The 144,179-nt window shown below is 39.8% G+C and overlaps 1 protein-coding gene across 3 annotated transcripts; it reads left to right on the top strand.

Annotated features, from left to right (window-relative positions):
- The first annotated feature begins 59,312 nt into the window (after positions 1-59,312).
- Positions 59,313-135,432, top strand: LOC122869209 (protein shisa-6). 3 transcript variants are annotated; one of them, XM_044181959.1, is made up of 9 exons: positions 59,313-59,443; positions 59,886-60,820; positions 65,954-66,111; positions 72,138-72,233; positions 72,683-72,751; positions 121,454-121,516; positions 122,440-122,460; positions 124,480-124,608; positions 132,071-135,432. In XM_044181959.1, exons 2-9 carry the CDS (start codon positions 60,261-60,263, stop codon positions 132,709-132,711), a joined length of 1,737 nt encoding a protein of 578 aa, XP_044037894.1. In that variant the 5' UTR covers positions 59,313-59,443; positions 59,886-60,260; the 3' UTR covers positions 132,712-135,432. The 3 variants fall into 3 exon arrangements, with proteins under 3 accessions (XP_044037894.1, XP_044037892.1, XP_044037893.1); XM_044181957.1 differs by having other exon boundaries at positions 124,480-124,638; XM_044181958.1 differs by lacking the exon at positions 122,440-122,460 and having other exon boundaries at positions 124,480-124,638.
- Positions 135,433-144,179: the final 8,747 nt, after the last annotated feature.

The following is a 144,179-nucleotide window of genomic DNA, read 5'->3' as shown; positions in this document are numbered from 1 at the left end:
AACCTTCACAGTAGATTTGATGATGTGTGGTACAGTATTACAGTGAAGGTTCAGTATGACGAAGGTGTTTCTTTTAAAGCTGTGCACTTCAAACAGATGAGGCCGGAGATCTTCGTCTCCCAGGGACAGTTTAAAATGTAGTGACAGACTTTTTCTCTTTCATATTCGTATATTTATGTACAAATATCAGATTTTAAAAGTTCATAGATTTTAGAGAATTAAATGTGTTTTTGTAATATAATAGCACATTATTGAATTCATTGAATAGTTTTTGGCCACTTGGAGGCCTCACAATAAGCTGTAAACAAAACATTTACAACCTAAAGTTGACATGGCTAACATGTTAGCAAACAGTTGCTAATTCCATATCCTGCTGACAAAGAACAACATTAGTATTCATTTAGAGTTGCAGCTTTAAATATTCATATTAAACACCTTTTGTTAACAGTTTTTATGTAGTGTTGCAGCAGTCCTTTGATTTTTTACAGTAAATTCAGGCAGGTTTTTCAACGCTTGTGGAAAACTTTCATCATCATTGATTCAATATGTAAATGTGTCCTGCGTTCAATAGTGTAAAAAGACGGATGAGGAAAAGGGGAGCAATTGCCAGCTTTATATGTGTAAACAAGGAAATGTTGAGGTCAAGTATTCAGACCAACAAGTGAGATATTTTCACATGAAGAGATCGAGAGATCTTAAAAACCTCTGTGATAAACATCACCATCATGGTGAAGCAGAGACTGTGTTCTCTCTGTGGTTTCAGAACATTCCCCCATTTCTACTGCTTACCTCTGATTTCCTACATTTCTCTGCATGTCAGAGACTTGACTTATTTATGATTTCCTGTCCAAGGAGAGCAAAAGAACATGAGAACCCACCGTTAAATCCCCGAGGTTTAGATTTGCTCAAACCACAAAACAGTCAGACTGCCTCAGAGTAAAACAGAGTTCACCCCACCTGCATGCAGACGGCCTGCAGAGGGCTTAGAGACGACGTGTTCGCATGCAAAGTCATATTTAGCTTTATATTACTGATTACTGTTGCCTACTGTTTCCGTTGCCGCACAAACGTGATGCATTAAAATCATATAAGAGACCTTTTTCCCAGAGGTTTGTATAAATTTAAGGCCACAGTACATTAATCCTCAGGATTAAGCTGGCCACCAAGATATAAAAAAGAAGTGATGGAGGGATTAGAGTTTAGGAGTAAAAATACACCTGTAGGGATAAACTGATGGTTTCATAGTATTTATTTATTTGTCTTTTATTAAAAATGAGATACAAGCCAGCCATCATGGCTGATGATATGATTTACTGTAGCTACTTACTTTGATCGGTGCCTCAGTGTCAGTAGGAAGCTGTTAACCAGAGCTGCTTCCAATGAGAAATGTTCATCAGATTCCACACAAGTGAAAATATCAGAACTGTAGAAGATACTCACATGACAGTTCTTGTTTGACAGTAAGCCAATAAAACAAAGTTCTGCCTGAAAAAGATTTAATTGCCAGATTTGTCAATTTGTTGTGAGCCGTTTCATGTAGGAACTATCGGTAGAAAGAAAATAGTCCCTACATGAAACTGCTCACAACAAGTCTGTGGATTATCCTGAGTAACTGGGTCATGATTTCTGGAAACGTTGCTGTTGAGTTTTTCACATGTATTTTTTTGGCGCTTGAAACCAAAACAATCTAGATGGATAAATAGCACTACAGGTAAGAGGAAAAATATGTATTTTTGATTTTGGGATGAACTGTCCCTTTAAGATATTTAGATATTTTGTGGAGAAACTATAAAACATTGAAACATTGACTTCTATTCTTGTTTCCATACAGTCTAACCCTACCAGGGCTTATTACACTTTCGTTGGGGGTGAATACAGGTTCCCCCACCCTGCTTGTTCCCACATGTTCAGTATTATTACACTGGATAATAAGTTATTTGATTGTTCCTGTTGTTTTAAACTATGACGTGAGGTAAGGACATCACAACATTGTGGGTAAATTCACCTTCTGAAAACACAGCCGATATCTTTTAATCCGACCTGGTAAATCACCAAAAAGGGAAACACGGCAGGAAGCGTTTTCATTTTAGATAGTCATCTTCTCTCTGTTTGAAGTGACCAACGATTGTCATCCTCATTCTGCAGCCGTCAGCCGTCAAACACCCCCTCCACGTCCTCCACGCTGACATCGGCTCCCGCTAAGAGCGAGAGATGGGTGATGATGTCGGGTGGAGGGGGTGAACTTTCAAGAGCACGACACTTGCTGTCTGCGAGTTATTGTGTGTTTGTGTATTTCTTTCTCTCTTTTTTTTTTTTTTTGGAGGAGTTTGTTTGTTGAGCGTCCCCGTCAAATCCTGTCCCCCCGGAGGATGCTCGGGTGCTGGCATGTTGACAAGAGCAGCTGCCTCAGTCAACCCTGCGCGCTGATAAGAAGCAGCACATCTAAAGACTGAATAATAGCCTGCTGTCCTCACGCCTGCAGATCACTCCCATGCTGCAGGACGGCAGGGGACAGGCAATCAGCGCTCAATCTCTGGGTATCAGGAACGAGAAAAAAAAATCAGAAAAAGCGGTTCATGCAGTCAGCAGGAGACGGGAGGATGATGTGTTTACAATGACATCTGCACAACTGGGATACACAACACATACAGCAGCATGCATAGGCTGTGGTGCCTCTTGGTTCTGAGATGCTGTACCATAAGTATTGATGAGATGCCATACATGACCTGCACATGTGCATCTCTGACCAATTCTCAGGAATCTGAGTCCCTGATAAAACCTGTACGTTTCATTTTGTTGCACTTTAAGCACTTTATAATCCACCTGTATCGGAGCATACTTTTTCTTCTTCTGGCAAGAAATAGTAAACCCCTTATCTCTGTCCTTCAAATGTCTTGTAAACAGGATTTGATGGACTAAAGCTGTCTGGTCCAGAAAGCAGGAGTGTGGCGAGCACTGATGAGCATCGTTCCTCCTGCTCATCTGAAGAACTGCTCTCTGAAACTCTCTGCACCAACACGCTCACCTACCGTCTGTCTGCAAATGATCAGTGGATGACAGTTTTATAATTCTGCAGGGATGATGAGATTATGCTTCACAATCTAAGATACAGTTTGTGTGAATATTGCATTCCAATATGTTTGTATCACAAGTGTCACATTAAGTTACAGTTACTTTCTGCTGCAGTGCTACAGTTTTCTGCAGTGCAAAGATTTTGGGTTCTGCAGGACATCATACTCAGTTCTGCTTTTGTGGCAGATATAATGTCACGGGAACCATATCAAACATTTTCCACATTATGTTATGTGTCATTGTTTAAACTGACTTAAGTTTTCCTCCCAAACACAAATCAAGTTTTCTCTTTCTTTGTACTGTTGTCCTTTTGTCCTCCATGCAAATGTGGGCTTAGATAAACTGGGAAAATGTCAAAATGTTTGTCTCTTATAAGATGTACTTTTTGTCACTACAGTGCATTGCAAATCTTGATTTAAGAGTTCCAAGAGTGCCAACACACTTTTTTGTTTTTTACTCTGATTAGAAAACATCTGATGTGTACGGAAGGTCATATGAACAAGGTTGTTATTTTTAAAATTGAATTGCTTTCAATTTTTCAGTTGTTGTTTGCAGAGAGCAAGCTAGAGAATGAATGAAGAGAGGGCGCGGCGTTGGCGAGAACAAAGCAGTGAATCAGAGAAATAAAACGTTATTTTCTGATTGTTTCATGGAGGTTATGTTCTAAAGCACACTCTGCAGTGTGTGTGAGTGTAGCTCAGCCCCGCCCTCGGTCAAACAAACACACAGCCAGAGCAGAGGAGAGACGGAGACAGCGATGTCGCTAAGTTTTTATAAAGTCCCGACCTGACACCCTGCGCGCTGTTATTGGCTGGGAGCTACACACCACTGCCCAAAAGTTGACACCCAGAAATGTCCCGAACAAATGTCCCAACTAATAAGAAACTAAGAAAATGCAGGCAGAGGGCGGGGTCTCTGCAGATACAGACACCGCCACTCAAATCATAAGGGATGATTGAGAGGGATTATTTTTGTTTAAGTCTATATATTGCTTTTTAGGAAAATCCTACTTATTCTGCCTTTAAACGTAACAGTTTGGGATATGGTGAGACCGAAATATATAATAATATATATAATTATTCTGGGAATTGTTACGAGAAAACAAAACATCAAAACTATGGTGATGAGTGAAAAATGGAGAGGGCGGCACGGAGAGGAAGGAAAGGTCAAGTTGATGGTTTAAATATAAGGGTTTATAAGGGTGAGAATTTAAGTGTTTTAGAGGTATGCATTTCTGTCTTCCTTTTTTGTTTTAGAGGAACAGTAACACAACAACAAAAAATAGTTTCATGATAATCAGCTTATTCTATTGTGAACATCATTTAGAAATGTAAATGTGGTTCAATAGAGTTGATTTGATCGAGTTGTCGCCTAAATCAAAATGGTTCATCCTTTGGGGAGCATGATTTTAGTCAGCAAATATGACAGTCCATCCTGTGTATTTGAGTTATGTTAAAGACAAACTTGACAATTTGACCTGATGCTAAAGGAAAGGACATATCAGGAGGGTTCATCGTCTGAGGACCATGATCAAAACTGCAATTTTCATGCAAATTGATCTATCACAATCGGAAATTGTGACCTCATGGTGAGACTAGAGGAAAAGTCAGGGTATCCTAAAAATGATTAAAATTCATCAGTCAGCACCATGTTGCTTAGCAAAATTGCACTTCAGTTACTAATTCAATGCATTGGTTCTCCAAACTAAAAGAAGTCATTATTATTCAGCTGTCCCATATATATTGTATGGTATCATTTTCAAGATATGGATCAAGTAGAGGTCAAGGAAACAGGGGTTTTCAAATAAAACATAGCAAACCAATGAATGTAAACCAATGTACGTTCTATTTGAACACCCCCCCCCCCCCCCCCCAGTTCAAATTGTGAAGGTCCTTTTGCTTCCCTGTACAGCAGCTAAAATCAAAAGCTAAGAACAATAAGAACGGCTTCTCTCAGTTTGAGCCTCAGCGCATTCAGAAATGGATTTCCTGGACTTTAACCCAGCCACTGTAACTGGTGCTTCACTGACTATTATGTGCCTTTTTGTGTGCAAGAAAAGGTAATTAACTGAGCTGTAAAAGGCCCAGATAGTTTAGAGCAGCTGGGTGAACCTTTATTGGGCTCACAGAAACAAGTGTATTGTTTGATGAACTTCTTCCTTGTAAATCTTGCTGGATACAGGTGAGACTTTCTGAATATTAATTGCAGGAATAGCATTACTACTGCGCAGCATTGTTATTCATAAACCATTTTCTAGCCAATCTCACATTAGCAATTAGCTTTTCTCTTGTGCCACTTTCCAGCCAAAATGTCAACTTTGTATACAAAATAAAACACATTGCAAGGATTTGTACTGAGTATATTCACACGAAATAGAAGAGTAACCTTTTTGATTTTTACCACCAAGTGTCTTTCCATCTGGCACCACCCTCAGGACAAACCAAACTTTTGTCAACCAGCTGGAGTGAGATTCAGAGCTCAGTTTTATTTGTGCAAAAGTTAAACCCGATATGCATGAAATGAGTGTTTTGATTTTGGATAGGTTTGTTTGTGTGTGCTTCTGCCAACTAAAGGTGTGGCTTTTGCGCTCTCTGTGATGTTCATGAATCCAATGTTGGTGCTGAAATGTGGAGATAAGTCTGATGTTCATACATTGTTCTGTGTGTGGATGAAGCCTAAATAACCTATACAGCAATATTTCTCACCAACGAGTGGCGTTGTAGTTCCCCTTCTTATTTGGCGTGAGATTTGTTTAGGTGGTGTAAGATCCTGAAAGCAGGTGTCTCATGCCAAAAGCCTGAAAGTTGCACAACCCTGTCCAAAGTAGTAAGACTCTTAATTTTCAGTATGTTTCCATTCAACACATTTGTATTAAGGGGCATAATAAACTTTGCAGACCCTAGAAGCTAGCAAGGCTTTAGACCTTAATCCCCTGCTCAGCAGAAAACAACTGTGTTGCCATTTCCCATTGGAATCGAAACAACACGATTTGTTGGTCTCCAGTGGTTGTCGCTCCCTAGCATCTGGATATTTGCAGAACATTAGCTGCTGGGCAACTTTTAAGTCTTGTAGTAGTGGTAGTCTGTGTCAGCATGTTTTTTTGAGTTTCAGTTCACAATGACTGGCATCCTGTCGCATCTCCAGTGTTTGTGTCTGTATGTGTGACCAGTGGCTTCAAATCTGCTTATCTCAAAGCCAAGGCCCTGCCATGAATGACAATATAGTGTTGTTATTAAAAAGGGAAGACAAAGAAAAGAGTTGAGTAACGGATTGAAGCTGTAAGAGGTAATCCTCAGCTGATTCCTTGTGTAAAGCTCTTGTGGAAACAATTGTGATATTGTGGTGGCAAAATGTTTGCTCATTACAGAAAGCCTTATACACTTCAATACAAGGCAAACAATCCCACCTCCCCACTTTGCTGTGATGCATTTCCAGTACAGCGCTATCAATGAAGTGTCAAAAAGTATCAGTCAGAAGTCAGAAGACACGATCAAACATTTGCTACGAAATGATTTGGTCTCTCTGATGATATATAGCCAGCTGCCACAGTGGCTGTTTATTCCTTATGCATAATTCATTTGATGTGTATGACCCATAATGCATTCTCTATCCATTAATGAGACAATGCTCATTAATTTCCCTCTGCTTATCACGCAGCCTCACAACAAAACAAAATCAATCTGCATCACTGGCTCCTGTTTAGGTCAGGAAAAAAGGGGCAAATATTGCTGAGCTCCGTGTCTTCGCTCTGTGTTTAAAAATCAGATGCTCCCTTCTGTTTGGAGAAGAAAAAGAAACCAAGTGATCAGTCTGATTTTTAAACAAAGCCAGCCTGTTTGGGAAGTACACGGGGACACGATCTTCTCCTAAGGCTGGAACGAGGATTTAGATCAATAGCAGATACTAACAGGGTGCTGCAGCTAAGACAAATGTTGTTTCTTCTGGACTAGTCTCATGCACCATTAAATAATGGGCTTCTGTTTCATCTTCTGAAACCAAAAAAAAAAAAAAACGAATGTTCTTTTGAAATTACGGCCCAGCCATCACATCAAAGTCCTGCTGATACCGGAGAGTAAGTTGCATCTGTATTTGGAGGGAAAACACAGCTCATTATGTGAGAGCGAGGGACAGACGAGACCATTTTATTGGGCAACACAAGTTTTTTCAAAGGATTAATTTGGCTTTAGTGTGACTGCGACACACACCAAATATGCTATGCTAGCAATTGTGTTTACTGCATGAAAACACACAATGCTAGCTGGTCCTATTGCACATTCTGCCCCAGACGATGCTAAATCTGTTCACAGCAGAACATACAGAATCAATAGACAATCAGGTTATCCAGTTGTTTCCCCTCAGTTTGGTAATTACTACCTTTAATGCCATGCAGGGCTCAGACATAGGAGTTTTTGTAATCCTCTATCTCTGCAACCTAGAAATGAAACACTAAGACACAGTGGGGGTTTTTCAACTTCATATCTACACGGTCATTTCTTTTGAGCCTTAACTAAAATCTGACAAGAAGATTGGAACCAAATTCCCTCAGGTCTCTGGTAGATAACTTTTTACGTGGGGATCTTGACACTTTAAAGACACACCTGCAGATTTAGTAATAGTGCCCCCAAATTCAAACTGTAATGAGTTTTAAAACATCAACAGTGAGCTGGGAGGAAATCTGGGGATTTGCGTGCGCCAGTAGATTCTATAACAAAACCAGAGAGTGTATCTTTGACATTCTGTGTGTAATCTCGCAGTAGGGGTTTAGTATTATCCTGAAAGTAGGAAAATGAAAACTTCAAAAGCTGGGATGGTTTGTTAAATTTAATGACATGCATCTCAACCTGCCAGTCAGGTGTAGAGGAGTGGGGGGAAACAAAGACTTAAGTGTAATTAATGATTGACGTTAATTCACAAAGAATACCACTAAATCAATCAGTCAATGATTGATAACTAATAAGGTGGGTAATGTTGGATGGCAGGTGGGTTATGTTTCTCCAGAGAAAAATATCTCATCAAGTACAGGGCACCATGAAATTTGGTATGGAAATTCATAGTCCCCAAAGGATGATTCCTAATGATTTTGGTGTCACTACCGAGTCAAAGTAAAATAGACAAACACTTAAATATAATGAGACATCTAGGATTTTTAATATGATGGAACATGTAGGTTGTAGAGTATGTTGTGAAGAAGCTGCCATTATAATTACAAGCAGACAAGAACCAAACTCCAAATACTTTACAATGTTTACCTTATCTGCATTGCTGGTGGAAGTATTGGTTGGTGCACACAGGCAGTGGGTGATGTGGCAGCTGGCCAATGAGAAAATAGCGCGCTTTTCGGGAGAGGAGCCTGAAAGAACCAGGAGCTACAACAGCCAGATATGGGCCAGTATCAGTTAAACTATGTGTTTTTTTTAACTGTAAAGGATGCAAACATATGCAAGCAGAGCCCAGAAATGACAATATGTATCTGTTAATGTGCATAATGTGGCCCCTTTAAATTCAATAGTCCCCAGGCAGTGGGTGATGTGGCAGCTGGCCAATAAGGTTTGGTTAGGTTTAGGCACAAAAACGGCTTGGTTAGGTTTAGGGAAAGTAAATTTAAATTAAGTACTCAGGTAAGGTTAAGGGACCTTTGTCATCATGGTTTCAGGCAAATATACCAAACATACTCTGGCTCCAGTTTTACACTGCTGGTTGGACAAAACAAGCAACATCCCCTTGGGCTCTGAGGAACTGCGATCTGCCTTTTTCACTATTTTGAAGACCAAACCATTTATCAATGAATTGAGAAAAAGGTCATTAATTACAGACCTAAGGGAATTCTGATCTTTTAATTCATAGGCCATTTGTTCAATAAACAACACAAATTTGGATTGCTAAAGATAAATAAAAAGCCTCCCATCACTAAATAAAGTTTTGCACATGCTACCTCATCTAACAGACACAGATGATGTTAGTGACACTCCTCTCATGTTGGGCACACTGACCCGACACTAAACTCAAACTGTCGTGGAATCTCAGAGTGCACTTCCAGTAACATATGTGCCCCTGTTCACAGAGTCCTTCTCATAATTTTAACCCCTGTGTGAACCCAATCTCTGTTGGCTGTGACATCTGCCATGCCCCGGGCCTCGTTAGGGAGGGGGGTGGGGGGTGTTTTTGGAGTGATGGCTGATACGGTAGGTTGATCATTTCCCTAACAGGATGTCCTCCACAAAGTCAAGTCACACTTCAGTTTCCAATTTCCTTCCTCGTAAACAAGTATATGTGTGAGGCCAGCTCTGGCACGGTGAGCACCGTGATGCAAATGTGGAGTGATGGCGAGGGCACGAGAATGTTAATTGAAAGTCAGACTGTGTTTCCGGGCTTTGATTTCAGACTAGAAGGAACCGTTATTTCTTCTTAACCCTACCGCCGTGACTCAGCCTAGGTGGAAAAACCAACTTCCTTCTGCTGCCTCTGTAAGGCTGCAGTGACGCTCTAACAACTCGATCAGCACTATTTGGCCTCACAGGTGATTGGCAGAGCATGTGTTGGAGTGGTCCTAATGGACAGGCAGGACACAGTCTTTCATAGTTATTGATGTTTAAAACCATCTTTTGAAAAAATTCAAGGTGGCTGCATTAGCCTTCAGAGAGACTGCAAACGCTCTATTAATCCCATTATTCCAATACCAGACCTCTGGGCTACAGAGCAAGGTAAGCTCACTTCGTTCTAACTCCACCCCCCCAGATTTTTTCATTTTCAAACGTGTAGTCTTCACCCCCGACCGACGCTGACTCAAGTGACATCACTTGAGGACATCAGACTTCACACAGCTCCCTCTGCAGACACTAAAGGCTTTATACAACTTTTCACATATGCAGTAGAACTCCCCAACAGCTGTAAACAGACTTTGATGTGTAAAATGGGTCGAGTTCCTCTTTAATTTATGTTAAACTTACTGTAAAATCAGACATGTTCTAAGTCCAGACAGGGGAAGTACATACATACAGGGATATTATTAAAGCAATATTATACATGGCTTGAAATGATAAACTGAGTGAACCAGTGCTCTGATTTTTGTTTAAATGTTTCAGTAATTGTTGATAGGGCTTCCCATCTGCATGCTGTCATTGATTTTCATGCACTCCTGCTGAATAATGTAACACATCTCCTCCTGCCTTTATCAACTAGACAAAAGCAATTACAATTTTCACATTTATCTTTGCTATTTTGATGCACGCAGAATTGGAATTGATTAAATAAGTCAATAAGTAAAGTACTCATTGCAATGGACACATTTTCATGTATCTTCTCACATTTCTGTCAACAACTGTAGATAATTATTGGTCTGATTCCTTTTGGGTTGAAATGCCCCACCCCCCAAATAGTTTAAGACTCAGTAATAAACAGAAATTATATGAAAATTATGTGGTGAACAAAGTGAACACCCTGTCTCTTCCTAAAATTCAACATCTGACAATAGCAACCATCAAGAAATCATCAATCATTTCTGTCTGCCAGCATTTCTCCTTCCTGCAATCTGCAGCCTCAGCGGCGGCTCGAGCGGGGCCGCTCTCCTCTGGGGGTATTTCTTGGATTCAGCGTCTGATAGGCTGTGGCGCTGTAATGACTGTCCCCAGGTGTTTCATGTAGATCTGTCTCATATAGTGCTCCTCTGAGGTGCACGTTGTGCATGCAGCTCTTTGATTGAGACCTCAAATTCTGCCGGGGATGATTATGTCTGAGGCAGAAAGGGACAGCTGCCAACTGACGGAGCTTTCAGCCACTGAAAAAGCAAATGTGGAAAATGACGATAAAGCGACTGTCTTTTCTACGTGTACATACTTATATTCATACGCCATACCTGCCCATGCGTTCTGTAACCTATAACTGCTCTCACAGATGGCAGAAAAAGCCTTATCATTTAGAGGAAAAGTTATTGTTTCACCTCATTTGATAAAATCATCACAACATATCAATATGTAGCTGGTAGAGCTGTTGATTAGTACCAGTGATTCAGAGATTATCTCACAAGGATACTGAGTTTTTTTTGCATTAAAAAAATGTTTTCCAACTGTGCTAGAAGGAGAACCATCGCCTACATGGAAAGAAACCGCTCAGGGTACAATGAAACAGTGTGTAGTCCGAAAATCCAGAAACACTCACAGTGGTTTCAGTCTGTGGTTCACAGTAATCCTTTCATATTTTGTTTTTCGTGATAAATTACACCTTAATATCTCAACTGCGAAACCTCTACAATACTGGTTTTTGATGTGTATTAAAAGTGTGTGTTGTCATGTAAATATGGGAAAAGTGTATTCATTTGTGAAGATTTTCTTTATAAACGAAACATACATCATAGTGTAGTCTGTGTGCAGTTGAATGTTTTCTCTTAATACTTACTAAATGACACTGTGGAATTTGAGTCTTTGAGTCGTGCTTGTGGGTTTCTGCCTGTTCTGTGCCATCCCCGTTACAATATCACATCAACATTTTGATGGCGGCGTAAATTTAGGCTTAAATTCTCACAATGTGACTGCTGCTACAACCCGTCTACATGTCTACAAACTGACCAATCAGAATACAGCATGAAATGACAGTTGTAAAGAGTAGAGGAGCTTTTGGGCGCCCATTTAAGGAAAAGTCCGATCGATAAGTGATTCACAGTCAGGGAACTATGATGTTAACTACAATTCCCAAGATGCCTGTCATCAAGAAACATCAACTCACCAGGCTTAAAATTCTGCGCTGCTAATGGTGGGTGGAGGCTAAAGATAATGGTGGTGAGAAAAATGACCGCGACGCTGCAAACGTATGATGATCTTATAGACCATGATGCATTGCTGTAGATTAAACTACCCAACAGTTTATAAAGTAGTTAAAATGATCTCAGCCTAAACAGAAACATCATATATAATAGGAAAACACTGACAGAGAACATTTTACTGCATAGTGAGTACTTTACTTTTGATACTTTAGTACATTTTGCTGATAATACGTATTACATACTTTTACATAAGTAAGATTTTGAATACATGACTTTTACTTGTAGTTGAGTATTGTCACAGTTTTCACAGAAAAAAACACACACATCTAAAAAAAATGAGGATGTGTGTGTGCAACAGGTTAAATCACCTGAGCCTCAGTGGCGGTGAGAAATTAGGTGAAGGACAAACTGTGGATTGTGATTCATTGCTTGCCCTCACTATATCCCTGCTTTGAGCCGGCGGTAGAAGTTAAATTAAAAAAAAAAAAATGCTCCACTAGGTTTCAGGAGCTTGTTCTTACAGCCCTGGTGTCCTACTTAGAATTCGTTGTCAGTACCGCTGGCATCTGGGCTCTGTGTGCAGTCAGCTGCTGCCGATCCGGTGCCGCCACGTCAAACACACACTGTGCTAGTCATTAGCGGAACAAGGGCTGAGCTTGATGATTAAGCCGAGTTAAGATTTTTAAAGGAATTTCTACAACCAAGAGAGCAGAGAAGCTGTTTTTTAGCTTTATGATTAGACAAGGAGCGGCTCTGTTTGAGTCTGTACACTTCCAAAAGGTAATTAAACTGCTTCACTGATTAATGTCAAACACAAGGCAAGGTGATTTGTGACTGTGATGTTTTTTTTTTTAAATGCCACAAACTTATTTATCTCTGACGAGCTGTGATGAGGGGAGCATACACCAAGAATGTGGTGAAATATGCAGGTCGTCCAGGTTAAAGAGTCCCTGAATTGAACTAAGGACTCAGTCTTTTACTGCATCATGCTGGCACTCATACAGCTTGTGGATCTGAGGCTGAAAGAGGTTCCCACTGAGATAATGTTGATTTAATTGCTTGTGTAATGCAAAGATAATATGATGGGATCTTTTACTCAAGTAACATATAAATACCACAATGCAAAAATACTACAATATAATATACAATAATTGTACTTAAAGCTACACTAATCAATATTTATATATTAAGAATGGATTCAATGACTATGTGTTATGTGAAAGGGGTTGATCATAGTGACAAACTGAGTTACCCTCAGCATTTCAGCATCTTTCAGCTCATTGTTTTGGTAGTAGGCCAAAAACAGAGCTAAAAGAGAAAGAATATTGGACTTACATTCATCAGGTGACACACACACGACTCCTAATGAATAACATTGCTCTGGGTCTGCTGGACGTGTAAATAAGCAACTGTTTGCTAACAAGTTCGCCATGTCAACTCAAAGTGACAGCGTGTCAATGTTGTATTAAGCTTGAAAAAAATCAATACTGCTTTAAGTAAAAGTACGTAAGTACTGTCAGCAAAATGTACATTGAGTACTCAGTATTCCAGCAGAATGGTAGACAGTCAGTGTTATGTTATATGTAACTATTATGTATTATATTACTGAATCATTTTTAGTAGTCCATCACCATTCTGAGAATATTACAATACTGGCCGACGTGACGTTAACTATTCTTTATACTGTTGGGAAGTTGAATTTACCCTATAACAATACAATATACTTCATATGTTCATTATTGGACTTCAAAGTAACTAGTAACCATAGCTGTCAAAAAATGTAAAGTTACAATATTTCACTGTGAAATGTAGCAGTAGCATAGAGAGCACACATCACCGTGGCAATTTGTAAAAAAGCCCAGCAACGACTGCACTTCCTGATGAAGCTCAACTGGTTTGGGATGTGTAGTGAGCTCGTGACTCTCTTCAACAACTCCATGGTAGAGTCACTCATCACCTTCTCTATTATTACTTGGTTTGGTAATCTGTCAAAAGGTGACAAGAACAGGTTGCATCATGTAGTTAAAGTGGCCAGTAAGATCATTGGTGTTAAACTCACATTTTCGTACGAGAGCAATTTCTAAGGCTGGAGATATTTTTACAGTGTCCTCTTCATCCTCTGGCAGTCTAAGCCTCTGCCTGGAGGGGAGACGCTCAGTCTCTCCATACAAAGACCAGGTCTTTACAGCGTGAATAACTGTTTTATCTCTCAGGACACCAAATCGTTAAATACGCATGATGACTCAGCTGATGACTTTACCGTTTAACTACTGGAGGCTGATGATGTTTTGCTGATGGCTAAACATACTCAAGGTTTCTTGTTGTCACTTGGATGTATTCTGTATTATGTACCTTAGTCAGTCTCTGTGTTTTCTACGTTTTACCTGGCTGCAGGGCAAATTTCCCTTCTTGGACAATAAAGATAAAGTTAGCTAGCACGAAGGATAGCAAAAAATTTAGTACCTCAGAACTTTTCTTAAGTAAAGTACTTTATTTACCTAATTCTGTTTCTCCATTTTGTAATTTTACTTTTTATTTTCATGTCTGTCTAATCTGTGAACAGTCTACATGTAATGCATGTGTGTCCATTTTTTGTGGATTTTTTCCCCTTATTTGAATCAAGAGTCTAAGGACAGAGGATGTCATATATTGTACGGATTGTAAAGCCCTTCGAGGCAAATTTGTTAATTTGGGTCATATAAATAAAACTGACTTGACTTGAGTACTTCAGTAGATGTATTTAGCTGTTTTCCACCACTGTGTTTCAGTATGTGATTCTGAGGTTAATTACCCAATGTAATAAAAGAACGAAAGAACAGAAAGGCGTCATGGAGAGACATGTACACCTGCAGTGACCTTGATGATTTGTCACATCTTCAACGCAATAATCACAAGACATTTACAACTTAGCTTCTTTCACCACCATAAATTACACCAACACACCCACACCCACCCACCCACACACACACAGACAGCATAATTAATTACGGTAACCTAACGTCCAGCAGAAAGGAGTGACTTTTAACGTTGACTGTTTCGGTTACATTGCCATGCTGTGCCGTGGACTTTTCACATTCTCAGACCTTTTCTGCTAGAGAACCCCCTTCACAAAGTGTCAAAAGATTTCCCAGCCGAGGCACATTAAAATGAACAAAGTGCTCACCAGCTCCCATTAGCTGAAGAATTTCTTTGAATCCATGACCCTCTGGGAGGCCTGTCTGAAGAAGAAATATCTCTCCTAATTAAGTGAAGGGATTGTGCGCCGAGTCAAGAGTAGTGAAGCGAGTGGACATAAACTTTGACTAAAAAATAAAAGATTTTGCTGGGGAAGCACTTTCTTTTATGAAACCCAGGGGTAGAACAGAACAGGAAAGTCGCGTTGTGTAATGTCTTATCGTCCACTGGCCCCATCACAAAATGCACAAATGCACAACACTGGAGTGTACACTTGACAGCCGTGGGACCATGGGGGAACACTGCGGTGCCTGCAGCTGATTGACTCCAATTGAGGACTCATTAACATTCCTGCCGGATAATCGCATGCACAGTTGTTGATGAAAATCAGTACTGACAAGTCTGTAATTATGGGACACTTATGAATTGGTCTGGATGACCGACTCCTTTCAGGACGAGGGTACGAAGGGAAAACCACCAACTCGGAGAGATGAGGACAAAAATGACATTTGATAGCTTTGTCAACCTGTAGTCTCGGCATGGTATCACAAAGGGGAGAATTTGAATAATGCATATAATGTAAGTGAAACGTAATGATGGCTACGGACGGAGGGAACCTATCATGCTTCCCCCTCTTTGTGGTCCTGCTCCAGTGCCCTTGTCATCGTCTCTTTCCCCTTTGTGCTTCAGCATGTCCCACTTTCACAATGGGCAAGATTTACCACTCTGCAGATGAGGAGAGCACACTTTCACTGAGATGAAGGCTATTTATTTTACCCTTCAGCGCATGGCAGATTGAGAGCTTGATATACAGGTTATCACTGGTGTATCTAGGTTTCCTCCGCTGAGGATCACACTCGCAGCCACATACTGTACTCTAGCCCAGTTCTATCTGGGGGTTGCACTGGTGCCTGGTGCTTACATTCTGGTGATCATTGGAGTGTGTGTGGGGGGGTAGGTGGGGGTGGGACTGCAGATGTGAAGGTGGAAAAGAGAAACATGGCAGATAAAAAAATATTCAGTCACAGTGATTAGAGGCAACGTCAGGAGCATTCTGAATGCTTTCCATTCGTGTTAAGTGGGATAGAGATATTGTTCATTTGGAGCTCCATGATGAACAGATGTTAACGCGCAGCTTTCCTGGCAGAGGCTGCTGGAGTCGACAGATGCCCTGGACCTTGTTCCACCTTGGACATCGTGATCAACACCACCTGTGTGAATCTCACTGCTAATTGAACATCTACAGCTCACTAATTGCCTCCGCTGCTGCTGTTAACCACCTCCTCATGTCTCCTGATATCGAGCAGGCAAAAACCAGCAGACTGATCCAACTGTGGAACACCTCCAGGAGAAGATGTTGTTCCTGTTTTAGCAATCTGATGGCAAAACTTTTTGATACAATTTGCAGAGGGATACATGCTATCACTCAGCACTTTAGAGCAGGGGTCCCCTTCCTGGGGTTTGGTGGATAAACATGAGGTCACAAAAAAGAATGTTTTTACAAAAAAAATGTCTGTCTATTTTTTCAGGCTTTTCTCAAATTGTTTCTCAGATTTTTTTTTTGTGAAGGGAACATTACCGTTTGGCTGAACTGTTCATAGACATATGCATCCTGTGCTACAAGTACTCACAAAATTTGTCAGAATTGGTCATGAATGACCCATGATCATTTTCTGATCTATCACACTGTCATCAGTGGGGCTACATGTTTGTCAGTGCCTTCCACAACATATATGACCTTTAGAAATATGATCTATCTATTTTCTGATCTGCCACCTGCATGGTTAGATTTGGTTAAGTTTATTTTAAACTAAACTACTAGTAAACTACTTAGTTAACATTAGGGAAAGATCATGCTTAGGGTAAAATAAACCATCGCTGACTGTTGGTAGAAGACAAGATATCCACTCCAACTCCTTCCAAGGAAGTTTTGCAGCATCAACGTCATGATACTTCTGCCTTTGCTTCTGAGAGACAACAGGTTTTTGGGGTTCAGGTCCTGTCAATGTTTGCTCTCCATTTACTTACTTACTTATTTATTTTGTAATTTTACTATAGTATTTTTGTCTACTCTGTACACACAACATTTAGTGCATGTCTGTCTGTCGTGGAATAGGGATGCCTTTTTGTGGAGTTTTTCCTGATCTGAATCAAGGGTCAAGGTACAAATATGCTGTACAGATTGTAAAACCCTTTGAGGCAAATTTGTGATTTTGGGGGCTCTATAAATACAAGTGACGTGACTTTAGTACTTTAATAAATGTATTTAGTTACTTTCCAACACTGTATTTCAGTATATGATTCTAAGGTTAATTTAACCAATGTAATAAAAGAACAAAAGAACAGAGAGGAATCATGGAGAGACATGTCCACCTGCAATGACAGCTGATCTAGTTGTATAAATATGATATATGTTTATGTGCATGATATGTGTATATGTGTATAGTGAACAGTGTTGATAACACCTGTGCTTGATGTTTGTGCTCTTCCACCGACACATAGCTGATAAAAACTGACAAGCCATTGGCAAGACATTTTTTAACGATAATATAGCATAAACAGTGCGTTTTTTGCATTTATTATAATTTTCCTCAGGTCAGAGTGTGCTGCTTGTTATTTCTGTTCCGTAACACTAGTTATAAGCAGTGGATTGTTTGATATCCTATTCAGATGCACAAGGCATCATTTTTATGTAAAAATGTATCTGTCTTATTAAAAAATGGGGTGAATTTCAAACATGTTCCTCCTCCTACCATTGGGACCTGCTAACATATGACATTTTGGACATATGAGGTTCCCTGAAGCTTCCTATTGTCATCATCTGTTTGACAAACCACAAACGCTACCATTCAATTGGTGACTTTATATCACGGTTAGTGAGAAATATGGCAAGAACCCAGGACTTGATGTGATTTATGGTATTCCAGTAGATGATTTGGTGGCAGTGAGCACAGCTTTTATGGAGGAACCAGTATGGTTTGATAGAAGTGGTACCTTGGGGTGATCTTGTACTTCTGGCAGATCGGCTCAGAGGTGGCAGGGCAGAAATATGAATGTCATCGTTGGCGGTTGTGCAGCATATCACATTAATAAACCACCTCAATGCATCATTCTCCGGCCCTCTGGCCTGGACCGCTGCCCAGAACAAAGAGATTGAAAGTCATTTGAATCAGGGGTGCAGAGCAGAACTTACATGAAATGAAAGCTACCTACTGCACCGCTGGTGAATACCAATCAGGCAGAGAAGGCTGTCAGAGCAATTGGTTAAAAGGCAACTTACTCAGGTTTAGAAAAATACAACACATCCAGAATCCATCCTCCAAGTTCTTTACTTTTTGCACATACTGTCATGCTACAAATTTAGTTTACAGTAGATATTTTGGGGGTGTCACGCCGCAGTACTTAAATATGTCTGTGCTTAAAGGTGCCCTGTAGAGTTCTCTTGTACACAAAGAAAAGTTTATGTTTACATTCAATCTTATTCATCAAATAAGTCCAAATATGTCCTCGAGGCAAACATTTGCAAAGCTGGTTTTTCATTGCATTGTTTACAAGCATGTTTGATTGCTAGCAGTCTTCTTCTTCACCGCCTTTGCTGACACATTTTTGCATTTCCTAGCGCATTATCATCACCTGTAGATAAGTGGAATAGAGTGAAACCATTGAGTATCACATCACCCATCCGTGTGTGTGTGTGTGTGTGTGTGTGTGTGTATGTGTGTGTGTGTGTGTGTGTGTGTGCACAATACAAATAAAATGGGGAGCCACTTGTAAAATAATTGCTCTAAAGCGTTGATCAGAACCCCCACAGAGTCCCCTTTAAGTTCTTAATTTCCTTTGCTTTTAATTTTCTCACCACAGGTTCTCTTTTTATTGTAGCTTTTATGCTTTTAGACACTTTCAGTGAGTCTATGTAGCATTTTGTATAGCATATTCTGGGAGAGGACATCCTTTATACCAGCTAGGGTGCCTCCCCCTAAATGCACTTCTCCTGTTTATGGACCAAATACGGTGTCACCGATATCGATCATTAGGTACGCCCCTTGCTTACCAGTTTAAGAATATGATCAGCCTGAAACCACATGACCATCAACCAAACTCATCCATGTGCGAATACTCCTTTGGCTGTTATTTATGTGTATTTATAGGATTGTTTGTATTTAATATTTTGTTAACTTTTTAAAATGTTTTTCTCTCTTGCTCATCCTATTTAAATGTTCTTTGTAATGTGTTATATGATGACCCTGATTAGGTCCACAAGCCAAAACACACTGACAACAAACATGTTGCTAGAGTGTTGACCTCTTCAGGGTGTTATTTTTATCAAAGTGGAATCGAAGAAACTTATTGAAGAAGAAATGGGGTTTAAATATCTAGTTTAAAAACTATTACATTACCTTCATAACGTGACTAACACGTTGCACAATTTTGATTTCAGTTTTCAAGCAACCCTTTGATTAAAGACACAGTGAAATGAAAAATACACTTTCATTTTGGAGTTTTTTTATATCAAAATAAAACGACTCATCTTGAACTCAGGAGTGGTTACATAAATATATCCAATCAAATGTGATTTGCGGTGACTAGCTAACCATGCCCATCATATAGGCATGGTTAGCAAGGCGTGGCTCAGAGCCAGACCTCTGTGGATGAAGGAGGGAGTCTTTGTCCATTGTCTAGATGGATAAGTAAAAATGAAAGAAGGGGGGTGCGGAGAAGTTGCCAGCCAAAGAAATGAAGAATCTAGATGCGGATGACGCCAAATGTGCAAAAACAGATATGTTTGCTGCAGGGGCTGCTACTGCGAGCAGTAATGTTACTCGCCATTATGCAGCAACAGGTGGAAGGAGGCGAGGTGGCTGACCGTGGCCACTGCCAGGCACAGGAGCAGGAAGAGGAGCAGGCGTGTGACAGGGAAGCCGAGGAACGGAGTGAACCAAATTGCGTAGCATAAACTATTTAGCATTGTTTTTGTAGCCTAGCATAGTTCCCTAATGCTGTCGCAATTTCAGCTTACTATTCTAACGCTAACTAGCTTAGCGTTGGCTGAGCAGTGAGGGACCTAGGTCCATATCGTATCATAATATTGTTTAAATTATTAGACTAAAGGTTCTGTTGATAACGATGCATGAAAACGCTGTATAATCTGTTACTTGTATACTTAAATTTTATTAAATAATTTGAAATGATACTTTGACTTCTGGCAGAGCTTTTTCTTTGACAATTACTTGCAAGTTACTTCTACTTGAGTGTGGATATTGTGCACACCACAGCCACCTCTGTTCACCAGGGAGTCAGTCAAGAGCCAGTGAGTGCACTGGTCCACTTGCATTGCTACACTTGTCCATGGCACTCAGCTGTGTAGTGGTTTGGGAGAATAGTACAGTGATATACAGTGAACAGTACCAAGGGGACACACACAGATGGTGTACTGGTGGGTGGTGTATGACCGATTGAGACTGTAACCCTAACCCGGTCTGGGCCCATAATACCAGGGCCAATGTTTTTGTCCCAGTCCAGCCCTGTACGTGCCTAATTGATCACATATGAAAGTGGAACTCAGGCACTTCTGCTTCAAATGTGCTGCAGTTTCAAACAAAAACACTATTCTTGCATGTTTGTTAAGTGCACTTCTCAGGCTGTTTTAATCTTATCTGTCTCATCATTGACTTCCACAACAGCAGCAGAGAAGATGAAGTGCACTGATGCTGTGTTTTTTATTTTATATATACACCGATGAGTAAGTCACTAAATTCTGAGGAGCTAATTGCTCCGCGAGGTCCAAGAAATAATGACTGTTCCAACACAGACTGCCTCACCAGCTGTAATAGACTCTTTTGACATGCTTTAGAAACAAACACTAATTACTTGCAGTAGATCTGCTGCATGTAGGAGGTGATGAATGTGGATGTTTTTTATTCAACAAATCACTTGATTATTTTCTCTATGATTTATTCATTATGCATTTTCACCACTTAAGTCCTCATCACAGTTTTTGGTTAACATTTTCCACTTAAAGTCTGCAAGTTCTTCAAGACAGCAGCCACATATTTAATTTAGCAGAAACCTCAAAGGAGCAGTTTAAAAGAAGAAAAAGGTGTTTGTTTACACATGCTGAGACTGAAACAGCTGTTTATCGAGTAAATCACAGTGTCAGGAAACACTGATGACCTAATTCAAATAAGAAAGAGGCAAATTAAGCTAATGTAGTTTCAATAGCTGAACTGCTCCAGGTTTAGTTGCTTTTAGATAAATTCCCAACCCTGTTGAAATAACATGAACCCCATTTAAAGTAAATCAAACTAAATTAGCTTTTTGGAATAGCCATTCATCACAGACTTAATTAGCAAACATTGCATCCGCTTTCACTTTGCACAGAGAGGTTGGTGAGCTTATATTATAAAATGATTCAATCCAGTGAAATTAAATACCAGACTCAAAAAGAGGCTTGTTCTCTTCCACAGACATTTGCACAAAAGAACCCCCCAACATTTTATATATCAGAGCTCCAAAAGGTTCTTTAAACTTTTCTGTATTTTGAAAATTTCTGTTGTGGGCTCCAGTACATGTTTCATGTCTCAAAACACAGCCACAAAAACACGTTTCAGTGCAGCTAAAATGGTCTGTTGGCGTCAGAGATATTTTGGTTTTGCCGCCCTTCGGCTGATTGTATCTCTGTTTTTTGGTTTCACAACATGCTCCTGTTCTGATGTTTCTCAGGCTGCCTGCTGTGCATCCTGCTGTCATTTGGTATCACTGAGAGAGGATCCCAAAATTACAAGAAGTTTTATTTATTTATTTATCCAGCCTTCTTCCATACTGTTGCTTTGGTGTCCAAACTGACAAACGTATTAGAGCTAATTGAATATGACCCGCGGACAGCTGTCTGAAATAATGAAGCCTCTTTTCCTCACATTTTCTCCCCCAGGATGGCCTCTCTCTCCTGCACTTCGGTCCACATGAAAGTGCCTTATCAGTGTGGAATCTGGGGCTGAAGGAATTATTGATCACACTGAGAGCCCAGGCCTCCATATTTACTGCTTCTACACTGAGGCAGAGATGGTATTATGGAGCCAAAAGCCATGCTTTCAGAGTCAGGAGACAATGGTCGGACAGTCTATCTGGGTTGCATGAAAGGGACTCCAAAAGTAACCAGAAATATGTCAGCAGTAATGGAATCTATTTATGATATGATTGCTTGTAAATATGTCTTATTATTTGGCTCTAAAATAGCCCAAATTGAGTTAATAATTTGCTCCAAATTGTAGCCTGTACATTAGATGAAAGTGAGCAAAAATGCCTGAGTTAACTTTTTAATTAGACTAATGACAGCTCTCTCAGTAAGTCACTTAATCTAGAGAAGATTTCAGATAGCCAAGAAATGTAGTATTGGTGTTCGTGGTCTCCAGAGGGTGATTCATAGGCTGTTTTTCCATGGGCCCAGTTTTGTCCACTTTAATCGGGCTGTGATGTGCCTGTTTTCTCCAAACAGTGCTGTTGGTTGATCAGTCCACCACTTTGACTGAAATATTTCAACTAGTATTGGATGGATTTCCATGAAATGTTGTACATACATTCATGGTCACAAAAGGATGAATCCTACTGACTTTGGTGATCCCCCTGACCCTTCCTCTAGCACCAATGCTTTGGTTTATCACTAAATATCTAAAGGAATAATGACTTTCCCATCAGCCTCAACTGCACTTTGTGTTAAGTGATCTTTAGCATGCTAACACATTAAACTAAGGTAGTAACCATGGTAAAAAAAAATCATACCTGTTAAACATCAGTTTGAACATTAGTCAAGTCAAGTCAAGTCAGGTTATTTATGTAGCACATTTAAAAACAACAGGAGTTGAGGAGTCGAGGCAAATGGGTTAGAATCTGCCTCAATACAGGTATAAATTATTTAGAAAAAGGCAACAATATATAATGTAATACAGTAATGCAATAGTACAGAGAAGGCAAGACTAAAAATAGAAACCGAAAACAGCTAACGTTATAAAATCAGAATAAAAAAAGGAAAGAAAAGGAAGTAAGGAGAAAACAAGATCAAGATCAACGTTAGAAATAAGTTAATAGTGGACTTGACAAAAACCATGGGGCAGCCTCACACTGACCTAAAAGCAAGAGAAAAATAGGTGGGTCTTTAAATTTTATTTAAAATTGTCAATGGTGGAACAGGACTTAATGTGGGACGGGAGGCTATCCCAGAGCCTGGGAGCAGCAACAGAAAAAGCTCGGTCACCTTTGCTTTTGAGGCATGGCTGAGGGACTGACAGGAGTTGTTGTGAGAATGATCTAAGTGACCTGGGGGTAGAATATGGAGTTAGTAGTTCAGTAATGTATTGTGGAGCTAATCCTTTTAAGGCTTTAACAGGTTAAAAGTCTAGCAGCTGCATTTTGAACATTTTGGAGTTGAGAAACAGTAGAATGGTTCAACCCCATATACAGGGAATAACAGTAATCGAGATAAAAGCATGGATAACTGTTTCCAGATCTTTATGAGATAAAAACGGCTTAATTTGGCTAAGAGTCTAAGCTGATAAAAGCTGCCCTTCACAACACAACTGACTTGTTTGTTAAAATTCAATGAGGTGTCCAAGAAAACTCCAAGATTTTTATCTTCATTGTGCAAATTTGCAGACAGTGGCCCGAGCACATTGCTTAGGCTGGTGACAGAGCTTGGAGGGCTTTGTTTTCATTTAGTTGAAGGAAGTTCCTAGCCATCCAGCATTTGATGTCATTCTTTCAGGTAGAAGGTAAACCATTTTAACACAGGGCCATGCAGACCGATTTCGCCCTCCAGGCGTTTTAAAAGAATGTCATGGTCGATTGTGTCAAATGCTGCGCTGAGATCGAGCAGGATTAAAATGGCACAGGAACCAGAGTGGACAGAGAGAAGGCTGTCGTTACGTACCTTCAGCAGAGCGGATTCTGTGCTATGCCGAGCTCTAAAACCAAATAGGAATTTATCAAAGATGTTGAATAAGTTCAAATAGGAGGAGACCTGGGAGATGACAACTTTTTTCCAAAATCTTAGAAAGAAATGGTAGCCCTTATGTTGTTGATTTTGTCAGTGAAGAAATTAAAAAAAATCTCACAGGTTTTGGTAGCGGAAGCAGGGCAGCAGCAGCAGCAGGGTTTAAGATGGAGTTAATTGTGTTGAACAGTATTTTAGGTCTGTTTTTATTAATTAGCACAGCATAAAATTGTGCCTTAGCTGCCGTAACAGAGCTTTGGTAAGGCTTTGAACAATCTCTAAAAATTGTGTGTGAGACCTGGAGTTACTTGACACTTGACAGTGACCTCCTATCTCTGTCCTCCTTGAAAACAAATGGCCAGATATAAAATATGCTGTGATTATTCATGGTCCCCAGAGGATGATTCATTATGTTTTTGTTGACCCTCTGACCTTTTGTCTATGGCCACTATCAGCAACAAATTTCCACTTGTACACTAAAAACATCAAAATAAAAAGGGCAAATTGTGATGAAATTCACTAAGCACATTCTCCCTTCCCCGAGGATGAAACCTTTCCATTGTGAACACTCCATGTGATTTCTCCTTTTCACCACCTCCACTGTAACCCAGAGTAATGAATTCATTTCTGCATGAGCAGCTCTTTAAGGCAGGGTGACCCCCACCTGTTCAATGGCAGGAACACTCTGGGGATAAACTGCAATGTAGATTTAGTATCCGCAATGTCTGGGAGAAACCTATATTATGAACACCTTTCATGCAACAGACCTCAAAACAGAGATACAATATTTGTTATTCATTTGACCAAAGTTTGTCTGGATGGTCTTCAGTTCACTCAGCATGCCAAACAGCTTCAGCACTGTGGGTCGGTGATCTGTTCATACACTGTGGTTCACCAGTATATTTATAATGAGGCTGACTGATGCTTCCATGGGTGCTGGATTAATGTGGCCCAGTGTCATTTGTTTTTAAGTCGAGACTGGCAGAAGAGGCCCTTGACACCTTACAGAGTAATGAAAATGTAAATTTGTAGATGATTACCCATACTGCTGGCTGAAAAGGTATCATAACGGCCTTCGGATCATAATGAGGTTATGTTAATAGACAGCAGTACAGCAACTTCAGCAGTTTCTTTCTCTTGTTATCCGATCGTATTGATTTCGGGCACTTCCTAATATGCTGCAAATATTCCAACCGTAGGTTTTAGCCTTAAATATTTCGCTCACACTGTTAAAAACGTATTCTTTCTTAATCTGGCATCACCAACATGATCCCAATATGACAAGTTATGTTGGAGGGATGCTTGCCCAAGTTTGCGTAAAAGTTGTAGTGGATTAAAGGCATGTATTGGGATCAATGCAATTCCAAATCACTGGCAGTTATTTTGACAAGACCCCCTTCCATTTTTTGGTTGTGTGAAACCATACTTCTGATGAACACCTCCAACAGCGCTGCCAGGTGCCAAAAATCCAATAATGATTCAAAGACTCCAGAATGATCATATTAAGCAAATAGGTTAAAAGTATAGCATTTTTGTACCGTAAACCATACCAATCAGAACCTTAGAATCTGGTCAACTGGTTAAGAAGCACGATTGGTAACAGAAAGGGTTGTGGGTAAAATGCTGTCTGCATCTGTAAACAATCTCTTTTACAAAAAGAAATTTGTCTGCTTCCAACCAAAAACCAAGAAACTTTTATGTTCTTGGGTGATACAGTATTTAAATCCAGATTAAATTCGAGCATTTATTTATGTGTTCATTTATTCATGCATGTAGTAATTTGTATTTCAGTTTTACATTATTTATGTATTTTATTAAGATTTCTTTGTTAATCAATTTGTTTATTGATTTGTCAATAATTATTACCAGAAATTCCACATTTTTACATTTTTGTCAACGTTAAGCATCAAGTTTTGTGTTTCTGTTTTTGTACCATTTTATCATTTTGTACTGTTGTTTACTGTATTGGCCCTGCAACATCAGGGTTTAATATAACCGTAAACAAGGTCTCTTACACAGAACACTCATACATAACACTCTAACCCAAGGTCTCAACACTCTCACTTTGCACCTTGCTTGTTTCAATGCCAGACTACTACCTGTCTCGCTGTGCCTTCGAGAGGGGTTTGCCTGCAGGGCTCGTCTGTGGATTCACTTCTGGTGCAGGCTCCGCTCTCAAGTCAGCTCCACTGTCAGGACAGGAAATAACAAAAAGTCTTCCTAAAGTTACATCCACCAAAGGACATAACGCATTCTCGGTTGTTTTCGCTAGTCTACACTGTGCCTCGTGACAACGGTAGGTGACTGATCTGCATTATCCAAACAAGTCTGAATGCATGGGTCTTGCATATGTGCGGCGTCAAAATAGCTACTGCTATCAATATGTGTAAATCTAAATCACACAAATTAACGTTACAGAATGTTACACGTGGGTAGGCTTAATGGTTGTTTTAAAGGTAGTTACGCCTGTTTTTCTGTTCATTATTCAAATGTACAGTATCTCTCTCTCTCTCTCTCTCTCTCTCTCTCTCTCTCTCACTATATACATATATATGTATATAGTGAGAGTGTATATATATATATATATATATATATATATATATATATATATTAGAAGAATGAATGCAATATATTATTTTGTATGTAAATAGAGGTTATGATAATGTTGGTGCAGCCAATGCTAAAAATGACTTCAGCATTTTTTCCTTTTTCTCTCTCTCAGAGGTGGAGCCCAGGATTGTACATGACTGCAAAAAGGCACCAGAGTGGGTTTAAACAAACCAGCATGTGTCTTCAGCCAAGGTGGAGTTGCCCGATGCACTGAAGATGGGGGAAGAGGAGCTGGCTGAGGCTGCACAGCTGTGTGGAAAGCTTTGGTTGAGGAAACAAGTGAGGACCTGGACAACATGAGAGGGAGGGAGTTTCTATTTTACAAGTTTTGTGAAGAAACTTCAGATTGCCAACGGTATCTGGCGTACTGTGAATGCCAAACGGACAACAACTAATGACTTTGAATACAAGTAGTAGCGCACTATTATTATTGTGATATGCTGTGTTTGCTGAATATAGGGCAACAGAACGTTTGATCATTTTTTCACTTTATATGTTTTTGCTTTGTTTTGTTTTGTTAATGAAGCACTTAATAATTCACTTTGATTATAACATGAAGAACACAGAGCTAAGTTAGTGTATTTTTAGATAAGCCTTTTTTTGACCCCCACCCTCCCCCAAGGGCAAATTTAGGTGTTCCAGCAGCACAAAGACAGAAATAGCACAGACAATTAGAACCAAATATGAAATAAATGGTGGTTAAGAATAAGAATAGAAAATAAAAATACACAAGGGAAGCTAAAATGAAAGAAAATTCAAAAGTCAAGCAATATACATAAACTTAAACCAATAGTGCAGTACAGTCTAAAAGTTAAATGATGATGATGTGGCAAAGTAAAGCATATGTAGGGTTAGGTGGAACCAACTACTGTAATAGCACACAACAGAATAGTGTATAACATGATAAATATTATACATAATAAGATGTTGAGGCTTATGACTAAATAAGAGGCTAATTATTTTAAGAAAATAAATGAACTAACTATTCCTGCCCTCCATGTGTGCCGACATTGCTTGCATAGTTAAAATATTTATTGGCCTATATCTCTTCTGAAGATCTTCAGGTTTACAGTAAGCTACAAGTATACACATCGGCTTCTTGTGTCTTCTTGTATCAGAAACCCACAGTTGTCAGTTTTTCATATTCAGTTCAGCTGATTGCAGTAAAATGCTGTAGTATATTATTCTTCAAAGGGAAATTATGGGTGTGTGTGTGTTTTTTGAGAGGCTAAGCTCCAATTTTTCTATAAATTGATGTCGCTAGGCTATATGGACGGAGTTTATGTCCTATTTTGACAGAATAAATAAATAGTGCGTGTAAATAAGATTCTGTTACTAGTTGAATTATTGAATCGATTTACGTATGTATGTATGCTGCTACACTGGCATAGATACACTCATGCTACGTGCTACGTAGACAGAATAGACAAAATCAATATATATGCTACTTTTAAGGATTTAATAGTTTTCGCGTTGTTGACTAATTAATGAAATACAAATCAACGACAAAATCGCTTTCACTGTAAGTGTTCACGCAATTTTATTTTGTATTTTTTGCGTGCATTTCCTGTCCGGGCAGTGGAGCTGCCCTGAGAGCGAAGCCTGCACCGGAAACATCCCCACAGAGGAGCCCTGCAGGCAGACTGTCTCGGTGCCTTCTCTTACTTTCTGTGGACAGAACATGTATTTGCATTCTGAGATGTGCTTATTCCATAAAAAATTCATGAGTCCAGACTGACTATTCACACAGAATTCAGAAGGACTTTAGCTCAGACCAACACACACAGTATTATAGTCCCATATACGTCTTTTAATAAAGGATAAGACCCAAATAGATTCAGAGTCAGGAGCATACTGTTGTATAGTGCTATAGAAAGAATGTCTTTCTAGAATTGATCCAGAAAATGTCATTCACCACCTTGCTCTTTTTTCCCTATATTGTGTAGAGGTGTATTATTTATAGATGCTCAGGGCAAGAGAAGAAACACAACCCCATTCATTACCTGTAAAACGTGAGAAATGTCCCTGCCAAGCAGCAGGAATACAGGAGACACCCCACAGAATGTGAACAGTGTCAGAATGAACTGCTGATGGGGCATTTTGAAAGCACTGCATCTTATTTTATTGATTTACAATAAGGCAAATCATTAGACAATCAACCTGACTTTCCGCTGCCTTCATGCCTCGTGTACTCAATAGGACAAACCTCTCATCAATCCAGAAAATATCCTCATGTTCTCATTGTAACTCACTTTGCTTTTCACAGAGCATTTTCCTCCACTCAGAAGATAACTTGCGCAGAGGGGAAAGCAGGGAGGCATGAGCATTCTCTGAAGCACATGTCTGCAAACATGGCAGTGAACTTTAAAAGTAATTTATTCAGCAGACAGGAGCTGAGAAAGATTGATGTTCATATTTCATCCATCAATGGTTTTCATAATTCACTAGCCTGGTGGACGGGTGCTAGTCAGAGCTTGTCAAGCAAGCTATAGCAAGTCCATTCTCAATTCAGCTGGCTTATTGATAATCAAATCTTGCCAGTGAGCATGTCTTTGGGTACATTATGATCAGAGCAAATGTTGGTGTCTGGGGACAGCTAAGGGAAAAGGCAGTGATGCCAACAATCAGTGACTCTTGTACAGTCTGATAGAAAGCCTGAACACTCAAACTCCACAAGCCTTGACCGCCATGATGTCACGTCTCAGCGACAAATGTCACTAATGATCAGTCAAAAGTGATATAACTGACATATAAAAATAACACAGTCAGTTAAATATATTCAAATTGATTCAAATAATTCCAATTTTCTCCCATAAAGTCCCATTTTTGCTGTTGCTTATATGATTATGAGAGGTTTCCGAATGTCGTAGCAGGTTTCTGATTTGTCATTGACTAATAATTAGTTGTATTTAATTCATGGGCTGGATCCTTCAAACGGCACAGCACATGTGGGTCTGTGATAGGGCCAGAAGGTCAAGATGAAGGTCTAGACTCACAGAGACCAAAATTAAAAGTGTGTTCGGAGCTTTTCATCAACTATGTTTTAACAAGAAGTTGCCTTTAAAGGGCCAAACAGAGTGGTGGTAAACTCATTTAAGGTTCATCATAACTGAGTTTACAGTATGAGTTTTGATGTTTCATTTCAGCAAATATTGGATAGTAAACAGTGTACCAGGTTATTGGTAATTATACTGTAAATTAGGTTATTTGGATTTATGTAACACCCTGTGATTACAGTGGAGTTTAAGTCTGGCTTCTGTGATTTCGATCCTTCACTATTGTCTTCCATTGTTCCATTGTATTGTTCATTTTCACAAACTCGAATACGTTTTTTAAGCCACGCTAGAGGCAGGGGTCTAGGGATGGCAGTGTTGGTTGAATGGATCGGTTCACCATTTTGGTCTAGACTGAAATATCTCAACTATATTTTGGGTTGCAATGAAATTTTGTGCAGACATTCATGGTGCCAAGAGGATGAATCCTAATTACTTTTCCTCTAGAACCAACAGCAAGTCAAACTGATCAATTATACAGCGCAATACTGTACCTCAACATCTACTTAAAGCCGCTATAAGCATTTTTTTATAATAATGGTGTGAAAACAATGTAACAAAGTGAAAGGGCTCTCTCGTAGTGATGAACCTAGAGAATTATCACCTGAATCTTCAGCTCCCCTCCAGCATGTTTTTGTGACCATGTTAACATGCTAACGTTAGCATTTGTTGTATCTCACAGCACCACTCTGCCTCACAGCGATGCTAGAGTGGCTGTAGACTCTTGGTCTTGTTTTACTATCAGCACACTCTTCTTGATGTAGTCTGTATTCACCACTGGCATTAGACAAACAAAACCAATCCTAGCACACTTAGACAAGCATTTCTCATTATCATCAACCAGAAAACTGAAAGATATTGTGTGGGAAATAGAGATAAAAGAAGAAAACATAAAACTTGGTAATTTTACAATCCATATAAATTATTGAATTCACTCTTATTACTTATTTACTTATTTATGTATTCAATTATACGTTTGACCAATCAGACTGCATATTGTCACTCTGGGACTCCATACTAACTACAGCGACTAGTCATCCCTGTTGTCACTTGGAGGTAAAGTATAATTTCAGCCCAGATATCACTCAGAGTCAGAAATCACTAATTTCAGGTGAGTTATTAAACAATTATAATTCAGAAAACATCTTAATGGTTGTTTTCCTGCTTTTCAATTTGCATCAATTGAAATGCTCTTATTGACATTCTGCAGACAGTCTTAACCTGTCAGCCATAAATAATTATATAAAAAACAATAATCAAAATGCAAGGAAGCTCAGGCCTGTCAGTTAATATTTAATGAGCAATATGCAGTTTGCGAAGAGGAAAATGGAATTACTGATGGAATTGTTTTCCCCCGTCTCTTAATTTCATAAAGGGCAAAGAAAGCAGTCAAGAGACGACGCTCTCCTCGATGTTGTGAATGAGAAAACTTTGCAGGGAAAGTTGTACTTTTTCACACGACTCAGACAATGGGAGGTCACCATTTAAACGCGAGCTGTCATTGATTTGGCACTGCCACCGCCGAAGCAGTCTGGGTTTGAGTTTCATGTGTTCACCAGCAGCCTGTTTATAACAACCAGCAGGTTTCCAGCTACCTGGGGATTCTCACACATAAAGCTGCCTGGATGCAATTCTCCTTGACGTTACATGACTAATTGCTTCCCAAATGTTCTGCCTAGACGCTTGTTTCGATTTGTAACAGGGCAGATACATTCTCTCTGTTTGGTAGGCTCAGACAGCACACTACCTCTAGATGACCACGGCTGACAGCTTATCATGTCCACAAGTTTTGTTTTGCTCATTGTTCACAGTTGTGACAGGGATGGATGTCTCAGTATGGCATGGAAGACAAATGATGACAAATCCTATCCAGAACATTGAATATCCTGGAAACTGCCAAGTATTCTTTGGATTTCCTTCTGAGGTCTTTTATTTTCTGGTTGCAGACTACATTTTATTTCTCTAAATATATATTCTGACTTTCCGAGAGGATACATGGATATGGCAGCTTTTAATAATATCTATTGAACAACAGCGGAAGAAGTATTCACAGCCTTTAGTTAAATAAAAGTACCAATACAAAAATGTAAAAATACTTTGTTACAAGTATAAGTCCTGCATTCAAAATCCTACTTAAGTAAGAATTAAGAAGTATCATGAGGAAAATGTACTTCAAGTATCAAAAGTAAAAATACTCTGATAAATTATATATTTTTGTATGTGATATCATTAGATTTGTAGCATTTAGCAAGTAGCATTTTACTATTGTAGCTGCTCGAGGTGGAGTTAGTCTTAACTACTTTATATACAGTTTGGTAGTCCAGTGGTTCCCAACCTAGGGTCTGGCCCCTCCAAAGGGTCACAAGATAAATGTGAGGGGCCTTGAGATGATAAATGGGAGAGGAAAAGAGGAAAAAACGACATTCTGCTACACAAATTAGTATTTATTTTTTGGACATTTTTCTAATCTTTGCAGTTTTTTTTGGGACATATCAGATTTTACATCTTTGGCCTTGAACACTTTTTTAAAACCATCTGAGAAGTTTAGAGTGGAAATGTGTCTTTGTGGAGCTGCTAACAACTCAGACATCTGAAACATGACCCATGGTTTAATCTTTAACAATGAGTTGTATTTTATAATCTTTTCATATGTGATTTAATGTAGAATCTTGACCTGAAAAGTAACTAGTAACTAACTACAGCTGTCAGATAAATGAAGTGTAGTAAAAATTACAATATTTCCCTCTGAAATGTAGTGGAGTAGAAGCAGAAAATGGAAACTCTCTTTACTGTACTTAAGTGCAGCACTTGAGTAAATGTAGTTACTTTCCATTGCTGCTGTTGATAACTTCTTTCAATTGTCAGTTGTCGTGGTAATAATGTCACAATAAAAACTCTTTTGTTATTTCCATGTAAAACAGCTAAGTTCCTCACACTTTGTCTTTCATTTCCTAATTTGCATTTGAAAACATATTTGTCGTTATCAAAAGGCAACTTTATCAAAGTGTCCAGTTGTTGAAAATCAAAAGCACCACAACCTCCATGTTTAAGTCTGTTTACTAAAGTCAAAAAAGGCCATATATTTTGACACAGCCTTAATCTTCCGCTGGCTGGCTGTGCACTTTAGGCTGAAGGCATGATGGGTTCCATCTGCAGTGTGACTGTGCTCCTTATGGACAGTGAGCCTCTGTTACAATGACCATTATGCATTAGACCTGTGAAAGAGGCCTACAGCAACTTCCAAAGCTTAATTTGCACATTAATTCTTGCTGACAAGCGTACAGATAGACGGCGTGAAATGGCTCAGAAAATTAACCCGGTGAATTTCTTAATAGGCCGCTAGCATGTAAAAATATTACAAGTTAATGGAACATCACTGCTGTGTATTTGTCCCTTTCAGGCACCCCAAACACTTTAGTGTAAATATTAGGACAGATAGTAGCTGTTCAGGTTTTTGGTGATTTACTCTGCGGGTAAATCGGAGTTCCACCTGTGTGTTTCTGTGAAGGATTACTTTTATTTCAATTTGTGAGTTACATTTGAGTTAAGTTTTGTACTCATTGCGGTTGCCAGATTTGAGCACTGTCAGAACTCTACCATGAACAAAACATGATAACTAGCTTACTAGCTAACAACATGTAGGCTAAATAAGACCAGAACAGAAGAACAGTATTGGTCATTGTTCAAGCACTTAAGAATACCTATTTATACGTAGGTTAGGACGAAGTTATTATAGCAGCACAAAACCTCTTGAAGAGGTGGTCTGGGTGGATTGAAGTGTCTGACTTTGACATCTTTTTAGTTTCTTTTATGACCATTACTAACGTTTAACCAAGTAGTTTTACCTTAATAATAGCAGTGGTAGATCAGTAACTGTGTGTAATGTAACCATGATTATAACCGTTTTGGAAGGCACTGACAAACGATGTCATCCTGCTGGTCACTTTGGAAGGCAATGACAGAGAACCTGTTTTGTTGTTTAGGTTGAAAGACTTGCTACGTTTGATGGCGCTAAGCTAGTAATTTCCACTGCTTTTAGTGTTGTGCTTGACTAGGCTGCATGTCCACATCTCTGTGCTAAACACATAGAAATGAAACTGATGTATTTTCGCTTCTGAGTCTGGTTTTATAGTCATCACACACATTTCCCAAGCTGCTGAACTGCTGTAAACAAACGCAAATAATAAAAAGAAAGACTTAAACTAACATCATGGAAATGGGGCCTTTTGAGGGTCTTCGTGATTCCAACACATGTTGGACGCAGTTTTTAATTTAGCTAATTGTGGGGGGAAATAGAATAATGGTTAATGGCTTCTTGCCACATTCTTTGCATATAATATCCATCCAACCAAGGGGTGAATTTGTTAAGCTCTAACAAATCTCTAATTTCTAACAAAGAATTTATATTTTTTGAAATGTCAATCTCAGAGTTTTACTTCATGAATATTTAATCATTTATAATGTTGTTACTTGACAAAGTAAACCTAAATTTAATTTAAGGGATTTGACTGGTTCAAAAGTACAAGAAACTGTAGCCACTGAGAGTTTGGAGTTGGAATTCATCAAATCTGAATCCAGACTCCACATCTGTTTTCATAATTTAAACCAATGACAGACCAACCTGTGACCTGCAGCAATATAATGTAATTATGGCTTCATAATTAAAGTGTAATGTAGTGTGTTTCCCCTTTTCTATTTAAACTGGCACTAATTTATACACTGAGGCACATACTGTACAAAGAGCCATTGTATTAGCCATGCTTATTACGCCCACACATAGCTCATTCATAATTAAGCTGCATATCTTAATAGCTCCAGTTGAATTGTCTCACTTTACTGTGTGGCTTTTTTATGGGAGGAAGGTGGACGTTGAGTGGGTCTTCCTTTATGTTTCATCAATATTTGTATGTCATTTGTAATGACTTTTAGTAGCTTTAATGTGGGTGAAGAATTAAGCTGTTAATGAAATGTCTAAAAAATAAAAGACAAGGGCTGATAGATTTACCAAAATAAAAGAACATGTGCATGCCGGAACACGACAAATACATCATTTTAGTTATTCAAAACAAGAGTTGTCATAAAATCTTTCTTCTGTTGGTTGAACATAGACTGCTGTTAAATAAATCAAGGTGTTTTCCTGCCTGGTGCTCTGGGTGCTGTGCGGCACTCTAAAACAGAAACTCCATTGTTAATATGAGATGTCTGAGACTTCCCCCTTTTCTACTACTTAAAAATGTATATCCAATGATTGATTGTGCATCTACCTGCAAAGTCACACTAAACAAACTCTTTCTTTCCCACCTGTTTTCTCAGGCTTTCTAATGTCTGTTTTTTTTTTAAGTATGTAAATAAGTGTCCATGTTATTGTGTCTTTTCGTCAATTTCTGTATTGTGTAAAGCAGTTTTGTCAACCGTGGGTTGTTTTTAAACTGTGCTATATAAATAAACTGGCTTGACTTGACTTCCTCAGCCTGGCAGCTCGAGACGCATCAAGGCAGCATTGGCCTTGTGCATGAATACTATGAATTAAGTTGGGAATTAAGTAATAGTGTAGGAGGGGGTAACAGCCTCCGGGCCTCATCCTGGCATTCATCTCTCTGCTATCAGTCTGAGGAAGTTGCCCTTCAAAGCTCTCAGAGGGTGAAGCTGAGAAGATATGCCGGTGGATAAAGCCGGTGGTCTATTGCGCCTGTCATCCGACGCCCATCATCGCGTGCTTCCTGGAGCAGCGATAAAGATAGATGAGGTTGCCACGCAAGATCCCAGCCAGCCAAATCACAAGTCAGAATGACACTGATGGAGAGCTCACTGAAGAAGATAGGAGTGCTGTCTGTCTCATACAGGTGTGTTTACTCCCCTTGTTCTCCATATGGATCCTTTACCAGACTGACATCAGTGCTTTGTTTGCTGCAGCTCTTTGATGCAAAGGGTCGAAATGTTGGGTGTGCTGGTAAATTGGCACTCTATATCATGGTGGGTACCAGTAATATGGTGCAATTTAGAGTTGTACCTTTTTAAAGAGTTCAAGGCTCCAAAGGCTCATCTGTGCAAATAAGGTGAATCTACACAGTCTCAATACAAGAAATGAGATGTACCTCTCTGTTGCAGCTCCAATTTTCAAACATCTTGCTTATTGGACCTGTAAGTGACCATGCTATTTTCCTAGGCATATAGGGGTTTTGATCTTTAAAAGTGAAAAGTGGCATTGGTTTCATTCACTTAGGTGAAATTGTGGCATATGGAGAAAAAAAACATTTAGTCACTATGCTATACATGATAGGCTGAACACGATAAACAGCATGTTCCCTTGAATGATGGTAATACTGTGGGTTCAGATTACCACGCTAGTTTTCCTTCCACACAGCAGACATACTGTAACTCTTCCTCAGCCTCTCACTTTACTTATTAGTCAGTGGGTTGATTAACTGGCAGTAATTTACCACTTTATCAGTCACAGTCACATCTGTATGTGAATATGAAGTCTTGTTAAATCCCACTCATTTCATTTTCATGATGTTCTTTTAATAAAAATACCAAAAGGCTGAATCATACAACAAACTAGGCTGGGCTCAGAATGCCGTGGTCCAGCTGTGCCTCTTCCTCAATCCGAGTGTTTTGCCTGTGCCTCGGGTTCATTCCCTGCCGGAGATCTCAGTTCAGCCTGTTGCACTCAGAGTCTTGTCCTTCTTCTGCCGCCTGCCCAGCACTCTCTGCCTGCCTCGCTGCCTTTGCTGTTTAAAATAAATGTGTTGAATTTACTCCCATATCCCTTCTCCGTGTCCTGCTTTTCGGTCCTTAGGATAGCTAACCCTAACAGAAGAACTAAAAGAGACAGAACTCAGAAACAAAGGATTAATCACAAGAGAGATTTTATGGTATTTAACCTTTCCCATCCCAAATATCTTTCCTGAACAAGTTCACACAACCTGACTAAGATTTTTGCTGCCAGCCTGTGTGAGCAAGCATGTTTTCCAACCCTAAGGCCACTGGCCCATAACTTCAACAAATTTCCATTTTTCACTTATTCACGTATTGGGGGGGCGTGACCCCGTCCCTCCGACTGCACACTTGTAAAACTGGACTCAAACCAGCAATTGTTACTGTTACATGGTATAAATCTTGGGCCAACAGGACTGCCGAAAATTGTACTGTAGCTTTTTATTAACAAATGAGTTAAATCATTCTTCTCACTTTGTTTTGACAAAAGCAATCATCGTTAACGACCTGGGCAGCTGTTTTCTCTGAAATGAGGTGAAATTAAGTAAAGTTTGCTAATTGGATTTAGATGATTCATCAAAGCTGTTTTTGTGAATATTGTACAAATGGTAGAGATGATTTAATTGTTTTATAGAAAATACAAACTGATCAACAATGGTTTGATAACGAGTTGGCTTGCTGAGTGTATGTGTATATGTCTGTGTATACAACACATTCCTCCGTTATAATGAGAATGCAACACTATTGATAAGCTCCTTTCCGTCTACAGAACATCTGGCCTGACCTTGCATTGCAGTGCCAACTAAATAAGACTGAATGATAATGATGTTTTACTGGCCCCAGTGCTCCCATTAATCTCTATGAGCAGGTGCTCACACAGGCAGGCCTGTGTTTACCTTCGGTTTGTTAGCATTGTAATAGTCATCTAACTGCTGTCTTGGGGCTGCGTTGTTTATTCTCCTCACATAATGCACTGTGTAAGCTGCACTGTGGCACTCTGGAGCAACCAGAATTACAGACCAATACTTGAGACAGATAAGAAAAGGTAACAGTGACATGGTGCCGCTTTTTGTATTTTGTGACACGCGTACTGCAGTACATGTACCTGTATACAAATCTATTTAAGTAGAGTAGTTCAATTTAAACCTATTTAGGTCAGAAGTTACATTTGCTGTAAAAATACCTTCTACATATTATCTTACAAATGGTAGAGAAAAGTAAACAGATTAATTCAGTGTGATTCTGTTTTATTTTATATATTGAGGAGTGTAAAGTACATCAAGGTGTCATTATTTTATCTGTCATAACGAAAAATAATTAAGAGGTCCAGCTGTAGTATTTTGTTCCATCAATGTATGGATTGATGGATGGCTTTTTGGCTAAAGGTAACTAATACCATAGATACTGAATCTTTTTAGTTAAGGATTTCTCCACAGCACATTTAAGATGGCTGCAGTTGCACAATGTGAAGTACTGCTGCCTTAAAACGCCTTAAAAGTGTACATGAATGACTCACTGTTGTGGTATTCACACATTTGTAAGTAGAAACATTTCTGTTTGAGTTCACAAGTTTAAAAAAAAGGCAAAGTCATAGATGCTTTTGCCTTTATTAGCTTGTTCTAGCAACAGTTTTCTCACTAGTTTAACACACTTGAATGGTCAGCAAAGTTAGTCTGGCCGAGGGACTGAATCCCTGCAAAAGTAAACTTCGTTTTTTGGTTTGATTTGTTTTGATACTGTAAAAAATCGTTTTGTATTACAGGAAAAAAATAAATACAGCAAGGATGCATTTAATAAATATCTGTTATATCTGTTAACCTTCGCTACTAAAGGTTCTGAGCTACATCAACTCTCACACAGAGAATAATTATGTAACATGGAGTTCAGAAAGTCTGGATCCGAAGTAACAACGAGAACTTGTCTGTTGTTAAACTTCTAGTAGCACTGGTGAAAAATAAATATAATGGGGTTGTATATAATAAATATGAATCCTTTACAATTAATATATTAAAGGATGCAGACAAAGTCAAACCAACAACCTTTCTGTTACCAAACCTGATTCTTAATGAGCTGAGTTATAAGGGCTCTCTGAGCTACATCAACTCTCACACAGAGAATACTTTTATAAGAAGTTGAGTTGGGAACATCTCCTGGATCTGAATTAACAATGAAATCACTGCTTTGTCTGATTTTGTGTCTCTATCTACAACAATGAAAGTCAAGTAGTCAAGACTATTGGCTCTGGAGATCAAAGTGAATATATAGCGATCAAATACCTGCTGGACAAAACACAGAAATGCTTTTTGGTTTGATGTTACTGTTATTGCATTTTTTGAACTTCCAAGAGGGCAGGAGATAAATAAATAAAACATTGTTATAATTAATATATTTATAGTAAAGATTTAAACTGGAAAAACTTTAACCAACAACCTTTTCAATACCAAACCATCTTCTTTTGCTTCTTAACCTGTTGTGCTATCAGGGCTTTCAGAGCTACCTCAGCTCTCACACAGGAAATTATTATATGGAGTTCAGATAAGAACATTAACTGCACCTGAATGCTCTATATTAATTTAGTCTGCAAAACTCATATGATTGTGTAATTTTGTACGAGTTTCACATAATTACAATGTATGATTGTCATTCTTCAGCAACAGTTTTGATAAGCAAACTTTGTTCTTCTCCAGCTCTTTCTTTAACCGATCATTTAGTGTTTCTCTACAGCCAATAACACAGTCCAGATGTTGTCATTCATAGTTTTGTTTGTGTTGTCATGTTGACTGCAGCACCGTAAACTTACAGTCGATGGAGAAGGGAGGGCAGGGTGGAACTCTGTGCCTGTCCTGGTTCTGCCAGCTCACTGTGACAAGGAGCCACATTAATCAACCCCATCCAGTGGACAAGGGGAGAGTCCAAAATTAACATGTCACCAGATTTAGCCCATTTCCCCCTTCCACAGGAATACCCTGTCCCAAATATCCCTCTCTGTCTCTACGAGGAAGTGAAGAAATCCTTCACTAATGTTTAAGGTTAAAGTAATATGAAAAATAATTTGACTGCCACTAGAATTGTTTGGATTTTGTTAAACATAAAATATATTGCTGAGCATGTACTATTTTGGGAAGGTCATATTAATTTATTATGAAAAGCTAATTAAACAGACATTAATCCATTATAGCTCCTAGTTTGACTAGCTGATCGCTGCAGGCAGATAAGGCCCAGACACCTCTGCAGAAAACAGCCTCTTTTCACACAGGGAGACAATGGAGCTCGCTGTATTGATTCGGTATTGATTCAAGGTTCAAGACAAAAAGATCTCCGCCCTTAGCGCCATACTTTTTTAGGAGAGCATTGCAGCAAATCAGATAACATTGTTAGAGAGTGAGACGGAAGGATTACGAAGTTAGGAAGCAGTAGACAGGGATTTTGCACTGGCGATGCTGTGATTTGGCTCTCATCTGCAGGCCCCTGCTCTCACCCCACTGGCCAATACAAGATGTCATTTTGTCACACCAGATTGAGCACCTCTCTGTTGACCCTATGGGCGGCTGGCACTCTGTTAGTTATGGTGACAGAGAGTGTGGCCATTTATCAGCCCAGGTGATTTCTTCAATGAGGACATATTGGCAGGTGCCCAAGCAGCATGAGACGGGATGAGGGCTTCATGTCAGCTGCAGCCAAGAGTGCTGAGGTGACAGCGGACATCTTCTCTGGCTTTAATGGAAAAAAGAAGTTCAGAATTGGTGGCCAAAGAAATGAAGTTGGTAAATGTATGTTTGCAGAAATTTGCATTCACTGCATTGTCGCAATACTGCACGCTGAACGCATTCTAATTAGACCCAAAACGAGGCCCTGAAAAACACGGCAGAAATACAAATGATTAACAAGGACTGTCTGTTCAAATAGGATAACAAGACATTTTTTCTGTATAAATCAATAAAGTTGGCCTGTTATAAATTATCATTCTTTTTGCTAAGGATGCAGTATAGCTGCAGTCAAACAACACCGCCTAGGCCACATAATGAGAGATGGGACAAGCTCACTGATTAATTTATAACAAAAGAGTCAACAAAGGAAAGAGCATTGTATATCACCTGGTGCAGACAAGATAAGTACGGGGTCTAAATTATATTTGTTGAGATACAAGCATAGATGGATTACCTCTCTTCCCGAACAGTAAATTAAAATGCAGCACATTCACCTCAGCAGGTACCTCCTCCTGTTGCAAAACTTTTTTTCTTTTAATTTATTTGCTTATTTTTTGTTTTCATTTAAGAAGGCAGCAGGATGGAATAATAAATCGTCCTCTTTGGTGGTTGGTTAAGACTCATTAAAAATCTCTATAAAGCACTGGAGCCAACTGAGACCGTGTACCGTGTGAATAGCCTGCAAAATAAATATTGTGCCTCAGCCATATTTTGTTTCAGGGATTTACATTAATAAGATAGTGGGTGTGCAGTAATCAGCTAATGGCAAGCCTGGCCAAGGAGGACTAATAGCGGCAAGGTTGTGCTACAATTAGCTGGTGATTGCAGGCAACAGCTGAGACATTGGGTTTCTTCAGAGGAGGATTTTGCATTATGAGAAACCATTTTTAAGGATTGTTTTGATTAAAATGTAATTCTTTCCCCCAATTTGTAAGCAAAATGCAGCCGAAGATAGAATTTGCAAACAGTACACCTGTGATCTCTACAACTCTATCACAGCCAGAAACAAGATATCCAAGAGTCCTTCCTACAGTGAACGACCAGCCAACAAAGACTGTACACGAAGTGCACTATGATCTCGAGATCCAGACCCGTCACATAATTCTAGCCCATCAAGCCTTTTTACAGTAATACAACAGTTAAAGAACCTGACTGTGAGCAGAGTACCTGACCTCTATTCAAAAGGACATCATCATGTAAGCCCTTGCAATAGAACAGCGTGTAAAAATAGCAGCCTCTTGGTTTTTGAGTTTTTTAAAGTCCTACTAACTCATCCCAGATTGCTGCATTTCTCCAACATTTCTGCACTTACAAGTTCTCGTTGGTGAGTGACGGAGAAAAATAATAAAATGTTCCCCAAACCAGAGATGTTACTCTGACCAAATAACACACTTGTTTAATGTATTATAGGCATTCAAAAATAATATTGAATTGATGTTTGCATGCTAGTTGATCAGGTTGCTTAGGTGGGCACCAAGTGGCCCCTACTAGTGTCAGGATATACATCCTATTTCCTAGAATTAACTAATGTCTTCACCACAAAAAAGCAACAGTTTTATCAGGTATGCTTACCTCACCTTTAACTTAATTTCGACCCAGCAGCGTGGCTCAGTGGGTATCAATGTCGGTCAGTCCACCACTTTGTTCCTGACTGACATATCTCAACAACTAATGAATAGATTACCATGAAATTTTGTCCCCAAGAGGATGAATCCTAATGACATTTTGGTGATCCCCTGACTTTTCCTCTCGCACCTCAAGGGTGACATTTTGTTTTTTTAGTGAAATGTCTATTTGTCATGAAATTTGGTACAGATATCCAGACTTCTATTGACCATCATCAGGTCAACATTTCAATTCGTCCCATACTTTGGTTTATGATCAAAAACCTGCAAAGCTCAGAGGAATCAGAGGAATGATTAATGGTAATTAGCAAATGTTAGCATGCTCACACCCCAAACTAAGATGGTGAACATGCTAAACATTATACCTGCTTAGCATTAGCATATTAGCATTGTCATTATGAGCATGTTAGCATGCTGACGTTTGCACCTATGTACGGCATCACAGAGCAGCTAACATGGGTGTGGTTATTTGTGATGTTAATGTCATGTTTTACAGCAGTAACTACTTTTTCACTGACCTAGCTCTCAATGTCTGTGCATGCACATTTGCAGATCCTGCTCATATTTCTCCTTCCCATGTTTTCTTATGCTTTCAATTCTCTAGGCTTATGTGAGCTTTTATGTTTATTTGTTTATTAAGAACCCCAGTGGCTACTCGGCCTGTAATACCTTCCTGGGTTCAACACAAACACAAAAAACAGCACATGAATCAAATCAGGGCCATGCAAGTGTGAAAAAGAGTAACCCGGGGAAAAGCACCTACCAGGTTAAAAGAGAAAACTTGAGCGAGAGCAAGAAATAAGAATGCATCTGTTTTGGTAGCAGGCTGCGACCTCCTGTCAGGGAGGCAGGGAGAGAAACTGAGTCTCCTCTTCTCAAATCTTCAACTAGGCTTTAAAGACCTTTTGGACCTGACCTCCTTAGACCCCCACATTAATGCTGATCATGAAGATTGCTTAAAAATCTTTCAGGTATGTGGTCACGCTTTCGATTTAGCCATTAATACAATGAGTGCATAAGATCGTGTCTTAATGACAATCTGGGCCAAAAGAGTTATAGATTATACAAATTTATAACCTGGGCATCTGCGTCACTTTGGCTCTGATTCGGTGATCTTTATTCCCCACGGTAATTGAGGGCAAGACAAAGTCATTTAATGCCAGACCTCCAACTCACCAGAGTCGAGGTTGGACGAGAATTAAATCTATTAGCTTTGCATACATTAATTATTAAATGCTTAAGTTCACTTTGTAATGTTTTAGTTTGCATTATGTATTTTAATGTTTTTCTTTTTTTTTTTTTACAGCAAATACAGCTCAGTTAAAGATGATAGCACTAGTGAGAGCGGAGTTGATGTGAGTTTGACTGATGCCACTAACTGAGTTTTGCCTTTGCCCTCTCCTGGAGATCCATCTAGGACATTTCAAAGACTCTTTTTGTTTTGTTGTTACTCCCATCTCTAGACTCTGTTTTCTAGTTTCTCTCCACATTTTTATCTCCAGAGGGCCATGCCAAGGTGGCAGAGGTACAAACTGCGCTGCCATACATCTGCCTCACATTAAAAGACAGCAAGATGTTGCCCATCCTCCCCCAGCCCCTTTATGGTTGATTAATGATTTATTGCTCTGGCTTCTCACTCCTCTCATCTTACTTGGAGGGGGGGCAGTTTAACAAGCACGCTTGTTTTCTCCCCCGGCCTTCAGATAGTCCTCACTCACAGAGAAATGTGCCATGGTGCCACTGTGTGCAGCACAGCTGTGACCCAGTTCAGAGACTTTTTCACCAGAACAGCCTCAGCGGGGAGCAAAGAAATCCAGCAAGAAAACCAAACCCGATGGGCACAGCTCACACTGCACGCTGCTCCAGAACCTCAGTCCTGCTCCTCTCCATGTTGGTCTGCCACGTCCACCACAGACTAGCATGCTGAAGCTCACATCGGGTAGACAAAATAATGTCAACACTTCAGGAAACTTTGAAGTAACTTAAAGGGACAGTTCACCCCAAAAACAAAAATGCTGAGTTGCTGAGTTTTGGAGATATCCACCGTAGAGATGTTTGCCTTTCTTAAATATGATGGGACTAAATGGAACTCGGCTTGTGGCGCTCAAAGCGCCAAAAAAATACATTTGAAAAACTCGACAGCAACGCCTCTTTCTAGAAATCATGACCCAGTTACTCAGGTTAATCCACAGATTTGTTGTGAGCAGTTTCATGTAGGAACTATCGGTAGAAAGAAAATCATTACATGAAACTGCTTTTTCACACCATTTTCTGCATATGTATGTAATAGATTTAAAGATGAACTGTCAGTCTCAATTTAAATTTTGTCCAATTCATCCTCGAAGTCGTTATATTCACAGTAGGTATTGTCTAAACATCTGCATGATTGTTACAATGCATATTTTGATGCAGATCAGATTCAAATTTAAAACTTCTAAATATTTTTTATTATCAAACCAACACATTTGGAGGATTGTGCTACCCTTGGGATGTGCTCTCTGACTCTTTGCTAGCTCACCTATATTTATATGACATTCACTTTTAACTTTATTTTTTATGTTTACTACTTGGGAGAAAACTTTTCAGAGTGCACGCTGACTTTTGCAGGCATTGTATTAAAGCTGCAATAACCTTGAGGATGTTCAGGATGATTATGGGTGCTTTGGTGCTGCACCAACATCATAGCCATAATCCCAGGGAAGAACATCCTCCTGGGTATTTTTGCTAGAGGCAATAACAAACTCATAATCAATACAGTTTGAGTTTACACCACTTATTTGCCTGTCAGGCTCTAAAAGAAGCAAAAAGTGTACGAATCTGTTTTCAGATATGGTGAATTTATCTCTGCCTACTGCCGCATGTGCCATATTTATGCTTCGAGATCTGTACAGTACACATTTCAGTTTCACGTATGCATGCCATTTATAATCCTTTCCATCACACTGTAACTGGAATTACATGTAATTTCATTGGAGAGACTCCAATCATCTGCAGAGTGACCAGTATCTCTTCAAAGAAAAATAATGAGACTGGAATAAGCAACATGACCTTTACATGAATTTGAAAACACTATTTGTATAAAACAATATTTCTTTCTGATTCCATGGTTATTACATTGGGATTTTTATGTAACCTTGTACAATTTTTTTTTATTCTGCTCTGCCGAACCTTATTCTACCCATTTATAATTTTACAAAACATTTTAAAATACTTAAGGTGGATTTTATGACAGCAGCTGATAGCCATCTTTTACTATCATAAGATCTAAATCAATTAGTTCTGCACGAACCGCCCTCTATTCCTTTCCAAAGCAGTGAGTCCTTTTACTCTCCTGGATATTCCACTTAATTTTCTTTACACATATAGATGGTTTTTCCTTCACTAATTTATGGTCTGCAGTATTAGAGTCTCTGAAATAGCTGTGAAATGGCTTTTTATTAACTCATTTTATTCACAGCTCTATATTCAACCTGCACAATAACCTTCAATCTTTTAATGAGTGTAATTACCATAGATCCAGTAAGCAACACAAGCAGTTGGACAAGTTTTATAAAGTCTCCATTTTAACCATATGATCTACAATTGTGGTTTCCAACCTTTTTTGGCTGGTGACCCCATCCTCACAGATTGAATATGAGTTGTGAGCAGTTCAACCAAAGAGAGATTTTCTCCTCTAAACCTCTCAGATTGTTTCATTTGTAACTGTTAGAGGCGTGAAGAGGTCTATCCTTACCATCCTTTTATAAGATAAAAAACAAAGATTAGAGAAAAGTCAGTAAAAATGATCCAAACTTGAGTTTCTCTTCTCTTCATTCTCCTCTTGCGACTCATGTCAGTGATGAATATGTCGGAAAAGGACAAAACAGAGTAATTTTGCACCTTAATAATACGAGATAGTTACTGTGTGGTCACTGCAAAAATAAATGGAGAAAGACACAAGCTCAACAGACCTCTGTTTTAATTCATTTTCACTTTCTGAAAGATCAAGAAAAATCCCTGGAACTCACATGCTGATGTGCATACATTACCATGGTTACCAAATGATTTGCATAAATACGTATATATATACATTGCTCATACAGATCACTAATAAGATCGCTTCCTTGACAGTTCATACTCAGTAGCTGGATTTAGACTGGAAGCAGACTGGAGACCCTTCTTTTCAGAAGATGACTGACATCTTTCACAACCACACTAGACAAACGCACCAGAGTTAGTTTGAACTGAACGAAACGGTCTGGTGTGAAGGCCCCCTCAGATTTATGCTGCGGTACTCTAAACCCCTTTCAGAAGAGGAGGTTAAAAACAATGGCAAATGTTAAAATTATTACCCAAACTCTCCACTGTCCAAGGGTTCATTAGATTCCACCAGGGCTGTCAGCTCAGCTGAACCAAGCTGGACAAACACAGAACAAAAACTCTCCCCATGCTGATAGACCTGTTTATGTGAATGTCACACATAGCCAGCCCACCTGGGAACGCTGCCATCAGCGTGGGATGTCCTGGTTAGGATTCTTGTTCAATCACTGCTCTTGGCTGCTGGTCGTGTTGCCTGTGGCATTTTGATTGAATGTTTTCTATTCACACACAGAACTCCCCTTAATGGCCCTTTTCATGTGACAGTGATCTATATGCAGGTAATTACAATTGGCTATGATGGATAGGGCTGTCCGATTTACCATGATTATCCTGAGATTAAACATGTTCCAGATATCCCAAATGTCAAAAACTATTACAAGGTCACAGAAAGAGTTGGTTCTCCAGTTGTTCAGATTTGAATTTATTTGAAATGCTATGACTGCAGTGCTAACCATGAGTAAATGAATTTCTCTTTGCGTTAAAAACTATTTAGAATCTAGATCATGTGATGTTTGTGAAAAGCAACACTCCACGTGCCATGAAATCTGACAGTATATACTTTATAAAGCATGTGTGCCTTGTTTATGATGATTACATCTCTTAGCATGGCTGTCACACTGCCGAGTGTGAAAATACACTCATTTGATGTTTAGTCAGACAGGTTTCACAGGCTTATCTGACTGACTGAAGCCTGCCACAACTGTGACGGTTGCTTTATAGACATGATGACAAAGCCAGTGATGTGGAGTCATCTGTCAGTTTCTTGGAAGGAAACAAAATGGAGAGAATGGATAAAGTATTGCCAGATGCCATTTTCTGTTAGTGATTGTCTTGTTGGCGTATACCTCTGTTGTGTGTTCTTCTGTCTGAACCCAAGTCCCTTTTAGACCCTCGACTGTCATTGTGAGTAACAATTAGTTTAAATTGACCTCCATTGTTAAATAAAGGTTATGTAGAATATATTTTTAAAAATGCTCAAGGTTGTTCTCTGAAAGCTTAGCTGGGTCTCTGCCAGCCAGGCAGGAGGAAGCCAAAGAGTCTCCTGAACTAAGAGGACATCTGCCAGAAAGACAAGGCCTTAAAGTCTAATTGGCCTGATTTGAGGGAGTCCTAAGCCAGCACTTCTGATTAAGTGGAGTGATGGAGGTGATAAAGGCTGACTGGCAGGTGGCATGGACCATTAAGTGGGCAAAATGAAGCAAAGTTCACTCCTGGCTGGATGGGGATCCCGCCTTGTATTTTGTCCTCCGCAGGATGTGAGATGTGACCATATAAGTCATCATCTTACGCCAGCGCCGGCTCCATGCATCTTCCTGCAGCAGCCATTCATAGACTGACACATGCTCAAAGTGTGAACAAGGGCAGAGGAAGGAGGCAGGAACATTTCTGCTTCAAGAGTTTCACATCTTCCTCCTCAGCCGACGTTTAATCGTCTCATTCTTTTTCATTCTTTTGTGCTTATGCTGCTGGACCCAGACATTTCCCTGCACCTTCTGCAATATGCACAATTCAATATTTGTAGTTACTGTATATATATATATATAATAAGCTGATTTAGATTTCATTTCAAGTTAAAATTCAGTTTAAAAACAATAACTGGGGAAAGGAGAAAGCAAAGACACCCATGTAGCTCTGCAGGGCGTGTACTATAACTGAGTTTACAAACCACAGAAAAAAGTAGCTCTTTTCTTCCAATTCTGGTGAGGTATGGCTGTTTTGAGTTCTTTAGCTTTGAGAGATGTGCCCCAGTGTGTTCAAAGTTCACTCTGGCATCTTGAAAGAACACACTTTAGAAGTCAGAACACTGCAGAATACATACACAGATATACACAACACCAAATATGAAAAATAAAAGTAGATATGCACATTATTAAATACAAGGGACATATTTAAATGAGATAAAAGCTGATGCCTGAGCACTGTCAGCCTTGCAGTGTAATTTTGGGACACAAATCTTGATAAGGAATTAGGTCATTTGCAGTGGGTAAGGAGGAGGCATCGTATGCCTGGAAAAGAGAATATTATAAATGCAGAGAAAACTTAATGCTAATCCTCACACCTAACTGCATAAAACTGGATTCATCAGTATGGAAAACAGGAAATGACAGGCTTCAGCCATCAATTCAACAGTGACCATCAAATCACAAGACTGACCGCAACGAGTAAGAATGTGATCTCATCAAACCCTCCCTTTTTTTGCATTTGTTTTTGCACATTGAATTTAGTCAGTAATATCATGTGAAACACTGTATTATGTGACTACAAACCTATAGATTTGATTTGCGATGACTAGGCTCTGATCCTGTCACTCCCAGCAAGCACCAAGCTCAGCACAGCAGAGATTGGGGGGTGACAATAAACTTCCCAGTTAAAACAGGTGGATGTGGTGTTTTGGAGTGTATTTGTTGAACTGAGTCAGCAAACATATGAAACATATCAAATGTGATGTGATGATTGTGGTTTAAGCTCTGATCCCGTCACTCTCTGCAAGAATACACCAAGCTCAGTGCAGCGGAGTATGGGGGGTGACGACAGCAAACTGAGCCTACAGAAAAAATGGGAAAATGCAGCAGTGGAAGCTGGGAGTGACAATGATAAATCACATCACAAAATGTACCTTAGCACATGCAGTATTATTTACAGTAGCTTGGTGAAGTCAAGCTCTGAGACGAGTTTCTTCAGTCCTAGGCTGCTGGTTCATGGTCATCGAACTGTTGGCTGTTGAGCTTGCTTATACGTAATCAGCAGCAGCAGTGTTTGCAGCAGTGTTACAGAAAAGTTATACCAGAGCAATGGCAGACCACCTGAGGGGTGTACTATAAAGCAAATTAATTGGTTAGCGAAGTATCTTGAGTCTAAAGCCAGCATTTTCAATGTCACAAAGGTGGATCTCTTTTAACGTGGCAAGATCACCATGGTAACTTATGGTGCACACCTAACCTGCTCCAGAGGAGGTTATGTTCAGAGTTTCGGATTTAAATCGGCTGGATAAAGCGCTGCCCTTTTCACAAATTCTTTTCCCAACAAGATCTGTGGATTATCTTGAGTAACCGGGTCACGATTTCTGGAAAGAGACATTGCTGTCCACGTCCAACATCCTGTGAGCTGAGGTAGGCATGAGGACATATTTGTAGGCTCACAAAATTTTCAAAATTTTACTGGCAGGCCTGTCGTCTACACACGCCTGCATCTAGACTCCCATTATGGGGAGACAATATCGGAAAACCAAGTTATACAGCTCCACTGTTTTGCAGCCTGAGCCTGGATACAATATCTCTGATTGAAGTCAAAGCAATGACTCCAATCTTGTTTAGACTGTGCATCAGCCCTTCTTCTCTTTTTAACAAACACTGTCCACTAACCATGTGAGGAGGAAGAAGGCTTAAGAGATTCCTCTTCTCATAATACACGTTGAGTTCTTATTGCCTCTAGGTTATTAAAAGTAAATGTTATTTTCAATCATTCGGCCTTATTGCTTTCTTCAAGACACTGACAGTGACCGCTTGTATCTGAGGACATTTTCTCTGGACTTCTCTGGTTTGAGTTATATGCAAAGCTTAAGTTGCCAGAGCAAAGGCCATCTATAGTGTCTCTGAATGTTTTTGAAGCCTGCCTTTACTCTGCGTAGTTGGGTTTTCGTGATAACTTATAGAAATCACATCTCCGGGGAGATTAGAGCAACCTGCTATAAAATCCAGTTTTACTGCACACATACCGTGTGGAAATGTTTAACACAACAATGTGGACAGTGGATTTTTCATTTCCTTTTTTCTGCCACTGCACCGCATATCCAAGTGAAAGATGATAGTTTAATTGGAAATATGTCTCTTTTTTTTACCAGCAAGAATGTGTGTGTTTATGAAACTCTCAGCATCTATTCCATCCTTAATAAACCACCGGTTCCTCTCAGTCTCTGCCCAGTGACAGTTTCCAAAGCTGTGACATTTATATCCAAATGGTAATTGATTCAGAGGAAGCTGTTAGTATGCAGCTACAATTTAACAACTCTCCTCTTGGGGGAGGGAGGAGTGTTCAAGCCCTGGGAAGGAGAGACAAGATTTTTTTTGTTGCTGTTGTTGTTTTCAGGGTTTCAGGCACACACACACACCCCCAAGATGGAAGAGAAGATTGGAAAAAGAGAGGTGGCTTGTTTTCAACGTTTTGCTTCCTGGCTTGACACACACACACACACACACACAGCTCATGCAGTGGGATGCTGCTGAGGCTGTTATTGATTGGATGCCACTGACAGAATGGACTTTGTCACAGGCAGTACTCTCCACTCAGGCTGCAGGCTGTGTTTACTGGTGCGTCTTACCTGCGAAGTCAAGGCACCAACACCACCGCTGACGACAACAACAACAACAACATGAGGGACCAGCAAGCTGCGGTAATCCTCCCCAGATACTGTCAGGCCTGCTGAACAGAAATAATGGTTTCACATCCAGCGTGCTGACTGCATGCAGGCCCCGCAAGATTGCCAAAGTTGTCACTCATGATTACCGCTCGTGAGCACTGACCACGGGCCGTTACAATTACGACACACTTAAGGAGAACAAATGAAGCGATGATTGGCCATATAATGTGACCTCCAGCAACTTCCTGCAGGGTTCATTGTGTGTCCTTACGTGTGTTTTCCTTCAACGGCTGCTAACACGAATGAAGGTAATCACTTATCATGAAAGGCGCTATTAACAAAACACACCAAAAGCAGAAAAAGAGCAATCGGTGCGCCCAAGGATTACTCCGTTCATTACAGCAATCCAGGGCTGCTCTTGAAAACAAACAGTCGCCCCAGCATTCAATTTAAAGTTGGGCTGGAGCAGAGGTGATATGAGTTTAACGCCGCAGTCTTAGCTAAACAAGACAAATGCACTGTGTTCTACAGTTTACACCGTCTAATCTAGTCTCCCCCCGGATCATTAGTGCAACACAAGTGATGAAAAGGAGAATATCATCAGCTCTCTCACTTGTAAGGCTTCTGTTTCCTCTGGCATCTTTCATTACACTCCATTGTCTCTCAGAATCATGTGAACCAGTATGATAAGGATGCTTGATCGTGACAGCTCTTACCAAGAAGTTTCTCCTTTACTACAATAATAACCTTTTTTATTGTTGGATTTTACGTGTGGAGCTGAAATTTATCAGTTTGCTACAATGTTCCTGCTAAAGACTGGAGTGTTCACTCTTAAAACTGCACTTTATTCTGGCCGCCAACTCTGATGGCCAGATGTCTTCTCATAAATACGTGTTTGTTCCGCACAAAACACTTGTGTGTGATGGTGTGATGCACTCAAACACACACACACACACACACACTCAAACACACGAAAAACACAGTCTGCTCCTCGACTTTCTGTTTTGATATTTACTTTGCAATCACTGATCTCCTCTGAGAAAATCTCTGCCGTTTTTCAGTCCTTCCCTCCTTCATACACTGCCTTTATGCAACATCTGAAAAACACACATTTAAACAAACAAAGATGCTAAAAGTTTTAATTTCCCCTGACCCTAATTTGCATTATTTAAGAATTCATTACGTATTCTTTAAGGTGCGACTCATCCAGTCACTTAGGTCCAAATCAGAAGTTTAAGTGTATCTTATAATCCCCTACTATGCATCACAGAGCAGTGAGGTGTGTCAAATGGAAACAAATTACAGGAATGAACACACCAACGAGTCTCTCTGGCAGCTCAGCTTTACCAAGTTTGAAGAAAAGACAGAGATGGGCCTTTTAAACTTTCGTTTTATTTTCATGGCTGCTCCCGATCCCCTGTCATTCTCCGACTGAACATCTTTAGAGAAGTTTATTCAAACGTAGAGCTTTTGTTCCTCAATTCAGTTTATCTACATTATAACAGAGCCATTTAACCTTTTACCATCCACTGTTTGGCCCACAGGACGCTATCACCATGTAGGACATTCACACACTGCGAGTACTATGACAAGTACTATGGAAATGAACAGGTAATAAATGCATTGATAGATTAGACCCTCGTCATTTTGGTCATTTTCAAAAACAATGCCATATCTTAAAAAATAACCCAGGTACAATGCACTGCACAGTATACAACTAAAACCTTAAGAGTATGGTGTCTCCGTATCTTCAAAGCAATCTGGCAGTCCAACATTGTAATAAATCCTTGAAAACCTTACATCCAAATGTATGACAAGAGTCTAATGACCAAAAACACTCCATTTGTTTTCATTTATGTGGAACACCTCCAAATGTGGATGGATGTAAAAACTGAGATTCCTGAAATGCTTAAGTCCTCTTTCAAGAAAACAGCTTTGCAGTTTGTTTTGATTGAGGGTCAAAATGAAATAATCAGCTGGCTTGTATTGTGAATTTGAAGATGTTTTGCCATTGATCCGAAAGGCTTGGCAGGCAGGAATCCAGTGCATTGTTGAATTTTGCCAGTGAATGTTCTACCAATGCCCTAACCTTCTCACCAATCTGTTTGTGTCATGGTACAGCTGTACCATTCCTTGTGTTTCTGTCTGTTTGTCCCCTGTCAGTTCTCCTCCCGTGTGTGTGTGTGTGTGTGTGTGCGTGTGTGTGTGCGTGCTGTGGGGCGCGGCCTCCGAGGAACTTCCAATCAGCGACTGACACACCTGCTACCCACCTGCTGCTGCTCACCTGCTCTCCATCCACAATCACCACCTGACAGTGTATCTACCCGGCTCTCCTCGCCAGTCTTCGCCAGATCGTCCGTTTACCTTAGTGGTATTACACCTCGGCTCCTGACCTGCCTTCCTAGAGAAATTACCTGCATGACATCTGAACTTCTGACTAACTCTTTGACTCCCTGTGCCCAGGTTCGTTTGCCTCACCTGCCTCCAACTGCCCGCCGGCTTCCCAGGAGGGCCTCACCGCAGCTCTCCTCTGCTCCACCTCAACCCGCTGCTCTTCCTCCGCCTGCCTGCTCTCCTCAGCCTCTGGTCAGCCCGCTGTCTGCACCCAGTCCACCGGCTCTCAGCAATTACCTCCTGGTTCCTCATTGTATTTCCTAAATAAACGGAACCTTACTACTTCACTTCCACTGTCCTTTTTGGGTCCACCCACAGTATACCACAACAGTTTGGGATTTTCATGGAGGGGATGCAGTTCAGTGGCCTCTCAGTGGCATCTCTGCTTTTTTCCAATGATGTTGTTCTGTTCTGTTGTCTGTGCTGTCTCTCCTGGAAGACATCTTTAGTGTTGCAACGGGTTCTGCACACGGAAAGTGCGAGAGTTGTGTCAAGAACGAAAAAAGAGTGCTTGAGAGAGAAGTTCGAACCGTGGCTCGTTTCTCACCTCCACTCAATTGACCAATCCCTGTGTGAAGTGGGTGTGAATAACGGATATGTCGGTTTCGGAAGATTACAGAAGTTGTTGGACACAGATGTTGGGGGAGGGGGTTTGCGAAGCTATTTGACCATCCGACAAGCAGTTCTGACGGAGTATACTGGCAGCTTAACTCCATTACCACTTGTTCCTTCAGATCTTAATCCTCTTTACTCGCAAGCATCCCTTTAACCTGATGGACAGGATCTTATATTTACAGTTAATAACTTGACTGTCTCAGCGTCTTAGCTCTCCTCCACTGTCCCCCATATATTATCTTTCTTGGATTCACACATAAAGATACAAAATAGTAGTCTCTGGCCTCTCACGAATCTGTAGCTCTGTGGGTATGTGAGTATGTTATACTCCACTTGGACTGCACTGTTGTTTTCTGACGTAGCCGCCACACAACACACGAGGAAGGAATTTATGTTGCACAGCTTGTTTTCCGAGAACAGAACAGCTTTGTCTGCTGTCTTTTTTTTTTTAGGCGGTACAAATTGTTTAAAATGTTTTAATACAACAATGACACCCGAGATGGGAAGACTGTACCTGTGCTGGGAGCGATCCCCACTCCACTGGTGGAGCCGAAAAGAAAAGAACTTCCGTTTCTGCGGGAATCAGAACGAGCACGACTGACTGTCGTTTGCAGAACACTTTTCTCAACTTTCCCCTGTAGCACCACTGAGCACCTTTTTAAATTTCTGTAGCTCAGTGAGCGACGCTGCTTTACTACACTGTACTAAATCAATAGATACTTCTTGGAAACAAATATAAATGGTTAATTTATGTGTTAATATACCATATATAGCAGCTGCATCAAGTTCACCAAGAAAACGTCAACATCAGTTTTCTCAAATTGACATATTCCCAGCAGAGTTTAAGGAGCACTCTCCATGAAAGAAGGACAACAAAGATTTTCTCATTTACATAATATTTTGTAAATAATTCAGCAGATCATCGGGATCTCTTCCACATGGAAATAAAAGTCTTGGTGACAGGTGGGTTAGCAGAGTAGAACAAGCTCAGTCAGAGTGCACCGGCACCCTGTCATCACTTAAAATATTATCTATTAACTGCAATGTTTTGTTCTGCCTCAAGAGAGTCTTGTAATTAATAAATAACATTTGCAAGTGAAATTGTCAATCAAAACCTTTTTTTTTTCTCACCACTGAGTATAAAGCTGCTGTAGCTCTGGAATATTTGTGCATATTTCATGAAAGAAGCCATCGCTGACATAAAAATGTTTTTAGGCTTCCTTTTTATAGAACCCCAGTGTTCAATATTAAATGTAAAATAAATAAATGAATCAACGATTTGTGAAATAATTGTCATCGTCATAAAAGTAGCCCACTTTCTTATATTTTTTTTGGAGAGAGGTTGTTTGTCCATCCAACATAAAAACACAAATATGAACATGAACTTAATTACCAGTACAATTTTTTATCTGCAAAGTCTTTTGAATAATACATTAAAAGTCTTCGCTTCACGTTATATGAACAGATGTAAACTTTTCCTTTGATCACAGAGCTATGACTAAATGATCATTTGAGTTGGGGGAAAAGAAGCTTCAGCGTAGTTGTAATAAACTGAAATGACATTTGGTTTTGACGGGAGAGGAGGTGCTGATTTATTGGAATAAAGCCTAACATTTGGTAAGTGGAAACCACCCAGATGGTACAAAAAGTAGCCAAAGTTATGACAACTAGCCCAAGACATGTTTTACCTGCCCAGTGAAATAAAAAGTAGCCCAATTCTGCCAATCTGGCGGCATTTGTTGGGCTTGCTTGCTTAAGAGACTGGGGGCATGTGATTGGGTGGTGACTGCACTGCTGTCATGAAAGTGATATTATGAAATGTGACATTATGATACAAAAAGTGGCATGAACCCAACTCTGCAGGCCTATTTGCTTGATGTAAAGTAAAGATTATTATGGGACCACTTTAAGGCAAGAGGCACAGTATGGAGGATCAGACACCTACAAGGTCGACAGGATATGAGCCGCCTGGCCCCTTTAGTGATGCACAGTCATACCAAAATGGTGTTAAGATTCACTTTGCATGGAGTGTTGAGCTTTTGAAACATGTTGAAGCTGCCTGGCTCATTAACAAAGGCGGCAGAACAGACCCTTGAACAGGGCCGGTGTCAGAGGAGAGCAATTCCCCTCTGCACCAGAACTGGGGCAGACATTTTGGTTGGTGCTCTGAGCTAAGCCAAATCAAGACCCACATAAAATCCCTGATTGAAAGACAAAATATAGACCAACTAGATACTAGAGAGAGAATGTGGGGCAAATATCTGTGATACTAATCAACGTGACAAGAGCCTTCCCACAGCGGTGTAAAGAGCTGCATTACTTTCCCTGTGTGATTGTTTTGTGCTGTTGCCGTGGAAAGCCGACTCCGAGCACGAGATCTCTTTGGTGTCATTCATTATTTCATTCTTCTGTGGAAATATGATCTCATTATTCTTCAGCCAATGTCGACCCTCTCGTTACCTGTCAGCGCTTTTCGCTGAGGCCAGCTTTGCGCACTTGGAGCCATTTAACAATAATGGACAATTCCTCTTCCCTTTGTGCTCAACATGCCATCTGATGTGCCATTTTGACTGACAGACGAAAGGAGGGCCAATTTGTAATTGCTGACTTCCGGAGCATCCAGTGTGGAAAGACATTCATCAAAAGCTCTGTGCCCTTTTTCTTGTCTCCTTGTTATCTGTACAGCGCTGTCAGGGCGCCGTGGAGTTGATCACACTTTATTTCTAAGGCCTGCATGAGTAGGTCGCATGACTGGTGTAAAGTACGAGTGGACAATTAAGGTCCACTTCCGCTTCTGTCTGGGGTGTGAAATTACAACTGAAGTCCAAAAGTAAAAGTAGAAATCAACCAGGAATCATTATTGAAATGACTTTTGAATCCATCTGTATGGTACAAAGAGTCCAGACACCTGTGTGTTTTAATGACCTACGCAAGAATCTATGATCTTTCCTATGTTTGCAGTATATGGCTACTGACATATCCGCTGATATATTATTAAATGTGACCCTTTAATACAAAAATACAAAGTTAACTCACAACTCCTAATCAAAGATTACATATTTCTATCAGCTGTGAGTACTTTCTTTGTGCAAGAAAATAGTTTCTCTGATTGTTGTAAAATACTGGATAGTTTTACCTCTTCGGGTCTCTGATTATTACAAGAAAAAAGCCCAAAAGATACATTTGTTAAAGAAGAAAAAAAAACAAACATTCTCGTCATTGTTATCGTCGATATTGCAATTACCATCATCTTCATCATCATCGCTGTCATCATTGACGTCTTGGCCATCATAATAACAAAAAGCAGAATTGTAATTTTTAAACCATCACACATTCTGGCAACTTCATTCACTTCAAGTGTAAAAAATAATCTCAAAGTCAATTTACTAGCTTTTTTTTAGCTTTTAACCAAATCTCGCAGTCTTCGTCAGCAGTTCAATCTATTCAAACATGGTCCTTCGCATCAGATGTGATACTATATTATAGTATCTACTGTACATCTAGGTCTGTACATCTATTGTACATCAACAGGAAACCCCTTAACAGTCAACCTGTTTCAGGACAAGCCAGTATCAACTCATGCTGTGCAGCCTAACATTATTTGAAATTCTAGTGCAGAGTCCAAAGATACCAAAAATTTCAGAATTTTGGGGAAATGTGTCTAAAATGATGCACAAGACATGTAGAAAATGTATAATATAATATTTCAGTCTGTGTAAACATCATGTAGCTTCAACAAAGAGCTGAAACAAGCTAAAACTGAATGTATATTGCACTTTCAAACTGTGGAATTGGGAAAAAGATGTTTTTAACAACTGTAAAGCTGCTGAAGGGGAAACTGTATGTACTACAGTATATGTTAAGGTGTTAACTAGTGATGAAACTTGTAATGAACTCTCTGACACTGCACAGATTTAACTGTATTCTGAATTAGTTTTTAAAAGGATTTGGGCTCCAGAGAGAGAAAATATAGTTTCACATGAGAAGAATTTATATTGTTTCAGATTTTTTACATCTTCATAAATATGGTTTAGTTTCGTTTGAACATCAACCTCAAATGACTTCTCTAAAATGTTATCACTTTTTCTTACAATCTCAATATCTCAGATTTGACCAGCTAATCCCAGGGATGACTTTACGACGACAGCTTTGATGAGGTAACTGTTACTTCAAGGTTCACAAGTCAAAACGTAATTGCTATTGCTGTATTAACGTAGCTGATAGGAATTTGGTTTGGTGAGCTCACAGAAAACAAAACACAAACTTCGGGAGATCACATGGCTGCACTGAGACACAAAACAAGTGGTAAAACCAGTGCTGTGAGTCTTGGGAACTTAACAAGTCGGGGCTCATTAATAAAGAATACTTTGATAAAGACTGCTGGTTTGTGGCTATTTAGGATCAGTGTAATAACTTCAATGTAGTTAAATGCTGCAGAGGGCTCCAATAAATATAATGACCTTGCTCCACTGGGGGCTACATGCTATCAAAGGTAATAACAGCAGACCTTGGTCAAACAGCATTCACCTTGATCAAATAGCGCTCAAGCTGGCTAAGACAAATAAATCTTGGCAGTGGTTTTAGTCGGCACACCAGATGGATGAGCTTTGACACCCCAGATAATAACTGAGTGAATGAGGACAGTGGAGTTCAGGAAATGACAGAAAAGTATTTGAAAGTCAATCTGATGTTGTTTCCTTTCGCTGTCAAATCACCTGTCTGGGATGTTTTAATGTGGTTCAAATTTTCACCATCTGGTACAACCAGATTTTACCAGAGTGAAACACATTTGTGAATACGATTAAAACTCCATCAAAATGAAAAAGACTTTACTTTATTAATACTCTTAACTGTCTTCCACTGCCAATTTTTCTCCTTGTAATGCTGCTGTGGAGATGGACTTGCATTATGGAAGGCATTGAGAAATTAATTGATCTTTAATAAATTTAAAACAATGATGATGGATGTTGGATGAAACAAGAGGACGTGTTTAATGTGCCTGCCTAAACGTTTCCTCTTCGTTTATCTCGGAGAGTAGAACCTCCGAGATAAAAGGGTGAAAATTCAGAATTCTGCTAGTAAAGTGGATTCAAGACAATGTCAGACAATCAAATAGTTCATAATATTAAAGTTGAATTTCAGACTAAAAGTAAAAATCTCAGATCAAAGTCAGAATAAAGTAATGATTCTGAGACTAAAGTTGGAATTTTTAGAAAAAAGTTTGTGATCTGAAAATCTGAGAATAAAGTCAGAATTCTACATAAAGCCATATTTCAGTAAAAAACTCAAAAGTTTGACAATTAAGTCATAATTTTCAGAATAAAGTCGTGATTCAAAGTGGAGAGTAAAGTGGATTCTGAGAGTAAAATTCAGAATACTTCTAAAATTCAGATTTTTATATACTTAATATCAGAACTTTCCCATCATACAGCCCTTTACACACATCCAGTAATAACTGGTTTTACTTTGAAAGTCAGAATAAAAATGTCCCACTCGGTATCAGACAGCAAGCAAATCCTTCCCACCTCCCCCCGATTTATAATTCTAAAGTAAACCAGCTCACATTTTCCTGAACACACACACACACACACACACACACAAGGCACCGTGCACGCAGCAACACTGGACATGATTGGTGACTTGTGAGTGGATGCAGCTTGTGTGTGCACTGGTGCGTGAATATACACCAACAGCATCGCCTCGCCTCTTACAGACGATTTCTAATACAGTTATCTTTCTGCTTTTTTTCCACCTCCGCGAGTTATCGAGTGAAGCCTGGAGGCATATGACCAAAGCAAGGGGTGGGTGCTGATTGATAACTAATTGAGGTACCTGAATCGGTGACGTGGGTGGAGGGGGGGATGGGGGTGACGAGAGAGAGAGAGAGAAAGAAAGAGGAGGAGAGAGAGGTGGAGGGAGGCGGGCCGGAGAGGAGAGAGAGGTCTTGCCTCTTGTCTTGCTGAGGCTCTTTGATTCAGTGGCAGTGGCTGAGACAACCCCGTTACCGGCCACCGTTAACCCGGTAAGTCCTTGTCATCTTCTCCCTCTCTTTTTTTATTTTCTCTCACTAGAAGGAATAGAAGTTAATGCTCCGTCTCCACTCAGTAAGTCGGATGAAAGTAAGTTCATGCGTAAAGGCGGAGGAGGCGATTTCTGTTTTAATCTCTGTGCAATTCAGGAACACGGACCGTATCTATTTTCTAGTTAAATAACCCGTTTTATGTTTGAACTGAAATTAAAACAGAAAAAGGTCGAACTATTGACCTTTTGCTGCTGAAGGCGCTGTCCGTGGTGCTGAAAGTGTTCGCAGGTTTACAAGCCCTCGAGTTATTCCCAATTATCGATTTCAGTTCTTCTTTCTACAGTGGCTGCTTATTGATAAAGTTTCTCATGGCTACTTGGCCTAACATGAAGTCATATTTTACCGACTAAGTCCCCCTTGCACACGCCTCTCTTCTCCACAGTGTAACTACGAGCTTCGATCATACTCAAGATCAACAGCTCATGGTAAAGAAGAGACAGCTTTCTCTGGTGGACATCGCGTCTTTATCGCGTCTCTGCAGCCGAAATCAAAGAGGACATTTGGCCAAAGCGAACTTCTATAAGACAACAGGCTCTATACTGGATGGCAACAAAGTCCGAAGATGCATCGTGTGTCTGATGAGCGCAAAATCTGCCAGTCAAAGTCCGTCAGTGAAAGCTTGGCACATAAAGGAGTACCTGCGATGAAGAAACCTGCAAGAAGCTCCACTCGGTAAGAAGAGGAAGAGTGATATTCAGAGAGAAAGATAAGACAGAAGAGAGTGGAGGCCAAAGAACAAACACCAGCGCGTCCTCAAATGATGGGGATAAAGCACCTTCTGCTTCTTTTGATTTACTTAGACCCGCTGAATGTCCTGTGCGCCGCCACCCCCAATAAAAAGAGCAAAACCCCGCCGAGGAGGAACCCAAAGGTGAAGGAGGTCAACGGCAGCACCACTGCGGTCCCGTTGGCCGCGGCCGTCCCGGGGAAGATCACCCAGGTCCAGGCTCCCTCGGTCCAGCACGACACCTGCCTGGGCTACTACGACGTGAGCGGGCAGTACGACAAAGAGTTCTCCTGCAACAACACCGACCACCGCTTCTGTTGCGGCAGCTGCTTCCTGCGCTTCTGCTGCGCGGACCGGGGGAAGCGGCTGGAGCAGAAGAGCTGCACCAACTACAACACGCCGGACTGGATCAAAACCCAGCCCCCTTCACCGGCGCCAACAGGTGATACGTACGACCCGGAGCTGGACCAGACCAACGCCACAGTGTACATCACCTGCGGGGTCATTGCGCTCATCATCGCCATTGGGATTTCTGCTAAAGTTGCCTATGATAAAGCCACCAAGCCCCCTCAGGAAATGAATGTGCACAGGTAAGATTTTCTTTGTAATTACAAATTGTCATTGATGATGAGCTGTGAAAATGCTGAAAAACACTCTGAAATGTGAACAGAGAATATGATGACTTCACACCATAAAGGTATTTTAGCCTTAAGTGGGCAAACAGGATTTGGGGGGCTATACATATTCCTGGAGCTGCATTACTGGCTTATCATTTTAGTGAGAAAACTGAATTAATCTTCAGCTTGCAGTAGGCTATGAGGTCTTTTTCTACAGTTTATAGCAGTTTGACTGCCACATAACTCTGCATATATCTACTGTTTGACACTCTTTTGTGCCCCCAATGGGAGCTGAACAGATTTTTCTCTGTAAACGAGGTCCTGGTGATGCAACTGACTTATAGCAGCCTACATAATTTACAACCTCAATAACATGGGTTCAAACCTTCTAATGACCTTTAACACATGCCATTACTCTCCTCCCCAGAGCCTCCCTGTCAAAAAATGTCAAGATTGTATACCTTTCCATGGTACACATCCCATTCTGTGTCAATCCCAGGAGGGGGAGTGGGTGGTATTTTGTGTCCGTTCAACCCCAGAGGGATAAAGTAAATGCCACTGAAAGCCATTATGAGTGATCATGTTCATCCTGATGGGAGTGGTCTCTTCTACAATAACTACATTTTGAACTCCTCAAGGCAGCGATAGTGTTCACGGAATTGCTCGATGAGCGTGAAAGCAACACAAAAACACATCCTCTGGCCATTTCAGTCACCAGCTGAACAAACTGCTACATAGTGATGTCACAGAACACCAAATGATTTCTTAATGTTGGCTGTTATCTTTTTTTGTGTCATTTTTTTCATACAAGGAACTGCTGTTATCTGCACTTGTGTCCTCAAACAAACCTCAATACACTGCATCTCCTTCGTTGCCCCCCAAACGACTCAAATTACCAAATTATGGCCATAATTTGGCATTTAGACTGCTGGTTTCTTGGTAAGCTACATGGTAGTGTAGAGTATGTTATACGCTACAAATGGTGCCAGCAGATTGAAGTTCTGTCAAAGTGACATGAGCTGAGTGGTTTTTTAGCAAGCTTTCGTAAAAGTTTTTCTTGATAACGTTAAATTTTCATGACATGTTGAGTGTTTTGAACTGTGCGGCTGTGGTTAGATCAGATTGGATTGACAGTAACCTGGCAACATAAGCAAACAACCCCATAACTGTCAAAGGATTTTGATTCAAATGGTGCCAAATTCTGATTGGTGCACAGAAGCACGTGACATCACCTTTTTCCAAATGAGCCCCGCCCACTTCAAACCAGCTAGAGAAGCACAGAGACAAAATACTGCACTGTAGGTGGATGAATCCTGTAACTAGAAATTAAATGATTAGATGATTCATTTATGGACAGAAAATAAATCTGCAACTTTTTCGATTATTGATTAGTTGTAATTTTTCAACCAAAAATTCCAAACATTTGATGGTTCTAGCTTCTCAAATATGAGGATCTGATGCTTTCTTTCATTATAGTAAACTGAATATCTTTGGGCTTTTGGACTGCTGACCAGACAAAGCAAGCAATTTTAAAGATGTCAGCTTGGGCTGTAGGAGTCTGGTCTGTAAGATGTAAGAAAACGGTGAAAATGCCCATAACTAATGATTAATTGATAATAATAATAATCGTTAGTTGCGGCCCTACCTGCAACTCCTCTGGCATAAAGTTAAGGTTAGTGTATGTGTGTGGAAAAGCTTGAGGCAAAGGTTGATTTTGGCTTTTACTTGTTAATTTGTGAGGGACTGATACATTCTTGGGGTGGCTGAGTGGTCCGGATGCATGTTTTCATCCTGTTCACTTGGGTTCCCTCTCACTGTTCAAAGACTTGAATGTGTTTGTCTGTCTCTCTATGGTATACAAGACTAGAATATAACTGTCCAGGCTGTCTATGGTGTGATGCATGCTGGGATACTCTCCCTCCCCACTGACGCAGGTATTGAAACTGTATAAAAGGATACATGAGTTTTTAATTGGGGTTAGGTCTAAGTAAAATTGCATGTTTTCCACCCACTGGTAAAGAAAAAATCATAGTCACTTCGTCATCACTCTTATCCAAGTCACTTGAGTCACCTGCCATTGTCCAGAGTCCATTTTGGACGACGGCTTGCATTGATTTAACGAAATGAAGATAATTGAGCATTGTTATGCCTTGGTCATTAAACTTTGGTGCCTGCTGCTTTGAAAATGTCAAGGGAGATTACTCAGCTTTATTGCTCAGAGAAACACAGTGACACGTTCTTGATAAAAAAAAATGTCTGAACTCTAGCCCTGACAACAACACAAAGGAGCTCTTTCAGTGAATCAGTTATATATAAAATTTAAGCTCCAGTGATTGCCATAAGTGTCTTTTCAAAAGTTGGCACAGTCAGCTTTTAATATCCATATGGACTCATGAGACTATAATACAGTATTTTATTTGAAACAACAGACACAAAAGGAACAGCAAAGCTCATGATGCAGCACTTTTTCCATCTCTGCTCTGAAAAATGAAGAGATGGTTGAGTTTATGTCTTCTTTCTGCACTTCTATCCTAGCCATGGGGCGTACTTTCAAGTGGATCTGCTTAATACCACCACTTCAATATGAGCAGAGACCATGAGAGTTTAGAGAGAGGTCGATTAAATGAGGAGGCATGGCTTGCTGGTTGCTCAATAGTACTTTTTTTCCTTTTTATGATTTGTTTATTTTCACCGACCATTTGGCACATAGAGCTATCGTAATGATGTCTGCTGGAATAGACCTCAGAGGCTGGCAGCAGACATTCATACTGACAGCCGTGACCAAAAAGCAGTAGTGGAACATGGGATTAGCTTTATATTTGGCAAGGGTCTGGTCCTAAAAAGTGGGAGCTTCTCTGTTAATTTCCGGTGCCTCTCTAATGTAATTTAGACTCCTACCTCTGTGACTGAGGGAGGACTGTGAGCAGAATACTGAGCTGTTGGCAGACCTTTGCTGTTTGGTCTGTGACCTTCACCGAAACACAAGAAATGTCGAGTGAGAGCTAAAGCCAGTGATTTGAACAGGCTGTATTGATCACCTTCTGCAGACCGAGATGCAATTTATGCCAGCTAGGTGGTGAGAATAATGCTTTGTTCTCCGATTGCAGGAGTAAGAAACTGAGTTAAAAGCCAAGACAACTGAATGGGCAAAAATAGCAGAAGAATAACTCAAAGTTCAATGTAAAAGGGACAGAAAATCCCAAAGTTTGTATAAGAAGTCTGCTCTTAGAATTTAGAGCCAATATTATCAGTCGATTTTAGCTTATCACAGAAATACTGGTATCAGCAAATATGCTACACAGTAAAAAACAACAGATTACAGTACAGAAATATAAGATATATTCTAGGTCATCATCGTCATTAAATAGTTTGTCCACTAGAGAAGCGATGACAGTTTTAGTTTTGTTTTGCTTTTGATCACTCTGTTCTCCTACACCATCTAGAAAGATGGCAAACCAGGCTTTGGATACACATACAATACTTGTTATAAGGGTTGATTTATTCTGGTTTTGGTCTTTTCATGGGATTTGTTGACAGTATGAACAATCTGGAATATCACCAATTTACTGTTTAAGGTTACTGCTTTAAAACTTATGTTCATACCTCTCTAACTGAGCCTTATGTTGTAATAGCAGAGTCCTGTTCCTCTGTAAATCAGTTAAATTTTGGCATTCCCCAAGGGTCCATTCTCAGCCCATTGTTGTTTTCAGTTTACATGCTCCCCCTCAGCCACTTTATACAGAACACTCTTTGAAAGTCAGCAATAAGTTTCATACTGAACCATGGCAATAAATGGTTTTGCGCCAGAACATATCAAAGATTTGTTGACACCGTAGATCAGTGGATGGGGCTCTGCTGCTTATTCACAAGGTCACGGCTCATGACCAGGCCTTTGCAAAAAGAGCCTCCAGACTTATGAACACTCTACTGATATCAGGCAGGCTACATTTTCAACTTATTTTAAATTACTTCTGAAAACAGTGTCTTATAAGAAAGCTTTAGTCAATATGTAATGTTTCATTTTATGTTTTCATCTATCATTGACATTATTCTTTCACCTTTGTGTTTTATATTTTTCTTTTCTTTGTAAAACAGTTTATGAATATGTTAAGAAAAGTGGTACAAAATAAAGATAATTATATCATAAGCTTATTTTTCAACTGAAAAAAATGTCCATATCAGTACATATCTTCACAATTCGCACAATTCTTTACAAGCCAAATTTAAGCAGTCCTCATCAAAAGGTTTTTAGGATATAAAGTGTGTAAAAAAAAAGAAGAGAGAATTGAACAATATATTGTTAACAGATTTTTGAAACAAATACGACTCAAAAAATGCATTTACATGTATTGATCAGACTCTATTAGGATTATAAACCGACACTGCATTTCTGACAAATACTCCAGCAGTATCTGTGGTTTCGTTTCCTTTGTCAAATGTTATTCTTTCTTATTAAAACACCTGTTAAAAGTCCTCTTCCTGCAAACTCCTGCTGCACATGACATAGCAGCCAACTGGGACAATGCAAAATCAGGTCGCCTCTGTCTGCGAAAAAGAAACGGCTAACGTGTGCTCATCCTGGAAGGGAAATGCTATTAATATACTGTATATCTCTCAAAGTCACAGAGTTAAGAAAAGTGGACTGTGTGGTTGCTTTAGGTTGACATTGACACAGTTAAATTGCCCTTTCATTTCCTTTAAGAAAACGCAGAGCTGGTACTCCATCTTGCAGACTGACTGTGCCTCCAAATGTTGGAAATGGTGTTGGTGAAATATTGCTTTTATTTCGTGGCTTCAAAGAAGATACACTGACTTAACTCTTAATAAATGGGCCTCGAGCTCGAGTCCAGCACACATAACAGGACTTGTACCTTGTGTATCGCATTTGGCACTATTAAAAAATCTAAGTCCCTTGTGACTCTGGGTGTAATTAGGATTTACTCTCTACCTTGCTCCAAACCTCTGTGATTCAAATTGGAGCTGTAGCTAAATAAATCAGGAAGACCTTTAGGGGGATGGCGAGCAGAAAAAAAGAAAATGTTGGTAATTGGGAAAGGGAAACATTTCAGTTTAAACATTTTTTTCACTTGTGTAATTTCTTTTCAGAGCCCTGGCAGACATTCTGAGGCAACAAGGACCAGTTCCAATATCTCAGTATGAACATGAAAACACTGAAGCGATTGATGGGTCGCCCAAAGACGAGACGCCGGTCAGAACTTCGAAGAATCACTACACACCTGTTCACACCAAGCCATCAAACCACGGTAGGTGACACTTCTCTGCTTTTATACAGATAGATAGCTTCGACTATGAAATAGCGAATGTTTGAAAGCCAAATAACTTGTCTTATGTGTAGCTTTCATTGCATGTCCATTTAAAAAAATCCAACTTTATGTTACTACGATGGTGTAAAGCTTAAGTGTTGTAAAGAAAGACACCCTTCGCTTTCCTTAATCTGCCACAACATCCTTTGATTAACATCCACTGAAATAGATAGTCGGGCTGTGAATCTTAAGATTTTCCCCTAAATCTTTCTTAAGAGGAAACATATAGGGAAATACAGTGTATAGCAAATTAAATACCCTGGCTGAGTTCTCATCTCCCTCACAGTGCAGTCCCATAAGCCTACTCAGCATTGGCTCAAAATTGAGATGCAAATTATCATCTTCTGCGGAAGACGCAAGCTTTTTGTCCAAAGATAATTCTGTCGTGGACGCTGTTCCTCCTACTTTTATCCGGTCGGTCTCCAGATCCCTGCTCCGGGGATCAGCTCGTTTGCTAAGTGCCCTAGTATGGTGTCCCAGATTCAACAGTGTTATGTTTCACTCTCGTGTCACCCTGCCTCCACCCTTCTCTCCATCACCACCACCACCACCCAACATGGAGGGAATGTGTCAGAGGAGAGCTGATATAGACATTAGGAGGAGAAGCTGCTTCTGCCTAAGTCCTCGTTCTACCAAAGAAAAGTAGATTACGACACGCATACGACACCAGTCCAGATGGGCTTAAATTATTTTCTGCTGTATTAAAAATATCATCATTTTCATATAAATGATGTCCCCTTTCTACTCTCTGTCAGTAACTCTTACTGTTGATGTTTGGAAATTTGTCAAATTTCAAAACATCAACTGAGAGCTGGGAGGAAATTTTTTAATTTTGGGGTGCAATTGGAAGTTTTAACCGAAAGTGTATCTTTAAAGTTACAATCCGCAATAGATTCATCAAAGTTAAGGTCAGTTCACTTTTAATACAGTAGTAGTCTGACCTACAATGTACGGTATTTATGTGAATCAAGACAGTTCAGAAAGTCCAGGAATCCAGGAAGTTCATTAAACATAAGTTTGTTTGGAATTTGCAAAAGAAGGAGTAGTAGAGTAGGTCAGAGAAATAAAAGCCACTAGGGCTGAACAGACAGAGAAAATAGTTCCACCAAGACTGGATTATCAACCAGGCCAAATGGGAAACTCTTCCAGGGCCTCCAACCTTCACGAGACCCAAGCACTCCAGGTTCACCATGTGGTAATAAGTTGGTGGTAATTTAATTTATTACATATTTGTTACATTACATGTTTGATAATCCTACATGCACCACTAAAGCACATTTTGAACGAAAATGATCTAGAATGAATCTTATGATAGGCAACACCTGCATTATTACTTTACCCTGAGTTATATTTTCTAAAAGACTATTTTGCCAGTGTATATTGTGCTTACTAGTGGGAGAAATTAGGGCAAAAATGGGGGGCCACAGCTCATTTTTGCCCCAAGGCCAGCTTGTGTGTCAATCTCGCCCTGAGCCCCACCTAAAGAAACTTCATCTGCAGAAAACACAAGAAAGATGATATCACCATACTGGGCAAACTGTTCAAAAGCTGATCTTTTGGAAAGGCAGTACAAGACAACAAGCGGTGATGGCACAACAACAAAAAAATGTAAACCAACTCCAGATGAAATGCAACAGGTTTGATTATGAAAGCTTCCCATGTAGCAAATACTATTTTTTATTTCTTTGACCAGTGTCAGAGTTGACACTGGTTGACTAGTTGACTGCTTAGTACTGAGAAAACATCAAGAATCAACAGTACTTTTTGTAATTCAAGACATCAAGGATGATTCAAGGTTTCAAGCTTTGAGTGTTTGCTTTGCCCTTGAGGTCTTCAATAAATAAAGGTTTATATCTAAAAAAACATTGTTTTCAATCAGTATTACATGTTCACGTCCCCTTTTGAGAGGTGCAGTTTTCCTATCTGGCAAAAGTGGTTGTCTTTTTCTAACAAATTGTCCTTTATACCATTCTTTGACCTCATGATGTTTCCCATTTGTTGCGCAGGAACTTGAAACACCCATTGAGGTCAAGAATAAGTGGTTGGGAAGAGAAAGTGGTCCACTTCAGGTTTATAAGATGAGCTCAGCCAGCAGCTACAGCAATTCTTGGTCTGAAACAATCTCCTGGGTCACAGCAACAGATCAGAGTTAATGGGTGGAGAGAATAAAGATAGATTTGAATAGATTTTTGTGGGACACTGATGTAGGAGCATAAAAGAGTATAAAATATACTGGTGCTGTCGGGAGCCACACTCAATTGATGGTCGCTATATATATATATATATATATATATATATATATATATATATATATATATATATATATATATATAGTATGTAGCTCATTCCCTCTTTTTAATCATTTTCATCACTCCTTTTTAAATACACTATAAGTGATGAAAACTGCCCTTAAAATAACGATTACAATTGAGCCAACAAGAGCAATTTTATTTTAAGTATTACAAGGGGAAAAAACAATAAAAACAATAAAAAAGATGCTGATGACGCTCAGCAAAGGTTGATTTCTGGATTTGAACTCAAAACATCAGCAGTATATGATGTGAACTCATCTCACTCGATGTTCGAGAAGAGATATTATACCTAGATGTGATGTTGATGAAGTGTGTCTTGAGGTGTGGATAGTACTTCTCCAGAATGGTCCTAGAGTGAGCATTATCACTTCCCCACTTTCCCAGAGTTCTGTTCTGTTCTCTCATTTTGTGCTCTTAAAGTTTCTATGGTGCTGTGAAAATAGGCGACAAATGTCTTCCACACTTTGCAGACAGAGAATGGAATCATCAATGTAGGACACTCACAGCAGCTGGGTTCATTTTGAGTTTTAAAACCCTGCAGAAGTTGACTATAAAATAACATGAGACCGACTTTGAAATTATATTTTCAAAGGATGACGTCATGTTGTTGATGATAATGAGTCTGGATCTCAGTCTGCCTGCAGAGTAACAATCAGAGACTGTTTGTGTCTGTATTTATTTAACTGAAAGCTGTTATAACCATTTGCACTATGTAAATTGCCTCCATTGTTTAACTTGACATTGATCATTTACACTAAATGCACAAAAGTATGTGGACACTCAAACTTTATACCCATATGTGATTACTGAGTCATTCCATAACCGTGGGCATTAATCTTCTGCTTCTGGGAAAACTTTCCACCAGATGTTGGAACCTGGCTGCAGAGATTTGATCCCATTCAGCCCCAAGAGCATTAGTGAGGTCCAAAACTGTTGGGTGATAAGGCAGTCGGCGTTCCACTTCATCCCAAAGGTGTTGGATGGGGCTGAGGTCAGGGCTCTGAGCATGCCAGTCAAGTTTACAAGTTACATTGACACTTTGGGGTGAATCAACACAAAAGGTCCCCCAGTCAAATTTGCACAAATGACGCAAGGTGAGACGCATGAGAGTGGCATCGATCATCTCATCTAAATCTCAGCAAGAAAGTGAACAAGCATTTTCCCAAAATGTCAAACTATTCATTTAAGACTTTATTGGAACTAAGGGGCCCCAGCCACGAAGAACAGCCCCAAACCAAAAGTATGTGGACAGAGGTGTTTTATAGTTTTATACAACCATTCCATCTAATGATGAAGACTGTGAAATGTGGTTGAAAGTCCTGTAAAAAGTATAGTTATTAGACCTTGAGTTAACAGTTAACAGCATCAGTCATTTAAGATAAACCTTTTGTGTTTTGTACATGCCCCCCGGTGATCCTACCCTGCATGACTGGAGTGCAGAAATGTCCACACTTGAGTCACTAATTTGATGACTGTTTACTTTTCCCTAAAGGCCAATTCAAATATTACTTTGTAAATTTCACTTTTATGAAGAGATTTGAGTTTTTATCCCTGAAATAAAACACTTCGCCATTCATTCATGAATGTATGATGAAAACCTTTAAAAGTGTGGTTATTCTCGACAGGTTAGATCTTTTTCCATTATGCAGTGTAGATAAGGTAATTCTGAGAAACATTTAAATAATAAGGGGCTATAGGCTTGTACTGCCACATGGGAGCAATTTATATCACAGTCAGCATCTCCAGCTACCTGATTTCAGCTCCACAGTGCTGTCCTTGGAGAATGTGGAGGTTATGAATCATCAGCATTTCACCCTGAGAGACATTACATAGATATACTCTACTGTATCATCTACATAGTTACAGCGCTGTGCTGCTAAACATCACTAGATGCAGGGAAATGTTATTTCCTTTCTTTGGATATTTACTGTTTTACTGAGCGTCTCAAATTACCAGACATGGTCAGAGTGTGTCAGTAATCAGTTTATAGTCGTCCTCTGGGTTTGATATAAAGAAACAAACAAGCTGTGGTGCTGAGGCTTGAGGGCCAAACTTTGGTATGATGAAGACCAGGCCTAATGTCCCAGGTGTTTCTTCTCATTATGATAATTTGAAATGCTGCTCGATCTGGGCTTCCCGAGGCCCAAAGGTCTGAGTGATGATATTGACTTTGAAGTGGTTCCTTTGAGAAAGATGTTCGCTAGTTAATGTTGAGCGGGACTAACAGAGAGAAAGAGAGTTGGGAGGAAGGGAGGAGAAGGTTGATAAACCAACTCTCCAGATTTGGGATTTTATGTTCTTTTCTGTCTTTTCAGCGACACTATGTTCTCTTATTTCTTAAGACTTGTCTGTGATTGACAGGACAACTGAATATTGTCAGGGTGCTACGGTAGCAGGCACCTTGTCTTGCTCCTTTGTGTTCAGGCCCCACTCTCAATTACAGCACTGACTCAGAGCAGAGTTAACAATGCTGTGGCACAAATTGCATTACATTATGTTTTAACACAGGAGAAATCCAAAAGGGTGTATACCTGAGGTGTGCAGGCATCCTCAAAGAAGGGGGCTTAAACCCATTCTAAAATGAAGTGTATCAAACCCCAATAATCTTCCCTGTGAGGAGCTAAAACACTGCAATTGTGTTTTCCAATTAAATTTAATAATTTACTGTGGAGAAAGAGAAGGATTGTTTGAAAAAGGGGTGATATGAAAGCCCTGAAGCCTGCAGACCGCATCTCTGGCGTCCTTAAGCGATACATGTTGACGAGCTGATGATCCCACCTGAGAGTCAGTTTAGTCAGTTATGCAATTTCAGCCCTGTTTAGTATTCTTGTCATCTGTGGCTGCTCCTTTATAAAATGGCAGAAATGACTGGGGAATTGAGTGCAGATACTCCTCAGTATTAAGGCCAAGTCACACCAACATTTAAAATGGTGAATTCATTTCAATGGAATGGCCACAATCAGTGGATTTGCTTGTGGGGATGAAGTAAATCCACGTTTGCATTGAGTTCAACTTTGCACCATTGACCGGTAGCAAACTGTCTTGACAGTGTTGATCTTTGAGGGAACGCGGAGCCGGACACTCAAAAATAGCAAAAGCTATAGCGTTATAGCGTTACAGAGCCGCTGGCTTGGGAAGTGCTGTATCATTTCAAAATTTTCTATAAACGATATCCTCAATGTTACTTCACATAGAAACACGGAACTCTGTAACGATCATATAGGTTTATGTTACTGCCATCAGTTTTGATTATCTCAACTTAGTTTCTGAGAAATCATTTTGTCCGTCATTTTGACAAGTGGAAAGGTCCAAATACTACAATATCCAGGAGCCTCGGCCACTGTTGAAGCCAGTCAGAGGCGCAAATCAGAGCGGTAGCAAATTCAAATGTTTCATTGTTGAATTTGTGAACATAACATGGCACCAAAGTTGCTGAATTCATCCAAAATTGAAACCAAATGTAATTAAGCAGCGAGATTGTCAGTAGTCTACCCCACCAAGCCTCTAGAACCAGCTGTTTCGCGAGGACACAGATTCATTTTTCTGTGCCACTTTCTGGTGTGACCACGCCTTTCAGCAAAGACAACATCAAGCCTTATTGCCCTCAAATATTTTGCTGAAATATTCATTTCCCACAATTTTTCGTCTCACCAGGGCACTATGGTAAAGAAAACCTGCGCAGCGGAGGCCAAGACATGCACAACTTCATCTCCTCTGGGTTTGTGACACTCGGACGTGGCCACTTGAAAGGTAAAGTCCATCCTCATTATCTCTTTTTTACTTCACAATACCCTGAAAACCAAGTTCAGAATAATAATCATTTCACTCACTAAGCTACTGTGTCATGCTGTCACTGTTTCTGCCAAATGAGTGTGCACAGGACTGTGCAGTAAAAAAAAAAAAATCACATAATGTGACTGTGACTTTTGTTTCAGCTCAGTAGAAGTTGGATGTTATAATACAAAATGGCTTGAAGTGAAGTGATCTCGCAAAGTCCACGCACACATTTATTATCTATGATTAAAGCCACACTTCCAATGACAAAGTAACACTTCTGCATTTGGTAGGCAGCCAGTGTGAGTGCAGCATGGCACAGTAGTAGATTTCCCCGCTATTGTCTTCCTTTGGAGTTTTAATAAGTCAGAGTGTTGGAGTGAGAATGAGCTGTAAACAAGAGGCCTGTTGTTGTGTTTTTACAGCGCAGCACTCCATAGATGAATCGGGGCAGATATCCTGGCAGGGCGATCTGGACATCCCCATTTCCTACGGTAAGTTCCAAATGTTCTGCTTTCTGCCGGAGAAAAACCCACACGACCTGCTTTCTGCTCGCACCTGATAAGAAAAGTCACTCACACTTCACACACGGACCAGTGGAGTGCCCTTGGCCGCTCATCATAGCGAAGTCATTGGGTGCTGAGTGCCAGAGTTGTAAGATTGTATAGCAAAAATGTTTCCACTGGTGGTTGTTCGACAGCAGGTTTGAATGAATGTGATGACCATACAGTCAAGGTTTAATTATATGACTGATCTGTGGACAGGTGAGGGTGTCAGAAATTAACATGGCTGCTGTCATTAACAGTGTGATTCTAGACAGTTGATAAACACATCTTAGGTGTCTGCAAGGTAAGTGATTTAGAAACTCAATTTGAAATGTTTGAGAGGGACCATCTGATTGAATCTTATTTATTTCTGGTGGTTTTGCTCTGTATTTTGCAGATATCATCAATCACAGTATGAGTTTGATGTTGATTGTCTTTTTCATTAAAGATATTTGAGTTTATATAGTTTCTGTTCAGCCATGGTGACAATGTCTTCAAAAAGGGTTGGAGTTAGAAAGCATTTTATACAATCTGAATCTGAGCTCACACCTTATTTCTCACGAGCGCTTGATCCAAATACTGGAGGACCTGATTCACAACTACGGCACTCATCGGCTTACATTATTGATATAATATGAATGAATGTTTTCGACAACTGAAATTGTCACGATGCAATGATTCATGATTCATGATCATTCAGAAGATTCATCACTCTGTGGGCCTTGTTGAACTACACAAACACGCAATTCAAAAAAGCCACACAATATTTCTGACTGGTTCTGACTTCCCTTAGGTCTCTTTTTTTTTGTAAATGAATTTATGTTTTGCACCCAAGTGTCTGTACTGTTGCTGCTGTTAAGTGACATAAATATCCAGAGTCTGCTGTGCCAAATGGTGTTTCTCCGTTGTAAATTGTTGAGGCAGGAGGTGTATTTTATTGAACCTAGGATTGTAACCTGACAGCTTTATTTGAGAGTCTTTGTGAGTAGAAGTTTTGCAGTGGAAATGGGTTTGCTAGATGCGGCCTCCACATGGAATCGTGGTATAGCCTCTGTAACCGCTAGTTCTATCGACATTCACATCTGTGTTGGCTTTGTTGCTACGCTGTAACCTCCTAACGCACAAATACTGTACATATCCACCTCAAGACAGCAAATGTGTTCTCCATTATTTATTAGAGTATTTAGACTCTAAGATGCATTTACCAACTCAACAGCATTTCCGTTACTATTTTCCACTGTGTTGGAAAATGTAACCAGTTTAATAAAGAACATGCCACAAAAAATGTAGAATGTAATAGTACAGTATTGTACATTTGTTATCTCAAGAATTAAAGTTGTTAAGTTGCCCTATGAGACTTTTAGTGAGGCACATCTGAGGACACCTATCTCCTAAAAGTACCCACTTTGCTGCTTGACTGACATTCTTTGTTGGTGACAGGTTAACATGGCTCAATCCTGAAACCAAATGACTATTACACTCTGAAGGAGGCATAACTGAAACGTCTGTGTATGTTATTCCCCTGTGCTGAACACTGAAAAAAAGAGTTAAACAAGCAAAATGAATGAAATCAACGAAAGTTGAAATCATGTTATTTTTCTCCCTCAAGTGTGAAATTTAAACTAACACACTTTTTTGACACAACACCTGGAAGGGAATGCTCAACAGGAGGTTTGAAAACAGCACACGTCACCTTTCATGAACTGTAGGATGAATCACTCTTGTATTATTTCACTTGGCAATAGAGAGAAGTAGATTTGTAACTTGTAAGCACGAGTAGTGGCGGAAGACTTTCTCAGACATTTTCAGTATTTCAGTCATTTCAGTAAAAGTAGCAATACTAGTGTATAGAAAAACTCTGTTACTGGTAAGAGTCCTACATTCAAAATGTTAGTACAAAAGTATTAGCATCAAAATGTACTAAGTACCAAAAGTAAAAGTACTCATTATACAGAATGGTCTATTTCAGAATCATATATATATATTGTATGACTGGATTATAATTATTGATGTATTAATGTTTGTATCACTTTAATGTTGCAGCTGGTAAAAGGGGAGCTAATTTAAACTACTTTACTTACTGCAGGGCAGTTTAATCTATAATAATACATCAAAATTCATGTTTTGATATTGATATTTGATATTTTGTATTGCTAATATTTAGCTTTAAAATAAATGTACTGGAGTAGAAAGTACAATATTTCAATTTGAAATGCAGTGGAAGTAGAAGTATAAAGTAGCATAAAATGGAAGTACAAGTACTTCAAAATTGTCAAAATTGTACTTGAGTGTAGTACTTGATGATGGCGGTAGCTGTCACTTCAAAGCAGAGGTCCTGTCAGCCTCCGTCGTACATGTCTTAGTTTAACAGCTGGATGTTGGCAGGCTCTATACTCCTCCACACACCTCCTGTGAGGAGGAAGCAGACTGACAGATGTGCACCGCTGACTGCCCCCGCTCCCACACTGCTGTACAAACACCTCATATCTCATTTCTGTAGTAGATAACATCTATAGCAAACATATCTGCACAGGTCATCTGATTCACCTGCCCGCTGGTCCATAACTCTGGCTTTATGTGAAGAGGTGCAAAACAGTTAAGTACATTTACTCAAGTACTGCAGTGCACTTATAAGCACCATTTTTTTATTTTCATTCTGAGGGAAATATTGTACTTTGTACTACACATCTCTAAAATCCCACATTTCTTTTATTTTCTTCCTTCATTCCGTTCTCAACGTCTTTCTTCATTTCTTCCTTTTGTCTTTCCCCCTTTTTTCCTCTTACTTTTTTATTTATTTTCTTCTGTTCTTTTTGTCCCTCTCTTTTTCTTTATATCTTATTATTTATTGCTTCATCCCTTCTTTTATTGCCTTTCCCTTTTCTTTGCTCTCTACCTTTCTCCCTTCCTTCCTTTGTATCCTTCCTCCCTTTTATCCTTGCTTCTCTCCCTCCTGCTTTGCTTTTTCCCCTTATTATTAAAGATATTTTTTATATTGTAGTACATGTATTTACATTAAAGGCTTTGAGTAGTTCCTCTGCTTTCGCAGCCTGTTCTGGTTGCTCTTATTTGCATTTCAAACGTTGGGTGCTTTAGACAAACAAAACATTTACAATAATTCCTTCAAAATCCACTGTTGTTTAAGACAAACCATGTCTGAGCATGAACGGCTATGTCCAGAAACTCAACGGTGTGTGTAACATTTAATTGTTTGCGTGGGAGCGTCATAGTGAAAGGAACAGTACAAACAGTACAGATTTAAATGTACGTCAGGACTAACAAGCTGCTAAACAAAGCTCCAAGTAATGTTGTCATTAATATTCATGCATCGGTGATATAACACGAGCACAGACACACAAGCACCGCTGGTCTACCTGCTCGAGTGTGTGCCTCATGTGGTAAAGTGACTGTGTGAGGCCGCTGCCAAGGCTATGAGAGATGGATTTATGTCTGATATCAGTGAGAGTTGGGGGGGAGTGGTGTGTTCACTGGCTCTGTCTGTCCGTCTCTATTCCCTGTGATGGATTGTCTGTAGCGATGCAGCCATTTAACAGCTCTGGACCACAGCGAGTTCATTCTGAAGACAAGCGGCTGTCAGACAGTAGATGTTCAAACTGATGAGATTCCTAAACCTGAAAGAGAAACCGTACATGGATCAAAAGTGGTTGAGATGCTTTATGTTTGAGATTCATATCTGCCTCCAGATTTGGCAAGAAAGGAAGGATGTTTTCTCTTCTTAAGGGATAAAGCTGGCCTCATTCTATATGTTTTCTTATTAGCAGCAAATCCCATTGTAAATCCAAAACTAACAACTTGTAGTCCAACTCTCAATACTTTCTGACTTCCTTATCGTATCTAAGTAAAATCTGTGCTTTGGGGAAGAGGGAGGGTTTGGTGTACAAAGTGTCTGACTTTGGCACCACAGACACAGTTTGCATTCCCGTCCCCTAACAGTCAATGTTGCTTTCTTTTATCCATGACCACAATCTTTCATTAACCTTAACCAAGTACTTTTAGTTGCCCAAACGGAACCAAACCTTAACCATACAGATGGCAGATCAGATGAATCATCAAGAAAGAGTGAAATGCATGTATTACAGCTTCTCAGTCCCCAAGGTGACCGGTCCAATCAGACGGGTCTCACAACTCTACTCCGATACACCATCCTTTATTTACAAATGCTTTATTTAGAGAGAACTTGATTAACTTTGATGAACTTGTATTGTACATTTGAGAAGTTGGTACCAGATCATGTTTAACATTTTTGCTTGAAATTTTAAAACAATCACATCATATACACAGAAATGTCCGAGGTTAAACGATCCCATTGTGTGCATTTAGCGAGCAGATATCTTGTGTACAAACATTCCCTTCGTCCTCAGGGCTTATTCATCTCTCTCCTTGCCTTCTCCGCCTGTGGCATCCATTGATGTGCATCCTGCTTAATTACTTTTTCATGAGTTACTCCCTGTTTTCATCCTGAGGGAATTGCTCTCCCCCCTCATCCCAAATCACTTAAGGTGACCTTGTGTTTTTGGGACGCACTGCTGCAGTACAGCACCTCCCTGCGCTGTAATCCCTCCAGGCCTACAGTGTGTCTGTGCATGGGTATGTGTATGGCTGTGTAGCTAAGTGTCAGTGCAAATGGAGGGGAGTTGTAGTGTGCCAAGTAGGTATCACTTGCCCAGTTTGCCTCCATTACCGAGCCCTTACATATCTCCATCTTTAAAGCTCTGAACTCGAGCAGGCGGTAACTGAAAACGTTGAAAGTGAGAATCATAGATCAATAAATCATGTAATGTGACATCATGGGCACACTCATGTTTACCAACCACACTAAGATGCTTTATATTGATTCAAAGAGATCGAAAGGTGGTGAGTCAAGCTTTTTCTGGATCGAGTGCTCGCTCACTGCGGCTGCTTAAAATCCACTCTAAAGTTTCAATGTGTGTGGACACAAAAGCATCTGCATCTGCTAACAAGAGTCTCAGGTCTGGGTGGATTGGATGCTCTTTCCTATTGCAGCCCCTCTTTATAATTTGAGCTGATAAGGTGTAATTATTTTTAATATCTGATTTTGTATCTGATCAGCTTCATGCTGCTTTCATTGTCTCTCAGATTTGAGTGGATTGGTGTTTTAGTCTTTTTGTTATGCATTGACACACAATCTGTTGAATGACCACTGGCACCAAGCACAGAAGGCTGAACTGGGCTGTAACTGTAACAAATAAAAGACAAAACCACCTATATGTCTTTCTGCATCTCCTCCAAACTATGGCTCACACAATACATGACTGTGCATCATAATGCACTTATTCTGTAATTTTCAATGGTTAAGCTGATTGGTTGGCTGACTAATGAATGCAGATGGACTCAAAGTGACGCCTAGGCAAAACCAAGCTGACTAGCTAATGAAGTTAAGGTTGTAGTCAAGAGCTGTGTCCCATTTAACAGCCTGGTATCCCCCAGGAACTATATCCAGTGCAGTAAGTAGTGTGGCCTGTAGTGATCAGAGAGTAGGAGGACCATGATGCTGGTGTTATTTTGTTTTGAACAGGTCTCATCTTCTCATCTCAACCGTTTAACTGTGCTGTACAATTACTACTTACAATCCACAGCAGATCTCACAGTCATATAGCACAACATGAAATACCAAAGACAATGTAGTAATTGGGTCGATCAAAGTATTCACTGGGCTGAGACTCAAAAACAAGGCATCAGATAGAGTGAAGGCGTTACCCCTGTAGCTTCCTGTCACAGAGCTGTAAACTTTTCATCCTGGTGATTTGTGTGACAGTGAAAGCTCATCACAGACCACGCTGGGCCAGATATGAACACAGACACACACAAATCCGGTAAAACTGCGTATTTTGATCAAACGAGATAACTGTCAACTCTCAGATGTAACTACAGTGGAAGTTTTTTCCTCCAAAAGGTTGAGAAGGGAGACTGAAATATTAATCAAGGTTTTGGGGTCGTACAGCAGTGGAAGCATATGTGCAGTTGTTTACTGAGATTAAAAGGAGCAGGTGACAACAAGGTTAAATGAGACAATTTTAATTTATGGGCCACTGCACAAAAATGAATGTATATTCATTCCAAACAGTAATTGGTGTATTTGCATAAAGTTGGAATTAAATTTTCATAGAAAATCCAGTTTAGAAAGAAGAACCCATTAAAAACATTTGTCTCTAAGCAAAACATGCTCATGAGTTAGTATTACCCCCACCCTGCCAAACTTTTTGCCAGAAACAGCTTTACACAGCGTTTTATGTCGCCACACTTAATGAATGAATGCATTCGTTTGCTGCATTTGAGTGTTGAAAAGAGGAATGAAATAAGAGCCACAATCAACTGCAGTGAATCAGGGGTCGAATTTGGATCAAGAATAATTGAAAGCCAGAAGTTCATGTTGACGTAGGGCTTAGCGATACTGCTGAAACAAAATCACAATATTAGGAAGAATATTTTTCCTATATCGATATATCACAACATAGCAAATGAACTGATAAAGGGTGCAAGATGTCTCATCCCAGATGTCTCATCCCAGATGTCTCATCCCAAGTGGTGCGACAAAACTGAAGGGAGAGTGAGGGAGATGTCAATCCAAAAAAAAGTCTGTACATGCCCACACAGTCCTGAAGCTACAGTCACACTGGATTTCACTTGATCCCGCCGTTTTGGCTTTCCACGCAGTTCAATCTGTTTGAACTTTGACATCCGAAATCACAATGAGCTCTCGGGCAGTTTAAGATTCACAAATTATTGATTTTTATATCATTGCTAATATAACTGCATCACGACAGAACACAAGCAGTAGAGAAGGAAAGATCCTGCTTTGCTGCAGTGAGCACAGGACAATGGCATATGTTAATAATAAGTTAATAACAACAATAATAATAATAATAATAATAATAATAATAACAATAAAGTAAAATAAAATAAAGTGTTGGCTAGCTAAACCCACTGGCCATGCTCTCCCTGCCCTCCCTGTTTTCTGTCTCAGCAAGTAAATTCAGTAAATTTCAAACCGCACCTTGGGAAGAGGTCTAATCATGCAAAAATAGTGAAGACAGCTGTGTAGGGCCTTTCTGCATTACTTCAGACAAAACTCTTCACACATGCTGTACAACAAAATGCTTTAAAATATACATTTGAACAAAAGTTTGTAAAATGACAATACTATATGTATTATAACATATAATCACATTACAATTCCACCAAAAGTTTGTTTTTTGTATACTGCGAGACAAAAAGAAAGAAAACAAGTGTTTGGAGGGGAGGGATATAAGAAGTGAAACAAACATGATGCAAAGAGGTTAAACACACCTAAATAGGTTGTGCCAGGAAATTGAACAGGTATGGATTAGGTCTCATCTTTTTATTTTCAGCTGGTTCTTTCCATAAGATCCTCAATGTGAGTCAGAGACTTTGCTACTCACCCTGAATCATTTTGTGTACATTTCCAGTGAAATGATTTATGCTTCATGTAACCAGAGGTTCAACATGCTTTAGACCCAAAACAAATATTGTAAGTAAGAAGATATGTGAACTCAAACCCTTCATTCTGTCGCTGGGCAGTTTTCAGGCAGCATCCAGACTTTGACTGGTCTTTATCAGGTTATTTTAAGTCAACGCAGCGTTCACCGAAGTGGTAATTTCCGCTTCTTTCTCAATGAGCGTGATTCGGAACAACAGGGAGACAGTCCTCTTACAGTGCACAGACCTGCGACTGCCAAAAGCACAATGTGAATTGATTCCTCTCCTTATCTCGCCTGTCCATTAAATAGGAGGCTAATGAACCCGATTAGGTTGTTTAGATGAAACTCCCACTCCCACAAGGCCAAGAGTGAATACTGAGATTCATACATCGTGTCCTGAAACACACACACACACACACACACACACACACACACACACACACACACACACCACACAGATAGCCTCTTAACACCTCTTCTGATCCAGCCTCTCCTCATGCATTATGTAGTGCATGTCTGTACACTGAAATCACATATGAAGAGCTGACCGGATGGAACGTCAACCTGCGCTATCTCACATTAAAGCACCACTTCTCCAAACACTGTCTATCTCAAATTGGAAATAAATATTGTCCTTCTTCCATTTTCGTATCATATCTGTCTGTACCTGTAAATATTTTTGTCAGGCATTCCAGAATCTCTTTGAATATTCCTGTGAATTCTAATATCAAGTTTAGTTGTTAGATCTGATAGGTCACCATTTTCATTTAGGTGATATGATTTGATTCTGAACAGGAAAAATACTATACCTAAATACTGTATGTGATGTGGAAATGTATTGGTTCAATGACGGTGTTGATCTGCAAGATCACTTCTCAGTCTGGCCAGTACTGTAGCATCTTCATCTTCAGATTTTGAAGGTGTTATTTTGATGATGTTGCATTAGATTGAGTTAAATTGCAATTCATCCTTCATTGAAGCCACAAATCTCTGACAGTGTAAAAAAAACTTAAATAAAATTGTAAAGTTACAACGAACAAACACGCTGCAGCTGGGATGGCACATTGACAATCTGGCAGGTATATACAACAGGGAGCTGAAGAGGGAAATGGGAGCAGGTGTGCAGGTGGGTGTGGAGGTCAGGTGATGTGGAAAGGTGAGAAACAGTGAGGAGAACTGGTTCTGAAATGGCAAGAGACATTAGTAACTGGCAGACTGGCGACAGAGCAAAAAAAGCGTAAAATTTTAATTGACTGTTGCTGTAAATGCATAAATGTGGGGTACTCATAAGAGACAGATTAGAAAAGAATTGATGCATCAGAGGCCAAAAATATCCTGACTTTTAGTTAAGCTTCTAAAACACTGGATCCTACATTTCCCACAATATAACCCAATAATCTGAGCTTTTCTGCCTGGTAAATGTCCATGTCTCTTAAACTCCATGCCCCCAGTTCGTAACAGAGACTTTTTGTTAGAAATTTGCAGTCTCAGAGCCCAAACTGAGATAACTGATTATCTCAGACTTTGAAACGCTCCTCCAGAACCACAGAAGACATTATACAACTTTTCTAACAAGCTGTAATTTTCCTTGTGACTGTAAATTGGTTTTAATTTGTAAAATCTAAAGGGCACCTGTTTAAGGCAAAATCGCATTTTTGGCACCCTTGATCATTCAGTGATATATATTTTTCATCATCTGTGTTAATGGGACAATGGGCCGTTTGCGGAGTCTAATAAGCATTAGCGCACCTGCTCAGCCATAGCTCAGACAGCAAACCTGTGAACGAGTCAGGCTCCACTTTCACATCCTTCCCTCTGAAGGCCGTGGGCTATGCCACTATGAAATGCTATTAGCAGCATAACAAAGCTGTGAATTGAATGCGGCAGCGATGAGAAAGCACTATGACATGTAAAATCCTGTTAGAATGCAGATTAGCGTTATCTGTGCGGCACCTGTCAATATCTATTATGGCTGGAGGGCAAGGACAGGGCAGAGCTGGACATGGAAATGCTTCTGTCAGCACAGTGGTCACAACCAAATACCAATACTTAAGAGGACAGCTTGTATTGGTATGCAAAGAATTAGCTCTGATACAGCAGGGAGGCCAGCCCGAGGCAGCGTTGTTTTTATCATAGGGAAAGTATTCTCCCTTTACAATGAGGAGGGACTGCATTCAAACCAGGAAGCTATCAGAACAATAGAATAATTCAAGGAAAAAAGCTGACAACCAAGGACAAAAAAAAGCCTTAGCGTGGCGAGAAGAGGCTGAGTGTTAACGGCTGTGTTGTGAAGGACAATGTCCTCATTTGGTAAACAAATAGGGCTCACTTGTAGAATACTTGCACTCCCTTAAGTGCACAAGCATAAGCCTGATAGGTTTTCATCTAAAAATCTAAGCAAAAGGAAAAAAAACAAAACAATATTAAGTGAACACCCTGTTTTATCTGTGTTCCCAGGGTCCTATGTTCCCCAGCTCAATATCCTTTTAATATGACACATTAAGGAGACCTTTCAAAGGGTTTTATACTCTCAGCAGTGTTTTTTCCCTAGGTCAGATGTTCAGTGTATGTTTCCCTGGGTCAATATGTTGAAATCACCCACCTGCAGCTTACAGCCTACTGATGTTATACTCCTTGAAACCTACGTCGTCAAATTTGCAGGCAAGACAGTTTTCTTGACTTTAGACATTGATATCTCCACAGTGGCTGAATGGAATTTTTACCTTTCATACAGCATTTGAAACATCCATCTCCCAAAGATAGCCCTTACCAATCTCTTACCCTCGGGAGCATAGGACCGTGGGAACATGGGGAGGAGCCAAACACAGCCCCTTCCATAATCCAAAAAATGAATTTGAAATTGAAAGCGGTAACAGTGACTTCAGTCCACCCTGAGTCTCCGCCTTCACTGACAGCCAAGACTGTGATTCAGAGGTGTTTAAACTGCTAGCTAAAGTTAGCGCAGCGAGGCTTCAGCAGAGGTAGGTAGGCCAACACTATTACACTGTAAACTACTAGCATACAAGTAGCCTAGTAGAGGTAGTATTTCTACCACTGTAGTATTTGGACTCCAGCTACTCTGACACAATCTTGCTGTTAACTGCTGTATTTACAGTATATGAGTTGGGGATTACGTCATACATTTTTCACTGTTTTTTGGGGGTCAAGTGGGCAAAATTACTAGCTCTTCTCTGGAAAAAGTGAGATAACTTCTGCTGTAATGTAAACACTATAAAATGGGACCAAGATCAATAGATAGTGTTAGAAAGTGACTGTACCTGTAATTTACTAACACAAAAAGGTGGATTTAGTGTTGAGTTTCCCGTTAAGTTGTAAATTACTGCTGTCCAATGAAAACCACGTTATTTGGTCAATTAAAATTTTTAAGATGCACCTAAATATCCTTTATGGGTTAAGAAAGTTCTCTGACTCCTTAGACTAAATAAAACATTTTGAATTGAATTTCAAACATTTTGAGTTTGTTTGAAAAATGCATCGTCAGAAAGCTTAAATCAGCGCTGATTTTCTTAGCATGTAAAAAGCAACATTTTGGAGAAACATGGTTCTTACAGGACAGTAACTTTTGTTGACTGTAGCATGCATATTCAAGGACCATGATCTAATGTGGAGTGCTTACACATCTACAGTCAGAATACTCTCACACATCACACAAAGGACTTGGTAAAGGCACAGTGAGTTCATCACAGAGACAGAAAACTGCCGTAGAGTACAAACAAATCATTGCCCAGTTGGGTAGAGATGGGATTTTTGTTCCACATCAAACCTCCCACTCATCTCCACACAGTTCTGCTGCTGCTCGAGAGTTGCGAGCGGCAGCTCTCTCTCTCTCGGGCACAAATGACTGGTAATTTTATGTAAAATGGTATTAGAAATTACAATTGCAGCTCATCTGCAGGTTGACGAAAGCACCAGTCTTCTCCTCTAAATGCTTTATTAGTCACTGCCTCTGAATGTTGTCTGTGCTTGGGAGAAGCCGAGCTCCTCTACCAGCCGCCACCCACCAGTTTCCTGTGACCCTTCGGGTGGACCTGCAATCGCTCGAGTGATGCATCCTACACACACCAGGCTTCATTCATAAATCTAGCTCTTTAAAAAGCACAGATGTGAAGGAGCCCTCGCTTGTACCAATCTGAAAAATTCAGCATCCATGCAGCACCACGCTGTGACAGTAAGATCAGGGATTGCAGACTTACTACTGTGCAAATCTGCGGAGTAAGGGCTGAGAATGAGTAGCAGTGATAGGTCTGTGATTAGCACCGTCCCTTGTGTGTTGTTCTGGAAAAGCATCCAGCAGGCACTGCCCTGCCTGACAGAGTGGCAAAGAACGGATGAGGAAAAGAAAGGAGAGAAAGCCAAAGGGGAGCCGGTTGAATCCTGAGGTTTGGTTATTCTTATGGGGGCCTTCTCGCCCCTTAATGTGAAACATCTATCAGAGATGTTTCAACAAGCTGTGTGGCCACTTTTCTTTAACGCTCATTAAGAGTCGACGCCAGCTGGGTGCCTGCAGGAATGCATGATGGTCCATTATAATATTTACCCATTTTGCTCTCATTTATCATTGGGTATAATGTGGTGTGCAGAGCGCCATCAGCATTAGGTATTATAAGTGTGTGCCACTGAGCTTGGTGTGAAGCCCACAGCAGCTCTTTTGCCTCACAGTATAAAAGGTCCTGGAGCGAGACAGCTGGGTTCTTTCTGGGCTTCCTCTGGGTCTTTTAGTCCTTCCAAGTCCCCAAATACAGGTATGGTGAACTGGAGACTCACTTCCACGAATCACCAGAGTCCTGTCCAGGGTGTATCCTGTTTCTTACCCAGTGCATACTGGAATAGGATAAGCAGTATAGAAAATGAATGGATGGAAACTGGGGCAGACGTTTTGAGGTCATATCTGCATTGTTTTCCTAACCAGCAGTAACGGTATGCAAAGCTGAAGTGGAACCAGGACAGCTGTGTTTCAGTAGTGACAGAAGTATTTTAACACAGTGTTAGCAGCTAAATCTGATGAAAACCAGTCACTAGTCGAGGTCTCTATTATACATTCTGCCTCCTTTCTTGTCTGCAGTTTACTGATCGCACACTTGCAAATCGTTTGGCAGAGTATGAGACTGGTACAGTGTAGACAGTGATTACGTGTGCAGTTGAAGTCCAAATGCATTTAGTATTTGGACAATTCTAATCTAAGATCCAAGTCATTTGTTGCACTTTTGATAACAGTTTTTACAGAGCTGAATGTGTGCCACATCTTACTAAAATCTGTGGCTTGTCAGATTTGATGACGCTGAAGGGTCAACTAAGAAAAAAGGACTGATGGGCTGATAGATTTTGAGGTGAAGTGTTGGTGCTAAAAGACCTATTGTAGAATACTAGCCACCAGTTTCTGCTAAAGCCATCAAAATACACAACCTCATCCAACCCCTTTAACCGAGTAGCACCACTCACATGCCCAATGTGATGGTATGTCTAAGTGGCCTAATCTGTCTGAAAAGGAGTGAAAAACAGCCTCAATTTCAAGAGGTCTCCACTTTTGGTTGACATCTGTAAATATTGTACATACAAAAAAACACTGTTGCAGTGGCAATATAGCTAAAATTCCTAATCAGGTTAGAGAGTCTGACAGGATGAAGCACTTTCACTTCTGAAAATATGGATATATATATATGTACACAATGCATGACAAAAAAAATAACAAGATGTTTGAGTGTGTTTGGATTCATGACAATCATTGTGGTTTGCATATATTTGAACTTTGCATGCAAAAAAGGCCATAAAAGATGTGAAGTTGTTTAGTTTAATGATAAAATGCACTTTTACTGAAAAGGTGTCTAGTGAATTTAAGCGGCCACTGTAAGTCAGTACGTCCCCGTCACACCTGTGGATGGTGCGTAATCAGAAGATCATACCACTCTTGTGGAGTCTTTTTTTGAGAAAATACACCAGCCTATAAAAATAAAAAGGGAACTGAGGCCAGAGAATTGAGTTGTTGTTTTGGGCTTTTGGAGTGCTGCTATTCCACTTTATGTTTGAAAATGTTTGAAATGTTCACATCACAAGTCAGTATTGTCTTGTACTGAAATATGTTATACATTTTACTCATGTGGAGCTGAACTCGACTTCAGCTCATGTCTGAAAAGCTTACTGTTTTATTTATTTGCATTTGAGACTACATCCAACTGATATGATTGATCTACAGACTGTCGATTAACTCAACTCTCTAATGAGCTGCATCTTCAGATAAATGTTAAAATTTTCTGTTGAATGAGATGTAAAAGAGACGTCTTTATGGAGCAGTAATGATGCATGCGGCCGTCTCCTCTCTCCCTTATCGTCATGATGTGGGCTTTAATATGCTGCAGAGCCGCAGCCCTATCAGATCAGATGTGGCTCCGGGCGAGTGGAGCCTTCATGGGTGGAGGGGATGGCGGAGAGGAGGAGGAGGGGCTGAGCGGCTGCGGCTCCGGGTGCATCATATTCTTCCCATTTCTCTCCAGCTCCAGACAACAGGCCCTGGCGAAATGACTGTGGGTGCCGCCAACTGTGAAATTAATTGAACTTGTGATCCGAGAGGTAGAGACCAGCATCCGGCCCGAGGAGGCGAGTGTGCATCCGTGCTTACATTAGTTCATGACAAAGGAACAGCCAAGCCCAGAGGCGCTGACTGGATCCGTGGTCAGTTTCCTCGACAAGATGTCTCCGGACGTGGCTGAGCTTCACTTGACTTGTGTGACATTGCAGCAGAGTGTGTGAGACGTGCTGTCATGCTGTTGGCTCTTGTTAGAGGCATTATTTGGAGAGAAATCAGATTTGTTCACAGATCCATCTTGTCAAGCTGATGATGGGTCTGTAGATAATTATTCTGTGTTCCGGACAGGTTTTCTGGCCAGGGTATTAAGCCTAGTTAGCCAAGATCCAGAATGGGTTTTAAAGGATAATCCAGTTCATTACAATCTTGTCTTTAGTTTTGTACAGTAGTTTTGGCCATCATTTCTATCTGTAATGATAAAAAAATGCATTGACATCGCCAAGAAGAAGTCAGAGGGGGCAAGAAACATGAACAATCCTCCAGAACTGTCTATTGTAAACATTCATCACAGTTTATAGAGAGACTTCCTGCTTTAACTTTAACCTACCATACTTGGCGTAGTTGTGTGCAGTTTTCCTGTACAATGGTGGTTGGCACTAGTCCCTCCATTGCCAACATTTCAGGTGTTCTCACCAGAAGTGGTTCAGATAATCTGGATAAACTGTCGGCCCTTTTTATAAACTACTAAAAAAGCCCCACGTTTAATAAAAGGAGATTTATCCTTGAAAAACAGAAACTCAAATCGGCTTACTCACATGTGGTTTGGTGTAGTCAGAAGCTGCAGTCTTCAAACAGCACCTAAAACCCCCTGTCTGACCACATTTGGAGAGGCTCCAGCAGCAAATGTTCAGACAATCTGTCAATCCCACTCACTGCGATTGACCACGTGTGCTGAGGTGTGAAAGTTGGTAGGGTTTGAAGTTCTCTCTCAAGCTCTCTTTTCTAATTCTTCACACAACAACTTCTGTCACCTTTTGTCGGTACAATTGAGTACAACACCATGAATGCCTGCAAGGAGAGACTGTTGGAACTGGTACAAAGCTCGTCTGAAGGATACTGAAGGTCTTAGATTAATCCTCGTTTTAAACTATTTGATCTGATTTCTTTGATAAAAATGAAGACTACAAAAAACACCATCAGCCAGACAAATACACTGACAGAAACTAAGCACCCGATGAAACCAGATAGTTTCCACACATTCAAAGACATACCTGCCAACACTCTTTTTCCCAGGTTCTTCTGTATTTCAAAGCCATCTCCCGTTTTGTCGTTTCTCCCAGGAAACTCCCGTTATTTGCATGGCCCTCAAATTTCTGAATAATCGTCACACATGGATCCAAGTTTTGGATGTTTTTCTGACATCACCCAAGTTGCCAGATAGTCTATGAAACACAATCCACACACTACAGACAATCTAAACCTATCTGTCACCACAACCTGGCAACCCACAACCTGATCCAAAGCTGCTCTCTGCGCTCCACCTACTCCAACTCCAGAGCGAAAAAGTAACATACAAATGTATGATGTTTTTCTGAAGGATTTCGTTTGCTGCCAATAGTGATCATTACCAAAGGGGTAAAGTCAATCAATGGAAGCATGACAAATATGCAGGTTAAGCAACATCTGCCTCCATGCTCCAAAATGTTGTCATCTACGAGTCTCTGTCTGATGAAACTTAATCAGAAGAGAGTAAACGAATCAAATGCATTTCTCTAATTTTCCTCTTGGCCTCCGACCAGAGGCAGAGCTGAACAGACTGGAGGCTCTCCGAGTGAAGAAGACAGTAGGCCATCTCGAGCAGCGTTCTGCTTTAAGCAGTTTGGGTCCCTGAAGTTTCCCAGCTCTGCAGTCCTCGGCCCCGTGGATACAATGCAATCTGCGCTGCCCTACATTAGAAAAGTATCCTCCAGCTCTCATCCAGGTCACATTGCACTGTAGAGCGCAGCAGGGCTTCCAAGACTGCTGCTGCTGCTCAGGTGGAGGAAACTCTGCGTACATGACAAAGAGCCTGCTGGTCCAAGTGTTTCAGGTCAGCTGAATCGTACCTCAGCTCCAAATGAATCTGAATCCACTGGTTTGGCTACCAAGAGGTCGTCTTTAGGACAGTCCAAAATAGCAAAAATGTATCTTAAAAATTAAATTCAAGTCTGGCATGATGTCCACCTCTGATGTGATGAAGGTTCCCTCCTGATGACTGCTACAGAAATATTGTCTGTAAAATTTGCTTTTTCTTCTCCTTTTAAAACATCTGAAAACAAACTTTTATTAGAATTATTTAATGATGTTTCCATCCTGCCAATCATAAAAATTGAGGAAACACTGAGGTGTTGTAATGTTCCAGATATCAATGACCTCTGCATGAAATGAATCGTATTTCAAAATTCTGAATATCTAATATTAATACAAAAAAGCTGAGCTGTTTTAAGTCTTTTACTGCGAGTCCTAGTCAAGTCTCAAGTCGCTTCCAACCAGGTCCAAGTCTAGTCTCTCAAGTCCTTGAGGGACAAGTCACAAGTCATGTCCAGTCAAGTCTCAAGTCCTTTAGGGCAAGTTTCAAGTCCAAGTCAAGTCTCAAGTCCTGTCCAACCAAGTCAAAGTTCAAGTCTTCAAAAGAAAATTGTCAAGTCCTTTCAGGTTTCGGAACACTGACCATTAAGTGACAGCATTTAAACATTTTGCTTTTAAAGCTGTGCTAATGTTGTTTTACAAATTACCATTCAAAGCAAAGGCTTAACATTTAAATATACAAGCTGTGAGGCGCTGAAGGCCTCTCGCTGTCGTTTTTATGCTTTAGGGATTTCACCAGGTCAAAACCTTACACTTAATATTTTTATATTATGTATATCTATACATCTCATGTAACTAAAACATAAAAAAACTTAACATTTTTCATTTTTACAGGAGCGAAACCTAATGTCTGTGGCATAAAGAGTGAGATTTAGGTTAAAGGCCACAAATCTTCCACAGTTTGTTATCAAAAGCAGTTTTAAAATCCCAATATAGCTGCTGCGTTGATCAAGAACTGACTGTCCAGAAAGCATCTTGACTATTTTTCAAAAAGTTGTCAATGAATTTCTGTTCAGAGTCGATCCTGTCCCTTTTTCAGCTGTGATAGAATAACATGTAGCTGTATGAACCTCAGAGTGACATTTTTTAGTTTTTAGAAGTCAACGTATAGTGATATTCAATTAGAACTCTTTGAATATGTGGTTCAAATATCACAACCTTTAAGAAAACAGCCTTCTTTGTTACAAAGCGCCATGGCTGCCTGTTTGCCTTAATCAATTAAACGTGTAAGCTTTTAAGCTCATTTCTCTTGATATCTGTGATATGCATAATAATGACCTCATTACTGGAGGCATCTGCATTGTGGTAGAGAGATTGGATGCAAAACACACTTTTATCATTTGTAATTTATCCTTCAGCGGGGCTGAGGAGAAAAAGAAACAAATGGTGAGAGGAGACTGGGAGGCTGCGGCAGAGAAACCAGACACTGTGCGAAATTGAAACCAGTCTGAGTCATTCCAGGCATGAACACACATGCAACCATATGTGGCATCTGCAATATCTGCCCATAGTCGACCGCAAGGAGCATGAAAACTCTCTTTTTCAAAGACATTCTCCCTCTACATACAAAATATGTCATTTCAGGCCTTGGACGTGTTCTTTTTCAACCTGCGCTGTTTCCTTAGACTCGGTTTTCAAGGTCTCTCTGCTGTCAAGGTTTCAGTGTGTGGTTTATCTGTTAAAGGACAATGTTCTTGTTTTTATTAGATAATTGGATGGCTCTCTGGCCTGAGCAGAGCCTTGAACAAGGTACAGCTCAGTGTGCATGGCTTGTTTGTTTTTTCCAAAAATGTCTATTTTTGTGATTTCAGCACAATAAAGCAGACACAAATATATATACTTTTGTATTTTGTGAAGAATGAGCTCTGTGAATCATAAAATAATTACTTATTACATTTATTGAGGATGCCTTGCATTAGGAGGCATTTTGCAGCTAACTAATTAATGCTTTTTGTAATTTTTCTCGTGGCCACAGACTGAATGTCCAACAGGGTGTGAAAAGCACTGAGAACAGACAAAATGCAATCCAGTCTTCTGTTATCCGAAAGAGCCAGTTAGTTCTAGTCCTAGACCAAAGTGTCCATTAAAACCAGATTAACTCAAGTACATTTTCACAGACATGGAAAAGTATTGTGTTAAATTATGTGATTCCCATAATTAAGATTAGAGTTACTTAGAGTTAGTTAAGACTAAATGTCACAAAGTAAACCCCCACGAGGCAGGTTTAAATCCAGATTAATGTTATTAACATTAACATTATAATTCTGATGACCCAAACTGCTTTCACATGTGTCAAAAACAAAAGCACACACCAGAAATGAACAATTAAGACGTTTCACTGCTGGAGCTCAGACTTGCAGTTGTTTTGATCCAATGTTTTCTTTTAAGAATTTAGATGCGTCTATTTGAAATTAGCCAAATACTGTATATAGTGGGGGAAATGCAATGACACCAGGATTATGTTTTATATCAGACAAAATGTTCATACCGGACAAATCTGCAGGACATTGAAAATATTCAATGGCTGTTTTTGATTCCCACACTATCACTATTGTGAAAAACGAATTCATGGTTAAGTTTAGACAACTGAAGAAACTCGATTAAGGTTGGGGAATTAAAGGGGATCCCTGTTCATGCATATTCACCTCCTTGAATCACCATCTTTTCTCAAAACATTACAGTTCTTGAGTTTAGTGGCGGTGTTGTTGGCAGTGAATGCGCTATTGCAAAAGAGTTTGTTTTGCTCTTCCATTCTTTTTCATTTTCCAGTTTTTACTCCTCCAATTCCACCAAGCGATGCGCTTTAAGTGATCCATTCCAGCTTTTATGAGCAGCCTCAGTGCAGTGTGCAGGTACTCTCACTAAGGAGGGCCAACACAGGTGTTTGAGATTAATCTTGTTTCAGTTAGTTCAAAACGCCTTTGTCAAGACAAGTTTATTTATACAGGCCAAATCCACACTTTACAGGGGTTTTGCTGTCCGCACAGCACATGACAGCTTCCAATGTTAATCGGGAAAAAATATGAGAAACCGCCGGAAGAGCAACATAGGAGAGAGATTTCTCTTTTCTTGCAATGTAGAGCAGAAAGAAGTACCAGTAGTAGTAGTAGAATTATAATGCAGCAAAACAGAAATGCAGTGCAACGTTGAATTACAGGGTACTAAGAATACAGAACAGACCTTTATTGACGACCAGCAGGAAATGTGACATTGCGGAGAGGTTTTTGGCACGTCCCTGTGGACTGTTTGTTCATTCAGGATACAGCTAGAAGCTGAGGTATAACCTCAGTGGCCCCCGGTCACAGAGGGGCCGCATCACAGCATCAACACGTTAACAGCTGCCATTAAAGCTCATCAAGTTTTTCCCACTGAGATCATTAGCAAGCTGCCACTCCGCACAGCAGCAATAACTCTTCCTCAGAGGGTCTTCACCTCAACGCAGCCCTTTAATCAACAGGAGATTGACCCAAGAGAAGTCTGAAAGGATGTTTGGCACCAGAATCATCTCTTTTTATTGGGTAGACAGCTCTATTAAATGCTCATGCTAGGACTTGAGCAAGACAGCATGTTCAGGTTTTTCTGTCACTTGATGAGGTGAAAAGAGACTCACTTCTAGTTCTTTAGTGCTGTAATTTTGACTTTGATCTCTCAGTTGAACCAAAATCCTCTATATTTTTTACTCTGTTCTAGAAGAAGAAGCAGCATATTACTTTGTTTTTCATTCCCCAATCAAAAATCCGCGTGACCTGTCTGTCAATAAAGCACATTATCCCTGACACTGAAGTTTGATGCATGTCATTGCTCCTTACTGGCATTTCTGAAAATCCAGTAACAAATATTTTTTTAGCCGTGTGTCTGCATAACTTAAAGCATAAAGTTAGCTGTTACTAGCTGCTATTACTGTCAAAATAGTCTATTTATGTTCACTACTCACATGCGCGAACAGAAATTCTAGAGCGAGTTTTGGCAGAGCACCAGTTGCTGTCCATCAGCTGTAGCATGCTAGTCGGCTTAGCCTGCCATTTATGACGGCATCATCAACCCGCTACAATGTGCCTTCACGTGTCTGTTGTGCTGCTCCGTATAAACTATCAACAGAGTCGATGGAGCATTACTGACATTCATTTTTCTTACTGACAAAATATATTTGAGTGCATTAACTGTTACAGTAAGAATCATGGCCAATGAGCCACTGTTGAATGTTTACATTTTTCAAAAATAAACTACAAAAATGTTTTTACCGAACCGTGACCCTAAAACCGAGGTACATAACGAACCGGGAATTTTGTGTACCGCTACACCCCGACTTTTGAGAGAAGTAATTACTCATTTTTAGTAACTTGCACAACACTGTTAGTGGGGGACAACATGATCAGTACTATAATCAAGACGTGAACCATTTCTGACCAGTTAACAGATTTATTATTATTATTCATGTAATTTGCATCCAAAATAAGTCTACCCAACCTGCGTACAAAAACATCAACAGTAGCCCAACACTGCCGACAGGCTCGACTGCTGTGCGCAGGTGGTGTTTCCTCTCTGTGACACCATCAGGGATCCTTGTTGGCTTAAAAAACATGATTGTTTGTGTGATGGTAGAAAAAGTCCCACCTGCTCTTACCGCTGCAGCCTGACTGGCTGAATGCAGAATGAACACTGTGGCTCCTTTATTAACCTCGGCTATTAAATTCTCTTCAGTCATGAGGGGGAGAACACTGGGCTGATGAGGGGCAGCACACTGGCTAATGAGTGTTTTTAAAGAAGCATGAAGTGATGTGTGACTTTTACCAACTTTTGCTGGTGAGACTCAGGCTGTCTGAGGGGCAGAGGCGAAAGCAGTTCCAAATCCTGGTTAAGATTAAAACTGTTTAATTATGTGACTCAGATTTAAAGTATCACTACTACACCTCTGTAATAAAAACACACAGGGAACCATTAACTGTCTAACCATTTAGAGGCACGCAGAGTCCAACTAACTTTCTAGCATGTAGGGCAGCCTAGAGGGCACTTCATCACGTTTTCTTGCACACTGGGCCACCGTAGAGGGCGCTTTATCATTTATTTAACATTTCCCATGTTAAAACAATAAGATGCTAGGACTCAATCGACATAATTACTTGTTATGGTGGAGATTGTTTTGTTTGTTTTTGCAGTGTGGGTTAGATTGAAAGTGTTTGGATCGAGCAAAGTGTTTTTGTTCCCAACGAGTGTTTTTAAGTCGAAAGCTTTTATTACCTGACGAGGTAATTACGGAGTCGCTGGTGCTGATTTACAAGCCTCTTCACCCCATATTATCCTCATTTTGTCCAAGGAAGTAGTAAAAATCTTTACACTAAGGAAATTATTTTTCCAGTAATGCAATAGATGAGATTATTGAAAAAGCAGCACAAACATTAAGAGTTTAACTCTCACAATCGTCAAAGGGGGATTCCTTTCTGCCAGGTATATTACAAAAGGCTCTCCAGAAGGTGAAGTTTTTTGTTCCCAGCAGCCACGTGAACAGGAGTTTCTCCCGTTAACACACACTACTACACTCGATCATCAGAAATGTTATTCGAATTTATGAATTTGTGATTGTTACTAGGAAGAGGCACATAATGACTTGTTCAGGACTTGGACTTTACTTGGGGCTTGGCCAAGACTTAAGACATTCAAAATAATGACTTTGTTCCACCTCTGCCTGGATTCAAGACAATCTGCTGATATCACCAGTGGTGAAAGAAGTACTCAGATCTTTTACTTGAGTAAATATCATTACAAGTCAACGTCCTGCATTCAAAATCTTTACTCAAGCAAAACTACAAAAGTATTAACATCAAAATGTACTTAAAGTACCAAAAGTAAAAGTACTCATTATGCAGAATGGCCCATTTCATTATATTATTGGATTATAATTATTGATGCTTTAATATGTACATCACTTAAATGTGGCAGCTAGTAATTATTATTATTATTATTACATCAAAATACATCATAATTTATTTGTTAGATTTTGAATTAATCTAAATCTGCCCAGGGGCATAAAATAGGTTTGAAGAGGGATTAGAGAAGGTTAACAGATGCTCTGCTGGGTTTTACAGGATCAGCCGAACTCTTCATTTTGTATTAGAGTCACGTGTGCAGTTGTCAGAAAGAAAAATGGCCCCTACAAGCTTTTAACTGGCTTCCTTATTTCACTCCTTTGGTGTTTGAAGATAAAACCTTTGATGCTGTAACATCACTATTCATTCATATTGTTTACAGATGGCTGATGTTCTTGCGTCATGATTAAAATGAATTGTGATGATCTGCTAACTGATGTTGAACTGGCAATATTTTCTTTATTTTTTATTGCGGCAATTTAATGTCACAGCAAGAGAAAAAAGGCTTCTGCAGATCAGAGGCGCAGGAAGAGAGGAAATGAAATTCACTCTGAAAGGCGACATATTTAACACTTGACCCCATTATGGAAAGTGAGCACAGAGGTGTGTCTCTGCTTTATTGGCCTTTGCACTGACGATGTTCATTTCAGAAAATTACATGATCTTTGGTTGGGATTCATGGCCTACTTTCTGCTGTGATATCCACACTGTCAAGATCAGACACTGAATTAATAACTTGAAAAGTTATTATATCGCTACTCTCCTCCGCTTTCTCCTATATTAATTTTTTTCCCAGTATTCTTTTCTGTTTCTAAATGTAGCCACAACTCCAGGGTCTTGTTCAAAACTATAAACTTCTTCTAACCTTCACTGGTCACCTTAAGGATACCTTAAGAACAGAAGGATTTATGCTTTAAAAAAAATGTAAAGAAAGTCATTAGTTAATATACATATTGTCTCTTTCTTTATGAAAAATAATGTCACAATTCATAAAACTGAAACTAAGATTTTTAATAAGGTTTTGAAACTAAAAACTACTAAACTAGAAACTAAAATTAGGGCTTTAAGTTTACAAGTTTTCAATCTAAGACTTGAGTGTTTGTAATAACTGCTTCATATTTATAATGTATGCAGTGTGATGTCACAAACATTTACCTGTTAGGGGGCCCAGGGGCATAAAATGTGCTGTCATGCCCACTAGCAGTTACAGCAGTTCCTCTACATTGTGTTATTTGCCAACAGTAATGTTAGGTGTCTGTGCGTCAGTTAATTTGTCATAATTTGACTAAACACAACTTTATTAAGGAATATGCACAATGCAATCTCAATATCAACTACAAAGGTCTTAAAGGTTCTTAAATCTAGATTTTGTCATAGAGCTCCTCTACAAGAGAGGGCCATAACATTAGCTAATAATGCAGGAAGTGCCTTTGTTGGTATTGTACATCAGTGGTGCGAGTTACTAAAACCCAGTGGCATGCAGTGAACTTGAAGTGACGTTTATTGAAACGGGACCCTGGCATCATTTTAAAATTTTAAAGTGAGCAGTGCTCACAACTCGCTTTTATGAAACTGGCCCCAGATCTGCTCTTGTAGCTTTGCATGCTGGGAGGGTGTATGTGTCACATGTGTTTGTGTACAGATAACGTGCAAGTGTGTATCTCTATACATAATGACATGGAGATTTGTATCTCTGCAAATAAATATAGGCCTAACTCTGTTAATTACTTTAATTAATTTGAACTTAAACTAAAAATACTGATTAGTGCAGCTTTAAAATATTGATTAGTACAGCTTTAAAATATTGATTAGTGCAGCTTTAAAATATCTATCAAATTTGCGTGCATATGTGCACAAATATGATTATGCACGAATATGTTTAACATAAGGATTGTAGACCAGAAAATCTTCAGCTTTACACTTCATGAGAAGGGTTGGCATGCAGGTCTGAATGTGGTAGCCATGGCAACGTACCTTTTGTAGATATTTAGTAGTGTGTAGGACTGGAGGGAGGTTAGATATAATGCACACACATGGTGTGATGTGGACATAAGCCTCATACTCTCTGTGAATGCTAATGTCCGGCCCCGGCTGGAGACGCTAAGCAGGCCTGAGGCGTTGTTCTTCAGACTGTTGACAAGCTTTCTGGCAGGAGTAGCTGTCAGATTCTTATAAAGCTTAAGGATTCAAGAGTAAAAAAAAAAAAAAAAAAAAAAAGGTGGCGTGGTGAGGACTGTTCCCTTGACACTGCTGGAGAAAATAAATGCTTTACGGTCAGATAGTTTCAGGTTGTTTGTGGCTGGATTTTCCTGGTCAGGAGGGAAAAAATCAAAGCATACAGTGTGAATCGCTGAGCAAGCTGTTGTCCTCTGAGGAAACTCTGGCTGGCTGAAAGGGTTTAGTAGGTGAAAAACATTCTCATTACCTCTGGGTTAAAGGGGCATTAAATGATCTTGACTTTTAAGACCCAAATATATTTGATCCAATACAAGCTTAAGTCTGGCACTTGGTTGCCCAAAATCTCCGCAAGTGCACTGGCCCAAACCTGGCCTGAGTGCTGCTAACTGGAGCTGCTTTTCAACCTAAACTGGCCCAAGTCTGCACCCCCAATGACGTAACCAAATGTAGCATGTATGACTAAGTCCTCCGATTCCAGAATACAGCCATGTGGACAGTTTTGACCCCCCTCCCATGACATGTCTATAATCTCGGAGTGGTGCATTGTCAACATTAAGTTTGCAGAGTTTTTGCTACAAAACAAAGTACAGACTAGAAGGTCCATTTTAGAAGACAGAAGTCCCAATGCTTGCCCAAATAATAAACATCAACCTCCAAAAAGTTGTACTTATGGACCTTTTCAACTTTTAAAACACTGCTGGACCCTCTGGTGTCTCCATCTCTGCAAACCATGCTGTTTTTGCCAAACATTCTTCAGCTTACAGAACATTATTTTAAATTCGAGTGGAGATCCCAGTGTTTCCAAAGATACCAAATATGTTAGGCTGAATATCAGAGGAATGGTGTTTAAAGTGTTGCATGAGACATCTAGAGTATTTTTATCTGATGGAATGGTACAGCCCCCAACAGCGCTGGGTTTGAATGTTTACATATGTACATATCATCATACAGCTTTAGTGAAGGGACAAGAGTAGGCTAATACACAGTGATAGTGTCAGACAGTGTGGAGAGATGTGTTCTTTATCACAGGGATGTTCAAATCTAACTGTGGGTCTCTTCTAAGACAAAGTCGACACATCTAAAATTATGGGGATCGTGTCTGTGTGTTCACATTTGAGTCGTGACTTTGAGGAGGAGTACGATGTTTGATGCAAAGTAATGGGCGCTAATGGTTTTAAAGTACCTTAACTGCCTCCATGAGCTCTGTATCACATGCCGCTGCTGCTGCTGACCGTGTTGATGAGCAGCCAAATCAGCGTGTCAAACTACAATAACTAACTTCCTGTTTTACAACCAACATGCACCTGTCTCCTTCACCTCACGAAGTATCTCTCTCTCTCTAGAATACTTCTTTAAGATAGATCAGTTTGCCTGTCAACGTCCTACTGATTAGCTTAACACCTGCAGTGGTATGGTCTTATGCCATGGTATGGTTTGGGTGGAGCATGTCTCAGAGTAGTCTAAAAGCTGGAGGGATGGTCTCTTAACTCAGAGAACTAAAGTTACAATGTAACCAAATGATCCCCCCATACATTTTAAGAAAATTAACGGGGAAATTTAAAGAGATAATTGAAGACGGAGCTAATAGACATAACTCAATCATTAGTTTTCCATTGGCTGAACAAGGCTGCAGTTTTGGCATCGATTCAGTTACTGGCTCAGAACAATTCCATTTAAAGTCTGCAATTAGTTGAATTGATTCCATGTTACACTCAGTCACCAGAGACAACCAGCACAAATAGAAAAGGAGGTGATTTCGTCTCCAATATTTGGGTCAGCCTCGACTTAGAAATAAAGCTTAGTAAGACCTCAATTTAAACACAAAAGCATGGAGTTTTTTTTGTTTTATTGCCTGAACCCTCATACTTTTATTCTTCTCAAAGTAATATTAATGCTTTAACGGTGTGATACATACAGTAGAGCATCAAAGTGATGGAGAATAGCTGGTGTTGCATTGTCCAATGCAGACCATTACCTGGGCCTACCAGAGCCACAGAGACTATCATGACTCACATTAAAATAGGCCAGGCTTCTTTCATTGTTCCCCAGGGCCACATTCATCTTGTGGCAGTCACCAAATATTGACTGTAATGGTGACAAATGTGGTTTGCATAGTACAACACTTTACAGCTTATATTGTGCTCTCCTGTATAAGGCCAGTTCATTACTGGAATTCATTATATGTGCAGGACAGACTGGGTAATGCTGCGAGAATTGAGAGGCACCAATTTACTTTCAACAATATGTAAGGCTCCCCTAATCCCTCGCTATAGACCTCATCAGTGAAACGGATGGCTGTGAATGTGGAGCCCATGAATCTTTAACCGCCACCGCTCGGTTCGGTTGTTTTAAAACACCCCAGTGGTAGAAGTTCACTTCGCTGGCACTGCTAAAATTCAAAGTAGAAGCTCCAGAGTTAATCCCCAAGTCTATGTGCTGTCCCTGCGCAGTCATCTGAGTCGCCGTGCAGCAGGTGAGATGATGACATTTCAATCCCGATCACTCACAGGTCCTCAACATGCCTTTTTATTATCAGAACCTCCAGTTAGCAGAATCCAGCGGTGTCCCGTGTTGGTTTGTGTAAGTTGTGTCCCCCCCTGCATGGACAGGTTCGCCATGCAGCGTGCTACACCCGGAGCCTCGTGTGCTGCCCTAGTTACAGGGGTATTTTAAGAGTTCCCACATGGGTTCATTTGCCCTCGTCTCCTTCTGAAGTTTAGCCTTTTTCCTTCTGAAGCATCCTTTAGTGTCAGACCGCCGAAAGGAGACCAAGACAATTGTTACACCATTGCCTTGTTACAGTGAATAAAGCTGTGCATGTTAAAAATTAAATGACATGAGTCTCCTAGTATACTGTAATAACTCTGATCCGACAAGTCGTCAAATTAGGTCTTTTAGCTCATATTGGTTGTTTTAAATGAGCCATATGAGATATTTTGCATCTTGACTGTCAACATGAAGGCCTTGTTTGTTTGTCAGTGCCTTCCAAAACTGTTATGACATCACAAAAACTATTTAGGTGGCTGTTTTCTGATCTGCCACCTCTATGAAGTGGTTATGGTTTGGTTGAGTTTAGGTAATTAAACTACATTGTTAAGGTTTAGGAAAGGCTGTGCTGGGGTGTCAAGGAAGCCATTTTTGTGAAAAAAGAGAACTCCTCTTTGAACAGAAATGGTGGTCTGAGATTCAATCTGCCCAAAGTCTATCACAGTGTATTAGCACCTTGGTCACGCCAATCACATGCTAATCAGGTACTTAACAGTGATGAGGTAGATGCAGCCAGAAAACAATAGGCCTGATTACTGATTACTGGGCCATCTTGGAAACAGGTCAGTTTCAGGTGAAACTAGCTAATCAACAGATACTCAGGCAGATTCCTTCCTGAGGGCAGGGCTTATGTAACACAGTAGCTTAAATTTCTAGTTCCCGTCACATTTTTTTTCACAATTGAGAATGACTTCTGGATGGGAGCCGAAACGTCTTGATTCTGAAAACAGTGTCCAGATGACTACGACTGAAACCTTTTCTAGATAGAACACTCCTGGACGAATGAGGGACTACACCGTCTTATTATGAAGGTGTGTACCAAATGTCATGGCAATCCATCCCATAGTTGTTGAGACATGTCACTCAAAACCACAAATATAAACTTCATGGTGGCGCTACATGAAAAGTCAGGGGATGACCAAAGTCCTTAGGATCCATCCTCGGGGGACCATGAATCTGTACCACTTAGCATGGCAATCCATCAAATGTTATTGAAATATTTCAGTCTGAACCAAAGTGGTGGACTGGCAGTTGTCTCTAGAGCCATGCTAGTGGCTAAAAACTACTTGGTTAAGGTGGTGGGAGGATCATGGTCAAGGTTAAAATAAATAAACGTTGACTATTGGTAGGAGATGGGATGTGAACTGCTGTGGCTATTTATAGTGATGCTGTGTCAAGTATTGCCATCAAAAGTTAGGAGGTAATCAATTTAGTTTATAGTTTTCAGGGAACACGGGAAATGATGAAACAAATGATGAAACAAAGGAAAAGGCCAAAAGTAGAATACATTAAAAAGTATAATAAAACTGAGCACACAATTGGCAATAAAAAAACTTTATTGTGCACATCTGACAACCATAATTTTAATTGCTCGAAGTGTTGACTGTAAAAAATATTGAAAGTGAGCAGCCTAAAAGAATAAAACTCACATTTTCCATTTGAACTGTACAATATCACACCGAGAAAACTGTGGGTACACATGGTCTGAAGGTGACCACCTTCTGACTACACATTCTTTATTTTTGAATTTTATTTTATGTCAATATTAGACAGCTGACAGGGAATGAGGGGGGCTAAAGATAACGAGCAACATGCAAAGAAGGTCTCCAAAAGCGTACTGGGGTTGTTGAGGTTCATGGCCTTAACCCGTAGGCCACCAAGGCGTCCCACATTCTTCTTTAATGAAAATCAGTTAATGTGTAGGGAAATGGTGCACCAGAATGCAGAGCTTTATGCATCACACATCTGGCTACTGGTGAACATCAAAGATGTCTGGTTTACTCTGTTATCTGGACCATATGTGATTATGTTTGAATTGTTTGGGATTATGTTCAGCTATGTGTGAAGACTTTATGAATCGGCACCTATTCACACAATAGCTTTTAGACCATGCACTGTGTAAAAAGCGATACATTCAGTTCGACGGGGGAGAGCAGTGAAACATTGGTTCACTGATGTGACCCAGCAGCAGCTCAGTTAGTTAGTTTTTTTTCTTTATCATAATTTTTATGTTTTGATGTGCTTCAGATGAATGCAATTTCAATAATGATCCACTCAAACAGCACTGGAGTCATTTTAATGGCTTTTCCAGACTTTTGGAGAAATTTAATTAGCTGGATATTATTTGAAATCGTCTTTCCTGCTGTCCTTTATTTGTGATTCTCTCTATGACCTAATGTAACGACTTATGCTCCTTTCTCAGACTGGCTTCCTTCAAATGATGAACTCCAGTCTGGTTTCATTCATCAAACACTGCACACTGGAAATGAATTATGAATTTGAGATGTTGATGTGCTCGATTGTTCTAATCTGCCAAGGTGACGATAGGTTTCTAGCTGTGTCAGCAGTACAGGAGGTGCCTGCCAGTTCATAATGGAGGCTCATTACTTCACATACTCCTGATCAGCATTTCTGGGAAGTTGGTAGAGACCTTTTGTAATTAGATTTAAATCTCCTCCTCCAATTATTTGAAGAGCTTCGATCTTGATGATTTGTCAACCAGATCATTTAAGTTAATCTATGACCTCTATCGACCTATACAATACTAATTACAACAACTCTGACAGAGCCAACTGATTATATTACCAGTGTATAAGAATAAATTAACCATTTATTGCATAGCAGAGATCCAACACAGTTTTCAAATGAAGAAAATAAATAATCATACAAAATACTTTTAATTAGTTTTTTCCTCTGGCTTTAGATAGCAACACGCCAGCTGCATTTGCAACATGAGATCATTCCCTCTTGCACATTTGTCACTAATCAAATCTAACACCACCTGCGACCCACGTATGAGCATGCAAGAGATCTGTAGGATTGACTAATGTATCTGCAATTTATCAGCAACAATCATTTGTGACACTGCCACTATTTGCAATCTGCCCACAAGCAGCGCTTGCAAATTAATTTATGAAAGGGCTCCAGAACATTTGCATCACATGCAAGAAAATCAAGTTATGATGGAACTCAGACAGCACCTTTATATTCACTGGTTACTGTAAACTAACACATGCAGCAGGTCAGTAATCAGATTTTTCCCTTACCCACAACCTTATTGTGATGCTGCAAGTAAGCAATGTTTTCAAAATTAGTGTATATGTGATGCAAGATGCTGCTTCCTCTGTCTGAAGGCTTTGCCATTCACATGCCCTACTACTACAAAACCCAGGTTACTGCAGAAAGCTGACAAGAACTTGGTTACTTAAGTGCATGTTAACATGCTGAATGTCACACTGAATTTACACCGCATGGCCATAAGTATATGGAACAAAAAAATGCGATTGTTGAATTCGTAGTTCAAAAATGTATCTGCTACTAAAACAGCCTCCACTCTTCTGGTTTCAGGCTTTCCACCAGATATTTGAACCTGGCTGCAGAGATCTGCTCCCATTCAGCCACACGAGCATTAGTGAGGTCCAACACTGATGTTGGGTGATTAGTCAGGGTTCCAGTTCATCCCAAAGGTGTTGGATGGGGGTCAGGGCTCTGTGCAGACCAAGTTCTTGCACACAAAAACATTTCTTTATGGACCTTGCTTTGTGCACGGAGACCTTACGTTTGTACATTTCCCAAACCATGAAAAACAGCCGAAGTTTACGGACAAGGGTTTTAAAATTTTTGGCCATATCTTTATTGCTGAAATAAAGCACCGTATTGCTCACTCATAGCACTGCCCTTCATCACTGAGCAGTTTAAAATGCAAGACGATGGCAGGAATTCATTAGTATCAGATGCTTATTTATGGTCTATATATTTAGTTCTGTGACATTTGTAGCTCTTGTCCAATTTAAAAGCACTAGCTTGCTTATCTCCAGCTACTCTTTGCTATCCTCGAAAGCTTCTGTTTTGACATCATGTTTCCTTGTCAGGAGCAGCAGCCGACACAGACAGGAGCCTAAATCACTACATGGATTCCAGTCATGCAATGCCCACTAGGATTTCATCTTCAAGCAGTCAGAAACCCCACAAACCCACAGACTGATGTGTCTAGCACCCAAAATGAACAGAAACAGCAAGAGGTGGAAAAACGAGCCACTCTGAGGGCTTGTTAGTGCATCACTCTGTCTTGTGAGAAGTGCCTGGATGTTTGTTCCCGTAGTCGCAGAGGTGTGTTTTTTAAATTCCTTGCACCCCAATTCCTTGAGCTTTTTCATCTCTCACTTTTGGATAGGTTCAGTTTTTATTTAGTTTTCATCTATCAGGTCCAAGTGCAATTTCCTGTTTTAAAAAAATATATATATATAAAGTGCTGTCTGTGTGATCGTCAGTGTATCAGCCACAGGCCCATATTTGCAGTAAACACACTGAGAATTCTTGCCTCAGTTAATGCAGTCTTCTTTCAGATTGAATAATGTATTTTAGGTTCAAGTTCAAGTTGAAAAAAAAAATGCGCATGAAAAGTGAAGCAGCCTCTTCCTGGGTCTAATTAAAAAGCGAGATATTTGGTTAGAGGGGGAGAAAGGCGTGAGAGACATGAAAGCAAAGATCAAAATGTGACTGGTGGAGGCTCACTGACAGTAGGGGTCTTCAGATGGAAGACAAGAGGTAGCAGGAACTTCATTTCCTCCACCATGTGAGACACTTGAAGGCACAACGCAGCTCTGAACAAATCAATCTCATAAATTGTTGTTTGATTTCTCCTCTTCATCTCCAACTGTAAATGAACTCCCGAAGGTCTCCCAGTGTACAGCCTACATACAGAGGAATACAAATCACGAGTAGCTGTTTTCTTTTCTTTCATTTTTGTTCAGTTTTCATTAAAATTTAAGGATTTTGTGTGACTGTATGACACCTGCAGGATGCCTGATCCTGCGCAGCGATAGCTGGGGCTATCAAGAGTGTTTTTAGGCTGACACTTTACCACTGACTCTTCACATCAGGTATTTAAATTGAAGAAAGAAAACAGCTTTTCTAAGGCGAGAGGAGTGAAGGTAGCAGGACTTAGTAATGGTGTTACAAATGTCATTACAGCAGGAGGCGTAAATGTTATTCACTACTGCTCAGGAAAACAAGCCTCCACCGAGGGATTTGGTGTTTGATCGATTGCACAATGTTGGAGCGACTAAAAATGGAAAAAATTTGAGACAGGTTAAAGGGAACCATAGCTTTTTTTATTTTTTGCATTTGTTGGTCAGGCAAGCAAATATAAAGCAATCTGCATAAAGTAATGCTTCCATAACATTTGAGGCAAATAGGTAGACTTTTAAGGGAGTCATGTCAAAAAATAGTTTTCTGAAAGGTTAATCAGCAATGATTGCACAGCAATTTTAATAACTGATTCATCTTTAGCATGTTTGCTTGATAAATAACTTAACATTTATTGCTTCTGGCTTCTCACTTTGAGTATTTGCTGCTTTTCTCTTTTTCATATAACTGTGAATTGAATATCTTTGCGTTTTGGACTGTTCTGGCTCTGGGAAACTGAAATCAATGTTTAATCTAAAATGAGACAGATTTATCGATAATAAAACCTTGAAAATAGTAGTTTGATAAAAACATACTTGCACTTTTGTCAGCTTTCAACTGCTCCATCACTCTCCATGACAACTATGCAAACTCCATGTGCTGATAAAGACTGTGAGATGCAGTTGAAAGCTGCAGAAAAGGATAGTAAGTTCACCTTAAGTTAACATTGTTCATGTCAAAATAATCATAAGTTGCAGCCCTAAAAAATAGGGTGGGAGCATTTCTTAATGTCTGGTAGAAGCAACCATCAGTGTGAGCATTTGATGGGTATGAGCTACATCAACATAATGTTTTGAGTGGACTTGATATAATTTGCTACCTGACACAGTAACTTGAACCTAAATGCTTGCACAGACCTCTGGTCAAAGAGTGCACCCATTCACCAGGTAGCAAATAGGCAAATGTTTGTTTGTGAGGTGGAAGAGACATCATACATGTACAGAAATATGCTGAATTTCCAATAAAGCACATACATTTCCAAGAAATGTATGTGCTACGTAATGAATAGAATAATATACCACATATTATTCTATTCATTACCTAGCACATTTTTTTTTCCTGGTACACATGCTTATACACACTAATGGAAAAATAATATCATCAAATCCTATGAAAAGACCAAAACCAACAATGAATTGAGTCTACTAACAAGTATTGTATATGCATCCAAAACCTGATATCTCTTCTTCCTCTGAGCCACAGAGCTCCATTGTTGTCCAATTAAAAACACATCAGTGAGCCGCACTGTTGCACTGGGTGACATGTTTCTTCATCACCACAAACACACACACTGTAGTTTATTTTGACTCAGTCCCACACACACCGTCCTGCTGCCCCAAATACTCACTAGATGTGCACCAAATGTGGATTAATCCGCTGCTGAAAGTAGTCCCCAACAAATGCACTATTTCCTCCTGTTTGCGTAACGTTTGCTAAAAACTGCAGTGGTCAGCTGTTGTTTTTTCTTCTTTTTTAGTTTTAGTTCTTACATCTTCAGTAGGAACCAATGGTCTTGGGGCTGAGTATCAAGAAGGAAAGTCAGACAGTATTGAGAGACGGACTAACATATTGTTGCTTTTGGTCATTTCATGGGATTTGTTGACAGTACGAAGTTTAATGCTAGTCTTATTCTTTAATGAATTATTTTAAAATGTCTGATGTTGGTGTCCCCAGTGGTCATATTACAAAAAAAGACACTGTGGTAGACAGCAATGCACACTGCTCAACCTTCTCACTGAGGTGACTGGACTGAAGCAACACAGAGACTGCGCCAGTTTTCACTGGGATTGTCCAGTTTATTTACAAATAAAAATATATGTCATCAGAACAATTAAAAAAAATAATAATTTCACTGGCTTCATATAACTCATAGAATTGATTTTAAGGTCCTCCTCCTTATATACAAAGCTCTTAATGGGCTAAGACCAAGCTACATTGCTAACTCCCTTTTTCACTTCTTGCCTTCATGAACACTGCTGCTGGTTTATTAGAGGCTCCCAGAAACAGCCGAAAGAAAATCGGGGATGCAGCCTTTGTCAATTACACCCCAAAGCTCTGGAACACACTACCTGCAGATATCAGGGAAGCCAGCTCGGTTCTGCCAGAGGTTCTGGAGCACAGACAAAAACAGGGTCAAACAGAGAAGCGAGCAACACGAGGTGAACTACACTTGACTGGAGTTGGCCGTAGCTTAAGTTCCGCTGTAGAGCACTGAACGATCCGGCGACGACTGAAGAGAAGAGCCGTGTTGATTCAGCAGCAGAAGGGAGACCAGAGCGCCACGCCCAGACCAGTACACACACACTCACACAGAGAGACAGACAGGGGACCGACAAGGAACACAGGGAAGGGGAGAAAACAACAGAGCACACAAGGAAAGAGAGAGAGATGTAACTGGACCATGACATTATTATTATTATTATAAAAACTTCACATGTAGTGGCTTTAACTCACTTTCCACAGCGCCTGCTGTTTCAGTGTCAACATGTAGGTTTAGGAAATAAGACGTGTCCTAATCAGTGCAGTTCATAAGCCAAGACCTCATCTTGTAGAACAGGTTTGTTTCACTCTTTCTTGCTGTTCATCATCTTCACCTCCTTTGATGTTGTCTAGGTCAGAAAATGTCTTGCATCCCTTACAGGGTTGCATCCATCCTCTACTCTCACCTGTATTTCTCATTCTCTTTGTTTGGCAGTGTGGGATTTCTTCACTTGTGCGTATGACAGAGCACCTATTCTACCCTTATCTGTTCACTGACCTCTCCTTTTGTACAAACCAGACAGCTCTTCAAAAGCTTTGATACAAAAGCCTGACAATCATTTCACTGTTTCATACACATTCATTCTCGTTCAGTCCTCCCTTTCATCTCCAGCCTCTCACCTGCTCCTTATCTCCCCGTGTTTCCTTTGCTTCCTATCTGATCTCAATCTTTCTGATTCAACCATTCAGATTTTGAAAAAAATATTTTCTTGATTCCTTCAGGAATGTCTTAAAAAACATTTTCTCCCTCGTATTCATTGAAATAAAGCCTTTCTCCTGTTGTGATAATCTGATTTCACCTCACTCCTTTGTCGGTAAGCTACATGAAACAACACTGCGTCAGATCAGGCTTCATTTCTTTCATATCTTCAACACCCACCTGCCTTAAGTTAATATCATATTTCAGATGATCATGCATGAGAAAAGCAGCAGAAAGAAGCATTTTTAAAAAGTACATTTTCCAAGTTATAACAAGTAAGTCACCTTTTCACAGTGTGCTTCCCTGCTGTTGTATAATTAGTAGTCACTCCTGCAGTCAGGACCGTAGGGGGTGCTTTGAGCTCTGGGTAGATAACCAACAACTGTGGACACATAGCGAGTACAAAAAGACCTCCCTGAGAAACAAGTCAATTAACTTGCTTCCTAAAAGGCCTGCAGTGTAGTTTCTTGTCACTATGAACTATGTACAAACACTGAGCATGGTGGAAAACAGGCCTGTAAGTCTGTGTAAAATGACATCGTAATGAGAGTTTGATGTGGAGGAAACTGTGGGACATTCAGGAGTTGATACCTGAAGTGCAACACACACCTGTCTGCTTTGCATCATCTGATGCCCATAGCATACAACTGACATGTCAAACAGACAGAGGACATCATCAAGTTATGGCATACGGGTGTGCCAATCAAAGGAACGAATACCTTAAAATTGTTGCTATTATGGATGTGTACTGATGATGGGAAATAAAACAGTGGCGTATCCCGAAGGGTTCATGTACGTCAAGATGCCACCGCTGTGTGTTTTCTACACTTGTCATATGCTGCCGGTGTATGTTGTCTTAAGTCTGCAGTTAAACTGATCCACAACATTCATTTTGGGGAGTGTTGCTCAGGTTTAACTCACAAAAATGTGGACTTGAGATATGACTTGGGAAACTTGATTTACTTGAGACGTGGCTGCCTAAAAGACTTGTCTCGGGACTTGAAAGCAAAAACATTCAACATTGACTCTTAAAATCCCAGAAGAATAAAAACTAAATAAGACCGTGACAGACAGGCCTTGCATAGCTACTCACCTGAATATTTAATTATCTGGCCTTCGAAGGACTCAACTCAACGATGTAAAAATGAAAGACTTGCATCTTGACATTCAATTTGCATATAAAAACTTTACCCTAAAAGATTTAAAAATGGCTCTGGTGTTGCTGTCTGTCTCCATTTGAATTCATAAGCACCCAGTAGGATGCAGCAGCATGGATAGCATCCATTACAACAATCCACAATCACAAATAGACAGAAACAAGCACAACAGATCAGCGTGGCTGCAGTATGAAGCTGGCTCGAGTGGCTTTTTGTTGGAACACAAGAGTATATTTTCGGTGTCACCAGTACAAAAAATAAAACTAAACCCTGAGATGGAAAATAATTTGACTACAGGAAAACATATAAACACTGAGAACAGCATGGGGCGAAGGACTGACCCCTGGGTCCAGCAGGTGTCCACGTCCTGTTAGAACAGCGTTACTGGAACAACTGTGGGGTGACATCCAACCCCGTTCATCAAAAGTGAGGAGAAGGTCATTACTTCTTACACTAGAACAGCTTCTGTTCTAGTTTTCCAATGTTTAGTCCCAATAAATGTTGCTGCTGCAGTCAGAATATTAGTTTGCTCTCAGAAAAATGACAGCATTGGTTTAAGACCTAAAACATTTATTAATAATCTAACCATGCAACCCCGTCTCCTAGAAATTACGTTTCTATACAACTACTTTGCTACAGCAAATACGTTTTGGAGGAAACGTAATGCCAACTGGATTATGTTTAATATCAATATCTGACAAGTCACAAAAATGTTGACACTGAACGTATTTCATTAGTGTTCTTGAAATTCAATATCCACTTGTAGTGACTAAAGCATTATTCATCTCTTTCATGGTTATGTTTGGCCACTCAAAGCACTTAAAGTTAGGGAAAGATCGTGGTCTGCTTTAATACAGAAAAAGTCTGCAGTGACATGAATCACAAAACCAACTCAAACCACCATCTTCAAGTCGATGATTACATTTTTCAACACATCATAATTGGTAAAACAATTTAGTGATATACAAACGTCATTTCTAGGAGACAGTGTTGCACTGTGACATGCGACACTTCTTGAAAGGTCATGGTGCCACGCTACATGAAACATGTGTTAGTGAAAGTTGTTACAGCATGTCAAAGGAGGCTCAGACTGACCTGGGGTCAAACCTCCAACCAGACATCTTTTGGCAAACACTTTGCACCTGCAGCCCACCAGAAAGCTGCAGACACGTTGCCAGTTCAAAAGAACCCAGAGGCTCTTTGGGCTTGAAGCCAAAGTTTTAATAAGCCGTCTGACTGTGCACCTGTTGAGGCACAACCTGACTGGAGGGCATGTTTGACACAAGGCTACACAGGGTGAGCAAATGTTCTTAACACCTTCACCCAGGGGCTTCAGGCAGGGCCAATAAAAATTAAAAAGCACAGCAGGGAAAAGGAAGAGAAACTTTCATTATATCTTAAATTTATAAATACATAATCAAGATAATGTTGCTAGTTGTTATGACAATGGGATTTGTGGCATCTATTTTAAAAAGGTCCTCCTGGTTTAAAACCATTTTGGTTCATCTTGACATTTCCAAAAGTCCCACTGCGCTCAAATTTTAACGAGTGCTGGCATTATCACTCGAGAGCTCATTTGAGATTCTTATGAGGGCGGTCGATATTGTAGATGACAGCACCTAATCAATTAGGCCCGCGGCCTCTCAAACAGTGTGCGATGCTGCTGACGCTCCGTCTCTGCTGCTGTGAAAAACAGATCTTACTCCGTCTCTTTATTAGAAGACTTATGATTAATACGACTTCATAAACACCATTAGACGAATGCAACAGAAGCGTCTCTCAACACGTACCACCTCACAGTGTTCAGCCATCGTTAATTAGCATCATCATCATCCCCAATTGTTTACTTGTTGCGAATGATCATTTAATTAGGTAACTTCAGATGGAGGATCCAAATATTATGGATAGATTATAATAAGATCAGTGGCAAATGGCTCCTGCAGCAGCTTAAGGAAGCTTAACTCTGTAGGACAAGTATCAATCACATTTATATGTAAATAGATGTAATTATCTGTTCTAATCATCACACATTACTGTGAAAGTGGCAGAAGTGTGAAGGAGACAAAGCCACTCAAAGGCATGCAGCACTGAGCCAAAAAGACGGAAACGGCTGTAAAATAACACCCACTTACTCAAAAGCTTCCAGATCAAAGATTCTCTTAGCAGTCACTAAATGGTGAGACACTGATGCTATATCTTTTTTGTTTTTCTCCAGGAACACCAAGGTTAGGGGAAGAAAGCGAATACATCTGCAGAGAAAAAAAGTCTCCTGCTTGGAAGTCGCATTAGTCACAAACCCAGTCAGCAGCTTCTAATATCATGTTAGCTCAACATTATTAAAGCAAACTCGAGGTTTCCAGGATTTTCTCATACACTCATGTCACTCGTGCACTGTGATCTATAATTTAAGTCATTTTTCTAAAAACAAATGAAAAAGTCTAGCAGTTGGCAGACACACTTTACATTTGATGTTTTTAAGGCTTATTCTTACATTTCCACGCTATACCTTTTAACATTTTGTTGTTTTCACCACAAAAAATACATTAATATATTAAATGACATAGCATTTAGACCATCATGTAGATATAAAATGCAATTGAAAGCTGCTAAACTAATCAGTATTTTCATATTAACAATGGGTGTTGATATGATGAACTTGTTAGCAATGTGATGTTTAATATTTTATAGAAATATTGAAATTAAAAGGATTTAACATTTCTGTCAAAAAAAATTAGACCAATATGAGGGAGATTTACAGACACAATAATCATGACGTTAGCATTTCTGAAGTCCTGTCTAAATTCAAGGATCATTTTTGTTGATTCTGCTGCAACAACCTTAACGGCCTTATTCATTCCTGTTTCAATGCCATTCTTGAATTAGTCCTATTGTCCAATAGGACTCAATTATAGACAACGATTTTATGAGATCAGTTAGTGAGATCACAAGTCCGCCCAACGCACCTCCCACCACTCTCAGAAAAGTTTGAAACCAAAAAGGTCACCAAATAAGGTTCTTTTGTTTTTTCAATGGACTTTTTTCAGTTTCCAACATTAGGGTTAAATGGTGTTTTAAAGCCTTCTCCAAACTGCCGGGAATAAAATGCTGGAGGGGAGATACTAAAACCTCTTTATTTATTCATTATGTTGTCCTAAAACAAGTCAAATTTTAATTATTGAGTCAAAAATGCTGGAATCAGCTTATAAAATACCCAAAGTTTACCAAGTTTTGTTAGTCCAAATTACAAAATACATAGGACATGACTGTCCTCAATGGCAGCTACAGCTCTGGATGATATGGAGGTTTTTACATCTTTATTAAAAGATGTATTTATTTATGTATATTTATATATTCCAACAACACGTCCTCCTTTTCTTTCCTTGCCCCTCCAAGCTCATTTATCGCTGCTCCTTTGGTCAGCAGGCTCTAGAGAGCTCAAGAGTTTCCAGAGGACAAAAGGGACTGGGTCCTCTCACTTTCCAGAGGACCCAGTCCCTTTTGTGTCCTCGAGCTGAGAAGCACCTGATTCAGCTGTATTTTGCTGGAAGTTGCACGGAGAACCCTGTTTCTACTAGCGCTCAAGAGTTTGTCTGCAAGAATTTTGTATTTCTGTTAAGAAGTCACAAGGTCAGCCTGACGGGGGGAAAACACAGGCTGTGTCTTCTCTTGACTGGAAAAAGCATGTCAGAAGCGCATGATGCGCCCAGGAGCTGCGACACACAATCCCGAATCGATAAAGGAGAAAGAATGATCCTCGGCCTCAGGGGCCCCTAGTGGGAAGTCGTCATATGTAATGCAAAGCCGGTCGCCTCGGTTCTCCTGGCTCTGTTCTTTTTGGAGAGGAGGGAGGCGGTCTGAACCACACAGACACACACTGATCTGTCAGAATCATAGATGAAAGAATGGCACAGAAACGGTGACAGACACACAAATAGGAACACCTGGAATGGAAAAAACGTCCTCTCTCCTCCATTTCAACGGAAGCTAAACAAGAAGTATTCTTCAGTCATTTGTTCAGGGTGAATTTCTAGTTCACTATGAATTTTACATGACGCACGACTGCGCAATCGTGTCTGATCACAGTGTGAACTCGGGTGAACTCAAATTTCTCACATTCTGTACACTCAAATGCCAACAAGCAGCCGAGCTCGGCTCATAATTGCAAAGTCATTAAAAGATCTCAGTTGTAATTTACCAGTTTGTGGTGTCTTCACAAAGCCTGCCTTTTCCCCTTTATTTAATCATTTCATCAGCCTGCTTATCAACAGTTGCTTTGTGCCAAACTACCAACGCAATTATGGGAAAACACAGAGTGTAATTATAGAAAATAACTTACTGGATAATTCATTTTTGGAATACTCTGCTGCCTTTACACCAAACATGATAAGAGAGTCTTAAAATGCCTGGTGTGTCTTCACTTAATTACTTCTGTTACATACAGTATTGTCGTGTAAGTCTTATTAAATTCTGCCTTTTAGCTTTGAACCATCAACGTTTCATCATGAAACTATTTCCAACAAGAGTTCTATCCCGTAGATGTTCTCTAAGTACAAGAAGAACAGATGCAAGCTAAAAACTCATTTCAGTCTTTGCCATGACATCAACAAAAAGAATTCATTCTTTCAACAATATCTACACATGGCAATTACGGGATGGTTAAAGTTAGGGAAAGATCGTGGTTATGAATTACTGAAAAGGTCTGGGAACTAAAACACTTAAGGAAAGGTTATGGAAATATCGTGAGATTAGTGCTGCGTGAGAAAAAACACTGCCTCCTTTATTTCAATACATTTTCGGTTTCTGAAGCAACAATGCCAGCACAGCACCTTGACCTTAATGCGGTGCTGGCTCACAGTCGGTGTTCCAGTTCATCCAAAGAGTGTTGTATGGCGTTGAGGTCAGGGCTCGGTGCAGGCCAGTCAAGATCTTACTGATTAGCATTATATGTTGTAGCCATATAGTGCAACTGATCAAGATATGAGCCAAGCTGTTAGTCAGTTTGTTTTCTACTTTGGTTTTAGCAGATTTTTTCACAGTGCAGGTCTTTCTCACCCAACACCCAGACATCATTCCAGCTTCAGCTGTCAACTTGGATTCTTCAGTTTCTGCTGTTTTCAACCTCTTACTTCAGAGTCCCATATTCCACGGCAAGGATAACGGCAGCTTTGTGTGATGTTACTTCTGACATATCGAAGAAGACATCAGATAAATCTGTGCTTATCCTTGTTAGTAATTCACAGACTCCGAGAAGCCGTGCTGCCTGAGACGCTGTCGGTCAAGCTCATGACACTGTATGGGTAAGGCTGAGAGTTTGTGTGGACCAATGCTTTCTGTTGTACACATCTGAAAATGTGTCATTGTAAAAAAATGCTTTCCCAGCAGTCAAATAAGCAGGATAGAGTGACTGTCTGTTTTGACAGTTGCAGCTTGTGAGATGGAAAATTAACTGATTTGTCATCAACAGAGGATGTTACTGGAAAAAAAGTACAAGAAGTGTTGATTTCAGGAAGACGTGGTTCACTTGCAGACTGAATTAAGATTCATTCATGTGCAGAGAGAAAAAACACAATTGAGTTGAATGCACAAAGTGGAAAATGCTACTGGGAAAGTGTACATTTTTTAAATACCCAGTATACTGATATGTGCTAATGAGGGGCTCAGGAGTGTTTCATTGAAGAAAAGATGGCAGATGTGGTGCCAACAAGATGTCAACAAGTCATCAAAGATATATACCAGCCAATAGATTAAAGCATCAGCTGCATGCGCATGACATACATTCATTTTTCTTTATTTTACTTTAACAGTGTAGCTCTTTGCCACTTGATGTCTAAAACAAAACATCCACAATAAATGCCACTCATGCCTTGTTATTGCTTGTATCACATAGCCATTTGGATGGAAATTTTGTTTAAATCAGTAAGTGCATTTCCAACTCTTCATACGCATAACGGTGGTGGATGGAAACAGACCTGGAAATAACAAAATACTCAGTTGATCATAGCTACGCAGGCATCTTGCCTTACTGGTGTTTTTAAATTTCCCCCCACCTCCTATAATGTTAGCCTGATAATCAGACAGAAAATATATATACACCACATCTATATGAACTGCTGAAAACATTTAGGTGTTGTACCAAGTTACTATAACCTTCTTTGCAACATCCAACACATACAGTTTTTATCTCGTTATGTGCAATAATGAGATCTCAAACAAAACTGTACATTTTGATCTGTTCAGATTAGTCTAATTTAGTCCCCGGGGCTCAACATTTCAGGGACTATTTGTTCAAATGGGCCAATTTGATTCTTAAAAAAAAGGTGTCACTTCAAAGTAAGAAATTTCAATTGTTGCAAACTGCTTTGAATTTGGACAGATATCAATGTCATTTCTTCAGATCATTAGATTGTAAATTGTTTGGATTCTACTGTAACTTATTCAGATTTTGGTATTTCAGGTTTGCTGCTTATCAAAGGTTGATTAGAGGTTAAAGTCCTGAGCAGTTTGAAGGTGACACTTGAAATGACCACAAGCTCTCATCTTTCCCTGTCTCTTGCCTTCCCTCTGTCACTCTGCCTCTTCATCACACACATACATATGCACAAGGGCAAAACGAGGTGATCTGTCCCACCAGGTCCACATGGTACTTCACACTCCGCCAGCATAATGACATAGCATGGGCTCTCTCCATAGCCAGCGTCTGTCCATCAGCTTCCCCAGAGTGAGGCGTTTAAAATGGATCTGGGTCACAGTGGGATCCCCTCTGTCCGCTCGCTGGAACCTGGAAGCATCCGATTCATTTGTGACAGAGCCGCCTGCATTACTACAGCCAATCCATATGACACACTTTACTGTCAGTGAGTGCTGCTGCATTATGTATTAACACTTAGCAGGTATGTTCTCTTCCATATACTTCACATGGTGCTGAGCTCTGTGTCAGCTGGATTCGGGATGTCAACACCTCAGTGTGAATGACAAAACTGATATCTAGAAGAAGAGGAAGAAATGCCCTGACTTTTGCTTCACTTTCTCGGTCAGCTCTGGTTTTACTGCAGTAACAACAGTTTGAAACCTATAACTGCAGCCGCTGTAAAGAAAATCAGGGACTGTAGCTCCAGATACATTCAGTATAGGGATGCACAATGATAAGCATATTTTGCTCAGTATTGCAGTCAGTTTTTTATAGAGATTATTTAAAGATTGCTGGCAACAACATTTTTTTTCACTCAAACATTTAAAATTGACAAAAAACTGCCTTCAATTTAATAGCATACTTAACTACATACATCAAAAAACCCATTCAGCAGCGACAGATTGGTCTAAATGGTTTGGTCATCATTCCTTAGAAATGTTTTTCTTATTGTCAACAAATCCCATTATTAGACCAAAATCAACAGTCAATTTATCCCTTACTAACAAGTAATCCAAAGCCTAATATATCTTATTCCTCTGTGCTATAGACCTCCATTGTTGTCCAAAAACTATTAAAAACACATCAATGAGCCATAGTGTTGCACTGGGTGCCATGTTCCTTCATTACCATGAACACATCAGTGTAATTTATTTCACACATACACAGTCCAGCTGCCATTAAAAACTGACTAGCACACCAAATGTGTATTAATCTGCCGCTGAAAACAGTCCCCAAAATATTGCACTTTTGACCTTCTTGGGTAAAATTTGTAACATAATAACATATTCTATGTTCACAATGTCTTGAAAGATTGTTATTGATGGTTGCCTTTTTTGTGTTTTGGGCTGTACTATAGGCCTCTTAGTTCCATTTAAGGCATATCTTAATGTAATTTTTGAAACTGTGTGTTTTCAACATTGTGGCAACAGTTTGGTAAAGACCCTTTCCTGCCTCAACATGACAATGCCCCAGTACAAAAAGCCAGGTCCATAAAGAAACGTTTTTCTGGGCATCCTGGTGGCTGAACAGTTAAGGTGCATATTGTTGTGTTGGGTGTCAAGCTGGGTAACAGGGGAAACAAGGGGTTGGACCCAAATGCAGGCACAGAGGCACAGCTGCTAAAGTTCAAAGGAGGAACGCAGGAACGCAGTCCAACTAAGGCAAACAAGTCTAAAGGAGTAAACAATAATCAATGTCCAAAAATCAAGGTGAGGTCCAAGCAAGGAAGGAGGAACCACAGGAAACAAAGGCTGGGACGCTTGACATGAGACAATCACGAACTGACAAAGAACAAAGGAAGCACACAGACTAGATACACTCAGGTGAGGGGGGAGATAATGAGACACAGTGAAACTAATCAGGGCAGGGCAGATAATTAAAACTGATGGGAAATGCAAACAAAGACAGGAAGTGAAACTACAAGACACAAGAGGGAAGGAAAATATTTCCAAATAAAACACATACCCACAACGTCCCCAGTTTGATTCCAGCTGGGGACCTTTGTTGCATGTGATACCCCTCTCTTTTCCCTGTTCCTGTTCCCTCTACTTTCAACTATTAAATAAATGTGAAAATTAAAAACAAACAAAAAAAGGTTTTCCCAGTTTGGTGTGGAAGAACTTGACTGGCCTGCTCAGAGCCCTGACCTCATCCCCATCCAACACCTTTTGGAACGCTGACTGTGAGCCAAACTGTATTACCAACATTAGCGTTGGACCTCAATAATGCTCATGTGGCTGAATGGGATCAAATCTCTTCAACCAGGTTCAACATCTGGTGGGAAGCCTGAAACCAGAAGAGGGGAGTATGTTAGCAGCACAGTTCACTTTTTGGAATGAATGTTCAATAATCACATATGGCTGTAATGTTCTGGTGTCCACATACTTTTCTATATACAGTATAGGTTATTATGTTCCTATGTGGTTTTCATGTCATGTATTTGTTATATCTATACTGTTACAGACATACAGTATGCTCTGTCAGAATATCTGGACATGTCAACTCTTTGTAGAAGGTGCAAATGGAGAGTGACAAACACTGGAAAGAGATTCCATCCATCCACAGCTGTTGCAACAGACTGTAGTTTATTGCAACAGCAGTGTACTCAATTTCATTGACTAACCTGTCATCCTGCTTGGTTTGAGTTTCAAGTGGAAGAGAAAGTCTAAACCAATCAGATTCTGGTATCTGTGACTTTAGGTTCACATGCTGAACTTGTCTTTGGGTGTAATTTTCCTGTCTTGCTAGTTATAAGAACAAACAAAGAAATATGAAAATGAGCATCCTTACACCCGTAACTATGACCATGTTGTGGAGTCCTTTTAGTTGTTCAGATCATTGCAGTTTACTTGAGGACACACTCACATTTTCAGGCATCTTGCTGCAGTTTTCAGATTACATTGTTCTCCACTGACCAAACTGAACTGAAGCAGCAAACACTCCAGCCTCAGAAATAATTGTATTTGTTGTGAATGTGTTCTCTCTGACTGCTTTGTGTTGTGTGATTGCTCACTTTCCCGGGGCTGATTCATGCCTCGCTACATCATTGAGTGCTGGGACCAGACTTTTCTATGAAATTCACCCTCCTCATAAACAAATTATGTATTATTTTTACAATGTGTGCTCAGTTGCTGCACAGCAGTAGCAATAACAGTCAGATATCTCACAGGGGATAATTGGATCTCACGAATGTAAACCCTCAACCGGAGATTCCCTAAAAGAAAAACCATCCTCACAGGGTTATAAACTTTTGAACCTTGGTTAAACACCCTGGTACATTTTAATGTGTGGAGTGTATGTTGCAGTGGGTTTCTCTGGTGTGGAAAAAAACAGTTTCTGCAATTACACAGATAGTAAAAGGTTGTTATTTATTTGCTGCAAAACTGCTTTCATTTCAAGTTCATGGCAGGGTAATTTAGCTGAGCTTTCTGTAGCTGCTATAATTGGTCCCTTGTTCAAACCTGTGTGATTGGAAAGCAGAGTACAGCTGCTGGGAGAATGGACCAAAGACTTGTTTTCTAATTATGGTACTTAACTGGAGTCTTTACATTCCTTCTTTTCCTGAACTGGATATCAATTTCAGTTAAGATTAACAAGAAATTCCAACACCACATTTAAATCTGTGAGATTAATCTTTAAATTGGCTTAGATCTTAGCAAAAGTCAAATAACATTTGTCAGAAATGCCACATCTAGCCGCTGGGAAAGCATCATGATTGAAATACAGGCACTGATCTTTAACAGAAGCAGAACATAACCCGTCTGTCGTCTTGCTAAAGAGCTCATATATGTAGTTTTACGCTATCAGAGCTGTGTTTTTTATTGTCTTTAGCACTCTTATAGGATGATAGATGAACATAAATGCAAATAAGGTACAACTATCACATATCCACGTTTTGTATGCTCTGCTGTTCAGAAACACCAGGCGTAATTTAATAAAGGAAACATTTTCACTCTGAAATTATTTTAACTCCCATTGTTGCTCGGTGATGGAGGTCTCAGATGATGTTGCTTTGTTCTTTAACCACTCAAACAACACATAACGATATTAATGCTACACCAAATGACTCACTTACAGCAAAGATGGATCACCATGAGGTGTAGCTGCTTCCATGTTCCCATATAAAGAGTCTGTAATCAATCATTTTGGCAAAGCAGTGGTACACTGTGGGTTCTGTCAAATGGAAGAAACACTCACAGTCCCATAACTGAGCCATGACAGTTTACTGCTCACTTGAGACACACTGAACAAATCAAAGCCCTCATATCTGGGGATACAGCAAACACTGACTGGACTAGATGGAAAAGCCAACTGATACTCGAACAGGATGATAACATTTGTCAGACTGCTTGTTCTGCTGAACTCACAAAGGGACTTTCTTTAAAAAAGGGTCAGTTTACTAAATCCCAAAACATATTTTTCATCCACTTGCCCTCAGTGACACAGTATCTAGCTAATCCACAAGGTGTGAGGATTATCAAGGCAAGACGAGGTTATTTATATAGCACATTACAGAGACAAACAGACAAATAGCTAATTCAAAGTGTTTGCATAATGCAAGTAAACGTAGACTAAGAGTATAGAGCCATGTTAGCAGGCTCTGTGAGGCTGTACTTAGGATGCACAGTGCGGTGCTGTGAGCTACAGTAAATGCTAACGTCAGTATGCTAACATGTTCACAATGACAATCCTAACATGCAGTGGAATACTGCAATTTAAAAAATACTCCATCACAAGTAAAAGTCCTGCATCGAAAATGTCCCTAAAGTAAAGGTACCAAAGTATTAATAGCAAAATATACTTAAAGTATCCAAAGTAAAAGTACTCATAATGCAGAAAAATTGCCCCTGTGGGTTTTATGCTATTATATATTAAATTATTGGATTACTATTACTGATGCAGTTGTGTAAGCAGCATTTTACTGTTGTAGCTGGCCGAGGTGGAGCTAATTTTAAATAATTTATATAAAGGTTGGGTAGTTTAATCAATAACAATGCATCATATTGTCTAAGCTCATAATATGTAAAGTAACAAGTAACTACAATAGTAAATGTGGAGTAGTAAAACAATGTTTCCCTCTGAATTGTAGTGGAGTATAAGTATAAACTAGGATGAAATGGAAATACTCAAGTAAAGTTCAAGTACCTCAAATCTCTACTTAAGTAGAGTACTTGAGTAAATGTACTTAGTTACATTCCATCACTGTATGCTAATAATTGCTAATTAGAGCTGAGACTGATGGGAATGTCATTAGTAGTAGTTTTGCAGGTATCTTGTCACAAACCAAAGTATTGGACAAATTAATATTTTGACCTGATAATGGCGCCAAATGAAAAGTTAAGGGATCACCAAAGGTATTACTTCATCCTGAGGGGGACATGAATGTGTGTACCAAATTTCATGGCAATCCATCCAACAGTTGTCGACATTTCACTCAAAACCACCAATGTCCACCTCATGGTGGCGCTAGAGGAAATGTCAGGGGATCACCAAAGTCATTAGGATTCATCCGATTGGGAAAATGAATGTCTGACAATCCATTCAGTAGTTGTTGAGATATTTCAGTCTGGACCAAAGTGGTGAACCGATCAACATTGCCATCCCTAGAGCCATGCCGCTTCCATGTCTAAAAATTCCATAAATAAGTACAGCATGAGACAATTTATCACAAATGTATTATTTAGAAATCATTTTACAAGAAAAAAAGACAACGCATAAATAAATAGAAGGTAGTTCAGGATGTGAGGAGGATACTGATGACTGCTTAAGTCAAACGCAGTAGAGAATCAAAATACTAAGCCGAGGCCAGCCTTTGTTTCAGCTTTAAATACTGCTTCTCCGTGATTAGTATGGTAACAGTGTCAACTGTTTCCAGATGACCTGAGATGCTGAGACAGTTAATATGTATGAAAAGACAGAAATGTGTTTTGGTCTCTAACCACTAACATATATAGACTAGTAGCAGTACTAGTAAAACGGTATTCTATGACACACTCAACGCAGAACTTGCGTGATGTGTCTTTTATGGGGAGACCGGAGAAGACACCATTATATCAGATTGCAAATGTTTTTGGTGATTTGATTGAACTGGCACTTTAGTCCTTACCCTTGACGTTAAACATAACATGTCAGATTTTCTTCTTGTCACTTGAACCTACCATGTCAAAATCGAATGTTAACTCTTTGCTCTTCTTACAATAGGAAACCACCACCATGACTACCAGCACAGCCACCTGGATCTGACCGCGCTCACACCTAAATTGGGTAAGAAAACACAGTAACGTAGTATAGTCCTTAACTGGCGATGTGACAGAACATGTGCTGAAAGAAGTCACTGTGTAAACCCATAATGAAAATGTGGAGCAAAGTTTTATGTAGATTACTCTGACCTTAAACGAGATTGACCTGACTTGACTTTTGAAAATGATATGCATTATTATCTGTCTCTAAATGAAAGTATGGCAAACAATTCTTGTGATATACTTTTGTCCTTGAAATTGGAAATAGTCTCTCTCGGGGAAATTAAAATCTGAGAAACTGATAAAGAAGTCCTCGGAGAAAATGAAAAGCAAAAAGTGTATGATAATCAAAGGATCATCTGTGCAGTTTGCTGAAGTTATTGAATGCCCAATTACTGTTATTGCATCCAATCTATTTCTTCAAATGTGATTTTCTGTGAAAGGAGAGCAGCTTTTATTGTGGAATTACTGAATGCCCCTGCATCTAAACGGCAATGAAATGAAACAGTGTAATTAAAGAGGGAATCGGGCCTTACTTGTTACACAAGGTCGATGTTTTGTGTCAGTGTTTTCAGGTTAAAGCTAAGAGATTGTCATTGAGTCATTATACAAACTTTTCCACCATTAATGGAGCACTGCAGTCCACATTCTGCCTGTGCTTGTCTGCCTCTTAAACAGGGCGGCCTTTTCACTGGGAAAATGGGTTTCAAAAGTACTTTCAGCACCAAATAAAACTCTTCAAACAGCGTTTTTCAAGTCTATTTAGCTTCTGACGAGGATTGTAGCTTTTCTGCATAATTCAAGAGTTGCTGGTTTGGACTTTGTGTTAACCCTTGGCAACATTCTTGCAATACTAGCTTTGAACAGGGGCAACCTCTAGTATGGGAGGTTTCGTTACTGTGCACATTGATTGTTATTGATCCTTTCTTTCTCACTTGGATTTGTTAGCCCACAGACAAATGAGATACGGTAAGTAATACACATACACATGGTGATTATGTGTATTTTTTTCTTCACCTTTTCTTCCACATCATGTAGAGATCAAAATACAGTACTTTACCTGCACACTGGGGGTCATTTTTTTATTCTCCTTTTTCTTTTTTTTAAGCGCTTGTGTATTTTTTGCAGTCACTAAACTTCACGCCGCTGCATTACAATCCATGACCTTTAGTCCAATCTCTAAATCTTTTCTTCACACATTATTTTTCCTGTTTCACTCCACCTAACTGGCTCTATCTTCCCCACAAACACACACGCCAACACACTCTTTTTCCAACTCGGTGAATGTCTCCCCTCTACACCATATGCTCCTTGGTGTTGTGTGTCCCTGTCCTCCTTGCTGCAGTAGTCGCCCCGTCCTATTTTTAAATCTAGCACCAGAGTCCCTGCCCTCCCCACCCGCTGCGCCTCCTGACCCATGACTGGGCGTCCCAAATACTGAAGCCACAGGAGCTCCGCGCAGTGCAGGGAGCCTTAATGGTGGCCCACATATCACTGATACCAAAAACAGAACTGTTAAAGGTCTTTCACAATGAACCAAGTGTCACTTGAGCTGCTTAACAGATGCAGTTTCCAGCTGGCTCAGAATGTGTGAAGGCAAACAAGCACAGATTAGTACATGTTATTGATGCCACAACTTGCCAACATTCCGTAAACAATAACCTTGAAATGCCCGGGGAGAAAGTCACCAGACTCCCTTCAAAATTCAGGGAGTTTACTGTACTTTGCCGTACTAGGGAAGGCAAGCAAGCCTCCATCAGTTAATCCCAGCATAATACTTCATCTTAACTTTTTTTTACATTTTAGTCAAAGGCCTATAGTGTAGTGTAACCAAAAAACAACCCTGTATCCCAGAAAAATTGGGATCCCAAGTGTTGTTGACATGGCTCCATATTATTCACAGATGCCTGGTGGTTGTTGGTGCACACAACTGCTGTTCCTTAGAGCATGCTCAGACTGACGCCAAATTTTACTTCTGAGAGCATACACATAAATGTCTCTGCAGAGTAGGGTGCTAAAAGTAACTAAGTTGCAGAGGAGCCAACATGCACACCTGGTGTTGGGCATTGCTGATAGGCCGATCCAACTTCTTGTTGGGAGGCGGGTTTGAAAAAGACAACACTGCAACTGAACTGGACACGGAACCAAAATATGTACACGTACGTTATTAAAGAAAACAGCTATGTAAACGTCTCAAAACAAAACCACTGCACATTATATCAAAACAGAAAAGCTGTAAAGTAGTAGTACAGTGGCTAAGAGGTAAACAGAAGGACACAACAGAGCGTGAACAGATGGGGGTGTGCTCCAGTTGGTGCAAATTAAGGGGGAAGACGTGTTCACGCTAGTTGTACTCCTTCAAACTACAGCTACAAACGTGTTAATTCGAAAGTTGTATGACTCCATTTCATAAATGTACAAACAGGAAGAAAAGTCTGGAGTAAAATAACAGAAAAAACAAGATTTTTTATTATTTTTTAAGTATTTAAATCAATCATAGCACATAATATACAAAGTCACTCTCAACTAGCTGCTACAGCTAGCATCTGTTCTGTCAGTGCATCGGCTGTTTGTACCAAATAAACACAGAGTGCGAGAAAATAAAGTGAGGCAAAAATGAACTTCACATTTGGTCAGAACGCACCTTTAGAAGTAAATGCAGACAATATAAAGTGGCTCCCTGCCTGTGGCCGTAGCTCTAACACCCCAACAGGCTGTTATTCATTCTGGAGCAAATGGGTCGAGCACAACTGTCGTCCATCTCAAAATGCAAACAAACCTTTTTAGCCGTTGATTCCCAAAAACTAAAGACCTCCAGCACCTCCACCAAAGGGTCAAAGGTCACCCAAAGTTTCTCAATCCACACTTCTCACTACTACCTTGCTCTCTCAATCTGCCTCCCTTTCTCTCCTCCAGTAAAGACTCCCAGTGTATGTCCCATCTTTCTGACTGACTGCAACGCACTGCTTCCTCCCCTGTCCCCTGTAGAGAGACCCCAGCGGATGAACAACATCCTGACCTCAGCCACGGAGCCCTACGACCTGTCCCTCTCCAGATCCTTCCAGAACCTCAGCCATCTGCCGCCCTCCTACGAGCTGGCCCTCAAGTCTGACTTAAGTAAATACTCCTCCTCCCTCCACAGATTAAGTAGGTGGTCCTTCATCGCTGTATTCTGCCTGATGCACTAAAGACAAGGAATGACGTCACCCTCCTGCCCTGTGCATTAAAGGGTCGTCACATTCACCACGTCTGGCCCGATGAAACATCTGAATGTCCATTACAGAGACATGCATCATGATAAGTATCTCCAGATGTTTAGTGGCTCATAATGCAGATAGTCCTCTCACTTTTTCACCTTTTTTAGGGAAATAAACTTAAAATGCATGACAACGCGCTAGAGCCTCTATATTCATTCCCATCGACTCATCTATCGGTCCATCAACTGACATCTAATTGGCGTGTAATTTGGCTCCATCTGCAGCCTATGTCATGTTGCTAATGTCGCTTAATGACATATTAAGAGCCGTTTCTTTCAGCTGAATGGCTTCTATACACCAACAAGATGGCACTTTAATATCTCAGCAATGCTACAGTTCATTATCTTCGCGGTGACATTTTCAGCTTGATGACGTGGATGCTGCCATTTCAACTTCATGACCAGTACATGCCTAGTATTCTTTAGATTAGTTGCATGTTTCCTGTGTTTATCTAGATTTTCTTTTAGCGATTTAACGTTTACTAAACCAGGGATTCTCTTAGAGATACATTTTCTCTTTTACAAAACAAACCTAGCCAAAATGCACTACAGTAACAATCACCTAATTTGCAACATTAACGTAGCACAGTAAGATCGGACACAAGAGGCATGAAAGAGAGTTTGGCTATTTAAAACAGTTACATTCTGTATAAAACATGCTTTGAATGTGGTGGTTGAATGCCTGATAGGAAGTCAGTGTTTCCAGTTTAAGTTTATCTTGTAAATTATTCCAAACCAAGGGTGATAAGTGTTAAAATAGATTTTTTTAGAAGTTCAGAACAGACTCTGGGGGCACTGAAGATTATCCATGTTTCTTGTTCTTACAAGTGTGAAAGCACCTTAGTTAGACAGGATCGAGCCTACACAGTCCCATGCAGGCATTTATAGCAATCTAGAACAGATTAAATGTTCCTAAAAATGATTCAAATCGGAGCAAAAAAAAAGTTTAAAAAAAGGATTTGGGGTTTAAATTATTTACAAGGTTATCAATGCAAGTAAGGAAATGTAATTTGTCATCCTGCGGAGATATTTGTACGAAGCATTTTTTGAACAGTATCATCATCTAGGCCTGATGTTCTGTTGTATCCTGGTTTGCAGTACGATGGAGTGAAAACAGTATAATGCTGAATCAACAACACTGCTATTTCTTTAACCCGAATGTCCTGTTTAGATAATACCACAGTGTATAAAGAGCAGAACTCTGGGTGTATTTCTTTCTCTTTTGTTTCAAACAGCTCCACAAACAAAAATATTTTATAAATTCTACCATTTTTAGTTGACTTACACTTCACATCCTCCACTTGAGACCATCCATTTTTTATGAGTCAGTTTGAGATGAACCACTTTCAGATGAGCTTAAAATTTTAAATTAGAGCGATGAGATCATCGGAGAGGTACGTTTTGGTTGCAGCTGGACTCCTCTCGACTGAGCATGAAAATTCCTTTAAATCACTGAACTAATGAAACAACATGTTTTTCTCACAGCTTTTACCTTCAGACTCTACTCTCAGATTTCTTTTCTTACACTCAAGTAAACAGACACTGAATAAGATAAGAGACTTCATTGTCACACACAAATACAAATACACACACAAATACATTCATCCATTAATTGCACATGCCCATCTACATCAGAGAAAGTGCACACATATGACATGTAACAGTGATCAACAACAAGGACAGCTACGGCATACAATTTCAGCCCAGGTAGCGTTAAGGGAATTTTCTGCTAAGTGTGCCGTCATGTTGCCAGTTTGTCAATCAAGTGATTCAAGCACGACAGTGGACTACATTTAACAGATTTGTTGACAGTAAATCTTTTAACACATTTTCTTTAGCCTGAAGAAGCTATTCTGGGTTTACAATGATTTGTCAATGAAAACATTGCAGAGCCCTTTATCTCTATACAGAGTACTTGTGCTGTAATTTTTCTTCAAAGCGTTATTTGTAGGAATGAATTTAATGCATAGCAGATTTTCAAATTGCTAACATGTGAATGCACCATTCACTCTCCTTGAATCGGTCACATGTAGTCAAGCAGGTACACAGGGAATAAAGGGGTTGGACCCAAATGCAGGCACAGAAGCAGGGCAAGTGGAGTTGAATGGATTTATTAACAAAGTTCAACAGGCTTACGGTGTAGTGAGCCAGAGGTCAAAACCAAGAGAACCGTCCAAATATAGGCAAACAAATCCACAAAGGAGCAGGCAGAAAATCCAAAAATGAGCAAAAGTCCAAGGAACACAGAAAATATCAAATAATCACGGACTAAATACACTCAGGTGAAGGGAGATAACGAGACACAGGTGAAACTAATCAGAACGGAGCAAACAATCAAAACTGGCGGGAAAAGCAAACAAAGACAAGAAGTAAAACTACCAAACACATGAGGGGAAATTCAAAATAAAACAGGAAATACTATACATAAACCCTCAAACCATGACAGACCCTTAAAGCAACTACAAGGAACTTTCATTTTGTGTTGATTTTGGCAGCCCCTGTGGACAAAAGCGGTAGTGTTTCCACTGCCTTGATCTTGATCTGGCTAGCATGTGCATTTGTTTTGGAAGCGAGTGAAAGAAAGATGCAACTTATTTTTAATACTAATTTTCTTTTTTAAACACAGCTGTTTGCAGGATGAATAGTGATGATGTAATGTATCTATTTGTGGCTATGTAAGACTGAAATATGATGATAGTGAAACAAAGTAAACTTAGTTTTGGTACTGTTCATACACCTAGGTTACATGTAAGCCTATAGCTAATAGATTTGGTTGCTTGTAATAGTAATTTTGTTGAGAAAATTAAAGTTATGCACCAGTATCAGCCATAACCACAAAATATAAATTGCATTAAAAAAAACTGAAATAAAATTCTCCAAAGAAAAATCTCCTCCTCCTTCCTTTTATCTTGCTAACGTACTACTCACTGCGAAACTTTTCCTGAGAAAATGTAAACGCACGCTTTTCTGGTCTATGTCTAAAGAGTTTCCCCTCTGGGATTAATAAAGTATTTCTGATTCTGATGTGGTGTGTGCGGTAAATAATTTCGGATGATTTTGCAGGGAATCGGACCCGGTGATTTATATACTTATAATACTTATATAGAAATAGTCAATCTTCTCGCTGATGGTCTTGTTTGGTATGTCAGATAGAGGCATCAGTGTTAAATTGAGACTGTTTCATAACCAGTTAAAAACTCCATGTAGTTGCTTTAAGAGAAGTTACACACTGAGGGAAAGCCATTTAAATGTGTCATTGGTCCCTTTCTCATGGCGCAGTTGTGTAATAGAAAAACATGCATCGGTGCAATCTCTTTTCAGTGCACTCAACATTCTTCTTTTATACATTTGCCTTTTCTCTCCCTTATCAACTCGGGGCTTTGCTCTTATCTCACTGGAGCCTTGTACACACACAGAAAATCACAGAGATGAATCACGCTGAACTACAAAGAGGCTTTTCGAATTTGAGACAGGAGCCCTGCAGAATTTGTCAAACGAGCAAGCAAAGTCATCCCTTGAAGAAAGCCCTTCCAGTCGAAGAAAAAAATGGAACTATAGGTTCGAGCATGAGTGAGGTCTTTGGAAACAAGCCTAAAAGTAATATAATCAGTTGCTATTTTAATTAAACAATCTGGAGAGATGATGACTGAATTAAATTAGTATGGTTTATTTGCAATTTTAAATTAGTGTGTGCGTGTGTGTGTGTGACTCCTCTTCCATCCCGCCCATCCTTCAGTGATGTCAACGAGGCAGAGATTGAGGACGATGCCGCAAAGTAACTCGCTCAGCTCCTCCAAGGAGGCTGCAAAAAGGAGCAAAAACAATTCTTGTTTGGCCCTGTTGTCTTTTACCTTAATCACCCTAAAGGGGACCAAAACACACCCTCCCAAAAAGATTAAAAAAATCAATGATATCGTTGCATGTCCCCCTTTTAATTTGACCTCTACTGTTCCAAACCTCTCTAAAGATCACTTTATAATTGATGTTCCACCAGTTTCACAAGTTTTAGTGCATTATATGATTACAGGCTTCTGTGATCAATAGTTGACACATAAATATACTGGCTGTATTGAATCTAATCTAGCAGAGTGGGAGTTGAGGTTTAATTAGCCGTTGTTAGCAATTTCCTGTGTTTGTAGCTCTGCTCCACGTTTGGGACCCTTTAGTCTCTCGCAATCATGTTAATTGTAAAGTGCTGCATTTTATCAGCACTACAGAGATGAGATCGAGCAATATGCATCACCCCTCTTAAATCATTTCAGTCACTTAAAGTGTAAACAGTGTAACAAGTGTACACTCATAAAAAGCAAGTCTTAAATCAAATGGCAGTTCTAGAGGAAGAGGAAGTGCATTTGTAGCTGGCCATTTTGAGGTAGCTGAGAAACCCTCTATTGAAATTAATATTACAGTCAAGTCTAAAATAGTGGATGGAGTCTTTATTTACCACAGTGGTAGAGAGAGGCCCTAATTTCCCTTGATTTTATAAGTATATTTTATTATATTTTAGTAAGAAGCCTCCCTCTTTTCTGGTCTGCTTCTGTTTTGATTTGCTGTTGATGCTGATTGCTGCTAATGCAAACTCAGCGCTGCCTCCATGTTTACATGTTGTCATAATAAATTCAGAATACTGTACATTTCCACAGCGCTAATTCTATCAGTACAACAACTGAGTCATGTCACACTCAACACTCTATGGCTCAGAGTTTCTCCTTTTACCAGAATACAGTTTTTTTTCACTAATTATTTCCAGTCACTTCTACTTCACTCTACTTCAACCTGTAAAGTTGCCATTAATGGATATGAACACTTTCTACACAGATGTTTTACATTAAAAACCTTCCAGCAGCTCAATAAGTGTTATCCCTCCCATTCCTGGTAAGCTTTTATTTTGAAGAAAATGGAGAGGTTATCTGCACACTGAATTCTTCTACCAAAAAGTAGAGTTTCTACTAACAAGGTGTTTGTGAGCCAAACACCCATGTGAACAAAAAGCAGGTGCACAAAAAAGCACTAAAGTGTGCAGACTGCCTCTCCTGTTCCTTTTATGCTGCTTTATGCTGTTTTTGTCCTGCAACTGTACCCAACCTGGGGTGGATGTGCACACTACACGAAGCTTTTAATTTGAAACGTTTGCAGGAAAGTTTGAGTTTTATTGACGGTAACTTAAACGCTTTTGGAAAAATATCGGAGTAGAAGCGACTGGAAATAATGAATGAAAACTGCATTTCTTTTTAAAAAAGAGTCAGAGCAGCAGAGTGTTCAGCATGACATGACTCACCATCCCCATTGTTTTATATTTTATTTGTTCGTGTCAGTCATGCCCCTGGCTATTATCTAAGACTCGCCTTTTATTTGAGAATTTATGGTATGCGTAGCAGGACATAATACATTCCTGCCACATTAACACTTGAGTGTATAATCACAACAGATCTCTCACAGTGACTGGATACTCCAGTTTGACCTATGCTACAGGCCTCAACTTGTCTATTGTCTGTATACTCTTAGCCTCTGGTTGAGTTTGGTTGACATTTTTTGCCATAATGTCACATCCAAACCAACCCTTCAGGGAAAAATGCTGGAGCACATCGCCACAGGCCAAAGTTGGGCCTCCTTCATTAAGAATGCGCAGAGCAGTGGACATGAAACCCCTCGTGGAGGGACAATAACGTGACCTTCTGTATCCAGGCATGACATCTCTCCTAGAGAGCCGAGCATCCAGACAAACAATTCCCATCATCCCTCTTCTCCGCGACTCAGTGAAGCGTGGTATGGTCCTAAAACGGCCATTCAACCTCTTTGTTCTGCAATAATTAACTACTGCAGAGGTAACGACCCCTCAGCCTCAACAGTTAATCAGAGAGCTTCTGTGGTAGTGTCCCCTTGTGTGCCAGCGCTTCCAAAAACAGGTAGATAAAAGTCTGCTGAGAGCTGATTGCTGCCTGTGGTTAATACATCTGTAAATGACTTTACCATTAGGGGCATGTGTGCACCCAGTGGAGAGACAGACCTGCATTCTGGCAGAGGAATTAAGCAACTCGTTGCCCGTTCAGGCACAACCAGCTAATGAACTGTTGAGTATTGTGGCAAACTGATGAACCCTTCTCCACGCTGAAGGACAACTACACTGATGAGTCTGGTGTTGTCCTGTTTTTCATGACGAAAAAGGACAAAACACTTCAAACAGCCAGAAGGTGTATGACAGATATAATGGAGACTAATGTGTCAACATTTTCCTCCATAATGCTTTTCAACTACTCTTGTTCAGTCAGTATGTTTACATTTATATGCTATCTTTGACTCAATGAATCAACATTTTAGGTTGACGCTTGTAAATGTCACAACACAATAAGCTTGTACAGTAAGTAATTTGTACTCTTACAACAAATCCAGTTACAAGTCTGGGTTATTCCCATAGTAAGCGTGGCCTGGACCCTCCCAGTAATGGGTCAGAGTTGCCAATTAATCAGCTTGTGAGATGTTGTCTGAGTCCAATCAACCACAACTACAAGGGGAAACAAGTGATTGTACCCAATAAGCAGCCTCCTCCCAGCTGGGCATCAAGTCCTGAGCTTGGCCAGAGATCTTTTCTGGAAGCTTTCAAGAATATGTGTGAGACTGGAGACAGGGAAGAAGAAGCAGAACTGGACCTCTGAATTTCTTAGTCTTTACCCTTATCTGGGGGAGGGTATTTTAACAGAACTTAAAAAATCTGACCAAAACCTTGTGGTCCGAGGGCCTGTTTCACAAAAGTGATTTGTGAGCACTGCTTACACGCAGATTTCAAATCATTCTCACAAATGATTGGTACTTGCAAATTGCATGTACATTTGCAAGTTCTACAGGGCTCTTGCATGCTCATGCATGTGTTGCAAAAACTATGTTTGTTTTGATTAGTGAAATGTGTCCAAATTTACAGGAGAGGAAATTATCTCATGCTGCTAATTGCAACTTGCATGTTGCAAACTTGGTGAAATGAGCCCCTGCTACTGTATCATGACCCTCAGTTCAAATATGTTGTGGTCTTGCTACCCTTCTGCGACAAAACAGTTCCCCAAGTGTATACTTTAATATTCTCTAAGTATAGTTTTGTTGTGAGTGTGCTTGAATGGCATTCTAGGAAATGTGGGAATCACTAACTAGAGAACAAAGCACATCCAGAAAGAGATTTGTTACAACCAATAATTCATAACAAAATAAGTCATTTTATACAGCAAATCGTACTCAATATTGTACAAATATCCAGTGGTATATTTATTCAAAGTAAAGCCAGTAGTCTTGATACTGTTGTCTCTCTCTGATTACCTTTGTCTTCTTACTCCTCAGGTGATAAGGACATAGATGAGTACTACACGAGGAAGCATCATCATCCTGACTTTGGCGGCCGGGGCCCGACCCACATGGTGAAGCTGAACGCAGATCCCCAGCAGCACCAGCAGCACCAACAGCACCAGCAGCACCAGCAGCATCAGCAGCGGCAGCGGCCCCGCCGGGTCCAGAGGGCCATGTCCCAGGACCACGTCCTGTCTCCTCCCAGGACACCACGTCGTGGAGATTATGGCTTATCTTCATATGGAGTCATGGCGGCCGCCGCTTACAGCAGCAGCCGCCACCTCTCAGATGAGCAGCTATTGTCAGCAGACCGTCTCCACTCCCAGGATCCCTTGCTGTCTCCGGCGATGAGGCGTGACAAGTTCCGGGAGAAGGCGATGGCACGGGCGATGTCTCACGCCGACATGCTGCTGCCAGTCACGCCTGTCATGGACCGCCACAAGATGACCAAGATGCACTCTCAACCCAGTGCCTCTAACGACTCCTACAACACGCTGACGGTCAACCACCAAGCGACCACGTCTAAGAGGCAGGCGTTTGCCTCCCGACGAACACACACGGTGGACCACCTACAGTACATTCCCGGCCACCACCACACATACCGCACTGCCAGTAAGAACGAGGTAACTGTTTAACCACAGAATGGTCACCTGAAAGATTCCTGAGAGACACCACGGACGTCAACAGAAATCGCCAAAATCAGCAAGTCTCCTGAGCAGAGGTGTTCTGTCTTCTTATTAAAACAACCTCCTACATTAAAACTCTTCCTGCTTTTTAGCACAAGCTTCCTGTGACATCCAGATTTTGGGTAACTAGAATCAACCCTGGCAAAGACACTTCTCTCTTAGAGCATCATAAGGGCTTTGCGCGTTGACACAAAGAGGGATCCTTCATGTCAGACGTTTGACAGTGTGAAGAAAATATTTTTTAAACTGGACATGCGACTGGAAAGGAATTGTATCAACTTTATAAATATATAAATATACTATATTTACTATTTGTATTTTCAGTCCTTGTTATAGCTTTAGAGATTCTCAATGATTAATATAAGCACCTAAAGTGGTGCCTCTTAAAATTGTCCCATTTCAATGATGTGGATTTGTGGGTTAAAAAGCACAATTAATGAATTCCCTTTTTTTCTTTGGTTTATTTTACTCTTGTTCTTTGGTAAACGGCCAGAACATATCAGCTTCTTAGTGAAAACAGAGGCTATTTCTGTTGCATACAATAGATGATTGTAAATAGGCTATATTAGCAGCATTAAAACAAGAAAAGCTGGCCCTTTGGCATTATGGTATGTTTTGTTTTTCTCCCACCTGGAATCTCATCGATTCGCAATTAATAATTTTAATTTTAGATAAGGCAAAGATCCCAAATTAATATTATTTCCACAGATGTCTGCAAAAGATGTGGATGTAATATGTACATGGGGAGTATTTTTTCTTTTCTAACTGTGCTTGTAGCATAGAATGATTGTGTATGAAACAACCTTTTACCACTGTCGATTGGCAGCTTCAGTCTGCAGACGTAAATCCACAGGTGAAAATGGAGCCTGATGGTTGTTTGAATTAGCTAAATTTCTGTTAACACATTGCCTTGCTTTGTTATCCACGAGGATGACCCTCCCCCGCCCACCCCACGCGGGTAGTGATTGACCAGCTGCTTCCATCTCTACATATCAGGTACTCTGTGTCAAATAGGTCGAGTCATAGTTTTGTGTCCATGTGTTGACTGAAACAATCAGTACTAAAAAGGACGTCATAATCACTAGTCAATCAAGCATTAATTAAAACTGTGAACTGTTTGTCCAGATGTTTTCATTAAAGCAATGCCTTATTGTATGGAATCCTATGTGCTCTTAATTGAACAATCATGCTTTTGTCTCGTTGTCTTAGCTTTTTGTGCAGTATTATTGATTATAATTTACCAGCAGTAAAAACCTGTACAGCGATAGATGATACAGTACATATACCTCAAAAATTCAATTGAAGAAGCCTCAAACTTTAAAAGGAAAACAATCAGTACACACAAGTTACTCTAATCACATTACCTGAATTAGCTTTGTTTAAGGTTTATGGGCTCATAATCATGTATACAGTGCTTTTGTTTTCAGCTGTTCAGTCAGATGAACTGGAGAGTAGAGGTCTTCATGGGCTCACTTGGTTCTTGTCATTTTCCATGGGTCTCTTTCCAAAATGTGTCGAAAATTGACCGGTGAAGACCTCTACTGAAGAGTCCAAAGGCCTTGACAATATGTATGTTTATTGTCAAACAGTTTGAGGGTCAAAAACAGTCTTCGGTATGAAAATCTTCCGAAATGTCCATAGACTTGCACTGTCCATCCCCCAAATGCCAAGAATTATGAAATTGTGGGTATCTCTTAGTGATACCACTCATCAGATTACAACTTGACCTTATTGTACAGGTAAAACAACAGGAACATTGCTATTTCTATTATCAGATAATTGAGTTGTACGCCACTGTATATAAAGACTTGAATACAATGTTATTTGTGATTGGAACTGTCTTTTTTCCTTCAATGAAAGGAAAGCAATGATAAATCCATGGTTATGTTAAAATACGCTCATGTCTTTACACGTTTTTCTTAAGTTGACTGTCTTATTTTTCTGTAATAACACTGAATTAATGATTGATGACCTTGTAGGGATGCGGAAAGCTGGCCAAATGAGTTCAACAAATGTATTTCTTTATCTTATTTTAAAATGGATGTGCTACTTTCCTTTTTTATGCCAGGTCTGTATTAAATGATGTCAATTAGAGATTGTTCTTTTTTTTCAAAATTATTGTCTTTGTACATATAATATGATTTTTCTTTTCTTGGTGAGTGCTTGCAAGTAATGAAGTACATTTGACAGCTATGGGTGTGTGTGTGTGTGGGGGGGGGTGTTAATTGTTCAGTAGACTGCTTCAGACAGATATCTGTACCCTTCCACCTCGCGCAACTAATCTTCACAAACGTCTGCTCCTTCTTTTCACTTAATTAATAATGATGTCATCCCAAGAGCCTTTTTATCTATGTGCAATATTTCCTATTCATGCAGCATAACTCTATAGCCACTTACTCTTTTTAAAATGTTGTGAGGTTCATTTGCTGCCATAAAGGCTTTGTTGTCTTTTCATTTAGGACTGTTGTCTTTCATAATCAAAGAGTTTTTTTTATATATATATAATACAGGTAAATGTGGTATGAATGAAAAAGGTGTCTGTGTAATTGCACAAATAACTGGAGACTAATTTAAAGGCTTCAAAACAACAAAATATGACTGTTCTTGTGCATTTTCTGTTTGTTTACAAACTATTAAAGCACATCACGTGTGTTGTATATATCAATTTAATCACTTATTCTCTCATATTTATGAAATAAGTGGTATCACAAATAGACAAGTTTATTTAGTTTGAAGCTATTACCACAAGAAACTTGATGACTTCTGATGACGTCAGTTTCTTAGTGATAGTGATCAGTGTGACTATGAATCTCGTTATGGGGATTTATGTTCAGCTAACAGTAGGTGATGATGGTAGCTAAGATAGGGAGGCAGTTTTTTGGGTTTGAGCTAATGTGTGTGTGTTTGCCTAAAAAGTCAGTCGAGTCAACTATCTTGCTATTAGCTTGGGTAAAATACGTTATAGTGCCACGTAAGCAAGCTAAAGTGAGATTAAACAAGTTCAGCAGCTGTCAAAAATTACTGTTACCAAGATAAATAATAGTAACATTAGAGCAACATTGTTCTCAAAACACAGAGACAGCTAGTGATCCAGAAGAGGTCCTGGTTATTTTCTGAAAAACAAGCTGACTACAGACCTAGTTTCATGTGATAAGACCTAATTTTCTCAGCTGGCATGTATTGATTATCTTTGTTCCATTTACTGATGACGTGCTAAAACGGCAAAGTGCTGTACAGTAGGAAAAAATCGAGGTTAAATGGCTTGGGAATGTTGCTTAATCCCAAAATAGCATTCTGGCTATATCTTGTGATGCTGGGAGACATTAGCAGCAACACTAGCTAGTTAGGCATTACTCTTCATCTCAGAATGACTGACGCATTACTCAGTGACTTTCCCATGTGCCAAATAATGCAGCTGTAAAAATTATACGGTCCAGTTTTGAGTCATAAATCCTGGAGGTGAGCTGGCATTTTTAAGGTTACACTGTGGGCCCTGTCGACCAAACTGATTACATTTCAAATGGGAGTTTGGTTAAAAGCTTAAAGCGTAAGATAAAAACAGGATAGAAGCAATAGTAGTCAAGCACTTGCACAATGATATTTTACTGTTGACTGCAGTTGATTTTTTTGTACTTGATACTGTAAATCAACAGTATAGAGAGCGTCACTTCCGTCATGACGTCACTTCCTGTCTAGCTACTTTTCCACTTGCTTCTGAAACTCTCAGTGCACACTCTCATCAGCATTTCTTTCATCAGTCTGTCTGAAAAATTAAGCGTATTCCTGAGGTTTAATTCCCATATTCTAAGACAATTCAGCATCCACTATCACTTACTATTAGAACTTGAAACCTTCATGATTCAAGTTCAACGATTACTGTGTGGGCACAGAAACTACAGCTCCCGTGAAAAATGTACAAGTTTGTTTTGGTCCATATCCATAAAATTCACCAATGCTCTCTTCGAAAGGTATTTTTCAAATTTTTTAGTTGTAATCTCTGCTGTCTAAAAACTTCTACAGCCAGTTAACACATGGTTAACCTTGTCAAACTGTTGCAGTATGGTTAGGTTTAGGCACCAAAACTACTTGGTTAGGTTCAGGAAAAGATCATGGTTTAGGTTAAAATAATAAGTCAACGTTCACATACATGGGACACGATCAGTGGTCTCCTGGGTGAAAGTCCTGTATCGGCGGGGGGGGGGGCAGACAAATTTCTAATGTCGGAATAAAATCCTGAGAGTTTTACTTCAGTTGGTGCGCACACCCTGGGCAAAACCCCTGCCGATTCAGCACCATGGACAGAGCTGGCAGTCACTGAACTAACAACTGCAGGGACAGTGTGCATTTTCAGAGCAATGGGCCTAAAGAGCGATGGGTATTTGTTTTAGGGATAACGGGACAATCGGGGTTGACTTGACACCACAAGCCACACAACATATTGTTGAGAAAGGCTCTGTTCCAAGGCTGTATGTTTTGTTATTAACATTGTTACACATGTCAATGGGATTTTGAATGAGTTTTTCTTACTTCTGGAACAGAACCTTGAAGATTCAGTTTCACTTACATGCTCTCTTACATGTTCATGATACTGAAACTTTAAAAGGAGTTTATGTTTTTTTTTAACTCCTTTAGCTTGTGGAGGTTTATCTAACAAGTGAAAACTTGGGTTCTCTTTAGTCTCAGTTTCTGAGTTTGTTTTCAGGTTTATGGAACCATAAACTTGTAATCGAATGTGGTCCTTGAGAAGTGGTGCTTTTCATTGCTCACACTATCAAAGGAATGACCGAGTTAAAGCAATCCCAGAATGTGATTGAACAACCATTTACTTAAACTCTTTACTCTTTGTCAGATTTTACCTTCTAATCCAGTTTATCTTCTAGAAGGTTAAAAGATGTGGTCAAAAGGCAACTTCTTTTTTCATTTGGTTTGTTGTTGTTCCCTACACGCAGCTCTATCTGTGATTATTATGTCCAAGAATGCAAGTCAATACTTGTGACCTTGTGGAGAAGGTTTTTCCCAAGTTTCCTTGGAGAAAAAGCTGTTTGGAGAAAACAGCTTTCATACAGTTTGAGACAGTCAATAAAGACACAGCTCTTTAGTTTCCTAGGTGTTCACTGTGGCACTGTTTGCATAAGATGTGTCATTTATTATTGAGATCTACCAAACCTTAACTGTTCTGTAAACCGATTCCTCTGTCAGCCTTCTTTGCATTCTTTTGTCTTGAAATACAGCCGTCTAGTGTTGCATGGGTGCCATCAACGAGTGAAATCCCACCCTGGAGTGTTAATCAAATCCTGGTATCTACGGTGGAACTGATGTTAACAATAAATCCAGGTTTAGAAAAAGCTCTTGCCTTATAGCCACCAAAGACAGAAGTCACACTATCTCTAACCAACTACCTTGGTTAGTGGGAAAGAAAATTTCCACTGCCACATGCATTTTTTTCTAGAAATCAAATCAAAAGATACCTTTTAAAACTGCACAAAAAATACTGCACTAAAAACATACCCCAACCTGCCTTTTCCTCACAAGCTAAATATTGGGTTGTTGTACATCTGGTCAGTGACACCATCAACAAAAAGCGAGAGACTCCTTTTACTTTTATGACACATGTATTAATACCTACTGTTCCCATCATGTCCTGGGCCATCTGAAACCTTCTTGAAATGCATAGAGGAGAGAGCAGGCAATGCATACCACTACAAAACCCTATGGTTACAATAGTGCACACACAAACAGGCAGCTAGCAAATTCCACTGGTTGCCACTTCCTTCAATACCCGACCATTTGCATTTAGATGGAAAAAGGAAACGGTGGCCCAAATGAAGGAGCAATGGTCAAATGTTTGGCAATTAAACAATTTATTTCTGTTCTCCCAGTCTCCTTATTAGGTGAATTAATTCAGTACGCTGCTTGAATGACCCTGATCATCAGAAACTACAATTGTCATATGTTTGATATCCAAAAAGGTGATGTTCTGTATATTGTAACATGCACTCTTATGATGTGATCCAACCATTAGAGGGGTCCGTCTGTGCCTCCAGGAAAAATACTGTCTATTCAAACCAAATGCCCTGCCAACAATGTAAAATATTCACATTTGCCCACACATCTTCCTGTTCAGTCATTGTGTATCACTGATGTGTATCACTGATGTCTTGCTCTGAGGTCTGTCTCTGATGGGATGACCTTTCCATTTTTTATGAAATAAGAACATGCAGACCTCTGGGATGAAGCCTGAGCTTTTTCTGCCTTTCACTATATTTTATTATTCTTGAAATTTGTTAGCCAACTTGACTGGCAGTGTGAAGGATTTCAAAAGAATGCAGTTGACCTTATAAATGACCGCCAACTTGATCCGATCAGAAGCCACAGCACCGTGAGGGACAAGTTTTGCTCTGATTGACTGATGTGCCAAACAAAGAATAGTGGGACAGGAGGAAGCCAGGGGGGAAAAGTTGTATACAGTGCAACACAAACAAGCACACTCTGACCAACAGTGGTTGAAAAAGTACTGAGATCGCTTAAAGCTGCACTAATTAATATTTTTATGTTAATGAAGGGTCAAATGACTGTGTGTAATGTGAAAGGAGTCAACTGTAGTGATGAACCCACAGAGGATTACCACCTGACTCTGTAGTTCCATTTTGGCGTCTTTCAGCTCATTGTTTTGGTTTCACAACCCACAAATTTCTCGCACCTGGTTCACTCTCAAAAAGCTTTAAGAAAAATCTGCTGCATGCTGCCTGCAAAGCACCAAATGTTAGCGAATAGCTGGTGAACATGGTGGAGGATTTCGCTGCTAAATAGCCAGATATTTCCCTCAGGAGTTTTTTTTACTGTGTCTGCTCGTAGTGAACATAGGCAATTGTTTAAGTTAGCCATAACAACTTTATGACGTTAGTTTTCTCAAACTTTCATTCCATCTTCGCAGACTTTTATTCAGTATTCTCACTTCTTTTCTATATTTCTAGATTCCCATGAATTATTTCCTAATACCTGCTTGGTAAATGTACACTATAACAATACATCATATTTTATAATGTAAACTGATCACATGTTTTGTATGTAAAAACTAAAAAAGTAACAAATCCATGTACTTTTCTGATAAATGCAGTGGACTGAAAAATAGAAAATTCCCTTCTGAAATTTGGTGGTTTAGCATAAAAAGGAAATATTCAAATATTAAATTACTTTCCACTGCTGACCAACCACCTGGGCAGAAATAGGAATCATTATTAGAAGTGCACTTATACCAACAGCATCCAAACTGAGCAGAAATTGGAAAATTTGTGTTATTCATGGTTTACAACTAGAGCTCCTCACCTCGAGGGAGAAACAAATGGATGTGGGCATCATGTAAATGCAGAGAGTTAATAGAGCATGGTGCTTAAAGAGCCTGAGTGTGTAAACACCATGGCATTCACCGGTGACCATTCCACCATGGGAGTCCGATGATGAATGCAGCTAATAGGCCGAGGCAGTTCTTATTGCACCACACGTACTCTCTCTCACACACGCACACACACACATACGTAGTCCTCATAGGGGGTTGATATCGATCCCTCCAACATACTGCTTCACTACTGCTTAAATGAGAGCAGTCAATAGCAGAGCTGTCTCTGAGATGGCCCAGAGTGTGTCTGCAGTGGAATGGATAGTTGTTGAATGAGGAAGGATGGACAGATTTTTTTTTAAAAGAGGGAAATTGTGGGGTGACCATAACGGGAGAATGGTGGTTCATTGAAGATAAAGAGGATCGACGCGGTGTTAACTTTGAGCTAAACCTGTATCCATTCCTATATCTGACTTTCTTTGTGTTGTCATTTTGTGAGCGGGTTGTCAAAGCTATAGTATGGTTGTTAAACAAGCATACAGTAGCTTTCTAACCAAGGTCATAGCAGTAAAGGAATGCTCTAACCAAAGTACAGATGTACGAAAAATGTCTGAAACTTGGTTGATGGTAGTTTGGTTATCCATTCTTATTTGATGACGACTTATATGGTGTTATAGATCTTTGGGTAGTAGACAGAAAAGAGAAAACTTGATATATATTGTTGTATATTCCTTTTAAAATGGCTCATCACTGAGGCTGTGTCCCCACATTAACAGTGAGCTATATCCTGTTTTTATAACCCTTTACTAATTACAATGGGAATGATTATGAAGTGGCTACCTGTAGGTAATTATCCACAACTTGAATATGATTTGAGTAATTTCTTAATGAGGCTTGGCAAAGTACCGCCAGACCACAGATGACCAGCTGTAAACCCTGAATGTGCTCAGGCCTCATCACCTCGGTCAGTTTTACCCACAGAGTGAAGTTACAGGCCTGGTGAGCCACAAAGCATCAGGGACGAGGACTCTGTCCAGGAAATGATGATCATAATTACATCATAACCGTTATCACAATAATTATGGAAGTTATTATTAAATCCCTCCTTAAATATCATGGAAATATCGTCATCACAGAACATTGCGTTCAAAGGAAGCATTATGTTTACTACACCAGCTGTAAATCACAGCCAATGTTGTTGACTTGATGTTAGTTTTATGCATCCAAATGTTCTGGTCTATTAAATATTAAAATCTTCACTTCTGGTAAAACCAAAGGAAATGGCAATGAGTTGAGTTGAGCACAGAAAGAAAGAACATTCAGTCAAACAAGTCTCAGTGTCTAGAATAAGGTGATCGTTACACTAGAGCCAAGAAAATTCCTGGAAAAGGTTTTTGCATTGGAAACAAATAAGTAAAAAAGTAAAGTACAACTTCAGCCAATTTAAAATGGGGAATAAACTCATATGTCTGCCATTTTTGTTTGTTTTATTTTGATTAATTAAGTCTAAGCTGGCAGCTCTGTCAGGCTATACTTGGACGCAGAGGTGCTTTGAGCTAAATGCTAACATCAGAATGCTTACATGCTCACAATGATGATGCTAACATGCTGGTCTTTAGCAGGTATAAAGTCTACCATGGTCAAGCCATCTTAGTTTAGTGTGTTAACATACTAACATTTGCTAATTTGCACTAAACACAAAGTACAGCCAAGACTGATGGGGGTATCGTTAGTTTTGCAGGCATTTGGTCGTAAATAAAATATTGGACAAACCTGATGCTAGTTCAAAACTCAGGGGATTACCAAAATCATTACACTTCATTCTGTGGAAAACATGATTGTCTACACCAAATATTATGATAACCCATCCAATATTTCACTCAGAACCAAAAGCTAGCTCAGGTGGGAGAGCAGGTCTGCCATTATTCGTAGGGATTTTGGTTCACATTTAACCAAAGTGTTAAAACCCCTTAATGCTCCTAATGTGTCTACATAGGAAAAAGAATTAAGTTGCTTTGGGCAAAAGCATCTGCCAGATGAATGTAATGTATCAATTATTATAAGATTCTGGTTGAATGATCAAAGACCTATATCTCATGACTTGTATGTTTACAGAAAACAGGAGATATGTACGTAATTTGATACTAAATAATGAACTATAGATGATTGATTCAATGCTCAGAAAATTTGAACATCTACAATTCAATGACAAGTGGTATGCTCCATCTACAGATGAAGATTATGTGATATGATAGAAAGCTGCATTATGACATAGATCATAACTCTTAGCTATAGCCGTTCCCAGGTATTAAAAAAGTCCAATTTCTATGTGCTCCACAACCAGAGAAAACATTCTTCAATAATAGTCAGAGCCTCCTGCCAGACTGATGAATTAATATACCGCCTGCATCGTCTTATTGACAAGCACCTTCATTAATCACAAAACATACACACAATTCGGTCTCCATCTGCTACCACGATAACAATGGCAGTAGTTTGCTAAATTCTCCACACACTGGTTTCTTACTCTCTTTCTCACTTCTTACTCTTCTCTGTCATTCTCTACCTCCTTCCTCCCTCTCTTCACCTTGAGGTTTTTTTTTCATCTTCTGGTCAATGTCACTTTGAGGTTTTTGGGGTTTTTTCACAGTCTGGACTTCAAGCCATGAAGCCAAGCGGAGATTCCAGACTTCAGACGGGTTCCACAGAGCGGATCAATGTGCAGCACACCAGAGATCAGGCCCTCTCCAGAGTCTGAGACTGGCTCATGTGTCCATTTGATCAAATGCCAGCAGAAAAAAATCTATAAATATATGGAATAATCTGAGAGAACACCTTTCACACCTTGTGACAAAATGAAGGAGCTCAGGGGTTTGTCAAAGTGCTCACAGTTTATTTGCTGTCACAACATGAGCTCCATGTTGAACAGACTTGTTGGTTAAAGATTGAAACTGCCTCTCAGGTTAAACCAGCACAAGATTATCAACGTGTTGAATTTTCACTTAACCTTCTCCAATGAGGCAATGCAGCACAACTTCTAAAGTTAAATATTACTCTGCCATAACTGAACAAAAGGTGGTAACAACTAATCACCAAATCTGCAGCTTTGTAGTGACTTTTAGCTCACTGTTTTGATTTTACAAAATCAACAAAATTTTCTTCATTGTTTGTTTCTGTCTCTGCACTCAAAACCCCATTTCCAGATGCAGCAGGCAGCTATTTTCAGCAAACGATAAACTCACTGTACACTACCTGCTCAGCGCCAAACAGCAGAAAGACACAATTAGAGACTAGCTGGTAAAGAAAGTGGAACATTTAAAAGCTAAAGAGCCAGATATTTATTTCTCAGGAGATGGTGGGGACCAAACCACAGCTAAAAGGAGAGTGAATGTTGCACTTTCATTCATCAGGTGGACACAAACACGACTCTAATGGGATGATAATGTTCTGTGTCTGATGTGTGTGTAAACAAGCAACTGCTTGCTGACACCTTAAACACCACAACTTTATAAGGTAATAAAATGTCAGGGCTGTGTGTCTGTCAGCTTGTTCTGCTGCCCCCATGTGGGCAAGAAATCAATTAGCGCAGCTTTAATGTATTCATGAGCTGCTCACATGCATGGACTTGTATTAAAATGTCATATTTCAGGTTAAAAGTTAACAAAAGGTGGGGCACCCCAGTGCCTCTTCAAGTGTCCCAGTAAACCATGACAATAGGACAGTGAACTAGCATGTGCAATACCAGGACCCTGAAACTGAAGTAGCTAAATGGAATTCAGCCTTCATTTATTTTATTATTAACACTTTTCCAACTGTGACAAACCAAAATGTCTTGAGTCCAATGAGTTGGAAAACACAATGTTCCTTATGACTGTATAGCAGTGTAAACAAGAACAACAACACGACAGCTCTGCAAAAATTTGTTACAAATTTTTTTTGAGTACCGTTAGCTTTCATTTATTTCTGTTTTTTTATTATTCATTCAACAACCATGTCTTTTTGGTTAACACCACTAATCTGCAACAGCAAATTTATTTTTATGACTGAATTACATTTTTATCAACATAACGAGGAGAAGAAT

The sequence above is a fragment of the Siniperca chuatsi genome, linkage group LG21, assembly GCF_020085105.1.
Source record: "Siniperca chuatsi isolate FFG_IHB_CAS linkage group LG21, ASM2008510v1, whole genome shotgun sequence".
In the NCBI taxonomy this organism is placed as follows: domain Eukaryota; kingdom Metazoa; phylum Chordata; class Actinopteri; order Centrarchiformes; family Sinipercidae; genus Siniperca; species Siniperca chuatsi.
This window is presented reverse-complemented; position numbering and strand designations above follow the sequence as displayed.

Excerpts from the sequence above, each read along its gene's own strand:
- LOC122869209 (XM_044181957.1), top strand. The coding sequence starts at position 60,261 with ATGATGGGGATAAAGCACCTTCTGCTTCTTTTGATTTACTTAGACCCG. Across the intron at positions 72,752-121,453 it reads GGACATCCCCATTTCCTACG|GAAACCACCACCATGACTAC; the intron begins GTAAGTTCCAAA and ends TTCTTACAATAG. Across the intron at positions 124,639-132,070 it reads CTCCTCCCTCCACAGATTAA|GTGATAAGGACATAGATGAG; the intron begins GTAGGTGGTCCT and ends CTTACTCCTCAG.